Source organism: Amphiura filiformis, chromosome 3 (genome assembly GCF_039555335.1).
Source record: "Amphiura filiformis chromosome 3, Afil_fr2py, whole genome shotgun sequence".
Classification (NCBI taxonomy): domain Eukaryota; kingdom Metazoa; phylum Echinodermata; class Ophiuroidea; order Amphilepidida; family Amphiuridae; genus Amphiura; species Amphiura filiformis.
The window spans coordinates 2,470,157-2,614,335 of record NC_092630.1 but is presented as its reverse complement, the minus strand read 5'-3'; the positions used below and the strand labels follow the sequence as shown (position 1 = coordinate 2,614,335).

Sequence of the window (144,179 nt, the reverse complement as noted above, 5' to 3'; positions counted from 1 at the left end):
TGAGATTTTTACACCACTGGATACCTCTGGCTACATAAATGTTTATGTACCAAATATTTCTTGCAGATTAATTCGTTTAGCAAAAATATCGCCAAATTTTAATTTCGTTCTGGTGCACCAGAACGAAATTACAACACATTGTCTATGGCGCAGTGTAATACACATTATCATGCATAACTCGCAAACGCAAAATCGGAATCAACTGAAATTTTGGAAATAAGCTTTTTTCGTGGATATCTACTGAAAAATGTCATAAAAAGAGGATGCTAGGATCAGGAAATCCTCCTTTAATATCCTAGACTATGCCATAGTCGAATTTTGATGGAGAAACTGAGCTGTTTGACATCCTAGCCGGAGTTCTACAATGCGATAACCTTGCCCCCTATCTGTTTGTGATAGTGCTCGTCTATACTTTGAGAATGGCTATAGATGGCAACGAAGAAGCACTTGGATTCCATCTAGAAAGGAGAAAGAGCAGACGAGTTGGGCCAGAAGTGGTAACCGACCTGGACTTCGCGAATGACATCGCTCTCCCATCTCCTGTCAGAAGAAATTAAACAAGCTCAGGAACTGCTGCAAAGGGTCGAAACATCAGTCGGAAGAGTCGGCTTAAAGATGAATGCCACCAAGACAAAGTTCATGTCTTTTAACCAAGATCAGCAGGTTAACATCAGCACAAATCAATGGCACAAAGCTAGATGAAGTGAAAGACTTCAAAATCTCGGCTAGCACAGAGCATGATATCAAAACACGTAATGCAGCTGCTTGGAGAGCATGTAACAGCCTAAAGCAAAACTGCGAGTTTTCAGTGCAACAGTGGAGCCAAAGTGCAATACAAAGTTTTATGGTGAGAGAGCTTTTTTTAATGCAGCTCCAGTCTTGTGGAATAACTTGCCTATACAAATCAGATCTGCAGATTCCATCAATCATTTTAAAAGTATTTAAAAAACTCACCTTTTTACCAATGCATTTAGTGATATTTCTTAAACTTTTAAATTTGTACTTTGACCTTTTAACCTATTTTCATCTCAGCTGGTTCCGAGTTTTATCTGCAGGGTACCGGTTGTATATTATTTGATATTGTTAAAATTTATTTGTGCAATTAATCTTTGTATATAGGTTTGGTGTTTTTAACATAATTGTAAAGCGCATTGAGATTTTGTATGTAATGGGCTATATAAGAAATAAAATTTATTATTATTAATATTATTATATAGATGCGAAGCCTGGACCATAATCCAAAACTATCTAAAGAGCTGGACGGCTGTTGCACTCGGATGCTTAGGGCAGTGTACAACATCCATTGGAAGCAGCACATAAACAACAAGGAGCTGTATGGAGACCTTCCAAGACTCTCAGAGAAGATCAGAGAAAGGAGGACACGCTTCGCTGGGCACTGCTTGAGGATACATGTATATAGATGTACTCAAGCAGGACACTGGACTGAAGCATCTGACAGGGAAAACCACCCGAAATAAGCAAATAAGCAAGCTGCCCCCTTTTCAGTAACTTCTTCTTGCCGCCCTTCCCCCGCCCTTTTTATACCCGCATGCGAAGCATGAACGGGTATATTGCCATTCTATGGTTTCTTCTCCTTCTTCTCCTTCTTCTCTTCCTCCATCAAACACAACATTCTGTCAAGGCTAGCGCTAAAACTACAAGGGCCACAGGGCCCATATGTGGTACACTTATGGGCCCTACCCCGTAGATTTATCCTTTGCCCATCTTAGCCCCAGAGGTCAAAGCATGCCGTTTCTCATCAAATGAAGCAGCCTCAGGGGTCTGAGTTGGTACACTGATAGCCCAAGGGGTACCCTATATATAGAAGTATACATGAACCCCATATGTCATATATTATGGGCCCCAGGGCCCCAAATGTTAAAACAAGGGGTAACAGATTGACAAAGCTAGCGCTAAAACTACAAGGGCCCCAGGGCCCATATGTAGTACACTTATGGGCCCTACCCTGTAGATTTATCCTTTGCACATCTGGGCCCCAGAGGTCAAGGTCACAGGCCCCAGGGGCCCAAATGTAAAAATACAAAGCATGCCGTTTCTCATCAAATGAAGCAGCCTCGGGCCCCGAGTTGGTACACTGATAGAGCCAGGGTACTCTATATATACAAGTATACATGAGTCCCATATGTCATATATTATGGGCCCCAGGGCCCCAAATGTTAAAATAAGGGCAACAGATTAACAAGGCTAGCTATAAAACTACAAGGGCACTAGGGCTCATATGTGGCACATGTATGGGCCCTAAGTTGTAATGTGTCTTCTGCCCATTTTGGCCCCAGATGTTTAAGGCTAGGGGCCCCAGAGGCCCAAATGTTAAAACAAATGGCCGGTCGTTTCTCAGCAAATAAAGTAGCTACAGGGTTTAGATTTGGTACACTAATAGGTCTTCAGCATTATATTGTTTTATGTATATATGAACCCTATGTGTCACATAATATGGGCCCCAGGGCCCCAAACGCTAAAACATAGGGCCGGTCGTTACTCAGTAAATAAAGCAGCTACAATGTCCAGTTTGAGTCTACTGATAGCACTTGAGAAGTATATTTCAACATATGCACAGAGCCCCATAAGTCAAATATTATGGGCCCCAGGCCCCAAATGTTAAAGCAAAGGGCCGGCCATTTTTCACCAAAGCTCAAAGTTTGTACACAGACTGCACCTGAGAATTATATTGTTATATGTACATATGAGCCCCATATGTCACATAATATGGGCCCAGGGTCCCAAACGCTAAAACATAGGGCCAGCCGTTACTCAGTAAATAAAGCAGCTACAGTGCCCAGCTTAAGTCTACTGATAGCACTTGATAATTATACTTCAACATGTGTACATGAGCCTCATAAGTCAAATATTATGGGCCAGGGCCCCAAATGTTAAAAAGGGCTGTCCGTTTATCATCAAATAAAGCAACTTCAGGGCTCGGAGTTTGTACACAGAATTATATTGTTAATAACACCCACCCCATCCCATTCACAGACAATTGCGTAATTATACTAATATAGATGACAGAAACGTTAAGGCTGTTCCAGTTAAATTACATACCCATTGGCTGTTCTATTTAATTTACATACTCCCTCTGAAATGGCCACAAAATAGGCTGTTCCATTTAATTTACATACTCCCTCTGAAATGGCTGTTCCATTTAATTTCCATACTCCCTCTAGAATAGAATAGCTTACCCCTAATCAAATTGCATATTGTGAATTTCAATAGCGTATTAGGCCTATAATAATTATAGATGATGATAATTGGAAATACCATGTGTGAAGCGTTAAGGCTGTTCCATTCCAATTACATACCTTTGGCTGTTCCATTAAATTTACATACTCCCTGTGAAATGATCCCAAAAAAGCTGTTCTAGTTACATACTCCCTCTGAAATGGCTGTTCCATTTAATTTACATACTCCCTCTGGAATAGCTTTCCCCTAATCAAATTGCACATTGTGAATTTCAATCTATCAAATTGCATAGCTTCACTGTGAATTAGAGAGACTGACAACAGCAACCTAAGTCCTCAGCAAATAAGGACTGTAAGTTTGTGTAAACCGATAACATGCGGGTATAGCCGTATTTGTGTACAAATATATAGCCTTCTAGTTCCTTTAATAATTCATCTTGCCGCCCCTTCTTCTTCCACCGCCTCTTCTTTTTTTGCCTCCCCCTACAAATTTTACCCCGCAACCAATTCCCCCCCCCAAAAAAAAAAAACGGGCATGGACGTCCCAAAACAAATTTAATAAAAGAAACAATTAAGCAATAATTGTCCTGTGCATCTTATTTTTTAGCATGAAAAACACTAGGTTTTGGGCCAAAATAGAGTACAATTACAAAATTTTGCGTTGGCCCATCGAATAGCAGAAAACACATTAATTTGTGGCTAAAATTGAAAATAAATTTTTCTCGCGCTCGCACGCAAAAACAAGTCCCTGTAATTTTCGTATTGAAGATATGGATCCCCCCAAAAAAATTCCATATCTTTTATAATCTTCAATACGAAAGCTCAAAATTTTCAATCGATCGTCGGCTTTTCATCCCAGCTACATATTACATTTTAAGTATTATCATTAGATTTATAAAGTTTAGGCCCTACTTCGAGGACTGCTAAGTATAAAAAATATATATTTTTAATCATTAGCCATAAAATATCGCGAATTAAAAAAAAGAAGTCAGAATTATTTGATATCAGAAGGACATTTTTCGTATTCAGAATGCAATTCGACATGTCTGCATGATATGCTCTCGCTCATGTCTCACAAAAACGTCCAAACGTTCATACCCCAGCCCTGAATATGCAAGAAGTATACTGCATTTTTTACTCAAATTGTTAAAACTGCATGGGAAAATATGGCTCCCGTCAATTTCGCTTTAAAAAACGTTACGAAGAAAACTTTTATAGGAAAATTGCAAATGTTCTGCATATTACGCGTTTTTGCGCCCTTTGGTCTACATAATGAACGCTCCCTTAATAGGCCTATCATGCTGATATTTATATGACAAGCACCCATAAGGCACTCGGAATAGGAAGTTGTAAATTTGTAACAAAATGACTGAATCAAGCAAGGAAAAGCAATCGGACAAAGGTAAGTAGTTGTTATTGATAGACTATAGACTATGGTAACCAAAACAATTAGTAAAATGTAAAAATATGTGCTGCATAGCGACTAAGCACTTTTCAGTAGGAGCTAGTAGGCCCGTGTGTGTACATTCACTATTTTAAGGGCCAGCCCATGTTGAGTTTTCCCTGCGTCGCGTTTGTCAGCGCGCTAAAATAACACAACTATATAATAATTGGCGATTTCTTGCCAGTTTAATTCAAAATATATGCTATTTCTATACAAAAAGATTTCGTTTTTTGCAAAACCCTCATGAACAACATAATCAAAAAAGGTTAAAGGGCAAAGTTGGAGAAACTTACTTTGCATAGACCAATAATGATATAAAATTGGATCGATTGAGCCCATATTTATTGGTTGAGCTATAAATAGCGCTAAAATATCAAATTTGGTTCAAACCATAGCAATGTATTCCTCTCCTTATAAGGAATCAGAAACGGGCATGTATAAATTGACTTCTCATATTTTAGGCAAACATGTCAAATTTACGCCTCTACAAAGGTAAAAAGATAGGCCTAATTAAAAAAGAAATAGACCTACTCCGATTTTAAAATGTATGCCTTCCATTTCAATCAATCAATGTTGTGTAACCTACTATACGTCTTTATAACCAGACTCGCAAGTTTGTTATTGCATATGACCTTGTCTTCATAGAATTGTTTCAGGACCCGACAGTTCCAGGACCTACTACAGCTGAGTTATCAGCATTAGCAACACGTCTAAACTATTCACTAAGCGATGACGAACTAAAACAATGCCATTCTCTTGTAACTGGTGCTCTTAAGGGTTTCAACCAACTTGACCATCTTGTGGAACCAACTTTACCTGTGAAGTATCCACGGACCCCGGGTTACAGACCTACTGCTGAGGAAGATCCTAGTAATGCTTGGTAAGCCGCCCGGAGGGGGGGGGGGGGACTAGAATATGAAAGTGACGTACCTGTGCCCACCAGCGTATAGTGAAACTAGGGGTCTATCGGTGTAAAAATTTTCAGAAAAAGGGGGTCATTCGGTGTTGGCAACGTCAAAATTTTTTGTATGTGAGCGCCCAAAATTTCACGTTATTGACAATCAAAAATAGCTTTTTACCCAATTTTATAGTACAAAATAGACAAAACTCGTTCATTTTGCTGAAAATGCGCGCGTAGCAGTTAATAAAGCATTGCCTTCTCATATAGGGGCCTAAGCCACGCAAATGTTGAGCAATTAACCGATTCCACATTATTACATGTGTAGGTAAATAATTGCGCACACCTTTTCACACAAATCTTTCTTCGATTCAAGAATCATTTTAATTTGCTTTATCAAGGTATTATCGTTCTATAAATATTTCGTGACATCATTTACCATTGGGGTGAATTCTAATAATGGTTAAGCTTCCAAAACTAATTGCTTCCCCCCCCCCTCTACTTGCCAAAATTCTTTACCCACTCCCATAATTCACCCCGGTGGTACAAACTTTATTGCACTCCATTTTTCGATGAGTCAATTGTTAATGTTAAATCCATGTTGGTTTGACAATTCGGTTGTACCCACCATAATTTAAGCTGATACTATCATACTATTTTGGTGGTGTGATGTGTTATACGAGATGTGTGAGGGGTGTATACGGGGTATATCCGGGTATGTGCTCCTACACGTATACTTGTGGGGTATCGTGTCATTACCACATACCGTATATCTCTTACGGGGTATAATTTTTCTTGTGGGTATAAATATTCATATGGACCCTATAAATCTCTGTAAAGAATAGCCCCTTAAAGCGCCTTAAGGTTAAGGGCTGAAGAGCTCATTGGGTGTGAGAGTGTGGTGCGAGTGTCAATTAAAACACTAAATACAAAATATACCCCCACAGTCACGGATAAGCTTTTAATTTATTAATTTTGCTTCTACACCCTCAGACGGACATTTTTATTGGGACACACTGTGTATAACGCTGTATTTCCCCATCAGGGACTTTACAGCGGATTGAACCGATGTTCATGTCTTCCTTTTGAACTTAAGTTGGCATGATGACTTATATTATGAGCATATTAAAGCTCATAAAAAAATGAATTAGTAATATCTGAGAAGAAAATATTGTCATCAAGAAATAGTTTTAGATAATCAAAATGTGAAATTGTTGACCCCAATTTTTCTTCGGCCGTGCGGGGTGGTGGTGTGCGGTAATAAAGATGCATATTTTTTTTTTTTTTTTTATTTTTGCAAAACTTTTTTTAAGGCGAGTGGGATGGAGCAATATAATACTTTTTCTGTTTTGGCCATTTGGACAAATAATCGCATTAAATTTCAATAGGTCTTGCGGTTCTTTAGTTAATGCCAATGCTATCTTTAAACGAAAGTGTTGAACGTTTCCCCCTCCGAGAAAAATCATGCGTATGTGACGAAAAGGATACCCATATCAAGTCTGGATCTCCTTTATAGAACACATAATATTTCTTTTGCGTCAGCTTTATTTGTCTCAATGTTTGCCTTTATCCGCCTTTATCCATTGCTATTGCAATACAACGTCTCCTGCGACCAGGAACGCACATTTAACAACATCTCCTGCGACCAGGAACGCACATTTAACAACGTCTCCTGCGACCAGGAACACACATTTAACAACGTCTCCTGCGACCAGGAACGCACATTTAACAACGTCTCCTGCGACCAGGAACATACATTTAACAACGTCTCCTGCGACCAGGAACGCACATTTAACAACGTCTCCTGCCACCAGGAACATACATTTAACAACGTCTCCTGCGACCAGGAACGCACATTTAACAACGTCTCCTGCCACCAGGAACATACATTTAACAACGTCTCCTGCGACCAGGAACACACATTTAACAACATCTCCTGCGACCAGGAACGCACATTTAACAACGTCTCCTGCGAGCAGGAACACACATTTAACAACGTCTCCTGCGACCAGGAACGCACATTTAACAACGTCTCCTGCCACCAGGAACATACATTTAACAACGTCTCCTGCGACCAGGAACGCACATTTAACAACGTCTCCTGCCACCAGGAACATACATTTAACAACGTCTCCTGCGACCAGGAACACACATTTAACAATTCACCAAACGACCAAATGAATTTGCCAACAACAATAACTATACTGCGCCAATAAAGTATCTTTACAGTTGGAAAAATAATCACAATTTCCAAACTGAACGATATAATTGGGGTAAATTTGTTTTTTTAATAGATGCACTCTCTAATTCTGCACATTATGACACCACATTGAATCCAATGTGACTTCAAGAAGCAAAGTTACAAGCATTTGATTAGGCGAAGGTCCAGTTTTAAAAGTGACAAGCTGGCCTATTCAAAACGCCACAGACTAGACATCTGGTTTGAGAGTGGTGAATGGCTAATTTATGCGATTGGCTTTAATTTAAAACCAAAGGAACAAAAGAAAACTGAAACAAAAGAGCTGACAAGTAAAATGCAAGTTATGAAAAGTACAGAGAAGTAAAAAATGAAATAAAAACTGCTTTAAATAACGCTTCATTGAAGAAACTGTGTTGTCTCTTCGGTACCCTTGTTGGAATCTTTTTGCGCCTTGTATAGGCCAGTTTGTCACTTTTAAAACTGGACCCTCGTCTATTCAATTGCTTGTAACTTTACTTCTTGAGGTCACATTGGATTCAATGTGGTGTCATAATGTGCAGGATTAGATAGTGCCTCTATTAAAAAAAAAAAATTTACCCCAATATTGTTTAGTTTTTTTTTTTTGATTATTTTTCCAAGTGTAAGGATATTTTATTGGCGTAGTATATTTGCCGACAAAATCTAGGACGTGATCTAGGAGGGGTGACACATCCGCCTTGCGACGACCCTGGACACAGATTAGGGGCACTGGATGTGATTGATTGCAAGCAAGTTTTCCTATGTGATTTTTAATCGATGGGGTGGAGCACGTGCCCGGCCCCTTGCACCTATGACACTACGTCACTGTGAGCTACTGTGTGTATATCTAAAACGTTGGTTAGATGGGCCTTAAAATAAGTTGGTTTGTCTTCTGTCCGGTACCTTTAGAGTGAATAATATGTGCATTTAAAATAACAGAGATCACAGATCAGAGCCAGTAAAGTAGGCTATAAGCCTTAAACGTGTTTTCTGAAGTGATACGTATTTGAAAAGAAAATGCCCGCAAACCTTTCTTTTACATATGTTATAGTAGAAGTGACGGGGGGGGTACTTAGTACAAATGACCATACGGAGACGTGCCGCAAACATGGGTAGCATTTTCGGCTTTTTGGTATATCAATGATATGACCCTTTTTCTAGGTCAATGTATGGATGGGTCCTTTTTTTTCAAAATGTTCTCAATCGTTTTGGAAAATAGCCCAATTTTGCCTCAATCTATCCAAAAATGTTTTGAAATGTCGCCAAATCGTGGATAAAAATTTGTAAAAACTAAGACAATATGGGTTAAATTTGGCCGAAAATGTTGACTTTTGATATATCGATGGGTCCAAATTTCTTGACAAATTGGTATATTGATGGGTCCACTTTCAAATTCTCAGTGGCACACCCCTACCAAAACCAAACAGTATCCCCCCGCCGCACACCCCTACTAAAACCAAACTTGAGTGCCCCCCCCCACGGGTTGTGACTATTAATAATAATTATATATATTGTGACAACTTATAGAAACAAAGATTATGTATCAATCTCACGTATATGTCTGCAGGACGAATGATCACGTAAACAAAACTGACGTGTTTAATATTATATTGTAATTGGTCTGTTATTAAGGTATTGGAAATCCACCATTAGAGGAGCTGACAGTGGTAAATTGTCAGGCAAGACGATTGCAATAAAGGACAATGTGATGGTAGCCGGAGTACCAATGATGAATGGATGTCGTGCTTTGGAAGGAACAATACCAGATGTAGATGCAACTGTGGTTACGAGGCTTCTAGATGCTGGTAAGTCGACAGAAAGGCACATATTCAAAAGTCTTGTTTTTCATGAAGAGATACAGACATTTAAATGATATTCATTGTTAAACATTTGTTAAAAGAAAGAGAGAGAGAGAGAGAGAGAGAGAGAGATTGGCTAAAATGAATCAAAATATGGGAATCTTCTATACGTCAAACATACTTTACGATGTGACGTCAATTGACGCTGAGATGATCATCAGGCTTTACATAGGTTGACCCTTGAAAGATCATCAGGATTCAGTACATACAGTTTAGTTCTGGAATGATCAACAGGATTTACATAGGTTGACCCTTTTATGATGTATTGTGTTTTCATGTTATTTTTGTCCCCCCCCCTACCATACCTTGTGTACAAAAACTTTTTGACCCCAGCTCTTCAGAGGACCAAAGCCGTTTTTGACCTTTTCTTTAGAGGTCCAAATCTTTTGTGACCCCTACATGCACGAAATCCCGTATTGTAAAATTATTGGTGTTTTAATTTCAGGTGCCACTATTCTCGGTAAAGCAAAGAGTGAAAACCTGTGTTTTTCTGGCAGTAGTTTTACTACAGGATATGGTCCAGTTTCAAACTTTCACGTTAAAGCACGATCGGCAGGGGGATCCAGTTGTGGAAGTGGAGTTTTGGTAATATGCAAGGGGAGAATCTAAGAGAATAGGAATAGTAAAAATAGAGTAAATCAATCTCTATATCGCGCTAAGTCATTCGTTTAAATCAGGTTCCTAGTAAATAAGATTTCACGTAGTTCTATGTGCTTGGAGCCAATTCCTATTTGGAACAAGTTTGAAGAATAGCATGCGATGTACTCTGCTCTTTTAACAGGCACTCTTCAGTCGTCAGAGAAAAAGTTAGTTACTATTTCATAAAGGAAAGAAAAGCCTATACAGTAAAGTATTGATTATTTAAAAAACTTCGGCGTTCAACAATTTGTCATTGTTTCTCACAATTAGGTCATGGCAGGTGAGGTAGATATGGCAATTGGTTGTGATCAGGGTGGTTCGATCCGGACACCATCTTCCTGGAATGGGTGTGTTGGACTGAAGCCTACATGGGGTCTGGTGCCTTATACAGGAGTGATGTCGATTGAGCCAACACTTGACCACATAGGACCTATGACGCGGACCGTCCATGATTGTGCTCTGATGCTGGAGGTATGTGGACATCTGTTTTTCTACCGAAGAAGTCAAATATGCATGATTAAAAATGTAACAATAAGAAGTAAGGTCTCAAGATAACCATGGCTCACCGACAGCAAGACATATCGCCATAGCTGCTCTGAGCATGCTGAGTGATTACATTTTAGCACAGGGGCTCGCCATGCTCACAGGGCCCATCAGCACAAATGGCATTATTGTCCATTTTGCTGTATTCGTGTCAAGGATACAAAGACGTATTACCACAATTACAATGACGAAAATGGAGTTGCGTCTATATGCCGCTGAGCTCTACACGAATGAACAGATTTTATTATTAGATCACAACGTCTTTGCATAGTTTACACTTCGATGGCAGAGGCGGAAAGGCACGTCTAGTTGTTGCGTGAAATTATTGATTGCATCTTACATGTCTTAGCACAGGACCTATTATAGAAGTATAGTTTAACAGATTTGCAACAATTTAATGTCTTATTCTCAAGTTAACGAATCCTTGGCTATTTTCGATCCATTCCATTAGACACAATGCTGATATTCCGAATAAAGTTGTTACTTTCGTTCATAATTTGTTACACCCTGAAAGGTTTTTTAAACAGTTTCTTCGCATTTCTAAACTGTAAAAATAGGGCTTGTCTGACCGACCGACATGACCGACCTTGTCTTCCACACAGACATGATAGCAAGTGCGAGGACAAGCAAACATCTTTGTTTCACTAGGTCTTTAGTCTGATATGCCGAATCACCTGTCTTGTTCAGAAGATTAGCCTCAATATAGTAGGTAGGCTAATGTATGACGAAACCACTTTTCTCTTCTGAGCTACTAGAGCTAACCAAAAGGTATGGCATGCAGCTCAACAGAAGCAAACGCATTTTGTTGTTGTTACCGTTGTTGTTCGGTTGGTTTTTTTTTTTTTGAAATTCTATACGCTCCTCTAATAAGTCGAGACATAATAATAATTATTATTACACGATTACTTATTGTTTTGTCGTATTTTACAGGTGATTGCCGGATATGACGACGGACTGGATCATCGTCAACCTCCCAACATTGAAGTGCCAGAATACTCTCAAGAGGTAATGTTCAACCATAATAAGTATTCAGAAAAAAAAACACGGTTTTGCTACAATTTCAAATACAGGTTTCAACAACTAACTGCACTATTGTCTATTTTGCCCGCCAGATTGAAGTGGAAAACTTGAATGGTATGCGAATTGGGATTCTCCAGGAAGGATTTGGTCACGACGTATCACAGGAGGCTGTGGATAGGATTGTAAGAGAAGCCGCACAGAGGTTGACGAGTGTTGGAGCTGAGGTTGTAAATGTTTCGATTCCACTGCACAAGCGTGGTGAGTAGACGAGACGTCTTTTTCGCTAATTAATCAAATAGAAAGAGAAAGTCCATGGTTTATACAATACACACCGTTACCTATCCTTTGTAACTATTAGCATGAGCATCAAAGATCATTACTAAGAGTGATGCGTAACTGTTACATTAGTGTATCCTGAACAAGATCTTTCCATTATTATATAATTGTATAATAATAATTATTATTATTGATATAAACTGGGCACATAGCAACCATAGTATTTATGTAATATTTGCCTGTAAAATTTGAATGTATCTTGAACATGTATATAAAAGAAATAGCCTAAGACAAAGTATTTACGTATAAATTATCTCCAACATGTCCAACAATTTGCGACGGCGAACCTAGTGAAAAATTATGTTTGTTGTATTTAATTTCCGTCGATCATGACATTGTTTTACCATGTCCAACGAAACTGACAAACAATTCAAACACCTGTTTAGGTTCTTATCTCCTTGCATTGCCATTTCATCCTCTGTACTATTCGCTGTCGATCGAAGTGACGTAATATATCGCCCTGCACTACAAGCAAGTTGCACTCATCACCTTGGCTCTGATTTGGTAAAATGATCTAACTTGAAATTTTGACATAAAAGAATGTAAAAGAATCTAACTCCCTAAAATTGGTTGTTATTTTTATTAATCAACACTTATATGGCGCTCTAACAAAGAGCACAGCGCCTTACAAAATATACAGGCAAAATGAAGCAAGAAATAAATACAACCAACATTAATACAAATGAGTTTTAAGCAAACGCTTGAAAGCAGGCACAGACACCGCCTCCCTCAACTGGGTAGGCAACTCATTCCAGAGCCGTGGAGAGGCAACAGCAAACGAATGATCACCAGCTCTCTTATTTGATCGTGGAACCAAGAGCCTTGTAGTATCAGAAGAGGAGCGGAGTCTGGGCCTATTTTCGTGCGTTACCGTGTCGCTGAGCAAGGTAAGCAGGTCACATAAATATGGTGGAGCGACATTCATCAAACACTTATAGACATACAACAATATTTTAAACTGTATTCTATCCTTCACTTGAAGCCAATGCAAGGAGTTCAGGAGATCCGCAGAGCACCTGTCCCGTCCACAAGCAAACACTAGCCTGGCCGCCTTATTCTGGACACGTTGTAGCCGTTTGAGGTCGGCCTCACGAGCACCAAACAAAAGAGAATTAGCATAGTCTATGCGGACAGGACAAGTGCTCTAACGGCATGATGACAGGCTTCCTGAGAAATAAAACGGCGTATGCGCCACAGATTGCGAATGTGGAAACTGATAGTTTTACACAGGGTACTAATATGGATGGACATGTTCATTACACCATCAAAGGTTACACCCAGGTTCTTAACAGAGATTGAAGGCTCAATTGTTTTACCATCAAGTTTCAGTTGGATATCAGACACTAAATTTAACACTCTTGGGCCCGCAACAACAAAAAACTCAGTTTTTTCTTGGTTCAATTGCAGTTTGTTGCGCAACATCCACATATTAAGAGCAGATATGCAATTGGTAATACGATCCATGGTCCGTTCACACTCCCCGGGGACTTTATGGTCAAAAGCAGCATATAAAAAATGTCATCTGCGTAGCAGTGAAAACTAATATTATGACGGCGAATTATATCCCCTATTGGTGAAATATACAATATAAAACCTTGAGGACCTATGATAGACCCTTGAGGCAGAGAATAAGTGAGGACGTGTTCATTGGATAAGGCATTCTTTATGGACACCCTGGTGGTACGGTTTTCAAAATAGGATCGAAACCAGGAAACAACGGAATCACATATTCCAAACCTATCTCTAAGCCTCTGAAAGAGAATGGGGTCAACCGTATCGAAAGCGGCCGACATGTCAAGTAGCACCAACAGTACAGTCTTGCTGTCGTCAACGTACTGGAGAAGGTCGTTCTTCACCTTTAGCAGAGCAGTTTCTGTGCTATGAAACTTTTTGTAGGAAGACTGATTTCTTTCGCCCAGATTATTCCTGTCTATATGGCTACCTACTTGACATGACGCCGCTTTCTCGATGACCTTTGACAAGAACTTGGATATTGGCCACGGGCCTGTAATGCTTAAGAATGTTATGATCAAGGTTTGATTTCTGTAGAACAGGTGTTATTATAGATTGCTTAAGAGTGTCAGGGAATGTTCCAGAAAACAGAGAACTGTTAACAACCTTGGTTATTATAGGTAGTAAAATAGCCAAATTGTCCTTGACTAGCCAGGTGGGCAGTGTGTCCAAGGAGCAGGTCTTACTGGGGAACTTCATAACAATCTTCTCAACATCACCTGTTTCTAGAGATTCAAAACCATGCATACTTGTACAAATAACTTGATTAGGATCAGTGATGTTTCCCTGATCAACAAAATCAACATAAGCTCTGATTTTCTCAACCTTAGATATAAAAAATGATAGAAAGTCATCCGCCAGTTCTTTTTCAGATTTGGATTCCAAAGCAGGAAGAGCTTTTGTTGATTTATTCAGAAGTCCATTGATTGTTGCATACATATCCTTTGCGTTAGCGTTAGAAAATTTATCCGAAAAGTACTGTTTTAGCTGTGACGATTGATTTATTAACAAGTTCTTTCTGAGTCTGAAAAGCTTCATAATCTTCTTCCTTCCGACTTTTCCGCCATTTTCGTTCAAGTCTTCTGCGCTCGCGTCTCTGGATATGGACATTCTCATTGTACCAAGGTAACTGCGGCCTAATGGTACGCTCTTTAGTAACGACTGGACACACTTCATCGAGGACAGATGACGTTATAGTCTCATAAGCCTCAGCCAAGACATTGGGGTCATCAGATTCGTAGGGAAATCAACCAAGCGATCTTTAAGTAGTTGATTGAACAAATCAGGGTCCAGTTTCCCATAAGGACGAGAACTTGTAACAATTTCCAACGGAGGTGGTTTGGCACACTTAACAATGCAAGTAATTATGTGGTGATCAGAGTAAAACTCAGGATGGACGTCGTGAACTTGAATAAGATCATCAGTTTCCCTTGTAATAAGTAAATCAAGGATATGATTCGACTTGTGGGTGGGTTTGTCAATAAATTGACGAAACCCAGTGGTCATTAAGCTATCATTAAACCTCTTTGTGTCCCACTTGTCAGGCCTATCCATATGTACGTTAAAATCACCGATAAGCACAAGCGATTCCGGAACAACACACAGTTCATCAAGAAACATTTCAATGTCATCCAAAAATTCAGAAGTTTTAAGACCGTTAACTTTGGATGGTGGAGGATGATATATAACAATGAACTGGATTGAGTTTTTCAATGTGACAGCGTAATGTTCAAAATTCACAGAGTTGAAACCTGTGTGGGAAATGATCAGATTGAGTGTCTTTTTGTACAAAACGCCAATCCCACCTCCATCTCGGCCACCCCCTCTTGGGGAATTCAAAACTCATAACCAGGGGTTTACACTCGCCAATTACGACCAAGTCATTTTCAGCAAGCCAAGTTTCGGTAATGAACATTATGTCGACATCATACTCAATAACATGATCAACCAGAGTTGTTGTTTTATTTGTTATACGGTTAGCATTCCAGTGATGGACAGTAAGATTGGAATATGGTTTAGTACGTGCTATTGGACGAAGATTAGATGCATTTCTAATCATTAGATTCGGATCAGATCTTTTTTCAACATGTTCAGTTCTAGTGGAGAGGGGTCTATGAGATGACAAAACTGGTATTGATCTTTCTGAGGAGTTTTCCTGAGCACTGTTTGTTGTTTCAAATTTTGGGGTCTGACGACGAGTGCGTACACCACCACGAATACCCCTGGGTCGAAAAATGCCAAAGTTCTTAAGATTAGCATAGGTGGTAGGTGCTATCCAGTTACCAACACCTTTACGTAGTGTTATGAGTTCATGTTTACTATACTGCAGTAGGCCAGCATCGGGCTGAACCTGAGTAGTTACAGTACTTGATAACTGAAGTGAACTGGTTCCATTCATCTTGAGGTGCTCAAGTGGGCAAGTAATTGAGTTATCAGTTGAGGAAGTTATTGATCCCTCCACTTGAGAGTGTATCCAGTGATGGAGATATAGGTTCAATGAACCAAGTATGTGAAAATACAGACACAGTACCAATATTGGAAAAATAGAAAATAATTTCATCATGAAATTTCAGTACTTATCCAGCTACAATCCTTTTAAAAGTCAGTCAGGTTTGTCACTACCCTTAGCTCTAGTAGTTTGTAGAAATTCATGAAGATCTGGCAACAAATATCCTTTTAAACACAACAAATTGAGAGAGACATTTAGCAGTGGCAGCAGCTCAAGACAGCGCCCAATAAGTTCAAATAATTTCAAAATTACTCAACCAAATTAGAGGTCACGCGTCAATGGGAAAGAGCACTGTGTATTGTGTATAGGAAAACGGACAGTAACTGCAGTATGATATTCCTAAATGGTCGTACTCTGTAGACTCTGTATCATTTTCAGCGATCTTACTGTCTTATAGAACTAGAAAAATCAAAGTTTACGTTGCGATTTTCAAAAGATCATTACAAAAGCTTTTTTTTTGTTTCGTTGTTTCCTACAGCTGTTGATATTTGGTCAGGATTTGCAAGTGAAGGTGCATACCACTGCATGCTCAATGGATCTAGTAAGTAGATATTATGACATACGGTTTATGAAAAACTACTAATAAATCCTGTCCTCGTGGTGTAAGCGTTTCTACATCAGACTCTATCTGTGAGATACTGAGTCTAAGATTATTTTTGGGAAAAGGGGTCCTGTTAGTCCCATGCAAATTAGCGAGTGTCAGGCCCTTGCCGCTGCCGCTGAGTTGCGCTAGTTACGTAATCACGGACTACGCTCGTAGACGATCCCAATCGGGCCTTTATCGGATTTTATTCACACATTTGTTGCAAAACATTTTTATCAAAATGTTTTTCTTTTTAAGATCAGGGACTCGGTTACCAGGGATATTATGCAACCAACAATATGAAGACATCCGGTGCAGCTATAAGACATGATACCAAGCACTTGTCTCCTACATTCAAGGTAACAGGGGCGTAGCAGGAGCATCAGGGGCCCGTGGACAAGGAGCAGCTACGGGCCCTTTTAACTAGGGCAGGATGTACCTTACGGGGCCCTGGGCCAAGCCAAAATTTAGAGGCCTGAACTCACGTGCCGAGGAAGGCATATGCACTTAACGCGGCTGTGTACTCAAGACGTTGTTTCTTTCGCAAAATTGAGATTTTTTGATATTTGTTACTTTGTTATGTTTTTATAAATACAAGGAAAGAAAATCCAGATTTATAAACTCCAACTGCGCTATTTTATGGATTTTATTTCACTATTTCATTCGTGTTTGCAATTTTAAAACAGAGAAAATCTTTGTTGTATCAGCGAGGTACACGCGCGCAACAACGCATCGCGCTGCGTATCGCGCAATTTGTTAACGCACAGATACGCTACGCATACGCGACGCTTATCTGCATGCGTGGCGCATCCTTTGGAAACACTAATTTCAAGTGGTCAAATGGCTCCGTTTTAGCTGATAAAATGTGGGTTTTTTCAAGTTCTCTCCCTCGATTTGAATATCAAGTTATGAATGGATTTCGCTCAAACTTCTCAACGGGCTGTGGATTTACCCGATGTTCACGTAATATAAGGTAGAAAAACGAAAACTGCCGCATTCTCCTGTGAGATTCGATGAAAGGGCAAAATGTGACCACTTTAAACTTCAACGGCCATTATTTCAATGTTCATTTTCTCGGTAAAATGACGATTTAGGTACACGATAACTCAATAAATACAGCATCTATAGGTAAGCAAATATGATCATCGTAAAAAGCATGATCGACTCAAGAAACGGTTTTCTCATTTTTTTATATTTTGGTCTATTTCCGATTTTAGGCATCATTTTGTGCAAATAGGCGTTTGTGAATTTTAAAAAGTTCATTTTGATGCCTTATATGGTCAATATCTCAAAAACTAAGGCCAATATCAAAACAAAACAAAAACCGTTTTTGGAATGGATCCTCAAGATTGAGCTAAAAACAAAATAAAATATTTTGGAAAGAGTGTTTTTTTGTTATGATGTACCTAACAAATATTGCCAAAAACTCACTTTTTGTGATTTTCTTCATAATTGTTGTTTTTACCCCAAATCTGTATTTATATTAAGATTTATTGATGTCTTGCCTTTATAAAAATGTATACTTTTATATGTCTTGCGCGAATAATTACAAAGTTATTGCACTTTTACTACATGCATGTCTGAGAGTACACAGCCACCTTAAGGGGGTACTACACCCCTGGCCAATTTTGTGCCTGCAATTTTCTCAAAAGTTATAGCACATTGGTGACAAGTTAGATATGTATATTATAGGGCAAGGACTGCAACTACTGTACTGAAAATTCAGCAACTCAAAGCAATTAGTTATTGATTTATTCGTCGGCTGTATTCCATAGTGGCGTATAGTGATTTTTGGTCATTTTTTTGAAAATTGGCACATTTGTTTTAATGATGTTCTCTTTCATTTTTTCTAACTCTCATTAGTCATAATTAGCTAATTAATTAGTAATTAATTAATTAAATGTGCCGTATAGTTACAAAGTGACATTTTTCGTATTCCATAGTGGCGTATCGACCATACGCCACTTTTTATACACATTTTATAATTATGAAATATCGGCAAAATGAAAAAAATCGTATGTCATAGTGGCGTACACGTATCGGACCTATACGCCACTATGGAATACGAACGACGAAAAGTAGCGCCATAGGGATTACACGGCGACCGAGGTGGCGTACGGTTAACGTTAGGTTAGGGTATTGCGTTTTGTTCGTTTTCCATAGTGACGTGTAGTTTTATTTTCAGTTTGCCAGCAATAGTATGTATTTATTTCTTTTGAAAAATATATAACAATAAAATCTATTTAGTTTACTACAGAAATTTCACATCATTTACAAAATATAATGAATGTCTGATTTACACAACTCGATTTTAAATTGGCATTTCTTCAAACCCGATTTTCTCGAAAAGTTGTTTATTCGCGGCGCCCACTATACGCCACTATGGAATACGGACGACGTATTGATCAAATATTGGTTTTCCCTCATTTTTGACTGCAACTCCACAACTGTTGTCTGCGCTGAAATAAAATTTCCAGTGCAGTAGTTGTAGTCCTTTCCCCTATAATATACATATCTTACTTGTCCCCAATGTGCTATAATTTTGAGAAAAATGCAAAAATAGGCACAAAATTGGACAGGGGTGTAGTACCCCTTAAGTCAGTGGCCAAGTTTTGGTTTATGTATAATAATATAAGAGGGGGACTAACATATTTTGTTCCGATGTTACTAGGACATTTGCGCGCAAAGCCGCAGACGAAAAAATTCAATTTCAAACTATTTTAGCCCCAAATTAACATAAATTTTGCTATTTGAATGCGCGCAAAGCGCGGTAATTTTACAATTTTGACCTATATTGGCCAAAAACATGCTGTTATTGCGGTTAAAAGAAAGATGCATAGGGCAATTTTGGAGTCCCCAAATTTTGTGGGTCCTGGACCCGGGCCCATCTGGCCCAGTGGCAAATCCGGCCCTGCTCTCCATTATCAGCCCTTATTAAATTTATGCTTTTGTGCTCGGCGGGGCCCCTGAACCCTCGGGGCCCATGAACTTTGTCCACCCTGTCCCCCCCGCTTACTACGCCCCCTGCAAGGTAATCTTAGTAATAATGTCGGCATTCTAAACATAGGCCTACACACTATACGTATCTTCGTTGGTAACTTCCCAGCAAACACAAACAGTTTTTAGAACATCCGTAAATAAATTCATCAGGATTGATATAATTCATAATTTAATTTGCAAAAGTTCTTGTATACAAATCCAAAAGTATTTCGGTATAAAGATGTTAAACATACCTCACATTTATGACCAGTTATTCCAGTCCAAAACGCCGCCAACGTCGGGTCCAACAGGAAACAGACGAGGAGTGGGAGAGTTGAGCTGTCAATTTGAGAAAGTACTACGAAACGTACATTGAGGTATATTCAACATCTTTATAAAGAAATACTTTTGGATTTGTATACAAAACTTTTGCAAGTTAAATACACCTCAATGACGTTCACCGAGACGAGGGCAACCACTTTATACCCCCACATTAGTCCAGTCCAAAACGCCACCAACGTCAGGTTCCAACAGGAAACAGACGACGAGTGGGAGAGTTGATCAGTCAATTTGAGAAAGTACTACGCGTATAGTACGAAACGTACATTGAGGTATATTTAAAATCTTTTTGGATGTGTATACAAAAACGTTTGCAAGTTAAGAATGAATGAGAATTTCTTTGTTTAAAATATGTTGCCCAAGCACATAAATATTGATTATATTATCTATTGTATCATTATCATTACGCTTTCCCCCTCCCCTGACCACCCTCCATCCCGGATATTAGGTTGCAATTGACTAAATATAGCCGCCATGGACCCCAATCTCTATCAAGACAATAATACAAGCCGATCATCAAGTCATGTACGTGACCCCGGGTTCCGCTCCACCTCACTTTCTGATGAAATCCCGTGGCTCATGGATACCTCACTTTCTGATGAAATCCCGTGGACAGATGAGGGATAAGTAAGTCAAATATTTGTTGAGAGAACTGTTAAAAATCATAGGCATGATAGATTGCAATTAATTTCAGTCTGTCTTTTTTTTTTAGTATGTGATGCTTACCGGTGCATACCTTAATGAGACATTCCATGGACAATATTACGGACGATGTCAGAATTTGGGACGCTTGTTATGCCAAGCTTATGACGATGTTCTGAAAGATCATGACGTTCTTATCATGCCGACGAATCCTTTCGTAGCTCATAAACTGCCAAAAGAAGACGAAATGACATTCGAGGGTAGGTTTTAGTTGGAACATGCTCAATTGCTAGGAGCAATATCTTTTCAATAATGATCCCAGGGGTGTAGCTGGAGTGACCAGTGGCGTAACCAGTGGGGTGGCCGGTGGGGGGGGGGCAGGCAACCCCCGGACACAAAAAACTGGGAAGAAGAGCAAAAAATTGGGAAGGGGAAAAGGGGAAGGAGAGAAAAGAGGGAAGAAAAAGGGAAGGAGAAGAGAAAAAGGGGAAAAGAGGAAGAAGAGAAAGGGAAAGAAGAAAAGAAATAAAGAGGGGAAAAAGGGGAAGGGAGAAGAGAACACACTGATTTTTAGCTTCTAATATGCCAAAAACCAGGAGCTTCAGGGCGCTCCGCCCCCTTGACCCCCGCCAGGGGTTTGCCCCTGGACCCCACCAGGGCCCCTAAGGCGGGCCCCTGGACCCCACCCGTTTAACGCTTCGCGGCAAGCCGCTCGCGAATTTTGGTCAAGAATTGGGAAAATTTTCAATCCTTGCCCCCCCCCCCCCCCGGAAGGTCAGGTCTGGTTACACCCCTGTTGGAGTCCCGCGCCGAAATGGTCAGAATAGCAGAATAGGAATACTAGGAAATACACTCTTATTTGCACACATTTTCTGACTTCTGACTCTTAGGGGGGAACTCTTACCCGGGGCGCCAAAAAACCTACAACCATGCATCGTCAAAATGTGTTGGGACACCTATGAATAAATCCTACTATGTTATGGCATAATTTCCGTATATTTTAACATGCTTAAAATGCCACTTTTTGGGTGTCAAGCCTTTCCTAACCTCCCAAACCTCCTCTTCCACCATCAGTTAATGTTGGGTACTGCTAGGCGCACATAAGCAACATATTAATAATATATTACATGATTCAACATTGTTTTGGGGAATGGGGGCTTATTTACATTAAACAGTGTCCCAAGACATAATGTGACCCGGCAGCACAAACGAGCCGTAAATTCCCTAAATTGTATTCTGTGTTACGGTGTAAAATGTGTACGAAGGTCGTATTCATCGATAACTTAAGCTGGCCCGACTTCCGTCTTATTTTGATAGTCAAAAACTAATCAATAATCCTATTGTTGAAGTGGATAATAAGCTTCGACCTTAGATGGTCGGCTATAGAATTTTTAATAGCTCTGGTCTTTGTTTGCTTTTGCTAAATCCTGTTCAAGTGGTGGGTTACCAGGCATTGTATTTTGTACAGGTATGCATAACCAACAATTAACAATGAGAGAACTTTCTTAAACCTCGTTGACTTGGGGATGATTTGAAATGACCGCCAATTATGACTGTTTGATATATACCCATAGCAAAAAGAAAAGGTATCGGTATAGTTGCGGCTACTATACGGGATAGTATCCGGTAGGTATTCTGAGCTATCCGAAAGTATCTGCTAGCAGATACTAGTTGGATACTAGTATCGGTATAGTGGTACTATTCCGATACTATTCCGATACTAGTATCTGATACTATATAGTATCGGAATAGTACCCGCTTTCAGCTGGCGCCAATCCATGTCACATGACTAATTAGAATAACTGCCATATCGGTTGGAGCCAAATTGCTATACAGGCAAGGAATGAGTTCCTCTCATTCAAAGGATAATATATGCTGTTGTACCAGGAATTGTACAGTGTGTTCTATTTCTGGGCTTCACAATACAGGTATGGTTGTATTGGGTAATAGTTTTTGAACAGAACTTTATATTTTATCTAAATTTAGTATAAGCTTAAGAACATCGTACAATGTAGGCTATATCAAACCACGGAGTATGTTGAATTCTGCACCCAAGACAAAATGGTGCTCAATGCATGCAATGAATGTGAATGTATTATATGTTTTTAGCATGCATTTGAGCATTCATAATGTACATTTGCAATTGCTTTTTGCCACAAATTTCAATGCTGCATGTATGTACAATATAAATCAATTGCTACACATTTCACATTTAATGTATGTACAACTTGAATCATTTGAAATTTTCCAGTGACCTTGTCCATATACCATGTAAATCTCTGGACATATCTCTATGACCATATTTGGGCAAATCAATTTACATGCGAAACAAATAGTATCCGACACTATCCCGATACTAGTATCAGGTACTATCCCGATACTAGTATCGGGCACTATTCCGATACTATTTATCAGTGTCTCCCAGTAACAGTATCGGATACTATCCCGATACTATATGTCCATATATGGACAAAAAATTTGCATGTGAAACATATCCGGATACTATACCGATACTAATATCCCACTAGGTAGCGGGTACTATTCCGGTATTAGTATCAGAGACTATCCCGATACCTATTATATTTTGATGTGGGTATTGCCAGCAATGTGGAAAAAGAGACACATGTAAAAACGTAAATAGCTATAATTTTGTTGAAGGAGCAAAGTTTAACAAACCATAACCTCGCTTCTGGATATCGTTTGAAGTCAAATGATATACCATTTTTAAGTTTATGATGTTTATTTTTAAACACGAAATAAAACAAAATTGACCGGGGAGGAATTTACGGCTCATTCGCCGTGGACGGTCACATATACGACGAGCATTGTAGCTACAAAAGCTTGTACAACACTGAGTCATTCTTATCAGCCATTTCAATATGGAGTTAAAAGCCGAAAATTATTTCTCATGCGCAAAATAAAAAAAATAAAAAACCTCCCCACAAAAAAATAATTCTAATTCTTAAATAAATTCTAATTCTTACATCCTCTGTTTCAGCTAACGCGAATCAATCCCAAGGTATGATGCAAAACACTATGGGGACTGATGTGACTGGCCATCCAGCACTTTCCATCAACGCAGGCTGGGTTGGTAAGCTACCCGTTGGAATGATGATCGTAGGAAAACACTGGGATGAAACGACGGTCTTGAAAGTAGCACGCGCTCATGAAAATATAATGGGGAACTAGCAGAGATATAAGGATTTGGCGAAATAAACAATATGAACTAAAAACGTGGTTTCTTGGCTATAAAATGCAATATACGACATATAATAGTGTGCTATTACAACGAATCACGGTTTATTCTCTATTGTATATTGCATTCAGCCAAGTCAGCGCAGCAGGTTCCGGGCAGCAGGTGCTCTGTTTTCATTCGTTCCCCCTTTTTTTGAATTCTTGTTCACAAAATTTCGGAAGGTAAAATATATGTTTATTTAAGACGACTTAAAATTAAAACTAAAAACTTTCTGGAAACGTTTGATACACTGCTCATTCTACTAACTAACCATTTATGCAATTTTATATTGCAACATAATTCAGTGTGATTTAAAGTACGTCACAAATTGATAAGAAAATACCAAAACTGTCATTTTCTGCCCATGTCCAGTTGTAATGAAAGGAAATGGATGGGACAATAAGATATTTTGATTTGATAAGATGATCGACATAATGGGCCCGTGAGAAACATGATAACGGAAAAATATGCCTTTTGGTGACAAAAGAACCCACATGATTTTCAAGGAAGTTATAAATTCATTCCAATTTACTATAAAAGTTTTATTTTAAACATTAACGACACATGGTGATCAAAAGTAAGTGCAAAAGAAAATAAACTATGGAGTAATAATTAGAATGTAATATTATAATTTAAACTTGTATTTGATAGAGTGCATCATACTGTTAATTAAGTTACAAGAGCTTAAAATGGCGGAAGTGCAAGATATCGTCAGTCACCTATTAGCAGTACGTGGAAGGTCGTGGGTTCGATTCCAATGTATAGATGTATTCTACGATTTGTTTATCTGGAGTTTGTGCCAAACTTACTTGTAATTTCGTTTATCTTAATAATAGTAATACGTTTAGTGGGTTTAACCGTCCTTTACTCTTATTATGTTTGTACATTGATGCCCAAATGGGAACTGTGTTGTGTAATCAGAGAGAAAATATTAGCCTTGATGCATTTATCGTATACTATATAAGTAGGGTTCCACATATTTACCATTGAGGTACACCACAACTTATATTCTAAAACTTCAACTTCAAAGATATAATAACATAAATTATTATCATTTAAAATTCCTCAAAAATGTTAGCGTAAGACTTGATGTTTCGAAGAATATTTCACACGATTAAGAATATTTCAAATAATAAATATGTAAACTAAACTGCTCATTAGCCCACTATTCTCATTATTTTGTGATGTGACTTTTTTTCTGCCATAACTAAACAGCTACATGAAAATATATAGACTTTGAAAGTGTATATGACTTTTTGTTGGCAGTGTTTGAACCTATATAGATACAGCTCGATGAAAGTACACACCTGGTTCACTAATTAACAATTTTTTATGAAAATGCAAAAAACGAATAAAAATGCACACATGTGCTTACAACAATTGTCAATTCATATCTGTAACAGGCCGTTGCAACTCATATGCTAGCGCAATATAAAAAGGTGGCGACAGCGTCGGCTTTCCCTGTGTATTACCCTGCACTAACATGGCGTCCAATGGCGTCTCCCGGGCGGGGCCATTTTGGAAAAGTAAAGAAAAATGCTGCTGCCACCACGATAGTACTAAAAGCTACGTAAAAAAATATGCGTAGTACTGTGGAGACTTACTTTAACATGACGTCACGAATATGCTAATTAAAGAAAAATGCTGCTGCCATCTACGTCCACATGTTGCAAGCGTGACGATAGCCTGGCCTCACGTCGACGAACGGAGTTTCAAGTCCATCGCACTACGTGCTCTATATACTTAGTCCATGTCTGTAATATGTTAATCATCATGATCATGAAAGAAAAAGTTTAGATTTATTTCAAAGGATATGTTTTAATTGAAAATGTCAATCCATGTAATTGATTGTCATCTATTTATTACCTAACTGCAGCGCGATGAAAGTACGCAGCTGGTTTACCGATTAGTTGTTTTGAGGGTATTGTGAATATCTAAATATTTGTGCTTTAGAACTGAAGAATATTCCGAGATACAATGTTTAGATATCTCACAACACCCGATGCAAAGTCATTACTATACATACAATGTACGTTAAATGGTATTTTGTTTAAAAAAAGATGTTAATCAGAATGCAAAAACTCAAAATCAGATAAGATTTTGGAACTCAAGTAACTCAAAGGTATGCGACGATTCCCTATATGCAAATGTCAAACCATTTCAGTACCTCCAACATTAAGAGTTTTAAAAAGCGTTACAACAAGTAAACATACTGAAGTTTAGATATACGTCTTCATAATTGCTAACAAAATACTCAAACATACCTTATTTATCAATGCGCCTAAGCCCTCCCCTGTCGAAGTTGGCCAGCTGATTTGATCCCATGAATCTTGCGCGCGGAGCGAGCGAACATTTACACATCATCATCACACGTGTGCATCATCATCATGATAACACTAATATTATTATGGCAATGATCAAGGTAAAATTCGCATCTTAAACAGAAGTTTTTCTCGAAATTAGCGCGTAAATATCCATTGTTTACTAATTATCAAGATCAAGTAGTGCTTTGTTCACTGATTTTGACCCCTCTATAGATATGTGGCAGATAATAAATTGTGTATCTTACAAGTTTCCATTTTCACACTAATTTGGCCATAATAAAAGTAAATTTTGGTCAATAATGGGTTTAAAAGATTAGGTCCAGATCAAATACATTGAAATTGTTGTCGATATTGTCCCGATTTTGAACCAGCGTAGTCTTTGTCAGAGACGCTCGGGAGGGACCCGCACCGAAGGGGGTGGGGGTTGGGGGTACGCACCGAAGGCACAAAACGAGGGCGAAGTCCGAACAGCGAGGGTAAGCTAGAGTGACTATCACAAGCTGCTCCCATTATCTGACCTGCATGCCATTACAGGCTGCGTTCTTGCTTTCGCCCGTCAGAGCACATATATTTTGATTACAAACCCCCTTTCAGAGAAACATTGGTAAAAGAAGACAAATTGAAGAAGGGGATCTGTAGCGTATTTTTGATATGCTATATTCCTAATTCCTATTGTCAAGATATATACCATTCCACCATACGAGCCATTTGCCCACGAAGCATGTTAACTTGTCTGACGTTCCGTCGATATTGAAAAGGAACCACCTGATTGAGACCCCGACGAAAGTCTCTCATACGCAAACCTGCTCCCGAAGAATTCTTTATATCTTGAAATGTTGGAATTCGGTTGTGTGGATTGCATGCGAGGAAATCGGCCTTTAAGAAAGTAACGAAGTTGCCAATATTGTTCATGTACTCTTGGTAGCGACTAGGTACTATAATGACCTTTCCGGTATCCAAAGCAGATCGTCGCATTACGTTATTCGCGGATGCATCCAATGAAGGCAACGATATGTCCATCGGTTTCAAAGGATTGTCAAAATTGGCTGTACCAGTAACGAGGTACCAATTCCAATGCTGAGTAACTAAATGTAGCAAATCTGTTCTCCGTATTGAGGAAATGCTTAAAAGCAACAAGCAGTTTGTGTGTACCTACGTAGTCGGCTACGTTTGATGTAAAAATGCGATCATATTTTGGTTGCGGCACACTTTTGTCCAGATCTCGACATTCCGTTACGACAAACAACACGCTTTGGTTTGTATTTGTCAAACGCAACACAGCTTGCTGTATTTGGTCACTGATGTAACAGTGGTACATATCAATGAGAGATGCTCTTTTAGCGAACTTTTGAACCAACAGGTGATCCCATGTACCAAACGGATGGAGGTCTGGGGGCACACAGTAGACGAATTCAAGGTGCTCTGGGTACTTGAAGATTGTGTTGACATCTACGTGTATTTTTCTGTCAACAAAACCCGTAAGTGTTGGATTTCCATATTCTAAATAGTGTCTTCTAGCTCCTGATGTAGCAATGAAAATCCCGTCTCTTAGCCATTCTTCAAATGACTCAACATATTCGGTGTTAAGCTCTTTCTTGTATTCATCTAGTAGAGGAGTCAAGTTATTTCTAGTCCTTATCCATTTCTGACGTTGCTGGTACAGATTTATGTAGTTTGGGTTTCGACGACAGCTTTCAAGTGAGAGCCATTTTACCCACACCTTCTTGATTAGATTTAAATCTCCCTCTGAAATATCAATGATGCCCTGGGTTGTTTGACTTAGACCTTTGGAAGTCATTTGTATTAGCTTTCGTAGACACTCTGTAAGGAATTCATAATGATCATTTGACAGATGTAGTGAATACCATATTGTGGTCACAATTACCCCAATATCGCATTTATTCGCAAATGCTATCATCATGTACAAGAAAAGAACATTCCGTGCCTGTACGAGTGGATCAAAGTCATTCAAAGTTGTATGAAGTTTTCCACGAAATTCGGTTGGTAAACAGGTAGTAGTATGGATGAAATTTCTCAGATTGCCGCACCCAACTGAGAGTACGGAGTAATCTTTGGTTAGCGCTGGGTGTATGTCACCAGCAAATGTATCCGTCTTGTTGTATTCATTGTTCTTTAAATTCAGCATATCTATTGCAAGTGCGTTCCCGACATAAAATGGTTGTGGCAATGGTTTTCTGTGTTTGCTCTCTATAGTTGTACGTATTCGCTGCGCTGTGTATCGCACGCCTTTTCCATGCCTTCTGCAAGAACTTACATGGCTTGACCAGTCTTCTTGTTGGCATGATCTACCACAGTACCAAGTATTGATGCACCCAGAACACTGCAGAAAGAAGAGACACAAGTATGTTAGATGTTCAGTCGTTTTATTAAAGGAAGTCTCCGGGAATCACGACATTATGCCTTTAGTACACTCTAAATTTTACAACGGTTAATGTAGCTGTGAACAAATAGTTGAACCGTTTGTTGCAATCTCTTGATGCTGCGTACTTTGAATAAACATGTGTACATGCAGTGCTTATATGATATAATTACCATTAAATGGTCACATGTGTCAAAATTAGTCTTTTGGTAAAGGGCTCGTGATTGTTAGAAGAAAAATTACACCATGTATTTTCGGGACAAAGTGCACTAACACATAGTTGTCCCGAAAGTATGCGTTTTTATTTTTGGGACAATTATGTGTTAGGGCAGTATAAATAGCCAATAAATTACTTTTACCAATTACGAGTCTTTTTCCAAAAGACAATTGACACATATGGCTGCTTTATTGGATTTATATTGTAATATAGGCACTATAATTATGTACACAGGTTTATTCAAAGTACCGTTAAGTACGTAGCATCAAGACAGTGCAACAATCAGTTCAACCATTTGTCACAACAACATTATCCGTTGCAAAATTTAGAGTGTATGTTAGAAAAGTAATTATCAAGCACGAATCACGTGGTTTTATTTAAAACAAACTCATATTGACCATATAAACGAATAAAACAGTCGTCTCTCAACAATTTTCTCGCGCCGAAATTGTCTAGGGCAATGACGTCATGGTCATTTGTGCTCAACTGTCACCACCCTTCATTGTATTACTGGGACGTCATTGCACCAGACAATTTCGGCACCCGGGAATTTTGAATGTCGCGTGTTGCGACACGACTGTTTTTATGGTCAATGAGTTTGCTTAAAATTCATTCATTTGTTTTCATTTCATTCGGCTGCGAAGCAGGCGACTACAAAGTTTCTCCATGTACTACGATTGTAATAAATGATCACATATTTTGGTATTTCGTTTTGTTTCCGTTTTTTGTCTCCTTTTCCTCTCCTACGGTACCTGTGAACTTATTATTATTATTATTATTATTATTATTATTATTATCATCAGAGTAGCATAATCCGCAAATCGAAATGAAAAACCATATTAGCTTCCCGATATGCCATTACATTCAACATGTTCAAGGCTATAATTAATTTGTTTTGCTCGACTTGTAATAATCTTTAAAGATTCGATATTTGGATCGCTTATCAAAAAAAGCCGGTTTAAGGTATGTACAATTACATACTGTAAGGGATGAAATCAAAACTCAACCGGCGGTTGACCGCCAGTTCCGTTCTTTCCGTCCTGTGTCTATTGTTCTAAACAATGGAAACCAGACGGAACCGACGATCAACCGCCGGTTGAGATTTGATTTCATTCCTAACGTTTACTTAAAAGTCACTATATTTAATACCTCGAGAAACTTTCTTGCTGGTCTAATTTCTCCGCATTGTAAGTTGCTGCATTGTTTATGTCCCCACTCTTCACATTCTGGTACACTATGTCTGAAGACATCAGAAACACAGCATACTTGAGAGCAGTAGACCGCAATCCAACAGTACTTGCAGTAGACAGGACTACCATCTATACGCTTTTCACATCTCCAACAATGTCCACGCTGTACATCCATCGTGATGATACCCGAAGTAGGTAGAAGCGGTACAACTAGAAACGAAATAATATACTTTACTTCTGCTTTTCACCAGAAAATACCATTGACTTCTTGCTCATCGAAGATAAAGTCCTCTGGCTGTGCCTTGTGAATACCCGAAGTAGGTAGAACTTAGAAGCGGGTACAACTAGATACGAAATAATATACAATGTACTTTACTTCTGCTTTTCACCAGAAATAACGATTGACTTCTTGCTCATCGAAGATAAAGTCCTCTGGCTGTGCCTTTGGTTATCATAAACAGCAATTAGGGGCATATGCTAAGGCATACTCACAATGTTTTGCCGCGGAGCTGCCCACAACACGCCACATCAACGTGACCACAGCAATCTGTGGGACGTGATATTGCACATTTATATTTCCTGCGGAGCATGATACTGCATTGCTTTTATATATTACTTGATACCCAGTCCCGGGTTTCTTGTTATACATCATACATGTCCCTCCCCGGGGTGGGGAACTCAAGAGTACGACACTAGGGACCCGGGACTAGGGATCTAGCGGTGGGGATTTTTGTTAGCAAAAGGTGTCATTCAGTGTGGGCTCCAAGAAAATGGGTGACATTGAGTGTATGGGAACGCTAAAAATGAGTGTCATTAACAGTGAAAAAGTACCTTTTGGGCAAAAATGTGCAAAACTTTGTGAAATGTGCAATTTTGATGCCAAAATGTATACAAAAATGTTTTTAAACATTCGTTCAAAATACGCGCGAAGAGGTTCATTGGGTGTAAGATGGTGAATAAAGGGGGTCATCGGGTGGCAGATTTGCAGAAAAAAGGGGTCTATTGGCTGGCACATGACGTGTGCCAATATATGCTAGAACCCCCGGGTGAATCACAAAACATCTCAGGCCATCTTCATTAATAGTTTGTCTCAAAGCCCTTCCAAAGTTAAAACCCTAATGCGAAATGCGGTTTTTGAACTTAAAATTAAGAGAATCCTTATATTTTATATATTCCTTTGGATTATAACATATTTGGAAATACAGGCTGTAATGATCTTATTTATATCGTCGGTCGCAACACATAGTGGCGTAGAGTGATTTTCCACATTTTCCGTTTCACATAATGGCGTATAGGTTTAGAGCTAGTTATTATCCTATAATAGTTATTCCTTGTTTTGTTTGAATATTCAACTTTAATTTTAAATATCGCCGAGCGATAATAGTTGAGATGTATCGACTCCGTTACTAGTAGCATATCCTTCAAAAACGTTTTGCTCGGACACGCATTTTGTCCTTCACGTACGCCACTATGTGTTGCGACCGACGATATAGACAAAGTGTGTCAACATTTTCAATGTTTGAAAGGTAATTGAAAGTAATAAGCAGGATGACGTAATTTATTTTAGATTATCATTATAAATGTTATTACATAATATATAATGTCGCTCTATATTTTGAAACCCATGAAGCATATATTAATATCCGCCAGTTCCTAACTTCCTAAATTAAATTACCGACCAGAAATAGTTATGACTGTCAAATGCAAGTAACGGAGTAATTGAAGAGGGCTGCATATTGTCACCAAACCTGTTTAACATTTACTCAGATGCCCTGGGGGTCCTTGAAAGTTTTGTACAGGGATGTGCCACGCAGACTTTCTAATCTTGACTTTCTCTATATCTACTTTTTGCTGTTTTTGCCACTCATGCCAACGTATACCAATTTTTCACATAAAACACCCAAATAGCACCCAAATTTGTCCTAATTGGGCACTAAGAGGCATTTGGACCAAATGCGCCCATTGGTCTCCGAAAACCCACCCATCGATATACCGAAATCGCTGAAAAGGTACCCCAAAACCTTGGCACATCCTTGTATACCTTCAACCAGTAAGCCCCTCTCCCCCACCCGGGCTCAGAAGACATCATAAGAGAAGCCTTGGACGGGTTTACTGGTGGAGTGAAATTTGACAGTGGTTGCTATCAGTCATTACAAAATGAAATAATGATCCATAACAGAGAGATTTGAAAAGGTTGACTATATAATGGGTTGCATATCATTAATAAACTGTGAACGAATAAGAGTATAAGCAAAACATATCATAAAGCAGTGAACATGAGGTGAAACTCATCTTCAATACAATTCATCGCTCAGACATTGTCGGATGACATAGTGGCGTATCACGAAAATGGTCATTTTGACATAATCGCATTTGAAATTAAAATGTCCCCTTTTCTTGTATGAGTTAGATACCAAATGAACGGAGATCCGGAGGTACAATATACGAAGTCAAGCTTTTCTGGGGTTTTCAATGGGGAGTTGTTATCTGTGTACTTTAGCCTGTCACAAAGAGTATGGTAGACATGGTAGATGAGTAATTACGTTCTCTTTCACCTTTGTCATGTTTATGTCTTTCAGCTAAACAAAATCTAAAGGGATCTTTAATGTCGAGGGTTTTAATTGCAGCGTCTTAATTCTTAATTAGTATTGTAAAGGTATATACCATTCCGCCATACGAGCCATTTGCCCACGAAGCATGTTAACTTGTCTGACGTTCCGTCGATATTGAAAAGGAACCACCTGATTGAGACCCCAACGAAAATCTCTCATACCTGCACCTGAAGAAGGTTTTACGCATCTTGAAATGTTGGGATCGGATTGTGCGGATTGCATGCTTGGAAATCGGCCTTTAAGAAAGTAACGAAGTCGCCAATATTGTTCATGTACTCTTGGTATAAATGACCAGGCACTATGGAATTCGCTATCAAAAGCTTTCCCGTGTCAAAAGCAGCCCGTCGCATTACGTCATTTGCAGATCCATCCAATGAACACAACAATATAGGTCCATGGGGTTTAACGGATTGTTAAAATTAGCTGTACTAATATAGAGGTACCAATTCCAATTTTGAGTAACCAATGTAGCAAATCTGTTCTCCGTATTGAGAAACCGCTTAAAAGTAAACAGAAGATTTTGTGTACCTACGTAGTCGGCTATGTTGGACGTGAAAATGTGATTATATTTTCTCGACATTCCGTTACGACAAACAACACGCTTTGGTTTGTATTTGTCAAACGCAAGACGGCTTGCTGTATTTGGTCACTGATGTAACCATGCGCGTATTTTATTATTATTTTTTGGGGGGGGGGGGGGCTTTGGGGGCGCGAGCCCCCGGGTAAAAGCAGGGGGCGGCCAAAACGAAGGGGCGGCGGAAGAAGCAGGTGCGGCAAAAACAGGGGGCGGCAAAACGAAGGGGCGGCAAAAAGAATTAGTGAAGAAAAAAGGGCGGAAAAAATGGTACTATACAAAATGTGTTGCTTTTAGGGCGCTAGCGCCTATAAACCTTTTTTTTGGGGGCAAAATTTTCTTCAGCCCCCGGGGTAGGAGCGGCCACGGTTCGCCACTGCCACAGTGGTACATATCAATGAGAGATGCTCTTTTAGCGAACTTTTGAACCAACAGGTGATCCCATGTACCAAACGGATGGAGGTCTGGGGCACACAGTAGGCGAAGTCAAGCTGCTCCGGGTGTTTGAAGATTGAGTCGGCATCTACGCGTATGTTTCTGTCAATAGTTATGGTTCCCGCAAAACTTGGATCTACATACTGAAAGAACACAAAACCGGTAAGGGTTGGGTTTCCATATCCCAAATGTTGTCTCCTGAATGATTGATGTAACAAAAAAAAATCAGTCTCTTAGCCATTCTTCAAATGATCTCGCATCTTCGGTGTTAAGTTTAGTTTTCTTGTATTCTTCTAGTAGAAGCTAGTAGAGGAGTCATGATATTCCTAGTTCCTACCCATTTATGACGTTGCTGTTACAGGTCGATATAAATTTAGTTTCGGTTTGACGACAGCATTCAAGTGAGAGCCATTTTACCCACACCTTCTTGATTAGATTTAAATCTTCCGCCGAAATATCAATGATGCCCTGGGTTGCGTGAGGAATTCATAATGATCCTTTGACAGATGTAGTGAATACCATATTGTGGTCACAATTGCACCAATATCGCGTTTATTCACAAATGCTATCATCATGTACAAGAAAAGGACATTCCGTGCCTGCACGAATGGATCAAAGTCATTCAACATGTTCAAGTTGTATGAAGTTTTCCCCTACTTGGTAAACAAGTAGCAGTATGGATGACATTTCTCAGATTGCCGCACGTACGTACGTACTAAGAGTACGGAATAATCTTTGGTCAGCGGTCAGCGCTGGGTGTCACGGTGCCACTAGCATACTCTTCCGTCGCGTTGTTTTCATTGTTCTTTAAGTTAAGCAATTCTATTGCAAGTGCGTTTCTGACATAACAAGTTGTGGCATTGGTGTTTTATGCTTGCTCTCTATGGTAGTACGTATTCACTGAGCTGCGAATTGCATTTCTTCTTTATGACTTTTGCAAGAGATCTCATGATTTGGCTCATCTTCTTGTCGGCATGATTTACCACAGTACCACGTACCAACGCATCCGGAACACTGCAAAAAGAGACAAAAATCCGTCAACATAACACATTAATTCAACAATATAAATCATACTTAAAAGCTCTTAAACAGGGTTGGATTGGATTATCGTGGCGGCCCGAGAGCATAGAGAGGTTAGTCTAATTCAGCTCATGATAGTATTTTTGTTCAACGTACGAAAGAAAGACTACAAAATGTTCAGATCATAGGCACTGAAAGGTTCCGATCATTTTCACCATTTTGAAATTACTATATTAAGGCCAATAGGCAATGAAACCGGCCCAAAATACCGTGGCCTATAGGAAAATTTCCTGACAAAATACTAGTAGCATATTTCCCTATGGCAAGTGGCCCAACTATGCACCATGACTTTAACAGAAACCAGTGGTAACTGGCTGATTGTCATTGGGCTATTCCAGAAAATAGATGCACACCCCCTATAGAGGAGTTCGGATATCCGGACTTTTTGTCCAGTCGTGACTGTTGGAAATCCAGACTTTTAAAGTGCCCAAAGGCAAAAAAATCCGGCAGAAAAATAGTTCAAAATCAGTAATCCTCAATTTGAGAGCTAATTTTCAACATTTCCGTGATTTTTCCTTAATTTGATTGGATTTCCAAGCTTTTTCCAGTAATATTGGCAACTGGAATTCCAGTCGTTTTCAGAAAGCAGATTTGGAAATCCGGACATTTCTTTGATTGAAAATTTACTCCTCTATAGGGGGTGTGCACCTATTTTCTGGAATAGCCCATTATAGTAGCGACATTCCGCAAGGCTTGTATTAGAACAAAATGAAAACCCAGATTGCGGAGTAACCATAAACTTCGGGGCTATAATTCAACTTCATTATTTAGCTATTATTGGACCAGAAATTCCAAATACAGCAACTCTTTCGACTGCACAACAATTATCAGTTCCGCGGTATTTGGTTACTGACCACAGATCAAAAGTTGTTCTCCGTCAGATCGAGGGAGGGGTGGGGTTACCTTTGCATTTTACCCTGTATCCGTTTTACATTATGAAGTGCGGGTTAAGTGTCAAGGCAAGTCACTGCGTCTACATCACCTCAATTTCTCCGCATTGTGAGTTGCTGCATTGTTTATGTCCTTACTCTTCACATTCTGGGTGGGGGGGCACTCACATACCATTATGTGTTGTCATCCTCAAGCAGCCCCTCAGATTTCCAACGCTAAACACCGACCTTCATTGAGTGAAAAAAGAACCCTTATCACTGACCTTGGAGCAAAATAGGAACCCTTTTGACTGATCAACTCAAAACTATATACACCTTTTCACTGATACAAAAAATTAAGCCCGATATGGGCTTAAATATTTGTTGCTGTGTATGTAAAATACCAGTTGGAAAACGGCTTCCGACAAAACATGAAAATCACTACCCTTAACATGCTTAAGGTCAGTAAGGGGTCACTTCTGGTCCAAAATGAAATACATGCGTGTTTTAACTTCTAACACAAACAACATAGCAGGGTGGCGCCACTTGCACACATGCATTGGCATTAGTCAGTGTCTCTGTGTCCAAATTTGGGGTCAAAGGTTATTAAAGGTTTACTTCCGGTCAGAGACGAAATACCTACAAATTGCCTCGTATGCAACAAACATTATAACAGAGTGATATATGCTACTTTAATATTGCACACATGCATTGACATTAGCCAGTGGGTTTGTCACAAATGTGTATCTATCTTTAGGGCAAAGGTCAAAACAGCTGTTGTATCGCAAGACTACTACACTTCTAGTTTGATATGGTTCGGGTTTGATATGGTTCAATTTCTCATTGCCAATCCCGTGGATCGGACTGGATCCTAGTTCCTAATAAATATTGAACACTCCCTTTACAAGCTTTTACACGACCAGTGAGTGTGAGTACTACCATATTGTATTTCCCGAAGTATAGCGTTTGAATTGCAAATTGGACTTGAACAATAGCTAACAATGAGGTTGTAAAGTAGTAACAAAATGACTGAATCAAGCAAGGAACTAAAATCAGGTAAGCATTTTATGATATAGATTTACGTGTGTGATAAACTGTAAAACACGATAAGCGATTACCAATTTAAGCAAGGACCCAAAGTAAAATATCCAATAGTTCATATGCATATTAAGCTCTATAATATTCCTCGACCCTAGTAATCCCAGGATTCGTTATCGTCGTGTAGTGCACGACATGACACTGAACGACTACAAAATGTGTAGTAAAATGGCGGTTTTGATGTTCAATGCAATCACAAATATTCATAGGCCTAGTACCGGGATATACCATTAGCTACCAGTATACAATACACTTAGAGGACACCCATAGGCATTCACTATCATTATGATCTGAGGCCAAAAACAAATGTTTGGTTGCCCTCAGCCACCGACCGGCAAAATTAGAAATCTTGGGTCGGGTTTGTTTTCAATCACTTTTTTTAGAAGTAACCCAGCAAACACAAAACGTTTTCGACATCATTCGCAAAAGCCTAAAAGGTTGTCAGAAAACGTTTAAATGTCGGGTTGTATAAAGGGTACATTAATGGTATAAAACGTTTTCATAACATTAAAAACATTTGTTGGTAATTTACTGCACAGCAAACACAAATGTTTTACAGAAAACATTTAAATGTCGGGTTATATACAGGGTATAAAAACGTTATAATAACATTCCAAAAACATTTTTGAAAACTTGGTACAAATCATTCTAAACAGAATGTTATTTTGGGGTTGAAAACAATTTGGCAAAGAATGTTTGCCCAAAATATTTACAATAACGTTTTTAAAATGTTTTCACGACCTTTATACATTTAAATGTTATTAAAACGTTTTGTAAAAAACATTTTAAGAACATTTCTTTGTTTGCTGTGTGCAAATATTTTAACATAATGTTATTTAACTGTTGACAAAATATTTGACCAAAAATGTTTGCAAAATAGTTTACAATGACATTTCGAAAACATTTTTAAAATATTGTTGTAGTGTGTTTTCATACAAAACGTTTTAACACGATTTCATGACCTTTATATGACCCGACATTTTAATGTTATTATAACGTTTTTACCTAAACCAAAACCCAAAATATAACTTATTTAAAACGTTTTAAAAACGTTTTTGTGTTTGCTGAGAACCTTACAATTCTCGCTATTCGCAATAAGGGCGCCGCCAGCGGTTTGCGATGTAATCGTGATGTATCATGGGAAAAGGTCGACATCAAGTCCGCGCAATACGAATATTACCATGCTATTATATAGGAACACGTGACAATATTTTTTTAGTTTGTCAAAATAAAGGTGTTACACGCGAATCGATAATACAATAATACTCAATAATGTGATTTGAAATGTGCACAATTAATTTTTCTCTATCGATTTGCGTGTAATACCGTTATATTGACAAACTAAAAATATTGTCACGTGTTCCTATGTAATAGCATGGTAATATTCGTATTGCGCGGACTTGGATGTCGACCTTTTCCCATGATACATCACGATTTTCCCATGATACATCACGATTACATCGCAAACCGCTGGCGGCGCCCTTATTGCGAATAGCGAGAATTCGGAGAGTATCAAGGACATTTTATATTTGTTATTCACTCAGCTTGTTTAAATGCATATTTGATTAAAAACAGGCAGTATTTGCACTGAAATGCGGTCCAAAAATGCAACAAAAAAAAAAAATCTTAAAATCGATTGTCAATACTAGCCTTTACAAAATGGAGGAAAAATGACGGAAGAGCCCATGGAAAAAAAAGAAGAGGGAAAAAAAAAAGGATCGACCTACAGATCTTCCACATTTTTGTCTTGGAAGGGCAACCACTTTGCACACTGAAGTTATCATGTCGTTTCTCAAAGGGTAACAATGTCAACATTTCAAATTCAAAGGGAAAATATATCTAGCATGTCTCGAGAAATTATCAAATAATGCAAATATCGTGAATGACAAGAACTAGTCATTTAAAAATACCTACATTATGCCGCCATTTCAAGCCCCAATTAAAAAAAGGTTGTTGATCTTTGTTATCAGGTTCTCAACTTTTATCACTAAAATATAACATTTTCTTCATAATAGAGCTATTTCAAGACCCGACAGTTCCTGGACCTACTACAGCTGTGTTATCAGCATTAGCAACACGTCTGAACTATTCACTAAGCGACGACGAACTAAAACAATGCCATTCTCTTATAACTGATGCCCTTAAGGGTTTCAACCGCCTTGACCATCTTGTGGAACCAACTTTACCTGTGAAGTATCCACGGACTCCGGGTTACAGACCTACTGCTGAGGAAAACCCTTATCATGCTTGGTAAGTAAAGTAAGGCATTGAAGTCACGTATGTCTTATGAAGTGAAGTGACATACAGGATGCCTGTTTGAAAAATGTTCATTTGATACCAACGCTCGTTTCCAGAACCATTTCTGATTTTAATAAATATACGCTTCTTTCTATTGTGACGACTTACCATACAATAAGACATGGTGCAATTGTACAATACCTTACAATGTGTTTACTATTTCAAGGTATTGGAAATCCACCATTAAAGGAGCTGACAGTGGTAAATTATCAGGCAAGACGATTGCCATAAAGGATAATGTAATGGTAGCCGGAGTACCAATGATGAACGGATGTCGTGCTTTGGAAGGAACAATACCAGATGTTGATGCAACCGTTGTTACGAGGCTTCTAGATGCTGGTAAGTCGACAGAAATGCCTATACGGTACTCTAATTCTTCTTCTTCTTTTGAATATTCCCAACACTTCAGTTGAAGCAAAACGAGAAAGAAAGTTTGGTGTGCGCGACAAAGCTTTCTTGCAAATTGATAGTTCTTTGGTACTTCTGGACATCAAAAGTGTTGTCTTTGATGAAGAGATAAACTTGAAGTTAAAAAGTATGAAACAATGTGACATTCAGAAATACAACTCCTAATATATTCCATTTCTCATTAAAAAAAACTATTTTATGTAACTATATTGCTTCGTGTTTATATTCATTTCCATAATGTATTTTAAATAACTTGCGATTTGCATTAAATGGTGGTACGGTGCGTTTTTAATTTTTGCAGGTGGCACTATTCTTGGTAAAGCAACATGTGAAAACCTGTGTTTGTCAGGGTGTAGTTTCACTACAGGATATGGCCCAGTGCTAAACTTTTACGATAAAGCACGATCGGCAGGAGGATCCAGTAGTGGAAATGCAGTTTTGGTAATTTTGGTAACATTGTTATACCTATTAGCCTATTGACTAGTAAAAAGCATTTATGCTCATTATACATGAACCTTTAATAATATAATACAGTTTCTCACAATTTAGGTCATGACGAGGGAAGTGGATATGGCAATAGGTGGTGATCAGGGTGGTTCGATCCGAGTGCCATCTTCATGGACTGGGTGTGTTGGATTGAAGCCTACATGGGGTTTGGTGCCATATACAGGTGCAATGTCCATTGAGCCAACACTTGACCACCTCGGACCCATGACGCGGACTGTCCATGATTGTGCTCTGATGTTGGAGGTATGTGGTAAAATATTTGTTAAAAGTTCGAAAAGTGCCCTACAGCACCCTCACACTTAAACCCCTTCCTGAAATTCAAGAATCTTTTGGATAACCACTAGACGAAGCATAAATGTTTCCTTATAGTGCCTAAAGATCCTTTGGTTGTTTCTTTAAGAACCATTATTAAATGATTCTTATTTTCTAGAGTATAGCATATGCACTTATTTGAAATATATAGCACCAGGAATGTCCAAAGTTTTAATACTTGATCAATTTCCGAGTCAATGACGGAAATGCCAATCTGTACTCTTATCTGTCTGCTGCATCGGCTATGAGAAAAATACGGCTTTGTGACTGTAGTCATGGTAGTTCAATGCATGTTTAGATCACTTTATACTTCTTCGTATTCTTGATCCATGACAATTACATGAAGCCCCACAAAGTATGGAACTTCAACATGTTGATTTGTTTTATTTTATAGGTGATTGCAGGATACGACGACGGATTGGATCACCGTCAACATCCCAAGATTAAAGTGCCAGAATACTCTAAAGAGGTATGTCTTTTCCCTCAATAAGCATGATAAGTGCAAGATCAATGTGTGTCGAGTTTTGCCATTCGGAAAAATCCACACGGTATTTAAAGGTACAATGTCAAAATCCGGATGTTTTCCCCGCCAGATTGAAGTAGACAACTTGAATGGTATGAAAATTGGGATTCTTCAGGAAGGATTTGGTCATGACGTATCCGAGGTGGCTGTGGATAGGATTGTAAGAGAAGCAGCACAGAAGTTGACGAGTGTTGGAGCTGAGGTCAAAGATGTTTCGATTCCAATCCACAAACATTGTGAGTAAATTTTGTTACTTGTCACCAATATGAGAATCTCATACATACATTGTACCCAGCAAACACAAAAGGTTTTAATAAATGTCAGGTTAGATATAAATCATGAATACGTTTTTTAAAACGTTATTGTAAAAAGTTGGGCAAACGTGTTTGCAAATTATTTTGCCAACAGTTAGATAACATTCTTGTTAGAATGTTTTGCATCACGTTTTCAAAAATGTTTTATAAATGTTATTAAAACGTTTTATACCCTCTACATAACCTGACATTTACACCTTTTGTGTAAAACATTAAAGCCCGCATTAAAGGCTGGGTAAGTACCAAATTTCTAACCTTAACAATAACAACGACAATGATGACTAATGGCGTGGACTTGGGAGGGGTGGAGGTTTGGGTAAAATACATGAAGCAGAGTAAATGTAGCGCAAATATGGTATTTTGACGCTTCAATGATGAAATGACATTAAACGTTAATCGCAGTGTTCATACTTATCAGTCGAAATTAAATTTTCTTTATCTTATAACATTTCACTTTATAGAATAATGTAAGTCGAAGGTTACGTTGCGATTTGTGTAAGAAGATTTTTTTTTAATTTGTATCTTGCAGCTTCGGCGATTTGGGTGGGAATAGGATGTGAAGGTTCGTACCACTGTATGCTCAGAGGATCTCGTAAGTTGGCTTCATTAAGTATAAATCTACATTATGATAGACCGAAGGTTATTTGTTTAAAGTTACTCAGTAACTTAGTAGCATGAGTTCCAATCACAAATTTGTGAATGCATTTAATGCAGAACCTTACTTTTTAGACATGCAACGCTGCGTCTGACACCACCGTACTTGCTGCCACTGACAAACGTAATACACTCGTAAAGGTCAGGAATCAGGAGTTAGAAAATATCCCACATTTATTTTGGTAATGTGGTACTTCTGCTCAATTTTGGAAGAAGGTTCAAGATAATATCTTTAAAAAAAGAGTTACTCTTACCATGAAGGATGTTCTGATGGGCATATTAGATGTTGATTATTGTCATTATAATTGTGTTGTTCTTCAGGGGAAAAAGTTTATTTATAATGCAAGATGTAATAAAAATAAGCTGGACATACAAGGTTTTAAAGGTATGCTTAACAATGTCGCCGAGACTGAAAAACACATTGCAAACAATAAAAGGTAAATTGTATGAATGGAATAAAAGATGGAACTCTATAAATATGTAATAACAAGTTACTTTCATCAATGTAATATTATTGTAATTATTCTGTATAATTGTGGCTTATATAACTATGTATAACTGAGATCATGTTTGATAAATAAATACACAGGGCACCTGGTGTGCTCTGTGGAAAGATAAAAAAAAAGTAAAGGTCAGGAATTTTCTTGGTGGGCCACAAGAGCTCTTGTTGGGCCACATTGGATTTATGTTTATGCTCATTAACTCTTTTGTCTCTTATTTTCCTAACTCTTTTTTTTTTATTTGATTTGTTCGGGTTTTGACCACCCTGGATAACCCAAGAAAGCCTCTATTGAAGCTTATTTCCATTGGGGTCCATTTGAACACCGGGACGGGTTGGGAACAGTCAGGGGTTAACACCCTACTCTTTTCGAAACTGGCTGCAAGATACATGTACAGGTATGGCTCTCTGTACACGGGACCGACGGCTTAACGTCCCCTCCGAAGGACGGAGTACTTTCATGATCATTTACCCAATTCTAAATGAACCATGGGGAGAGAGGAAGTCTGAATTTAATCTACAGAATTTGCCAATTAATTTCAGACTTTTTTTTTCCAAGTCAATATCCCAGCAAATCGCCACCGCCGGGAATCGAACCCAGGACCTCATGCACTAAAGGCAAGTACCCTAACCATTGCGCCACGCTCTCCCTTTTATTTATTTTTTTAGTCCAGGGACTTGGTTACAAAGGATATTATGCAACTAACTGCATGAAGACGATTGGCGCAGCTTTAAGACATGACACCAAGCATTTATCACCCACATATAAGGTAATCATCGATATAATGTCGATAGTAGACATGACACCAAGCATTTGTCACCCACATATAAGGTAATCATCGATATAATGTCGATAGTAGAGTCTCATTACAATACATTACCTTTAGCAACAGGCTCACAACGTTTGTGCAACGTTCGTGCGCGTGAGTCAGGCCTGATTTATCACCGAAAAAAAAAACCAATTTTATTTGTCCCTTTTCCTTTTTTTTTTTTCTTAAGCAATTAATAACCAATTAAATTGAAATTTTATGGAAATCGTACATGATATCTTTAATATTCTTGTGAGTCTCCTTCGTGTGAGAAATTAATTTCAGTCTGTCTTTATTTAGAAAATCATGCTTACTGGTGCATACCTTAACCAGACACTCCATGGACAATATTACGGACGTTGCCAGAATTTGAGACGCCTGTTACGCCAAGCTTATGATGATGTCCTGAATGATTATGACGTACTTATCATGCCAACCGTTCCTTTCGTATCTCAAAAACTGCCAAAAGAAAACGAGATGACATTCAAAGGTAGGTTTTACTTTGGGAACCTGTTTAGTTGTTTGTAGCAACGTATTTTTTTAAATCATCCTAGCGCGGCGTAGCTACTACTGGATGGGTGCCTACCCAACGCCGCCTTTGGGTCAGGGGCGTAGCCAGCTTTCTTGGTCAGGGGGGGCAAAATAAAATTTTGGGGGCACAGACGAAAAAATTGCAGTTGCATCATACAATACATAGAGACTGTATGTCTTCGAGCTTCCCGAAAAGGGCCTTATTGGGATGATGTGCGCGCGTAGCGCCAAAAAATGGTATTTTACACTATTTTCGCCCATTATTCGGCGAAAAAAGGGCTTTATTGTTACAATGGCATACTGGGAAGTACTGGGAATGGGCATACTGGAAAGTACAGTAAAAAGTATCATATGTGCTTACTATCGAGCGCTTTTGAAACATGCAAACATGAAGAGCCCATCCACAAAAGTTTAAAGGGTTTTGAGCAAATCATCGATACACATAGTTACGAACAGGTAAACCTGCAAATTTCAACCACATTAGCTCAGTTGGTAAAGCGCCGGACATATGCTAACTATCGAGTTTTGCAAACTTTTCTGACTCCAAGGGAGAAGAGGGAATCCCCGCCGGGAGAGAATCCACCCGTGTCATTCTATATCCTTGCCCCAGGCACCGGCGCTGTATACAAAACGTGATTCCCCTCCTACTTTAGCATGTTTAGATGAACTATAAAATTGAAATATTAATTTTCAATATAATTATTCTTACATTCTATGTCATAGATCGCTCGAATCTATCTGAAAATATGTTTCAAAACACCATGGCGGCTGATGTGACTGGTCATCCAGCACTTTCCATCAACGCAGGCTGGGTTGGTAAGCTACCCATTGGAATGATGATCGTAGGAAAACACTGGGATGAAACGACGGTCTTGAAAGTAGCACGCGCTCATGAAAAAATATGCAAATAAGCAAAACTTGATAAAGATCACACCAAGAAGAAAGATTTGAAACTATAGGCTGTATGATATGATATATGTTAAAACATAAAATGAGCAATGCCACTAGATTAAAAATGCTAGTTCCGATAGCTGAATCAATATCTTGTCCTGGTAAGTGCCCACGGACTCCCCAGCAAACACAAAACGTTTTCGACATCATTCGCAAAAGGTTAGAAAAGGTTGCCTGAAAACGTTTAAATGTCGGGTTCTCTAAAGAACATATAAGGGTATAAAAAATTTTTATTTTGTTTAAAAACCCCGTTTTAAAACGTTTCCATAACCTTTATATAACCCAACATTTAATATTATTAAAACATTTTTATCTCGGCCAAAACCCAAAATATAACATGTTTAAAACGTTGTAAAAACATTTTTGTGTTTGCTGGGTCAGTAGCAGTAGCGCAAACTGAATAAAAATCAAAACAACGTGGGTACAAGATGGGAGGCTAGGTGGTGAACTCTGACAGAACGCCTTGTTTGGCATTCGTATGATTGCTTTGAATCACCAATTGGAATGGACCCATCAAGATATCGCCTTATCTTACACCGTTGGATTTCTTCTTGTGGGCTATCTGAAATCAAAGGTTTTTACAGGTCCTCAACTCCTGCAGACCTTCATGAACTCCAGAACATATTAACTTTTTGCATAAGTTGACATACACAGGCAGGAGAGAACTCTCTTTAGACGTGGTGTGAATGCACCCCAGTTTTGACGCATTCCATTGGTTGTGAAACTGATATGCCCACTTGGGACCCTTGGAAGTCGCTCCAGAATATCACTGCACCCCAGTTTTGACGCATTCCATTGGTTGTGAAACTGATATGCCAACTTGGGACCCTTCAAAGTCGCTCCAGAATATGTTCTATTCTGGACGGCAACACGCTTCAGAATATTCTTGGGTACTTAGTTACCCAGTCAACACTGAGTTTAAACGAGGCGATTCTGGCAGACGAGACATTCCAGAGCGACTCGCTTCAAAAAGTCTCCGTGTCTAAAGCAACTTTAAACAAACATTTGCAAAGCAACATTTTGCAGAAAATCACATTTTTTTACTTGTGCTTTTTAAGTCACGTTTGTATAATATTTGTATAATTTGCATTGTTTCCTTTATCATGTTTATGAACGCACCGCCGGATTGGCGTGTGCCACTGTTAAAAAAGTGCATGTTCAAATACAAATAAAATGCTCTAAAATCATGGAGCATATCATCTTGTCTCACACTGCAAAACACCTAGCAGGTAACAAAATCAAAATAGATCCGCAGCATGGTTTTCGGGAACAGATGTCCTGCGAGACTCAACTTCTTCAAGCCACCCATGATTGGGCCGAGGTGTTGCACCGTGGTGGTCAGACGGACGTTCTGATACTAGATTTTAGCAAAGCTTTCGATAAAGTTCCTCATCATAGATTGTCCATCAAACTTGACTACTATGGCATCAGAGGGAATACACTGAGCTGAGGGAAGGCCTTGTGGATACAAGACTTTCTATCTGGGCGTGAGCAATGTGTCATGATGCAGTCATGTCTACAGTAGAATTCATCTCGACCTTTGCAGGACTTAACCCCATTAAAAGCTATTAAACCAAGATAACACTCATTGAAACAGCTCAACTGATTAAATCGGATCTTCTCTGGTTGTGCACAAGTGACTGTTTTCATGTGCGATATCGCAATAAAGCTGGTATTCATAGCTTCAGTTGGGTAACCGATTATAAAGGAAACGAAAGGAAACAATGTTATGTGTGGCTTTGTTCACGAAATCAGACAATGGCGTGCTTTTTGTAAACCAGCATTCTTGAAAATGAGCAACATAATGATTTTTGACTTAACACGGTTTGGAAATAATTTCTTCATATTTTTGGTGTTATCTGTCGTTTACATGTCCTTCCTAAAACACAAAAGTACGACCCTCTCCAAACACCTAAATTAGCTAAAAATTTAGGACATGTTACAAAACTATATTGTCTAGAATTTTAGAAGAGTACTTTTAATATTGGCCGGTTATTTTTCACACAGCGACGTTAACTAGGCAATGTATTATTACCTATAACATTAACTAAAACACCAAAGTACGAATATTTCCAAACATCTAAATTAGCTAAAAATTTAGGACATGTTAAAAACTATATTTTCTAGAACTTTAGAAGAGTACTTTTAATATTGGCCGGTTATTTTTCACACAGCGACGTTAACTAGTCATATCCCCATACTGTTAACGTAGGGCTATTTGTGAAGGTCACGCGTCAATGGGAAAGAGCACTGTGTATTGTGTATAGGAAAACGGACAGTAACTGCAGTATGTAGCAGTCAACGGCACACACTACAAGTGGACACCAGTTACACCAGGCGTACCACAGGGCTCCGTCTTGGGGCCGACCCGTTTTCTGATTTATATCAACGACATAGCGTCTGATGTGAGTTCAACCCTCCGTCTGTTTGCGGATGATAGCATTTTATACAGGGAAATAAAAAACGTCGAAGACCAAACTAAGCTTCAAAATGACCTTCAAAAAGTCTTCAATTGGGCTAACCAGTGGCAAATGTGTTTCAATGCATCAAAATGTGAATTCCTCCAAATTACACGCAAAACCAAACCACTCAAAGCACATCTACATTGTGGATGGTCAAAACATCTCTGAATCTTTCAAACATAAGTACCTGGGAGTTACCATCAACAAGCACTTAGACTGGAAAGACTACGTGCAGAGTATAACATCCAGTGCTCGTAGCACTCTAGGCGTCCGGTCCCGGGGTCCGGTCCTCAGGCGAAATTTATCTGCCTGTCCCAGGGAAGAGCGTGCATACAAGTTTTCAGCTTCTTCTGGAGTTTACAATAGCTTACAATTCAAGATTCAAGATTGTTATGATATAAATTTTAGAACACCAAAAAGGACAAAACAAAACGAACACAAACAACACACAAAAAAACAAACAAACAATGACACAGACAAAAGGACAAGTTTCCCATGTTATTTTCATCAGGTGCAGAATGAAAAAAAGTTTAAGAAAGAGGAAATGCAAATCAAAACAGATTGGTGGGCAAAGTGACTTCAATCCTCATTTAGGTCAAACCCCGAAAGCAAACACTCCATTGTGGCCTGTACACCATCCGCGATAATCAACGTTTGAAAAGCACCCTAACCAAGGATTTAATCCTTGGCTAAAACGATACCCTAAACAGGTAACATATGTGCCTGTTTTCACACCCTAAACAGGGATTTTATTCCTTGCATCAAATTTCATACCCCAAATGTTATTTCCGCGTATTAGCAATTGCAAATTTGCTACCCTTTTTTCCAATTTTTCATGTTTTTGACACAACTTTTTACGCGTTTTTATTATCGCGGATGGTGTGCAGGCCACAATGAAAGTGACCCGGGGGTCAAACGTAAATTTCTTCAAATGTTGGCCCAATTTACCTTTACCTTCGGCAATCCTATAGTATGTACTACCGGGATATTTAGTTTCATTCTCACAAGTTTTAAATCAGATTTTAATTTCTGTCGGATTTCACCACCCTGGGGTACACATACATACATGTAATAATAAAATTCCTTTAAAAGGAGCAGGGCGAGCAAATGAGGAAGTGTCAAGAAGCCTTTGCATCGGGGCCTGAGATTGGAATTCCAGTTTCCTTTCTCACGAAGTAAGGGCTAAGAGTAAAATTGTACAATTGTGTTTGGGAGTGGCCTTCTCTCTTTTCTCTTTTTCCTAGCTATTTTCTTCCATTTCTTGCTTTGTTTATCAAAGCTATCTAGGCCAGCATGCATATATTAGCCTACACTGGCTATCCAGGCTTGTGCATTTGTATGAGCTTGGAACGGTCCATGGTTTTCCATGGATTAGCATGTGTTCCTCACGGACCAACCTGGGTAAACAAACAAACAAACAAAGGTGTAGTAATTTTATTGTTTGAACTGTTTCTATAATTCGCATCGATCATAACGATCTTGCAATGAGACTGTACAGTGTTTGGACGGTTTTTATAATACACACAATTATTTCTTTGCATTGTATTATTTTTATCAATAATCAATGAATCAATATGACTGACTCGAAAGTGCTCATTAATATTCAATAACATTTTTATTTAATAGAATACTGGTTTCAAACTTGGTCAAAGTGTTCCTAATGACTTCCAGATAATTAATTAGTTAGCTGCTCTACTTTGCATAATTAATGTTTCTATTTAAAAGCTGACAGGGTAGTAGTTGCACTTATTGAGAACATTTCATTAGTTTCCGCTGAATGTTATATGCTATAATAATGTGCATAATTATGCCCCCGTCATCATGATTAATGTTTACATGATAGGCCTACGTCTGTTTATCATGTCAATGTCGTTCCGCGGTTATTCGTTAAAACGAAAATAATTGCACCTAGGCCTAGATAAAAACATTTCTTCTTTATCGATGAATGAAGAAATGAAAAATATTATCGAAGAAATGAAAAAAACACCAAAACAAACAATCTTATTGGAGATGTGGCGGCCATACTATGAATTCAAAAGTTCAAAACATTACATGATGTTCCGAAAGTCATAACAGAAGATCAAAAGAAGGTTGATTAATACGGTTGTGGTTATGCCAATAATGGCCCAGAACGGTTCCGAATGTCATCACAAAAGATGCCCCATCCCATTCCAAAAGAAGGTGCTAAAAGTCATCACAAAAGAAGGTTGATGTTTCCAGTTTTTTCATCTGTTTTACATGTCAATATCGCTCCGGTTCGTTACCAAAAAGTCACAAACGGTTTTGTCTCAGCCATGCCTCAAATACCACCTTAAGATCTACGCATGACGACATCATAAACTTTTTTATTGTCATTGCATGCTGTAGGCCTATTTAACTATTCTACTGCTAGCAACATTTGGCATTTATTGAACATTGACTTCAACGTGTACAGCTGTATACCACCACACCATGTTCAACCAAGTTAGCAGATAAAGGGCAACCAGTTATTGACTTTTCTCCTGGTAAATTGGTCAATAAGCAAACATTCTTGGTCTGAGCAATCCGACATGTTGACATATATTAATTGACTGTGTGTTTATAGTACCATTAACAGATTCTATACGCTATAGCAGAACAACAAGCACATACAGGCAAGTATTTTACCAGTATCAATAAAACTATAATGAGGCTATTAATGTAGCCCAACTGTACGTACAATCTGGCAATACCGCTAAATCTTAAAGAAATGAAAAATATCTGTTGCAATTTTCGGATTTGCATAAAAGTAATTCTAGTTCATCCAAGTTGTAAAACAATTATTTCTTTTAATACAAACACATTCCTTAGTAAGACAACTTTATAGCGCTGTTTGAATATCAACATGAAGTAGTAGGCCTAATGACAAATTTAAATGTACACTATCGCCTCTGTAGTTTCCTGATTACTTAGACAGCACGATTATTTTATTTTTATTCTGCAACGCTGTGAGGAAATAAGTAAGCCAAAACCCATCGCAATAAGGACGAAAAATGCGAAGCCATAAAAGGCTGTGTGTGTAGAGACGAATTACCGTAGAGACTGAGTGATAAGCGCCCGTAGTGTTCGCTCTTATTACACCCAAGAGTCGTGATTTTGCGCCCAAGAGATACCGGTATGTATCGATCTGAGCTGTTTGATCAGTTTTGTTTCGGGTCCGTTAACGTCACTGATGCAGGCTACATGTGAAATGTAAACACACGAACAGCTGGAGAGTGGCTCATTCGATCCTTGAACTGTATTTTAATATAATCTTACATTTTTAAAACCGAGTATACGAAGCGTAAGTGATAAAGCACCCCCCATTTTACCCTGCTTTAATAGTTTTACCAAGTAAAATGATCACTCTCTCCATCGAGTTTTATAAAAGCTTTTTATAGTATGACATAAATGGGTGATTCTCTGAAAAGAGTAACGTTTAAGTCCCGCGACTTTCGGCGCTCATAAAAGTTTTAAAAGCGGATTTTTTTTTCTTTTTTTTTCTTAGTCATGGACTTTTGTATGTATAAAAATAGTTAAGAACATCAAAGTAGGGAAAAATTAATTTCTTGGTGTCAAAAAATTCTTCAATATCTGACGACCCCCCTGAAAACCCCATGTCCCGATGTCACGCACCGAATTTTAGTGATTTTGTAGTATTTTGTGAGCAAGTGTGGGAAGTGAAAATTACCACTGACTGGGGTAAATATCATGTCTAAGAAGGTTTAAATGCTTAAAACCACTTCTAAAGTCAATATTATGGAATAATTCAAAAATGTGTGTCAAAAAATTGCTGTCCCTTGGTTTTGCATCATTTTATTTATTTATTTATTGCATCATATTTACCCAGGGTGGCCCGATCAGCTAAAATGCTGTTCTTACACGGGGCCCTGCATAACATTAAAAACATACAGATACATGAGTATTATAATAAAGCATAAACATATAAATCACAATTTAAATAGAGAATACCAATTTACAAGTACTTAAACTAATACAATGTTAAGAACAAATCATTACAAAGTACTACTATAATATTGGTAACTCAACATGGCACAAAATTATAATCAAATATATTGCACAAATCCGAATCAAAATCAAACTCATATTGAACTCATATTCTCCTATCACCCTCAAATATCCACCACTGCACTACTCCCCACACAACATTATCGTCCTCATATCTCTACTACCGCACAAACATACACATCCCACACTACTTCACCCCTCACGTAAAAACTCACACCTTATACACTCACCCCCCCCACACCCACCCCCACACGCACCCCCACACGCACCCCCACATAATTATATACAAACATAAAATGAAGATACTGTTTATCATGATGTTTTGTGCGCATCAACCATGATGAGATAATTAACAATAACATAAAATAAGATACAAATAACAACCAAATTCATCAACATTAACCAAAACATACGATATACTCTTAATGCAAAATGGACCAATATTGGTCCTAAAGCAACAAACATTATGTTCATCATAAATTGTACATGCGCTTAAAACATTGAATACTTGGTGACTTTCTGATGTCAAGATTAATTTTGTTCCATACTTGAACACCACTATAGGAAAATGAAGACTTGAAATATTCAGTATCATTGCCATTGGAACATGGTGGTAGCGCCAGCAGATCAGCTGCGGCTTGTCTCGTATTAACACAATGTCTATCTGAAATATAATTGAATTTTGAAGAGAGATATGATGGAGCCAAACTATTTAGAGATTTATACATCAATAAAGCCTTAAAATAGTTACAACGGTCTTGAAGTGACTTCCATCCTAACATTGGAAACATAATATCAGATGAAGTTAGATAATTAACACTCAATATAATTCTGGCACAACGTTTTTGTAATACACTGAGTTTATGGACATCCTCGTTGTATCTACCAAACCATACAGCACTGCAGTAGTCAAACTGAGGCTGAATCAATGACTTATACAAAATATTTAAAATATTGGCATCAAGAAATGTGCTAAGACGCCTTAGAAGAGCTATCTTACAGAAAACTTTCTGAGTAACACCATTTACTTGTTTGTGCCACAGCAACTCATCGTCAATTACCACACCCAAACATTTAGCCTTATTTACCCTGTCAAGTTTACAACCATTTACCATAACTGAAAACGAATCATCATGAACATTGCGTAATTTTGAACTACTGCCCAATAGCATAACATTTGTTTTGTCAGTATTGAGGAAAAGCATGTTTTTACGAAGCCACTTAGTAATTTCTTCCATATCATCGGTGAGCTTCTTGGATATTACATTAACATCACTTCCACTAACATATAGTGTGGTATCATCAGCGTACATTGAGATCTTTCCATGTTTAATTACCATTGGCATATCATTAATAAAAATAAGAAACAAAAGTGGCCCAAGGATACTGCCTTGTGGAACTCCCGTTTTCACGGGAAGTGCATCAGAAACAATACCATTAAATAAAACTCTTTGCATTCTTCCAGTCAGATATGACCTAAACCATTTTAGAGTGTTACTAGATGCACCAATATCACACAATTTATTAATCAAGATATCATGGTTTACAGTATCGAATGCCTTACGTAAGTCGATAAAGGCCACGCCGGTCATTTTACCTAAATTAATATTTGAGAGCCAGTCGTCCACCATGTCTATAAGAGCGGTATCAGTAGAATGCCCTGGCCGAAAACCTGACTGGTGCTCATTTAAAATGCCATGCTGTGTTACATAAGAATATACATGATTATGCACTGCCCTTTCAATTATTTTACTTACCACAGGCAGAATTGAAATAGGCCTGTAATTGTTAGTGTCGTCGAGATTACCACCTTTATGCAATGGTGTAACCTTAGCCTCTTTCCATGCAGTTGGGAAAATACCCTTTGACAAGGATAGGTTTAAAATGTGTGTCAAGCTGTCTACAATAGCAGGACGAGCTAATTTGAGCACTCTACAGCTTAAATCATCAAGACCAGTGGCCTTATTAGCACTCATTGCACGAACTTCCTTGTCAACAAACTCAGGAGTTATGAGAGGTAAATCAAGGAGAGGGCTAACTTTACTCGACTTAACACTTTCATTCTTAACATTACCAGTACAATTATTATTACAACTACCAATTAACTTTGTTGCAACATTTGCAAAATGTTTGTTAAGGCCATTTGAAATATCATCGTCAGATGTTAAAACGTTACCATCATAAACAATGGATGATGGATTTGAAGATTTCTTAGTTGGAAGGACCTTTTTAAGAGATTGCCATAGTTTACTGGAGTTTTTACTATTTTGACTGATTAAGTTCTTATAATAATCACTCTTAGAAGATCTTATCATACATGTTACATCATTACGTGCTCTTTTATATGCCTCCCAGTCAAGAACATTATTTGTACGAACTGCCGAACGGTGAAGAGAATCTCTTTGTAACATTTTCTTCTTAATCTCAACACTTAACCAAGGAGCTGGGGAGGTCTTAACACGCTTACTTTTCTTTGGTAAATGACGGTTTATTATCATTGCCGTCACATTGGCATCAAAACGACTGGAGGTGAAGACCAAATATCAGACGTCAATAATTTGACCCTGTACGCTGCCTTTATCAGAAGACGAAAAACATCAACCCGGAATAGGTGCACATTGGCACTCTTTTCCTGCCAATTTTGAGGGTATCTTCAAGTATACACGTGCGTACCTTTATTCAACATCATCTCCAAACGTTTCTGATCAATTTGATATAAGTCTTATTGTTGAAATTTTCCGGAAAATAATGATGGTTGAATATGTCCCTGGCTGTTGTGGTAATATGTAACACGTGGGTAAGATTAACCCTGCTATTAATCGTAAGCAATGTCTGAACCATCATCTCCGCTACATCAGTTGGCGTCACAATTTGCCGTGGCGGAGATGATTCTCTATAGGAATTCGTGTAGAAATATCATCTCCGTCACATCACCATCATCTCCATCACATCACCGGATCTTGAGATACAGCGAAGTCCAGTTTAGTTTATCAGAAAATGCTTACCAATTCTAGACCTTCTCATCTGTATGAATTTAATTTTCAAGTAGTGTGAAAACATTACTGAAATCAAATGTCTGTGACGGAGATGATTCTCTATAGGAATTGTGTAGCAATATCATCTCCGTCACATCACTATCATCTCCATCACAGCATTGTCATCTCCATCACAATTGTTGTTGACCTTTATTTGACCTTTGACCCAGACAACATGGAATTTACTATTTGGAAATGTAATTGATATTGTATGTGTTTACTATGTCAATAGAAATTTATTTAGTTATTTCAAGCAAAATTATGAATATACTTAAGTTTGTATAAAAAAATACTAACAGACATGACATTTTCCGTACAGCCTGCCTCTCATTGTCCCAACTAAATGACGAAAGTACAAAATCATATTTTTTTTAATGAAAAAAGCAAACATGAATCAAGCAACTTACAAGTTATCCATAAAACTCATAATTAAGAGTTTAAACAATTTTTTTGTCCTTATTTCCTTTTTGGCCTAAATGTGACGGAGATGATGCTCACCTGGCACAACCTGCAGATTACGCCCTCTATAATATAGAGGGCGCCTTAAAGATTGCGCCAAATATTGTTTTCATGCACTAGAGACTTACATCCTTACAGATATGTAAAGGAAACATTTTTATAATCATTTTCAAATTCATATTTGCCTATCTTCAAATAGTACACCTTTTCAGAGAAATACCCAAATGTGCATATGTGTGATGTACATATATTTTATATTATGAATTGAATGATGTAGTCTTCCTTATAAACAATATCATCCTTGTCTGTTTACAAACAGAGAGGTAGACATGTAGACAAAAGACCTGTCAAAACTCCGTTGCAGTTATCATATCTCCATCATCATGAGCATGGATGGTCTATGACCACGTCCACTCCACATTCTTCAGTGGGAGTGGTGTAGTTCGTAGTCTCGTAGACACATAATCTGAGTGATTGGACAATCGCATGATTTCGGGTGCCGTCTATCAGGCCGTAGACGACCAGCCACGTCATCATGAGTGTTAATAATGCATAACACGCTTTATATAGGTATCCCAGGTGAATTCAAATTTGCCATCAAACTGCATCATTTTATATATCAAATTAAAGCCCTTGAGTAAAGAAAGCCAACACTGAAAACCTTTTTGTCATAGCACTTTCCGTAGCAAAGTTACATCTTGTCAAAGATTGACTTTCATCAAAAAGATTCTGCTAGCAAAATTCCCCAAAACAGCATTACGGGGGTGTTTCTAGATCTTAGTCTCATGACGATAGAGGGGGGTAACCCTATCGGTTTAGGATATGGATTCTCTTCAAACTTACATACAATGTCAAATATTGTCCCTTTATCCATCTATGTGAGAAAACGGAACAATTTCAGCATGAATGTGAATAATTAGCATAATTAGCAAGCCAATACACTGGTACGCGCGAATTGCATTCTGGTCAGGCATCTCGAAACAACGGCCGAGCGTATGTCCCGGTGGAAACAGGAAGTGTTCGCCTTGGCACTGAAAACCGGCTCGCCCCTGTACACTTTTATACCCTCTATTCATACTGATTAATCTTAAAAAACATTACATATTACCGCGCTCATTATCATTCTTGACAACATAGCCCATGCTGTATTTACTTCGCTTAATTATTTCTTTATTTTTAGCTATATGATGCACATTTTCACATATTTATGATTTTTCTTTGTTTTATTTTTTAAATAATTTTTTAATGGGGGGGGAGGTGCTCTCATAATTTTTTCATATTCCTCGTATCATGCTTGACAATATAGGTCATGTTTCCTTATTTATTTCGCCTCTTATGTATTTCTTTATTTTTGTTTTTTGTTTTATATCATTATAGCGCCATCTATAGTTTGACATTAGGGGCCTATTTGATGTATTTTTGCGGACGAATTGGTACTGGGGTGAAATGTTCCGAATCTATTCCGATTTCATTCTATGACTACCCAAAACTCCCGTGTCGTGTAAAATGCGAACAACTGGTATACCTGTAAAACCGCTGTGTTTCATGATTTCTCCGGAAATACATCGAATTGGAGCGTCAAATTTCAGGATAGTAATGAGAAAAATAGTATCTATTATGTGATACCAAAACCTCATCAACATTGAAAAAAATCGGGGGGATGATGCTGTCGATCGGGTTACGGACCTTTAATGGATATAACTGCTATCAAAATCTCTCTGAAATTCCATGTGCGAGTCTCTCATCACCAAAAAAAATCATATATTTGGGTCAAGTGAAGTATAGACAACATATTTATGAAGGTTTCCTTCTTAAAAAGCTTCTTTTTAATTTCAATGTAAATTTGTATTGCCGGTTTAGGCCATTTTGACTGACTAACAAATGTGTTAACTGAGGTTTCCCTGTGATACCTACTTTATAGGTGCGCGTATGTATCGTGTTGTATGTGTAGGCTAGTGCGGAATACACGCACACGCTAGCAGTACGCACAACAGAATACATGAAGTTGTAATGTAAACAAGTTTCGTTCATTTTATAATAAGGAGGGGAGTTTTTATGATGGTAATGGTAACTTAGTTTTTTGAAAACAAAAATAATTCACAGTTATCGTCTATCACACGGTAGAGGATAGTAAAAACAAAATTCCTATTGTTTATTCTCTAAATCATCATGATCATGATCACTTGGAACAGTTTTCATACAGTAAATTTGAAAAGTGCAAAAACACAACACCGGCCACTACCCAAGGCATTATAGCCAGAGGGGTGTCTTTAGGGTGTCCAAAATACCTTATTCTACAAATTCAGAGTGTCCACTTCCTATTCACTCCATTATAAAAATCAGAATTTTAGGGCATCCAAATTGAAAACAGGGCGTCCAAATGACACCTGGACACCCCTCTGGTTAATAATGCCTTGCCACCCTCTATTACAAATTGGCATTTATTCAAACTTATTTTCTCCGATATGCACTTGCCAGTTTTCCTTACGAATATGATACGTCACTATGTGATGAACCTGATGATTTGTCTGTATCCCACTTATCCAACTCCCTAAACAGGTAACATATGTGCCTGTTTTCACACCCTAAACAGGGATTTTATTCCTTGCATCAAATTTCATACCCCAAATGTTATTTCCGCGTATTAGCAATTGCAAATTTGCTACCCTTTTTTCCAAGTTTTCATGTTTTTGACACAACTTTTTACGCGTTTTTATTATCGCGGATGGTGTGCAGGCCACAATGAGAGTGACCCGGGGGTCAAACGTAAATTTCTTGAAATGTTGGCCCAATTTACCTTTACCTTCGGCAATCCTATAGTATGTACTACCGGGATATTTAGTTTCATTCTCACAAGTTTTAAATCAGATTTTAATTTCTGTCGGGATTTCACCACCCCGGGGTACACATACATACATGTAATAATAAAAATTCCTTTAAAAAGGAGCAGGGCGAGCAAATGAGGAAGTGTCAAGAAGCCTTTGCATCGGGGCCTGAGATTGAATTCCAGTTTCCTTTCTCACGAAGTAAGGGCTAAGAGTAAAATTGTACAATTGTGTTTGGGAGTGGCCTTCTCTCTTTTCTCTTTTCCTAGCTATTTTCTTCCATTTCTTGCTTTGTTTATCAAAGCTATCTAGGCCATCATGCATATATTAGCCTACACTGGCTATCCAGGCTTGTGCATTTGTATGAGCTTGGAACGGTCCATGGTTTTCCATGGATTAGCATGTGTTCCTCACGGACCAACCTGGGTAAACAAACAAACAAACAAAGGTGTAGTAATTTTATTGTTTGAACTGTTTCTATAATTCGCATCGTTCATAACGATCTTGCAATGAGACTGTACAGTGTTTGGTCGGTTTTTATTATACACACAATTATTTCTTTGCATTGTATTATTTTTATCAATAATCAATGAATCAATATGACTGACTCGAAAGTGCTCATTAATATTCAATAACATTTTTATTTAATAGAATACTGGTTTCAAACTTGGTCAAAGTGTTCCTAATGACTTCCAGATAATTAATTAGTTAGCTGCTCTACTTTGCATAATTAATGTTTCTATTTAAAAGCTGACAGGGTAGTATTTGCACTTATTGAGAACATTTCATTAGTTTCCGCTGAATGTTATATGCTATAATAATGTGCATAATTATGCCCCCGTCATCATGATTAATGTTTACATGATAGGCCTACGTCTGTTTATCATGTCAATGTCGTTCCGCGGTTATTCGTTAAAACGAAAATAATTGCACCTAGGCCTAGATAAAAACATTTCTTCTTTATCGATGAATGAAGAAATGAAAATATTATCGAAGAAATGAAAAAAACACCAAAACAAACAATCTTATTGGAGATGTGGCGGCCATACTATGAATTCAAAAGTTCAAAACATTACATGATGTTCCGAAAGTCATAACAGAAGAAGATCAAAAGAAGGTTGATTAATACGGTTGTGGTTATGCCAATAATGGCCCAGAACGGTTCCGAATGTCATCACAAAAGATGCCCCATCCCATTCCAAAGAAGGTGCTAAAAGTCATCACAAAAGAAGGTTGATGTTTCCAGTTTTTTCATCTGTTTTACATGTCAATATCGCTCCGGTTCGTTACCAAAAAGTCACAAACGGTTTTGTCTCAGCCATGCCTCAAATACCACCTTAAGATCTACGCATGACGACATCATAAACTTTTTTATTGTCATTGCATGCTGTAGGCCTATTTAACTATTCTACTGCTAGCAACATTTGGCATTTATTGAACATTGACTTCAACGTGTACAGCTGTATACCACCACACCATGTTCAACCAAGTTAGCAGATAAAGGGCAACCAGTTATTGACTTTTCTCCTGGTAAATTGGTCAATAAGCAAACATTCTTGGTCTGAGCAATCCGACATGTTGACATATATTAATTGACTGTGTGTTTATAGTACCATTAACAGATTCTATACGCTATAGCAGAACAACAAGCACATACAGGCAAGTATTTTACCAGTATCAATAAAACTATAATGAGGCTATTAATGTAGCCCAACTGTACGTACAATCTGGCAATACCGCTAAATCTTAAAGAAATGAAAAATATCTGTTGCAATTTTCGGATTTGCATAAAAGTAATTCTAGTTCATCCAAGTTGTAAAACAATTATTTCTTTTAATACAAACACATTCCTTAGTAAGACAACTTTATAGCGCTGTTTGAATATCAACATGAAGTAGTAGGCCTAATGACAAATTTAAATGTACACTATCGCCTCTGTAGTTTCCTGATTACTTAGACAGCACGATTATTTTATTTTTATTCTGCAACGCTGTGAGGAAATAAGTAAGCCAAAACCCATCGCAATAAGGACGAAAAATGCGAAGCCATAAAAGGCTGTGTGTGTAGAGACGAATTACCGTAGAGACTGAGTGATAAGCGCCCGTAGTGTTCGCTCTTATTACACCCAAGAGTCCTGATTTTGCGCCCAAGAGATACCGGTATGTATCGATCTGAGCTGTTTGATCAGTTTTGTTTCGGGTCCGTTAACGTCACTGATGCAGGCTACAGGTGAAATGTAAACACACGAACAGCTGGAGAGTGGCTCATTCGATCCTTGAACCGCTGTATTTTAATATAATCTTACATTTTTAAAACCGAGTATACGAAGCGTAAGTGATAAAGCACCCCCCCATTTTACCCTGCTTTAATAGTTTTACCAAGTAAAATGATCACTCTCTCCATCGAGTTTTATAAAAGCTTTTTATAGTATGACATAAATGGGTGATTCTCTGAAAAGAGTAACGTTTAAGTCCCGGCCGTGTGTCCTGAACTCGCCACCCTTAGCGTTACATGACAAATATTATGAATTTTTACACCAACCGGGTTTCTAACTAGATTATCTCGACAATCATCAACCCTAAACTAGCAAAAGTATACATTTTTGGAAAGCTGAAGGCATCAGCAATTCCAATATATACATTTCAACTCATTATACAGGGTGACCTGCAAGTTATACAGGGTGGAATAAAAAGATTTTGATAAAAAATGGGTCACTCAATGCATTGCTTATTACCAACTTACAGTAATAAACTGGAAGTAAACAACATTCATTTGGTTAGAGGAAATGGAGAGCCAACTGACTTCGGAAGAAACCAAAATCACAGCTGTTTGGTAATCTCGGAATATAGGGTGTCCCAAATTATGTTAGATTTTTTTACAATTCAACATATTTTGAACCTAAACATTTTCCCCCTAACTCATACAGAAAAAATATGTCCATATTTAGATTCCTCGTCAAATTTCCCCTCAGAAAATCTATACTTTGACTATGATAGGATAAGTAATTAAAATTTTACAGTAACTTTCAGATTTTGAAGACATCTGCATTACTTACTACAGTGTTTAATATGACAACGGGTAGTTTTGTATGGAAAAGTTTGTATTTTCTACACTAAACCAATCATAAATGATTAAAAACAATTAGTAGAATTGTTTAGCTGTAAGGCCGTGAGTCGTTTAGATGCTGAATAGAGTCCAAATCCAATTTACAGCCTTTACAGAAGCAGATTACGCACTAAAAATACCAATCCCATAGAGTTTGTGTGTACCACATCCCCCACCACCACATCCCCCACCACCGCCACCCTGCCCATTCTGAATTCTATGAAGCACAGTGTCAATATTAAAAAGGCTAACGGAATTCTTTTTACAGGGTTGAAAGTGCATTTTATTTAGCAATAAAATGAGACCACAAGCATGACAATAACTTCTTGCTTGACAGAGATATCATCATTTGTTTTGAGTCGACTTTGGCCAAATGTAACGTCGCCACCTTTTTTTGGTGGCGACCTCAAGACACACGACCTCCCGCGACTTTCGGCGCTCATAAAAGTTTTAAAAGCGGATTTTTTTTTTCTTTTTTGGCTTAGTCATGGACTTTTGTATGTATAAAAATAGTTAAGAACATCAAAGTAGGGAAAAAATTAATTTCTTGGTGTCAAAAAATTCTTCAATATCTGACGACCCCCCTGAAAACACCATGTCCCGATGTCACGCACCGAATTTTAGTGATTTTGTAGTATTTTTGTGAGCAAGTGTGGGAAGTGAAAATTACCACTGACTGGGGTAAATATCATGTCTAAGAAGGTTTAAATGCTTAAAACCACTTCTAAAGTCAATATTATGGAATAATTCAAAATGTGTGTCAAAAATTGCTGTCCCTTGGTTTTGCATCATTGCCGTCACATTGGCATCAAAACGACTGGAGGTGAAGACCAAATATCAGACGTCAATAATTTGACCCTGTACGCTGCCTTTATCAGAAGACGAAAAACATCAACCCGGAATAGGTGCACATTGGCACTCTTTTCCTGCCAATTTTGAGGGTATCTTCAAGTATACACGTGCGTACCTTTATTCAACATCATCTCCAAACGTTTCTGATCAATTTGATATAGGCCTAAGTCTTATTGTTGAAATTTTCCGGAAAATAATGATGGTTGAATATGTCCCACAAGCTGTTGTGGTAATATGTAACACGTGGGTAAGATTAACCCTGCTATTAATCGTAAGCAATGTCTGAACCATCATCTCCGCTACATCAGTTGGCGTCACAATTTGCCGTGGCGGAGATGATTCTCTATAGGAATTCGTGTAGAAATATCATCTCCGTCACATCACCATCATCTCCATCACATCACCGGATCTTGAGATACAGCGAAGTCCAGTTTAGTTTATCAGAAAATGCTTACCAATTCTAGACCTTCTCATCTGTATGAATTTAATTTTCAAGTAGTGTGAAAACATTACTGAAATCAAATGTCTGTGACGGAGATGATTCTCTATAGGAATTGTGTAGATATCATCTCCGTCACATCACTATCATCTCCATCACAGCATTGTCATCTCCATCACAATTGTTGTTGACCTTTATTTGACCTTTGACCCAGACAACATGGAATTTACTATTTGGAAATGTAATTGATATTGTATGTGTTTACTATGTCAATAGAAATTTATTTAGTTATTTCAAGCAAAATTATGAATATACTTAAGTTTGTATAAAAAAATACTAACAGACATGACATTTTCCGTACAGCCTGCCTCTCATTGTCCCAACTAAATGACGAAAGTACAAAATCATATTTTTTTTTAATGAAAAAAGCAAATATGAATCAAGCAACTTACAAGTTATCCATAAAACTCATAATTAAGAGTTTAAACAATTTTTTTGTCCTTATTTCCTTTTTGGCCTAAATGTGACGGAGATGATGCTCACCTGGCACAACCTGCAGATTACGCCCTCTATAATATAGAGGGCGCCTTAAAGATTGCGCCAAATATTGTTTTCATGCACTAGAGACTTACATCCTTACAGATATGTAAAGGAAACATTTTTATAATCATTTTCAAATTCATATTTGCCTATCTTCAAATAGTACACCTTTTCAGAGAAATACCCAAATGTGCATATGTGTGATGTACATATATTTTATATTATGAATTGAATGATGTAGTCTTCCTTATAAACAATATCATCCTTGTCTGTTTACAAACAGAGAGGTAGACATGTAGACAAAAGACCTGTCAAAACTCCGTTGCAGTTATCATATCTCCATCATCATGAGCATGGATGGTCTATGACCACGTCCACTCCACATTCTTCAGTGGGAGTGGTGTAGTTCGTAGTCTCGTAGACACATAATCTGAGTGATTGGACAATCGCATGATTTCGGGTGCCGTCTATCAGGCCGTAGACGACCAGCCACGTCATCATGAGTGTTAATAATGCATAACACGCTTTATATAGGTATCCCAGGTGAATTCAAATTTGCCATCAAACTGCATCATTTTATATATCAAATTAAAGCCCTTGAGTAAAGAAAGCCAACACTGAAAACCTTTTTGTCATAGCACTTTCCGTAGCAAAGTTACATCTTGTCAAAGATTGACTTTCATCAAAAAGATTCTGCTAGCAAAATTCCCCAAAACAGCATTACGGGGGTGTTTCTAGATCTTAGTCTCATGACGATAGCACCTTTCTTTAATGGATATAACTGCTATCAAAATCTCTCTGAAATTCCATGTGCGAGTCTCTCATCAAAAAAAAAAAATCATATATTTGGGTCAAGTGAAGTATAGACAACATATTTATGAAGGTTTCCTTCTTAAAAAGCTTCTTTTTAATTTCAATGTAAATTTGTATTGCCGGTTTAGGCCATTTTGACTGACTAACAAATGTGTTAACTGAGGTTTCCCTGTGATACCCGGCTACTTTATAGGTGCGCGTATGTATCGTGTTGTATGTGTAGGCTAGTGCGGAATACACGCACACGCTAGCAGTACGCACAACAGAATACATGAAGTTGTGGCAAGTTTCGTTCATTTTATAATAAGGAGGGGAGTTTTTATGATGGTAACTTAGTTTTTGCTTACAAAAATAATTCACAGTTATCGTCTATCACACGGTAGAGGATAGTAAAAACAAAATTCCTATTGTTTATTCTCTAAATCATCATGATCATGATCACTTGGAACAGTTTTCATACAGTAAATTTGAAAAGTGCAAAAACACAACACCGGCCACTACCCAAGGCATTATAGCCAGAGGGGTGTCTTTAGGGTGTCCAAAATGGTCAAAAATACCTTATTCTACAAATTCAGAGTGTCCACTTCCTATTCACTCCATTATAAAAATCAGAATTTTAGGGCATCAATTGAAAACAGGGCGTCCAAATGACACCTGGACACCCCTCTGGTTAATAATGCCTTGCCACTACCTTATTACAAATTGGCATTTATTCAAACTTATTTTTCTCCGATATGCACTTGCCAGTTTTCCTTACGAATATGATACGTCACTATGTGATGAACCTGATGATTTGTCTGTATCCCACTTATCCAACTCCCTAAACAGGTAACATATGTGCCTGTTTTCACACCCTAAACAGGGATTTTATTCCTTGCATCAAATTTCATACCCCAAATGTTATTTCCGCGTATTAGCAATTGCAAATTTGCTACCCTTTTTTCCAATTTTTCATGTTTTTGACACAACTTTTTACGCGTTTTTATTATCGCGGATGGTGTGCAGGCCACAATGAGAGTGACCCGGGGGTCAAACGTAAATTTCTTGAAATGTTGGCCCAATTTACCTTTACCTTCGGCAATCCTATAGTATGTACTACCGGGATATTTAGTTTCATTCTCACAAGTTTTAAATCAGATTTTAATTTCTGTCGGGATTTCACCACCCCGGGGTACACATACATACATGTAATAATAAAAATTCCTTTAAAAAGGAGCAGGGCGAGCAAATGAGGAAGTGTCAAGAAGCCTTTGCATCGGGGCCTGAGATTGGAATTCCAGTTTCCTTTCTCACGAAGTAAGGGCTAAGAGTAAAATTGTACAATTGTGTTTGGGAGTGGCCTTCTCTCTTTTCGCGTTGCCTAGCTATTTTCTTCCATTTCTTGCTTTGTTTATCAAAGCAGTCTAGGCCTGCATGCATATATTAGCCTACACTGGTTATCCAGGCTTGTGCATTTGTATGAGCTTGGAACGGTCCATGGTTTTCCATGGATTAGCATGTGTTCCTCACGGACCAACCTGGGTAAACAAACAAACAAACAAAGGTGTAGTAATTTTATTGTTTGAACTGTTTCTATAATTCGCATCGATCATAACGATCTTGTAATGAGACTGTACAGTGTTTGGACGGTTTTTATAATACACACAATTATTTCTTTGCATTGTATTATTTTTATCAATAATCAATGAATCAATATGACTGACTCGAAAGTGCTCATTAATATTCAATAACATTTTTATTTAATAGAATACTGGTTTCAAACTTGGTCAAAGTGTTCCTAATGACTTCCAGATAATTAATTAGTTAGCTGCTCTACTTTGCATAATTAATGTTTCTATTTAAAAGCTGACAGGGTAGTATTTGCACTTATTGAGAACATTTCATTAGTTTCCGCTGAATGTTATGCTATAATAATGTGCATAATTATGCCCCGTCATCATGATTAATGTTTACATGATAGGCCTACGTCTGTTTATCATGTCAATGTCGTTCCGCGGTTATTCGTTAAAACGAAAATAATTGCACCTAGGCCTAGATAAAAACATTTCTTCTTTATCGATGAATGAAGAAATGAAAAATATTATCGAAGAAATGAAAAAAAACACCAAAACAAACAATCTTATTGGAGATGTGGCGGCCATACTATGAATTCAAAAGTTCAAAACATTACATGATGTTCCGAAAGTCATAACAGAAGAAGATCAAAAGAAGGTTGATTAATACGGTTGTGGTTATGCCAATAATGGCCCAGAACGGTTCCGAATGTCATCACAAAAGATGCCCCATCCCATTCCAAAAGAAGGTGCTAAAAGTCATCACAAAAGAAGGTTGATGTTTCCAGTTTTTTCATCTGTTTTACATGTCAATATCGCTCCGGTTCGTTACCAAAAAGTCACAAACGGTTTTGTCTCAGCCATGCCTCAAATACCACCTTAAGATCTACGCATGACGACATCATCAACTTTTTTTATTGTCATTGCATGCTGTAGGCCTATTTAACTATTCTACTGCTAGCAACATTTGGCATTTATTGAACATTGACTTCAACGTGTACAGCTGTATACCACCACACCATGTTCAACCAAGTTAGCAGATAAAGGGCAACCAGTTATTGACTTTTCTCCTGGTAAATTGGTCAATAAGCAAACATTCTTGGTCTGAGCAATCCGACATGTTGACATATATTAATTGACTGTGTGTTTATAGTACCATTAACAGATTCTATACGCTATAGCAGAACAACAAGCACATACAGGCAAGTATTTTACCAGTATCAATAAAACTATAATGAGGCTATTAATGTAGCCCAACTGTACGTACAATCTGGCAATACCGCTAAATCTTAAAGAAATGAAAATATCTGTTGCAATTTTCGGATTTGCATAAAAGTAATTCTAGTTCATCCAAGTTGTAAAACAATTATTTCTTTTAATACAAACACATTCCTTAGTAAGACAACTTTATAGCGCTGTTTGAATATCAACATGAAGTATAGTAGGCCTAATGACAAATTTAAATGTACACTATCGCCTCTATAGTTTCCTGATTACTTAGACAGCACGATTATTTTATTTTTATTCTGCAACGCTGTGAGGAAATAAGTAAGCCAAAACCCATCGCAATAAGGACGAAAAATGCGAAGCCATAAAAGGCTGTGTGTGTAGAGACGAATTACCGTAGAGACTGAGTGATAAGCGCCCGTAGTGTTCGCTCTTATTACACCCAAGAGTCCTGATTTTGCGCCCAAGAGATACCGGTATGTATCGATCTGAGCTGTTTGATCAGTTTTGTTTCGGGTCCGTTAACGTCACTGATGCAGGCTACATGTGAAATGTAAACACACGAACAGCTGGAGAGTGGCTCATTCGATCCTTGAACTGTATTTTAATATAATCGTACATTTTTAACACCGAGTATACGAAGCGTAAGTGATAAAGCACCCCCCATTTTACCCTGCTTTAATAGTTTTACCAAGTAAAATGATCACTCTCTCCATCGAGTTTTATAAAAGCTTTTTATAGTATGACATAAATGGGTGATTCTCTGAAAAGAGTAACGTTTAAGTCCCGCGACTTTCGGCGCTCATAAAAGTTTTAAAAGCGGATTTTTTTTCTTTTTGGCTTAGTCATGGACTTTTGTATGTATAAAAATAGTTAAGAACATCAAAGTAGGGAAAAATTAATTTCTTGGTGTCAAAAAATTCTTCAATATCTGACGACCCCCCTGAAAACCCCATGTCCCGATGTCACGCACCGAATTTTAGTGATTTTGTAGTATTTTTGTGAGCAAGTGTGGGAAGTGAAAATTACCACTGACTGGGGTAAATATCATGTCTAAGAAGGTTTAAATGCTTAAAACCACTTCTAAAGTCAATATTATGGAATAATTCAAAATGTGTGTCAAAAATTGCTGTCCCTTGGTTTTGCATCATTGCCGTCACATTGGCATCAAAACGACTGGAGGTGAAGACCAAATATCAGACGTCAATAATTTGACCCTGTCGCTGCCTTTATCAGAAGACGAAAAACATCAACCCGGAATAGGTGCACATTGGCACTCTTTTCCTGCCAATTTTGAGGGTATCTTCAAGTATACGCGCGCGTACCTTTATTCAACATCATCTCCAAACGTTTCTGATCAATTTGATATAAGTCTTATTGTTGAAATTTTCCGGAAAATAATGATGGTTGAATATGTCCCACAAGCTGTTGTGGTAATATGTAACATGTGGGTAAGATTAACCCTGCTATTATAAATCGTAAGCAATGTCTGAACCATCATCTCCGCTACATCAGTTGGCGTCACAATTTGCCGTGGCGGAGATGATTCTCTATAGGAATTCGTGTAGAAATATCATCTCCGTCACATCACCATCATCTCCATCACATCACGGATCTTGAGATACAGCGAAGTCCAGTTTAGTTTATCAGAAAATGCTTACCAATTCTAGACCTTCTCATCTGTATGAATTTAATTTTCAAGTAGTGTGAAAACATTACTGAAATCAAATGTCTGTGACGGAGATGATTCTCTCTATAGGAATTGTGTAGAAATATCATCTCCGTCACATCACTATCATCTCCATCACAGCATTGTCATCTCCATCACAATTGTTGTTGACCTTTATTTTGACCTTTGACCCAGACAACATGGAATTTACTATTTGGAAATGTAATTGATATTGTATGTGTTTACTATGTCAATAGAAATTTATTTAGTTATTTCAAGCAAAATTATGAATATACTTAAGTTTGTATAAAAAATACTAACAGACATGACATTTTCCGTACAGCCTGCCTCTCATTGTCCCAACTAAATGACGAAAGTACAAAATCATATTTTTTTTTAATGAAAAAAGCAAACATGAATCAAGCAACTTACAAGTTATCCATAAAACTCATAATTAAGAGTTTAAACAATTTTTTTGTCCTTATTTCCTTTTTGGCCTAAATGTGACGGAGATGATGCTCACCTGGCACAACCTGCAGATTACGCCTCTATAATATAGAGGCGCCTTAAAGATTGGCGCCAAATATTGTTTTCATGCACTAGAGACTTACATCCTTACAGATATGTAAAGGAAACATTTTATAATCATTTTCAAATTCATATTTGCCTATCTTCAAATAGTACACCTTTTCAGAGAAATACCCAAATGTGCATATGTGTGATGTACATATATTTTATATTATGAATTGAATGATGTAGTCTTCCTTATAAACAATATCATCCTTGTCTGTTTACAAACAGAGAGGTAGACATGTAGACAAAAGACCTGTCAAAACTCCGTTGCAGTTATCATATCTCCATCATCATGAGCATGGATGGTCTATGACCACGCCCACTCCACATTCTTCAGTGGGAGTGGTGTAGTTCGTAGTCTCGTAGACACATAATCTGAGTGATTGGACAATCGCATGATTTGGTGCCGTCTATCAGGCCGTGACGACCAGCCACGTCATCATGAGTGTTAATAATGCATAACACGCTTTATATAGGTATCCCAGGTGAATTCAAATTTGCCATCAAACTGCATCATTTTATATATCAAATTAAAGCCCTTGAGTAAAGAAAGCCAACACTGAAAACCTTTTTGTCATAGCACTTTCCGTAGCAAAGTTACATCTTGTCAAAGATTGACTTTCATCAAAAAGATTCTTCTAGCAAAATTCCCCAAAACAGCATTACGGGGGTGTTTCTAGATCTTAGTCTCATGACGATAGCACCTTTCTTTAATGGATATAACTGCTATCAAAATCTCTCTGAAATTCCATGTGCGAGTCTCTCATCACCAAAAAAAATCATATATTTGGGTCAAGTGAAGTATAGACAACATATTTATGAAGGTTTCCTTCTTAAAAAGCTTCTTTTAATTTCAATGTAAATTTGTATTGCGGTTTAGGCCATTTTGACTGACTAACAAATGTGTTAACTGAGGTTTCCCTGTGATACCTACTTTATAGGTGCTTGCGTATGTATCGTGTTGTATGTGTAGGCTAGTGCGGAATACACGCACACGCTAGCAGTACGCACAACAGAATACATGAAGTTGTAATGTAAACAAGTTTCGTTCATTTCATAATAAGGAGGGGAGTTTTTATGATGGTAACTTAGTTTTTGCTTACAAAAAATAATTCACAGTTATCGCTCTATCACACGGTAGAGGATAGTAAAACAAAATTCCTATTGTTTATTCTCTAAATCATCATGATCATGATCACTTGGAACAGTTTTCATACAGTAAATTTGAAAAGTGCAAAAACACAACACCGGCCACTACCCAAGGCATTAGCCAGAGGGGTGTCTTTAGGGTGTCCAAAATGGTCAAAAATACCTTATTCTACAAATTCAGAGTGTCCACTTCCTATTCACTCCATTATAAAAATCAGAATTTTAGGGCATCCAAATTGAAAACAGGGCGTCCAAATGACACCTGGACACCCCTCTGGTTAATAATGCCTTGCCACTACCTTATTACAAATTGGCATTTATTCAAACTTATTTTTCTCCGATATGCACTTGCCAGTTTTCCTTACGAATATGATACGTCACTATGTGATGAACCTGATGATTTGTCTGTATCCCACTTATCCAACTCCCTGCCCTATAGTATACAAATATTGACTGCTATGAGGGGCATGGTTAAAATTATTGGCCCAAGGTGATCTCAAAACCATGACTAATTGACTATGGCATAGTCATGGTTTTGAGATCACCTCGGGCCTATAATTTTAACCATGCCCCGAATAAAAAGCAGTCAATATTTGTTTTATATGTGACTCCTCGCCACAACTGAGCCCGGATGTCGCCAGTGCCACTATTGAGATATGCTCCATCGAACTTAACAATAAACAATAGGAAAGAAAGGATTTATTGACTGTTTTATTGATTTTTCACTACTTAAATGTCAAGTACTATAGACATGATATACATCATTTTAAAGCTAATCTCAAGCAGAATATTTTGGTTGAATATCTCAAAAATGATGATTGGCGACATCCGGGCTCAGTTGTGGCGAGGAGTCACATATACCAAATCTTAAGATTCTTGTCATCTGTACTCTGTTTGGTTAAAAGCATCGATTTTGGGAAGAGAAATTAATAGTTTCAATGCGAACGGCACACAGATTACAATCCGCGATTTCTGCGTAATTATAACGTGTGAAAACATTAACGCGTGCGTAATATCATTTTACGCTGGGAAAAACGCGCAGTTTGATCGTGACGCACGTGACCGGTCCATAGTTCATTTCCATGGACCGGTCCATAGTTCATTTTGCGGGCATAGTTAATTCAATGACTGCACTTTCAACCAATCAGATGACAGGAATCTATCTATGAGGTATATAATTTAATATAGTCCCTGTACTACTTGATCCCTTTCTCTCCTCAGTCCTCATTCACCATTCAATTCTATTTCTATCCAGCTTTTACATTCATTGATCATTTCATAATATCTGTCTCATCATTCCTGCCCATTGGCACGGTGGCTCAGTGGTTATGGCCTTGGACTCATAATCTGAGAGCTTGCTCGACGTGCGTGGGTTCGAGCCCCGTCCCACCACCGTGTTGCGCCCTTGGGAAAGGCGCTTTACCTCGCTTGCCTCACCCCACCCAGGTGCAATGGGAAGCTGTTAGGGTTAGTCACGGTCGTTGTACTGATGAAGCCTGGGGCATTTGTAGGCTGCAAACGTGGTTCGGCATAATCTAATGACGGCGGAATAAATGTAAAGCGCTTTGAGGCTGTTTACGGCATAAAGCGCTATATACATATCTACATTTATTTATTTATTTTTTTGTTGTCTATGTTTGGTAGGCCTACTGTATTATGTATTGTTTTGTCACTCTGCCTTTGATAAAGATCTTGCTAGGATCGAAAGCTCAGGCATTAAAACCAAATTTGAGTCTAAAATTGAGTTGAACTTGAAGTGCAATTTTAACAAAATTATTATGCGATATCACCCATTGGGATCGGCTATGTTGCAGCAAGCTAAGGGCTCATATTGAAATTCCCTTACACAGGAAGGTGTGCGCCATCCTGCAGCTTTCCTGTGCTAGCCTTCTTTGTTAAAATCCTGGGCAGGGTGTATCACTGATGCATATAATCCATCCGCTTTATGACCGAGCTTTCCTGAGGCGTGCTTAGCGAGGGGAATCCTGCCTTCTTTCTGTGTGAAAACATGGTAGGGTATTTCAATATGAGCCCTAAGATGAATAAAGATATATTGCAGCTTTTTAGTGATTAAAAGAGCAGACCAGAAGCAACTGACACAATTTACACTGTAGTTATAGACAAGACAGGGCAATTTTAACACTACATTTAATTAAGTTTCATATAATTTATTGAATTACTTTTTTGAATGATTTATCAATGTACATAAAGTACCCATATCTGCATTTACTAGTATTTTGTTCTGGTTTTACTGGGACATGCACGTGAGGTGTGCGAAAATTTTAGGCTATTTTGTATTTTTTGCTTCGGATTAATGTTGCTAAAGGTTTTACACCCGCCTCTGTGCCAAAAAAACCTTTTGACCTTCCTGTTCATACACCAAAACTTTTTAACCCCCCTATTCTAAAATATTCTAATATTGAAAAATTTATGACCCCATACATATTTTCCACCCCAGGTATTTCTGAAGACCCCCTTTGTGAAGACATACTGTGTCTAAATTCTCAAAAGCACACATTTCTTTGTCTCAAAAGTTTGATTTGATCAAGCCATGTACCATATAATATCCTCTAAAATAACAGTGTTTTTTTTCTTAACATTTATTTGCTATGTTCTTGCAGGTTGAGTGAAAGCCGAGACACAACATTGGGACCCAACGTTTGCTTCGTGGCAAATATAGAAATGGACTGCACCTCAACTTTATTTGGGATTGAAAGTTTTATTTCAGACCATTGCGGGTTTGCTGGTGTGATTAAACATGATTTCAAGGATTTTGTGGTTCATGAAATTGACATGCATGGCAATATGGTTCAATTAGATGAGACATATAAAATCTGTGCTCCTGGGATCGATTCAGTCAAAGAAAGAGTTGAATGCACTTTGGATGAAGACCATGCAGTAGAAAGTAAAGCAACAAGTTCTAAGTGTCCACAGAATGCTTTCCAGAATGAAGATACTTGTCATGACTCAGCAGATTTCAAGAAAAATAAAACATCTCATTCTCATCAACAACTGCTATCCAATTCAACATTGACCCACACTACAGATAAACTATCTAATCAACTTGGTGTTGAGAACCCAAATCTGGATGAAAAAAGAACTAGTGAAACCACTGAAACATGTAAAAGTACATATCTAAAAAGACTAAGAGAAGTTTTGAGTGACGATATCGTAGAAAAGATACATGCCTTTGCAGAAAGCGAGTTTGACTTCAATATCCTACGCTCAAAAGATGCAATTAATGATGGACAGATTCCGAACGGTTGTAAAAATACAACATTTTCTGTTGGAGTCGTATCATCCAAAGAAATCAGAGCGGAAATTCACAGTGCAATCAAATATGTATTTCCACATCTATGCACAGATACACAAAAGCCCTCAGATGGAAGCGATGGACTCGAAATTATCATCCGGACAAATGCTACTTACTGGAAATTGCGTAGGTTCATTGTAGCTGATGAAATTGATAACTTCATGCATTTTGTCGATGAGAAAGAACACTCCAAGACTTTCAGTCTGACATGTCCTGATGCTAAAGAGGTTAGAACTCACCTACATCGAGTGATAGCCAAGCATTATGGGTCATTCCTGGAAAGCAAGACATTTGTAACATCCGATGGATCTGATCAAGATAGGTCACATAAGATTGTGGTTAGATTCAGGCAGAAGTATGGAGGAAGAGGTCAAAAAAGGAAAGTAGCAGAAGAGAAGACAATCTTTTCAGGTATGCTAATTTTATAATATACTGTGTGGAATAAGTTCGTTCCGCACCCACCCCAAGAATTTATAATGTGTTTAAAATTACACTTACACAATGCATTTTAGGTTATATTTTGTTACTTGTTATTTTGTTACATTAGAAGAGATGTAAAACCAATTTATTTGAAGTCGTATCCTTGGTGGTCAATCACCATGATCACCTTCAAAACACGCTTGCCCCAGTTACTGTCCACTAATGGCACAATAAGTTCCTTATTTTTGTCTAGGCTTTGCCATACACTCTGGACTCTATCTGTGAATTATGTTATGATTTTGCAATAAGGAGTTTCATAAAAACTTTTCTTTTAGAATAGACCACAATTTCTCTATTGGGTTAAGACCTTTCTTGCTCCATTCTCTAGCAATTTCTCTCTCCTTGAACAAGCCGCTGTTCGGGTTTTTTGGACGCCATCTTTAAATTCTCTGAGGTTTGTGGTTCTTTGAATTCCTCAAGACACACATCTGTCCACACTTCAAGAAATGCAAAATGCCTGGAGAATTTTTACACCATGTATGCCTTTTAAGAACATTCATAGCAAGTAATCCTGAGGGCAAAAGCTGATGGCGCTCTAACTAAAGTGATGATAGGCTTGGGGCAAACCAGACATAAGGGCGGAACAAACTTTTTGCATACCGTATAGATATTTCAATGATACAGGACAACAGGACTTTAAAAGATCTTGTTGAAAACTTAAAACCTAGACCTTTTTGTTTTAGGTCAGAATGTCAAACTGGTAAGTGAAGTTGTATGAAAATAACAAATAAATACCACATAACCAACTTGTTACCAAAAAAGTTTTGAAACCAGCTTGGAGAAAATTAATTATGCTTGCCAGAGCCCAGAATTTTGTTTTTTGGCTCCATTCATATAAGTCAGTTAATGTATGTTTAAATGAGATTTAAAATAAATGTAATTGGAATATTTAAAGTAATCATAACAACTTTCAATCTTACCTTATTTTCAATCTTTGCAGGATTTGTATTGAAGAAAGAAAACTTGGAGATGCTAGATGTGATCAATAAGCTTGCAGCCACATTGAGAGTGCATTCATCTGATTTCAGCTATGCTGGTATCAAAGATAAGAAAGCTATCACTACACAACTCATGTGTGTTAAAGGGGTATCAACACAAAGGTAAATGAATTTCCTGTTTTATCCAATGACATAGAATCAAGGAGTACCAACTCTGCATGTTTGTGTGTCACTCATGGTGGTAACTTAATGTACCTCCGCATTATTTGGCTATGCACCCTACAAACTTTAATTTAAAGTGTGTGGTTGTGTGTGAACACACACTATAGAAGCACTGCATGCACAAACCTCTGAAATGCTTAAGCTTACAGCCACCAGTTATTGTTTCATTTCAGGCTCTTGCTGCATAAATCCCTTCATGAGTGACAAACCAAGTCGGTAGTCTTTTTGTATAACATCTTTGGGTTTATCTCATGAAAACACTAAACCAGAAACCACTACAAGTCACATCAGAAATGCAATAAATTGGTATCAACTCATATTTTCTTCCCAATTTACAGATTAAACAGTCACTTTTCCAAAACAGATGTGTCAGGAATTCAAGTTGGTAATATTCATCCTCTTCAAGGTCCTATCCAGAGAGGTCAGCTGAGAGGTAATCATTTTGATATCATTGTTAGAGATGTGAAACTGCAGAAGAAGGGTGTTGGTGATATTGATGAAACACAGATGATGGTGAGACTTGAAGACGAAGTCAAAAAAGCTGCTCAAAATGTGAAGGTTAGTATTGGCTTTTCACTTGTCAAACTGAGAGCTCTCAGATATAATTTTCATGTTGTTCAAATTTTTAATATTTCATCTTTTTCTGACAGTGCAAAAACAGTACAGCTACAGCTATATACAGGTTTAACGGATCATATCTGGAAGTCAATCTTATTGGGCTCTTCCTGTTGAAATCCATACATCCCTACAGTCAGTCTACTCTGAAGTACAAAGTACCGACGCGGACGCACACATTGTGCCGACTTTGAAGGCACACATACATGCAGCAGAGACGCAGCACTGCGCACTGTTTACGCACTGTATATGCGAGTTGTCACTTTGTACTTCAGAGTGGACAAACTGTAGCGTGGAAGACATGACCTAAATCTTCCAAACAGGGAGTGTGAATTTCAAATGGGGTTACCTGAATGGGTGATTTCATTTGAAATCTAAAAATTCATTTAAAATGTCTTCCACAGGAGTTGTATGGATTTCAACTGGAATTGCCATTTTTATGAGTCCATGCAAGTGTCAAGCAAATGATAAACTGAATTACGAAGCGATAAATTTTATCGAAAGTACAAAATTGTTTTAAGCTTGTCCAAAATTCTAAATTGATCCATCCAAAATTGTGATCAACTTAAGACTGACATCCAATGTTGATCACATACTGAAAGATAGAAGGATTATTATTTTATCAGCTACATTATACATAGAAACATGATTAGACTGTGCTACTGTAAGTAATTGTCACCTATTTATATTTATGCAGACTAATATGTTCCTCAACTATTTTGGACAGCAGAGGTTTGGCTCCATATCTGATATTCAGGGCAATGCTGCAAACATTGGTTTGGAAATACTCAAAGGCAATTATGTAAGTGAAAATTGTTAGTGCAAACTATCAGTAGCATAGCATGGGTCATCATATTGGGGGGCACTGACCATGATTGGGGGGACATCGACCATGATTGGGGGGCACAAGCTGTTTTTCGCAATTTTCCTATGAGATTTTTAACAATTTCAGATCGATTGGCAGACACCCCCATGACGCTACGCCACTGGAAACTATTCAAGATGAGGTGTACACATTCATTGAATCACAAATAAAAAATCGATATGAATCAGTGTACTTAATTGAACTTGTGAAGAATTTGTACTAGTATTATTCTATGGATCTTGTAATTGATGCAGCAAAATAGTGTTGTTTGATGTGTCCCCATTTGCACTCACTCTCTCTCACACCCACCATGTGTAAACACTGACAACAACGTATGTCGACCCTCCCGATAACGTTTTTACTCTCTCATTGCGGACACACATTTAACTTTTTTCACCTTACCATGAACATAGTTAAAGTGTTCGTTATCCAAATGCAGACTGACGACACCCAATTGACCCAAAAGATCTGTTCATACTACATCGCAATTGCTTGCCGGTGAAGTGCATTACTGAACTGCATCGTACTGCAAAATACTGCATTGCAGTATTGCAATACAGTTAAATATATTTTAACTTGGTATGAACGGACCTTACGGATTCCATGTTGTCACATCACGGAGTATTAAATGTAAAATTTCCATTCTCTCTAATTCAATGATGATGGAAATACTGTTGACATCAGGTCTTCCAGGATTGCAGGATAATGGGGAGAAAAATGAGAAAAGTTCAATTTTCATAACTAAGTTTTTGGATACCGGTTTGAATAACATTGCAGATGTTTAAAATACCATCAAGTGTGCAAGCTATTTTTTGTGACTGTTTAGCCCCATAAATATACATTTATGGTGTAACTGTATGTAAACATTGAAATGTTGTGTAAATTGTGCTTTTTTTAAATATTCTTCAGGTTCAAGCAGTGAAATATCTTTTATCACCAATTGAAGGCAAAGATGATGCAGTGAACAAGGCTAAAAAGTTCTTCCAAGAGACTCAGGATGCAAAAACTACCCTCAGTATGATGCCTAACTACAAGTCGAGAGAGTGTATGCTACTGAAGGCCTTACACAGGCATGGCTTAGACCATGATGGTTACACAAAGGCTTTATTGAGTATACCCCATTCAATGAGGCAACTGTATGTTCACAGCTACTGTAGTCTGGTGTGGAATAGGATGGCAACACAGAGAATCAAGCTGTATGGAAGTCAACTGATGGAAGGAGATTTGGTTATACCAGCAGGAGTTGACAAGGCAATCACCAGAGACCAGGTATGAACAAGAGGATACATTGACTTAGACATTAACTCCTTACACAAGTGGCTGCTATATTTGCTGTTGGGTAGGATGACTTCCGGGTGGGGGTCTTTATTTTAATTGGGTGGAGATGTGCTTCAGGATTCTGAAAACTGATGTTGCATATGAACCAAATTGAACAAAAAGACCATAAGAGACACAAAATTAACTCTTAAAATAATATAAACAAATGCTAGGTACACCATTAACCAAGCAACGGCAGGAACTTTCACTCTGATAATTATAATCATAATATGTTGACCACTAACAAAGTTTTATCAAATTGGGCAACAAAGTTTCCAAAAATGAGTTGTTGAAAGGAATTATTTATAAAATAAAATGTTAATAAAACGGAAACAGCTTCTTCAATATTAAATATTGCTTCATATTTGAACTAAATGGCTTCTTCCAACTTCACTCTTAACAGGTTCAAACTGTCACCCAGGAGGATATCAGTTCCAGATCGTTCACCATTCAAGATCTTGTGTTACCACTACCAGGCAATGCAATTCAGTATCCTTCCAACAAAGTAGGACATTTATACCAACAGTCTCTGAAGCAGGATGGATTATCTCAAAACTCATTCCGTTTAAACTCCCTGAAGCTAAACATCCCAGGGGATTACCGTAAACTGTTTTCATGTCCTACTGATTTGACATACAAGATATACCAGGAGACAAGTTCCTCTTTAGTTCAAACAACTACTCAAGTGGAAGTTCCCAGGACATTGCTAGTCAGCACGACCAATAATAGCAGTTATCAAGAATCAAGTTCAAAGGAGGACTTCACCAGTAAGAATAAAATCAATTTAAGACTGTCATTCAGACTACCAACATCTAGTTATGCTACCATGTGTGTCAGAGAAATGATGAAACAATAAACTCTTGTTATTCCGTACACCTCCTATGGAAGACTTGCCCTTGATCTTCCATGCAGAGAGTGTGTATTTCAAATAGGGTTACCTAATGGGTTACCCCATTTGGAATTCACACCCCCTGTTAAGGCCATGTCTGGTGCATGGATTTCAACTGGTATAGCCCCATGGGTGTGTCATACTATTATTACTATAGGTAAAATATCTAATTCTTGATCATGATGTACCTTCTGCTGCAGCATACTTTTCGCGGAATAACACAATCCCGCGACGTACATGACCAAACCTTGACCTTGCCTAGCGACGATCAAATTCAAAAACCATGATAATTCTCAAAAGCTGTGTTTGCGCTGTAAGCTTGTGGTATTTGCGTAGTACGCTTGATGCAAATATCTGTGCATACCCAAGTTGGCACTCATGATCAAGAATCAGATATTTTGCCTATAACATTCAGTAGTCCCATGACCTTGATCTCCCAAATAAGGAGTGTGAATTTCAAATGGAGATACCTGATTTGAAGTCAACACCCCCTGTGCAGAAGATTAAGGTTATGTCTGCCATATATAGAGGGTGTATGATTTTCAACAGGAATTGCCCATTGTTTACATACAGGAATAACCAACCCATATACAAGGAATCCCTGTAGTTTCCTTTGGCACAGACTAAGTGGAATGGCAGGAATTTCAGTAAGAGCCCTAAATGGAAATGGGGATTTAAAAACAGCTACCAGAACTTTGCAATAATATTTTTGGTCTCAGACCAACAACTTTCTAACAAATATTTTGCATGTTGAAAAGTGCACCTAAATTCAAGTTTGTGAAAATGGATTACAAAAAGGTCCTTGTAATAGCACAATATAGCTTGTGGTTTGTATTTGAAACCTAACATCCTCAATTAAAATGCTGTGATTGTACATACCAACTTTGATACAAGTTCAGCAGATAAAGCTGGATTTAGTGGTAAATTGGGGTATTGGAGGGCAATGAATTTCCTTGTCTTTTATAAACATTCCATTAATAATTCCAGTATTTAAATACACAGCATCGGCAGTGCATGGCACTGGCTTAATCGTCATTCTCTTCATACAAATCGGGTACAAATCTCACTTTAGATTCTTAAAATTAAAGTGCCTGATCAAACAGATTACTTTTTGGATCTTTGCTTCAATAGTCCATCTCGTCTGAAGTTAATAACGCCATGTTAGATTTTGCAGTGGCAGAACCGAATCTGTGTGTTTACGCCGTTGTGTCGCCAGCGTACAGACAAAATCACCCTCTACGTGTGTATACGGAATTAGATTAGCACTTGTGATTTGAATCTGTGGCAAAATCCAACATAGCATTACTCTCAACTTGAGATGGGACAGACCAGGTTTCTTAGAGACTGCCAAACTTTGGGAATGGTTAAAAATTAAATATACTTTGTTGATTTTAATGGGAGATTTCAGGTCAAGTGAAAAAATTCAGAATCTCTGAAAAGAGTGGACGAGGATGCTAAACATTATATATTTTTTTACTTGGGGCTTTAGTGTTGAATCTGATAATTTATGATGATAATAAAATAAAAACATAAAACACATGATCAGGTTATAAGTTATTTTATTCCTTTCAAGTCCGAATTCTTTTGACAGAAATACAGCATATATGATCATTTGGGATACAATGTAAAGTAAAGGAGTTTCTTGTCGAGTGGACTTCAAATTTCAGACTAAATAATCTTGCAAAGATTTCTGTGAATCATAATCAATTCTCTTCAATTTTCAAAGTCTACAGTAGCAATAGATCAGGGTTGTAGCTAGCCAAATTTTTTAGTGCCGACTAAAATTAAGAGAAAATTGAATCAGAATGCCAATTAATTGACAGTAATGGCATTTGACAGCTGTTTTGAGGACAATTTGTCATTTTAGTGCTGGTCGGCAAGACCTATAATTCCCTTGAGTGCCGGTCGGTCAGGCTGAGTACTGGTTACTGCCGACCAGCGCCGACCACGTGGCTACAACCCTGCAATAGATACATTGTGCTCATCAAATGCTTACTGCAAAATTTCATTACAAGATTGGTTCTCACCAAAGAAATTAGACCCAAAGAGTCCCAATTCAAAATTGCCATGTGCGTAAAATATGCTATGGTAAATCCATCATATTGGTTTGTTACCCATGGAGACCAAAATGGTGTACCTCTGGCATTTGACAGCTGAGGCCAAAACCAAATAACAAAACTATAAGCTTGAGTGTTACAACACTTTGCACGAATAGCACTTAGTGTGCATTATCGGTACAACGCACTACTCGCACAATGCAAACAAGGTACATGTACACCGTTTTGCCCTCACTGAGCGACGCACAAACATGGTGAAGTTGATACTATGTGGGTCTAATCTCTTCAGTTCTCACACTTCCCTACCAAATTTCTCTCTCCATGATATTATCATCACAATATTCTACCTATGCTACTGTAAAGTAAACTGAAATCTGAAAATAGCCAACAGTTATTTGGATGCAAACTTAAACATGATTCCATTTCCTGAAAAGTTTTATCTCCATCGCAAAACAATTCAATCAAAACCAAAAGGTTATTTTTCCCATTCAAAAGATTTAAGATACAAATAATTAATTTACCTATTATCCCAATAATTCGCTGTCGTAGTGCACATTAGAATATGACCGTTGCTAGGTCAACTGGATCACGCTTTCTTTGTTACGAACCACTGATCGAAATGATCACAACATAAAGCCTATGGCATATCAAAATTTGGAACAGGTGTATGAGCCCAGGCTTGGAGCATTAACCAATGGTTACTAACATGCACTACGACAGCAAATAAACAAGTTTCTTATTCTGGAAACAAGTTGGTGTGAAAAACAAAATACAAACACTTCCCATTAATATACCTGAAATTTTGTTAACAACATGTGTGAATGGATTCAGGATTTTATTTTTTTTTGGTACCAAAATATATATGTTGTACTTTTTAATGTACTTTAAAAGCTCACTGTTCTACTTCATGTATGCTTTTTCTATCTCATCCAGATTTTTCCATGAAAGCTCTTTCTTATACAACATTGAGTGAGATGTTTGCTTTCCAAATCATGTACATTTAAACATTTTAAGTGAATTGTTTTTAAATCAACAGTTATACAGGCTATATCAAAATGATTGGTACCCATCAGTTTCCAGTGATTATGGACAATATTCACATCAAAATACAACACAGAATCCACCTAATGTGTTAATGTTATAACTTCATAAAACTTAATTTTTTAGTAATTTTGAGGATCCAATGTTGCCAAGTCGGTTTTTATTTTCTAAGAATATCAAAACTGAGGTCCAGTCATTTTGCTACAGCCTGTATTTAAAATGTGCATCATCCAATTACAGAAAAAATACATTTATGTGTTTCTTGTTTTAAAAGTTACCAAACCATACATGTATCAGTCAAGGGTGAAAATAAGAAATGATGAACCAGGGGCTCCTTTTTGCACAAAATGGCCCCTGGTTCACTTCATTCAACATGGAACCAGGAGCCACTTCTAATCAACAAGGGGCCCATATTTTGTTCTGGATAAGTTCATCATGTATTAATGGTTATGGAATTTAATTTTTGGGTGTAGTGACCAGGGGCCAGTTTCTGAAGAAAAGTGTCCCCTGGTCAGCTTAAATTTAGATGGAACCAGGGGCCATTTCAGGGTTTCTGGGGGCTAAACAGCTCCTGTCTCCCATTTATTTTCACCCTTGGTATCAGTCATACACAGTATAAAGTTATAATTTTCTCCTTTTACATACTGGGTTTATGTATTTTTCTTTGTACAGCTTCACAGTGTTTTTACATCTTACACAACTAAGTTTTATAAAAAGCATGATTTAATATACATTTATAAGCATGTTTTTTCCTCATACATTTTCACAATCCTTTGGTATCCTGCATAAATATTGTTTTGGGAAGGATGAGCCCATTACAGCCAAAATGAATTACTCCTCGATCAATATGTTAATCTTGGGTTTCTCTATCAAAAATCAGTATGACCAAAATTCCCCACAATACAAGATAAATTGATTCACACATAGAGACAAGAATATATCAACCTTGCATATTACTATTACTCTGATTGGCTGGTTAACAATTATTTTGACCATATCTGGAATGATGTATCCTTGGTATAGCATGTTCATGAGTTAGACTAGTGTAAAGACTCCATTGAAGAATTATGCAGCTTTTAAAAAGAATGAAGCTGTTAAATCCTCCAATAGAACATTTCTGTACAATTTTACATTTAAGGATAAACACATGGTTTCATACTTTCTTGCCGTTCTGACGGCGATTTTGCTTCACTGTGCAGACGCACCAGAAACGCTAGCGGTGACCAGCGGTAAGCCAATATATCGATCACTCCACCTTTTTGCCCAAGCGGCAGCATCGCTAGCTGAGCGGCAACATTAGCTTTCATAATTCATAGTCATGCCGCTGAGCAGCGTGCCGCTGCGCTTGCAGAAAAGTGCAAGCGCTATGATGAAGCGTTAAGCCACTCAGGGTCAAGCGGTAGAAAGTATGAAACCAGCATTATACCCAAGACCATTTTTATGCATGCACAGTTACACACTTGGAATCTTGAATGAACTGCAATGTTGTGCATACACCAGTCACCATAAGTATTCATGATAGTCAGTCTGTCATTGATTTCTTAAGGACTGTGAAAATTCCTGCGGATATACCAAATCCTTACATTTAAATATTATACTTTTACCATAATATACATTATAATAAATAATTGTATACAATTCTTCCATCATGCAACTTAAATTGACATTCCAGATCTGCATGTAGCAAAGCAATATCATAAAAAGTCTAATCTCCAACATCCTAAATGTGTGAAGATTCAAGAATGCAGTTATAATTATAATATAATATACCAACCTGCTGTAACCAATGCCCTTTTCTATTACTGTCAAAATTAGTAGTATAGTCACCAGTTTAAGGGTACTACACCCTGCCCAATTTTGTGCCTATTTTTGCATTTTTCTCAAAATTATAGCGCATTGGTGACAACTAAGATATGTATATTATAGGGGCAAGGACTACAACTACTGCACGGAAATTTTATTTCAGCACAGACAACAGCTGTGGAGTTACAGTCAAAAATGAGGGAAAACCAACATTTGACCAATAAATCAATAACTACTTACCTTGAGTTGCTGAATTTTCAGTGCAGTAGTTGTAGTCCTTGCCCTATAATATATACATATCTTACTTGTCACCAATGCGCTATAATTTTTGAGAAAATTGCAAAAATAGGCACAAAATTGGCCAGGGGTGTAGTACCCCCTTAATACATTACTTGCACTTTCCAAAATTTCAATATGGTGCATGTGGTTATAAATTGAATGTTGCTTCAATGGCATGACTGTGATTTTACCGTAACCACTCTGGTATAAGCCCACCCCCATAGATGGCAGATTTCACTTCAAAAATGGGGGTGGGCTTATAACCGGGGAAGGGCTAGTGCTTGAATTTAAAAATAAGAACAATTATCCCCCATTTGTCATTTGTATATGCACTGCACAATGTACCAGTAATTTCTATCATCTATGTCAATTTCTTAAAATTATAAGTGTGGAATGTTAATTATCAACTGATATTTTTTTTTATTTGTTCTTAAATATGAGAGCAAAGCATTGATTTGATTTAAGAACTTGGCCAAAATTTAGTACTGGGCTTATACCTGAGTGCACCCTTGTTCCCAGAATGTTTTGATAAATAGGGGTGGGCTTATATCCGAAGGTGGGCTTATACCCGGGTGGTTACGGTAATTGTTATTATCTATAATTAGTTGATCTACTTTTGCTTAATGTGGGAGGTTATTGTACCAGCATAGCAGAACATACAGTTGTGCGTACTTTTGGTCCCAAGACGGCATGACCAAGAGGTCCATCGGGGAATCGTTACAGGTCTGATAAATTGCCAATTTGCAGACACGATAGATTGCTGCTCCCAAGCTGTTATACAGTCATATAATTAATATCTTGCTGGATGCCAACAGGTGGTTTCATATTTGTACAGTTTGGCAAGTAGTATTTACAGCAGGTTTTGCTGATAGCACCAGCAATAATATAAGTCTATATGGATGCAAAACCTTGTAATGCTTTGCTATGTTATGTCAATGTCTCGCCTTTTGTTACCTGCAATAAACAAAAATAAACAAAATGACATCAGATTAGCAAGCTGAAAAGATAATAGTTCCACAGATAATACTGGTACATGTAGGAGCTACCTTATGCATGTAGATGACTGCTATAAAAGGTCATAAAACTCTAAATCCTGGGCATTTCAAGAGGATCCAATGTTGCATATTGAACAAGGAAGTTCATCAATAAACACCAAAAATTGATAGGTACCAATCATTTGTATACATCCTGTATCATGTAAAGTCTTTAAGTTAACAGAGTACCCACGCCTTGAGAGGGAAGCCATCCGGGTCAGAAAATAGTTTCCAAAACACAACATAACCCAAGATTGAGGATATATCTTTACATCATTATTATGTAAATTTGTGAGTCCAAGTGTGTGAAAATATTGGATCCTAAACATAATAATAATAAAATCGGATGATTTACATTACGCCCAATATTTACTGGTCTCGTTATATGAGTTTTAAAATATTGAACTTGACTGCGTCTCATTCTCAACAAATAAATATGGGCTCAATCAATCCAATTTTATATATTGTAGGAAAAAATGTTTCTTCTTTTATGTAAAGGCTGACATTACAAGCCAAAATGATTAGCACAAATGAAAGTTGATGTTGAGTTTCCCATCACATGTTTTACTGACTCTTTCATTATTATTTTTGAACATTCATTATTTAACACATTGGGCTTTTTAATGGTTTAAAACAAAACATCAAAGGCAAGAAATGACAGGTAAATATACAATAGCTTACTTAGTACCGGTATGACCTTTATATTATGCAGGAACAATTAAGAGTCAATCAAAAGTAGACAAAAGACCTGAAATATTCTGAGTTTTCAATGAAATGGCAAAATAATTATATTTTGGTTTTTTGATGTGGCATAAAGAAGGGGACGCAGGCGGGGGCCCCGGACGACATGAAACTCACATTAGCCTAATAACATTGATAATGACTTACCCTTGCTTCCAAATACTCTATTCTCCTTTCCAGAGCTGTCAGTTTTTCATTAAGTGTGGCTAGCCTGGATCTACATGATGTATCTGTAACACAGAATGCAGAATTTTTATATTACATGTAACTACATATCAAATAGGGTGGTCACATGAAAATTTCAAACCCACCCCTGGAATTACTTTTTCTGTCAGGATTGTTCCTTCTGCAAAATGATTTTAAAAATCCTTTGAATCAATTCAATCGGACAATCTGTTGCGAAGATACAGCCTTTTAAAGATTCGCAAAATTGGCCATTTTTACCCCATTTTTAGGAAAATCCTGATTTTGTCATAAATTTGCATATTCATGAAGCGATAATTGTGGGAATAAAGCCAAAGAAGGCATGAGATGTATTATTTTTGTTTATTTAATGTTCATTTATGCAAATATTAAAAATCCAGGGTCATAATTGCTATATTTGCTTCTTTACAACATTTTTAAAATGGCTGACATCACAAAAATAACTCTTTTGCCAGGACTTTTAAGGTAAATATGTGTGATTTTCACCATTGAGGGCGCTATTATGTGCCAATTATGACCTTCAAAGGCCTGTATTTCCTAAACTACACAACCAAATTGTCTGATTTTTGCACAGGATTTTGCTCTGAGGGTCTAGATTGTAAAACTGAATATAGCATAATTGTACATCTTTGGGAAAATAGTTTTATTTGATGACAAAAATTTATTTTGTGCGTAACTTTTTTATGCGTGACCGTACAAAAATGCTATATTCACCTTCATTACGAGCAGAAAATTTTCTATAAGTTGCTAGGAGACAAATTATATGGAATTCAAAATGCCCAAAAGTTTTCCAACTGCTGCAGAATCTGTTACAATTTCCACCATACATTTGTGTATGTAGGCAGGGGTACACACAATAGCTAGCATTGTGGCCACCCTATATCAAACAGTCTAATTCCACATACCGGGGTTCTATTAAAATGACAGCAAAGTCCACAACTTACCATTGGCAGGATAGCATTAGCCTAAACTACCATCTACTGGTAACCAAGGGCTTAGGCAGCTAGCTGTGTCTAGTGTTTTACACACCCAACTTTGTAAATACACACCCACATTGCCTACATGTAGTACACAAATCTTATATTTACACACCCAGTTTTTTGAATTTACACCCCCAAACCTTCAAATCATACCTACATTGTAAGACCCTGCCGGTAACTAAATACCGATATGTAATTTCCAATAAACAAAAAAGTGTATGAATGTATCTGTTCTTCTTCTGCTTAGCGTGTCCACGGCACAAGATTAAATGTGTTTCAGCCAGTGCTGCACACATTTTTCAGCATTCTCATTGTAAACTGCCAAGTCAGCAGTTGTGCATGTTTGCTCCAGTTGAGGGCAACACAGTAAGTGATCCATTGTTTGTGGTTCTGTTCCACAATCGCAGGTTACATCTGTGTTCTTTCGATATCCCCATTTGCTGAGGTTGACTTTACATCTTCCTACACCAGACCTTAACCGCGACGGGGGCCGATACAAGTTACCCAGAGTGTACGACCGGGTTTTGGGGTCAAGTGTCCAAAAGGTCACTGATCCCAAACTTGGGTTGCCAGTCTCCAGATGAAGGTCAAAGTTGTGACCGAAAATTTGAGGTACGTCTTAATTTTGTGTTGAGATCATAAGTTTAAATTTACAATTACAGACCTTAACCTATTAAGGCATTTCCATTCAACCCAACTTGCATCTGCACCAGGTGGTAGTTCTTCGCCAACAGGAATATTCAAAATTGGTGGGTGATTTCTAGATCTCTCCTCCCATTTTGCTACTCTTTACTGTTGGCTGATGTTTCAAGTGGAGTTACACTGTTCAGGAAGCTATCTCTGGACTTTAGACGACTTTCTGGGGGGACATGCCCAAACAGGGGATGTCTTACATCAGTGGCTTGGCGCTGGCGTTCTTTCATGCTTGCTACGTTACGTCTAACATCTGGTGGTGCTATACCTGCTAGAGTGTACAGGTTCTCAGTTGATGTGCACAGTTTTCATTACTTGCTCTAGCGTACTTTTGTATTCCCATTGATTCATGTTGTTTCTACAGATTTAACAGTTCTGTGGGCCTTGGAACTGGTCATTTTTGACTATCAAACTTTATCTAATTTACTACTTTTCATGCCTACATTTTGCTGTTTTTGTCCCCCTCTGTGTACTGTCTAGTCTGTATTTTACTTGTTTCCCCACATCAAGTTGGTGTACCTTGCTCTTTTTCTTTCCAGTTGTTCATTCAAGGTATCCTCTTGTATCATTTATTGATCCTTGATTTGTTTTGTGTCCTCGTCCATTGAATTCACCATTTACCCACTTTTTTAAATATTATTATGGATGTTGTATAATAATATACAAAAACACCACAACATTTTAGAATTACTAGTATTCATTTTTTTTTATTTCTTAAAATGGGAGAAATAATACTTTTTTCTAATAAAACTTTTTCCCCCCTTTGCTCAACACTGGTATGGCGATCACCTGACCTGTCGCATAGGTTGCGCCGGCCCTGATTTCATTGCACAGTCACTGACACTGAAAAGTGAAGTCTGAGACTGAGATTTGTTCCACAGAAACTGTACATGGTCATGATGGTGTATTGTACACCCATATACACTTCTGACTTCTAATGTATTATTTATCTTGTGTACGTTTACGACTATGTTACAGTCAATGCATCATTGCGTACCATAAAGGTCTGTTCATACTACGCCGCAATTGTGGTGCGGTGCGATGCCGCACTGCATCATTCATGGTAATTTGGTATTGCAACTTGCATGATAATCGCAAAAAGTTGACTGAACACATTTCAAATTGGAAATGCGACGAGTAACACGAGTTGCGGCAAAAAGTAATTGATATATCGGCAACGTACCGCACCGCAATTGCGGCATAGTATGAATTTAAATTAGGGGTTCATTCATATATATTTTCATGTCTAAACAATTGTTTATGCCCGAGGGCATAAACAATGTTTAGTCATGAAAATATAATTGAACCCCATTCATGTATGCAACATCTGCGTGCTGTTATTTTCCTCCACAACTAAAAAATACCGTCATTTTATACTAAAAACTACCAATTCCCTATCCTTTTTAAAGTTTTTCCATTGCTATTAAATTGTAAGAAAACATTTACTTGCTCAGTCCACCGTGTTTGGACACGCGCGAACATCGCGTGCACATCAATCACGCTTTTTTGTGTAAAGCTCGCGAGCATAATTATACGTGCGTATATATCCTACTAGCGAGCGTCCATCGGTTCTAGCGCGGCTTGTTTACGACCGGAAAGCCGAATATAAATGTTGTTTAACGACCAATCACGCGTGCTGTTAATATAGCACGTATGTATGTATGAACGGACCTTGAGACCTTTTTCTCGGTTACACGGTTACTATAGAAAAAATATTAAATTCGTGGACATCGTGGAACATTCAACTGGGTCAGTCCATCTCAAATCACCTAATGGGTTGGCTGGTCACCCTCTCAGATTTTGTTTAAAATCACTTATATCATAGCCCTATGTGCTAAATGAACACATTTCAATCGGTAGGTCTCTACTCCTTGTCGTTTCCGAGAACCGTCCTATTGAAAATTGGGTCAGACCCCCCTTTTTTGGGCATGTGTGTCGCGACATTAGTTTTCTTCCGAGTTTAGACATCCATATCTTCCCCTAGGGGTAAACTACAGGGCTACAAATTGGAATCTAGGGTGTCTTTGACCCAAATAACCAGATTCTGGACTCATAAACAATGTATCTCACCCCCATTTGCTGATATAGACATATAAAAATGCATGTTCGTGATGACGCACATGACGAATTCCTGTTTTTGACCCCCCCCCCCTCCTCTTCATCCTAGATGTCAGACATCATCTATTTTGCCTTTTTAGTAGGCAATATAGGTTCAGGTGTGACCCCCTATAGCAGGGTAGACCACTCATTGGCTTAATAAAAATTTCACAGGGGCTCAAAGATGACTCCTCAGCCAAAAGACCCCCCGTTCATGACCCCATTTGACCTTGTCCTTGTGGGAAATAATCCACCATAACCAAACTCACACAAATTCAAAATACTTGCATGATGTTCCTCTGTACCAAACATCTTAGTGGTGTCAAGCCATCTTCATGGTTAAATTAGTGTTTGAATCTCTCATTGAAATACACAGTAAATTGATGAACTTTGCATTCTGGGAATTAGAACATTACTGTGTATTTCAATGCGATCTCCAAACAGTCATTTAACCATGAAGATGGCTTGACACCACTTTGATTTCTGGTACAGAGGAACATCATATAGGTAACCTAGGCAAACCTTAGTTAACACATTTACTAGTCAGCTTAATTCACGAGACCGGGCCCCAACACAATGCATATTTACATAGAAATTTGAATTTTTTCGAGAATAGGTGGGTGAAGGAAACCTACATAAATATGTTTTCTATACTTCACTTGACCCAAATATATGATTTTTATGGTGATAATCAAGTCGCACATGGAATTTTAGAGGGATTTTGATAGCAGTTCCATTAAAAAAAGCTGCCATCGCCATGAGACTAAGATCTAGAAACACCCCCGAAATGCCATTTTGGGGAATTTTGCTAGCTGAATCTTTTTGATGAAAGTCAATCTTTGACAAGATGTAACTTTGCTACGGAAAGTGCTATGAAAAAAAGGTTTTCAGTTTTGGCTTAGTTTACTCAAGGGCTTTAATTTGATATATAAAACGATGCAATTTGATGGCAAATTTGAATTCACCTAGGATACCTACATCATAGAAGTATTTTGAATGTGTGAGTTTGATTATGGTGGCTCATTTCTCACATAATTAAACTTGGGTTGGTATTTAGGACAATTTTGTGTGTATTTCAATGGGAAGTGGACAAATTGTAGGTAACCTAGGCAAACCTTAGTTAACACATTTACTAGTCAGCGAATTCGCCGAGACCGGGGCCCCAACACAATGCATATTTACATAGAAATTTGAATTTTTTTCGAGAATAGGTGGGTGAAGGAAACCTACATAAATATGTTTTCTATACTTCACTTGACCCAAATATATGATTTTTTATGGTGATAATCAAGTCGAACATGGAATTTTAGAGGGATATTGATAGCAGTTCCATTAAAAAAAGCTGCCATCGCCATGAGACTAAGATCTAGAAACACCCCGAAATGCCGCTTTGGGGAATTTTGCTAGCTGAATCTTTTTGATGAAAGTCAATCTTTGACAAGATGTAACTTTGCTACGGAAAGTGCTATGAAAAAAGGTTTTCAGTTTTGGCTTAGTTTACTCAAGGGCTTTAATTTGATATATAAAACGATGCAATTTGATGGCAAATTTGAATTCACCTAGGATACCTACAAATTGCGTCAAAAAACATCAAATATTCAACGAGCCATAACTCAGAAACGACAAGGAGTTGAGACCTACCGTTTGAAATGTGTTCATTTGACCCATAGGTGTATGATATAAGTGATTTTAAAGAAAATCTGAGAGGGTGACCAGCCAACCTTTTCTGAAAATTAGGTGAGTTGATATGGAATGACTCAACTAGCTACGCTTGTTACTCCGCCGACTAATCATGCTAACTACACGCCACAGCATAACGCTACTCTCACGCGTCCATATTAGCGAGGCTATCTGCGTACATCTGCTTACTACGCACAGCCACGCAAAGAGTATGTTCCATGATGTCCACGAATTTGATAATTTTTCTACGGTAAGCTTACCAAATGAGTTCAAGAAATCTGCAATCTTTTTTATGTTCGTCGTGATAACCTCGATATACTCTCGATTAGCCCAATCTTCTTGGATTTGCCTCTGTACTGCCAACTGTGGCGCTCCTCGGGACATCTTTAACTAGAGTTACTGCCAATTATTTGGAAAAAATACTGAAGAATTTTACCACCTCACACGAAAAATTTCCGCTTCCGTGTTTTTCTGCTGTTCAGTGTTTAGTAATACTGGGGAAAGTACGCAGGTACTATTCATTCTTAGTGAAACAGAAAAATATTTGAAGGTATAGTCTATGGTAATATTTTGATTAAATCATAGATTTCAACGGTGAAAAATACTTTACAAAAATAGGACGTATTTTCTTAAGATTAAGGTTATAATTTTCCTACATTTACAAAAGTTAACAAAGAGAAAAAACACCTAAGCTAGCCTAACAGGTAAGCAATCCATATTCTCATTGGTCAAATGTTACAGTGAGGCAACGGAGCATATCAATAACACGGACCAATAAGAGGGTGCCTTACGTAAAGAGTTTTGACGGTCCTCCAATCAATTATATAATCTCGTTTTAGTTTGGTAAACGCTTTGTTTGTATCAGACCTTCATTGTACCCGAAACGTAACAGAAATGTTTTTCGTGAGCGAATATTATAATTACAGGGAGTCGAGGTTATTAATTTGAGCCACACCCATTTAACCTTTGACATTTATCTTGTTTATTGTTGCTGTGCGAATACAGAACGTCCGTCGTCTGTGACAGTCGGTTGACTGAAATGCACTGATTCACACGCCCGAGGAGCATTACTATAGTTTTGAGTATACGCTTATTTTATTACCGGTATTTTAGCTTTTCTTTTGAATGAGATCCACATACTATTGGAACTTGGTTTTGACTATAAACAATGACTGATGATCATGAATGATATCGACAGCGTGAGTTCATCATCCAGCCGAGCAGCTCATTTACGTGGGCTCAGGCAGCTCAGTGCTCAATGGTGAGCTGAGCTACCTAGTATGAGGAATATGACGATCACATCATAAACAACAGCATGTACAGTACACAGCTGCAGCAATTATTGTTCTAGCTCTATTATGTGTACCAGTAGTAGCAGAATCAGATAGCCTTTGTGACTGTAATTTGTGTAAGTAAAAAAAAATATTATTGACATTGTTGGGAGAGAGTCAGACTCAGAGCCGGGGTGCAGTGGTGCAATATTTGTGTACCCCCGGTCTGGTGATTTATAGGGGGGGGCAAAGATTTTTTGGCAGGCCAAAGGGGGGGGGCAAGCATTTTTGGCAGGGCTAAAGGGGGTCAAGCAATTTTGGCAGGTCAGAGGGGGGAAGCAATATTACGCCCTAAAAGGTGTAGGAAAACCAGAGAAGATGTAATAAAGAGGAGGGTCAACAGAATTATATCCTTGAGATAATCCCGTAGGTAATCCTGTCGCATCTATTCATAGTCCTTTATTCTCAAGTAATTAAACATCCACTTGAAATATCCTATAGGCTATGATGTTGTGACCGCCCATGGTTGACCGATTTTCACAAAAAAGGTGGAGATGTTACGCTTTTTGGTATCAAGCTGCAGTTAATCTCATATATTTTTATAATTACAAAAGCTAGATCAATGCATGTGGTCTCATTTGAAAGCTGTGTTATTATGCCATATTCCTGCAAAGTAGCATTGCCATCGTCCATCCAGAAGTGAAGATATACCTTTTGTAGCTTGAAGTACAGGGGGAGGCGGCGCCATGGAGGCGCCGCCATTGTACAAACTATATGGGAAATTGACATTTTTAGTACAATTTTTGCAGAAACGATGATATTTTTGTCAAATCTTTGTGTATGGCTATAAATTTGGTACCAAAACAAAGCTAACATATTCTACTTTATTGTTTTATGATTGACAAGTAGGTAAATGAATGTATAGTATGGACAAACCAGGTGATAATAAAGAAAATAATAATAACATAGTGATTTTGTGACAATTATAAACTTGCAAATCGATAGGAAAATAATTATTTTTAAAATAATATTTCATGTCCATTGATTTATTTTATTTTAAAAAGCCAAATAATGTTAACTGTTGGGCCTATATACCTTCCAGTAATTAAGAGTGCACATTTTTGTTTATTTTAAGTCAATTAATGTCAGCATGATGCTAAAGACCTTTTTGTTTCCAATAAATCGGAAAATCCATGAAAATGAAGATGAATTTGGACATCAAGATCAGTATCCTCCAGGAACTAAGGTCATCAATGGATACTACTAAAATGTACAATCTGCACAACATTCAGGCAATCCAGATCACTACAAAGCCAATCCTAAAGCCAATTGATGCTGTCATACCTAAAGACTGTGTATCATATTTTGGTATCAAAACATGCTATCGGACACAACCTGCATGGACTATGTGGATGTAAATGTGTGCAATTGCACTCTTTAAATACTTTTTACAGTCTATGAAGTTAAAATCCTAATATTTGTGTATGTATGTTTGAAAGAATCAGCCTGTTTTCATGGGACATAGATACATTTCATGTACTATCTTTAAGATGCATTCCCATCGACATATTTAATTACTCGGTAAACGCAAGTTGTTTATCAGGTATGTTAATGTTTTTTAAGTAAATTATGATGACTTGTTTCAGTGATTCTTCCTGCCACAAAAGCAAGTTGGAATGTGTTTAGTTAGTGTGATATAAATAGATGATAATGGGCAACTAAAGACATTTACATACATGGAATCTGTGAAAAGATTAAATTTCCGATTATAAATTTGCACCAAATTGGGATGGAAATATTTATTTTGGGTGAATCATGAACCCCATGCAATTTGATATTGTTGTAAGGGCCTAAGTGTGCTCAGCAAGAAAATAGCATTATTTTTGCTATAGGGTTACCACAGAAAATGTTATTGTAAAAAACATTGAATGACTAAAAATATATAAAAATTCACATTTCAGTCAATGTTACCTTTTTATCTTACACCTAGTGTCAATTCTGAGTGCATATTTGGATTCCTTGGGCAATTTCCTTTCAGAAAATGTATACTTTTACTACCATAGGGGTATACTTCAGCAAATATGAATTTGTAAAGGTAAAATCATGTCGCTAATGCAAAAATCACCATGTAACGCGAAAGGAGGCGACCTTAAAACGCGCGACCATATACATTTCTAAAGAAGAAATTTTTAGGATTTTTTAGAGAGGTGATGATTGTTGATCATTTCTACATGTATTTTATTATTTTATGTTTTTTCCTATCATTTCCTGCAAACCTAATAAAGATATTCTGATAATTGAAAACATTCTTTATCACAAATAATAGAGGCTGAAAGTGGCAACAAGCAGCAAAAATTATAATTTGCCATGGAACTTCAGTCATATTTTATCCGAAATCTGACAAGATGACAGGGTCTGCATGCATGGTGTGCATGGCATGATGACATGCACACACTGACCTATCCCTAAAAGCAGTTAGCTGCAACTTGTGTATCACACCCATCATGGGTTCAAACCCCATTGTGGTATTCTATTGTAAAGCAGCTAAATAGGGTGATTCATCATTTACTTTGAATGAGCGGTCTCACACATATTTTGTTTGAGGATAGCTTGATCAACCTCCTCTTTATTACATCTTCTCTGAGGAAAACATTAGGAAGTTAGGAACACATTTAAGGGGGTACTACACCCCTGGCCAATTTTGTGCCTATTTTTGCATTTTTCTCAAAAATTATAGCGCATTGGTGACAAGTAAGATATGTATATTATAGGGCAAGGACCACAACTACTGCACTGAAAATTCAGCAACTCAAAGCAAGTAGTTATTGATTTATTGATCAAATATTGGTTTTCCCTCATTTTTGACTGTAACTCCACAACTGTTGTCTGTGCTGAAATAAAATTTCCAGTGCAGCAGTTGTACATGTAGTCCTTGCCCCTATAATATACATATCTTACTTATCACCAATGCGCTATAATTTTTGAGAAAAATGTAAAAATAAGCACAAAATTGGGCAGGGGTGTAGTACCCCCTTAAATATGCAAAATTTCCTGCTCAATGAGCTTGCATTATATGACAAGACAATAATTTAAGGTTTTAAATTCGGGTTCGCCAAAATCTTGCATGTGTAAGGGGGGGGGCAAAGAATTTTTGGCTTGTCAAAAGGGGGGCAAAAGGTTTTTGGCAAGTCAAAAGGGGGGTAACGATTTTTGGCACGGCCAAAGGGGGGGCGATTTTTGGTAGACCATTTTGAAAATTCTCCACCCCAGAAATTTGAATATTTTGACCTTTTGTATTGAAGATACACACTTTTTTCCAAAAGACCTAAAAACGGTACGGTACTGAGGTCTTTCTGGGAACAAAATGTATGGTAATCCTCAATACCAAATTGTTCATATGATGGATTGCTTTTCATCTACACTTTAAGAACCTGGTACGTACATCATTCTAAGATTATAAAGTTTACCGGTACTTCAAGGACTGCAAAATGTCAAAAATATCAATTTTTAATAATTTGCCATACAATTTATATTACGGTATATCGCAAATTTCACAAAATAATAAAGCGCACATTACACCTGTAAGTTCAGATCATTGTAATATTTGGATTTTCTTTTCAGTTTAATATCCTGTGCTGTTGAATACAAGATGGTTGTAAGTGCTCTGTTATACACTGTCACTTTAGAGTGGTGCAGTAAGAACGTGCCTAAAGGCAGCGGAAAACCAGTCCATTTTTGGCATATTCTCCCATGTTAATTTTCTTAAATACAGAATGAAATGTATATCTAAACCAGCCAAAAGGCATATGACGTCAGGTTTATTAGCTGACTTCAACCCCTTGGGGCATGTCAATAGGGGGGACTAAGCAATTTTTGGCAGATTTTTATGGCAATTTTTCAATATTACACCCTAAAAACTATTTATCGGAAAATGTTCAATGCAAAACTTGTTGCTTGATGTGCATTCACACACCCAGTTTTTGCCCACATGGCCTATACTTTGTACACAAATCTTAAATTTACACATCCAGATTTTTGAATTAACAGATACACACCCAAACCTTCAAATCCTGTCTAAGACCCTGCTGACAAAGTCTTCTCCAAGGAGTTATGACATAAATTGGTTTCCACCAAAACACTGGTTTTCACCGAAACACCAGGGGCCTCATGGAAGAGAAAGCATAGCAATCTTCCCCCTCAGAGAAGGCAGAGAAAGCATAGCAATCTTCCCCCTCCCATCATCCCACTTTGGTCTCTACAGATGTGTAATAATGTATACTGGTCGTTTTAATAATTTGTGGCCTCCATGGAACATACCCATGTTGCATACATGTATACAGTATTGTATCATACACGGTTATAAGAGATAATCTGCTTGATCATGTTAATTGTTATCCAGGAGCATGATCGGTCAGTTCTGCAAGGGCTCCTGATTGCGCTATGCGTGCATTGCATTGATGCCTGTAAAGAGGGCCACACATGAAGCGAGTGTTCCACGATGGACGCAAACTAGTTGAAAGACCTGTAGTTCTTATGACAATAAATTGCCATGATTCTTGTGCATGATGTGTGTCAGCGAACATCCGGCTCAGTTTACAGGTCGGCCAAATGTTTGGAAATTTGAAACTCAAGGGGAGACATGTTATTGTCAATGCTTGAGGTGGTCTTTTTTAAAAAGGATGTCAGTAACATTGTGCTAAAGCACTAAAGTTAACTCTTATTTCTTATTCTAATCTATAAAAATCATAAAATTGCTGAAATACTTTTATTTATTTAGTTTTTAGAGCATCGTATTCCTGAATTGGATCTCATTACAAATCGCCAATAATATGTTAATATCAAAACCAAACATAAGTTTATTTGAATTCAAAACCTTGGTATTTGTTGTTTTTTCAAAACACAAGTTAACACATTTCCATTTCCTGACATTAAAATTTATCATTGAGTAAAAGCAAACATCTGAATATTTCCTTTAACATTTTCAAGAATCTTAGAAACGTTATCAAGTATATAGTACGAGTTTTTCTTTCAAATTGACCTCACCTAAACGCATTTTACATGTACCTACAAACATATTTTATTTTTGTTTTCATTTGTCAGAATAAATAAATTTTAGCAGCCTCACTTGCATTTTCTGGGTCACATTTCACCATTTGTAGTACGGTACCTTACAAAACATAAATTATATTATTTATTTAATAACTACATGTATCACTTCTCCTGTTTTGTCACTTACATGTAGCAACTATGAAATGCCTTTGGTTTACAGTTCCTAAATTCTCACATGACAGTTGACATTCTAGTACTAGGACCCACATTATCCTGTTCCGCTTGTAAACTCTACTTACATGTAGGCCTACATAATAGCTGCAAAGAATTGATATGTATACGGTAATCATAGAAACTGTATCAAAATTATTATTGGTTCTTTTTCCATTGGTTTTTGCAAAAATGTGAAATTGTAAATTGTTTGGGTTTTTTTATTCGGGGATAAAGATATCTGACTGCCCCATACCCCCCCCTTCTTCAATGGCACCACTGGCTCTATAACTTTTTAGTGCACTGAGCTGTATGTCATATGTGGCTCAAGATTTAATGTTGCTTTTAATTTTAAAAGAAGCAATCTTTTTTTAAATAAAAATGGAAAACTGAGGTTACCAAATAAAATTGAAAATAATGCTGTATATCCCATACTCGTAATACAGAGCTCTAACGTTATTCCCTCACAGGAGACTTTAAGTGTGTCTGTCAATTAAATTTGCATTAAGGGTACTTATTCATCAATTCAACCGTTTTCATTTTCCACCATTAATAACAACTTACAGGTAGAATAAATACAATTTGAATGCACAAAATAATCAATATGCAGAACTTGCATATTTTTTCGTCATACAATTAGTGCTCAGCAGTCGGCACATATATCTAACATAAATATGTTAGTGAAGTAGGCCAGGGGTTGAAGCGTAATCCGCCAACAGCAAGTACCGTAGTGTTCTTATACACCTACAGGAAATCGTAGTCTGAATAATAATGCGCACATTACACCTGTAAGTTCAGATCATTGTAATATTTGGATTTTCTTTTCAGTTTAATATCCTGTGCTGTTGAATACAAGATGGTTGTAAGTGCTCTGTCACTTCGGAGTGGTACAGTAAGAATGTGCCTAAAGGCTGTGGAAAACCAGTCCATATTTGGCATATTGTCCCATGTTTATTTTCTTAAATATGGAATGAAATGTATCTATGTAAACCAGCCAAAAGGCATATGACGTCAGGTTTATTAGCCGACTTCAACCCCCTGGGGCATGTCAAAAGGGGGGACTAAGCAATTTTTGGCAGATTTTTATGGCAATTTTTCAATATTACACCCTAAAAACTATTTATAGAAAAATGTTCAATGCATTCACACATGATTAGACAATTTAAGGTTTTAAATTTTGGGTTTTCCAAAATCTGGCCTAATTTGAAGGATCCGTCCAATGATATTTTGAAATATGGTATCAAACTGAGGTGTAGGAGAGGAAAGATATTTTGGCACGTCAAAAGGGGGGGGGGCAAGCAATTTGTGGTAGACAATTTTTAGAATTCACCCTGCGGAATATACATAATTATCGCAGACAACATCTCCTTACAGCCCTTCTGGCATTATGCATTAAAACCAGATTCTTTTTAAAACAGCAAAATGATCTAAAAAGTGAAATATAGGGCATATACCGTAACCACCCGGGTATAAGCCCACCTTCGGCTATAAGCCCACCCCCTCTTTTTCAAAACATTCTGGGAACAAGGGTGCACTCAGGTATAAGCCCAGTGCTAAATTTTGGCCAAGTTCTTAAATCAAATCAATGATTTGCTCTCATATCAATATAAAAAAAATATCAGTTGATAATTAACATTCCACATTTATAATTTTAAGAAATCGACATAGATGATAGAAATTACTGGTACATTGGACATATACAAATGGGGGGTGATTGTTCTTACATTTAAATTCAAGCACTAGCCCTTCCCCGGTTATAAGCCCACCCCTGTTTTTGAAGTGAAATCTGCCATCTAGGGGGGTGGGCTTATACCCGAGTGGTTACGGTACCGGTACTACAAAATTCCCTTTAAAATGTACCATTATATTAGCTAGTACCCTGGTTAAAAACAAGTACAAAAAAAGTACTGTACTTTTTATGTACTTTTAAAAATGTACTTATTTGGAACGCTAAATAAGTACATTTAAAGTATAAAAAAAGTACAATTGAAAAGAAAAGTACAGTAAAAGTACCAGCAGGTCAAAAGTACATAAAAGTATACTTTTTAGCCATAGGAAAAGTATACTTTATTTGGCTGTGTGAAAAGTATACTTTTGAATACTTTAAATGTACTTATTTCGCTTCCAAAAAAGTACATTGTTTAAAAGTACATAAAAGTACAGTATACTTTATTTAGCGATGGGAAAAGTATACTTTATTTGGCCATATGAAAAGTATACTTTTTTTGGTCTTGTGAAAAGTATACTTATCACATGGCCAAATAAAGTATACTTTTCACATGGCAAAATAAAGTATACTTTTCAAATGGCCAAATAAAGTATACCATGCTCTACATATGGCTTAATAAATTATACTTAACATACGATTAAATTTGAAAATTTGTCTTGTAAGAAATTAGAAAAAGAATATATTTTTTAACTATCCTGGTTGCTTTCTTGTCCAGGTAACACAACATATGTCAAGGTTAAATGCCTTGTCCCTCCCTCCGGGCACATTATTGCAACACCTCCTTAATTAATAATAATAATGTACACTTAATACTAGAGCACTTGTGTCCGTCAAAAGATGCTCAGGGAGCTTTGCAGAAACAACAAATTGTACAATACTGCAAACAATACTATAATACATGTAACTCATATAAACTCAGATCAATGTTGAGATGTTCGTGCATCAAGCCGGGCATAGGCATTTTGGAAAAATGTGTTTACAAGTTAATTTTGCTTTAAAATAACACAATTATGTTCTTGGTAAAGCGAACTGAAAATGGCAGGTTATTGTTCCAAATGTTTGCAGCTGAAACATGAAATGATCTGCTGACCCACTGGTTTCTGGCAACTGTTTCTTGAAGAAGTCCTTGTGTAGCAGAATGGAGATTATGAGCTGGTGAATATACAGTTCTACACAATTAATTATTCTGGAGCTGATATATAGACGAATATCCAACGAGCCAAGTCATGGTCAGGATTTGGTCGGCCATTACTGGGTCCCTGGCGCACCAAGCTGGTGTTGTGACTGCCCAATTGGGTGCATAGATTAAAGCTGCTTAAAAAATCGATGTTATATTGTATTGTGTTGTAAACTTTCATCATTCTTTATACGTGTAACACGGGTGATGGAATGCAGTTTATAATTCCCGCCAAGGACGCATCATTTCACATTTCAGGTGAAATATACTCAGCGGGACCCAGCCATGGCTGCCACTAAGGTGTAGGAATGCGTGAAATTGGATTCGCTCTATACAAAGTCTTGTAGACAACAAAATTCTTTGTTCAAAAGTAGCCAATGCAGGTCATGTAAAAACAGGTGTAATGTGGTTTTATGTAGGTATGTTCATGCATGCAAGTCTGGCAGCACTTATGTTTTGAATTATCTGTATAGTCTGTGCAGTTGAGTCTTGTGATGCCATGCAACAGAGAGTTGTCAATGTCTATCGTTGAGGTTATTGAATTACCTAAACATAGCACATTATACCATTGTCCATATTGGGTATACACCAACAATGTATACATCTGCAGAATTCAGCAGTGTTGTATGTTACCTGCATGGGCACTCATGAATGTGCTGAATGAGTGTGTAAGCTTACTCAATTATCAGCATTATATGGCATTTCTTGGTGTACAAAATATCTTAAACAATAACAAATACATAGTACCTTCTTTTGTGTCCATTGAATGCAATCAGAAATTCAAGTCATAGCATTATATCCAAGTGTAAAATCCACAAAATGAGAGCTCCCATCTTAATATGTCATGTCAAAAACAGCTCCAAACAGAATGACAGTTATTTTTCAAATCCACAACAATATTGTCATGTGACCAATTTGCATATGAGGTCAAATGACTAATCCAAGAAAAGTACAAATTAAGTACACTAAAAAGTATATTAAAAGTACAGTTGGTGACCTCCTAAATGTTTAAGTCCCAGAAAAGTACAAATTAAGTACAATGGTGCTGTTGAAAAAATGTCTGAGTCTGAAAAAGTACATTAAAAGTACATTTCATGAGGTCCAAAAAAGTTTAAGTCCAAGAAAAGTACAAATTAAGTACAGAAAAGTACAAATAAAGTACTTGATGATGGGCAAAAACTTTAGAGTCAAAGAAAAGTACAAATAAAGTATAGAAAAAGTATATTAAAAGTACAAAAAATTTTAACAAAGGGGAGAAAAAGTACATTCTAAGTATACTTTAACTGTACTTTTCACTGAAAAAGTATAATAAAAGTACAAAAAAGTACACATAAAGTATACTTTATTTGTACTTATTTTTAACCAGGGTACTAGTCTCTAGTTGTCGTGATTTGTCAGAATCTTCATGAACTAATGTATTTTGTTATCTGCAATAAACACTTGCAATTGATTTTCTTTTCAAAGTAATTCTTGGCAATATACCGGTAATAAAAACAACCCCATTTTTCACCCTGAAATCTCCTTTAATGCTAGATATATTTCAACGGTTTTAAGTCACAGGCGCAGGCGTGACTTGTTCGAGCTGTAAGTGATGAACCTTGGCCTTCCAATGTGCCAAATGCTATCCCTACAGATAAGTAACTGTATTTACTAAAGCTAGTATTGATTCGATGCCAGAACAAGCATCACAAAATGCATGCAGTCAATACTTTGGGGGTTTCTATCTGATTTCAGAGCACGCCAGAGGATGTTTAAAGACATTCCCACAACCCAATGGGGTTTCTGACCTTGTATGTCTGGCTTTTGTACACATGTGGTCACGCGCGTACGCAGGAATTTATCAAGGGGGGTGTGAATTGGAATGAAGTGATTTGCTAAAAGTCTTAATTCGAAGCGCGCGACGCGCGCGAGTCGAAGGGCGTGGGGTCCAGGGGCCCGCTTAAGGGGCCCGGTGGGGTCCAGGGGCAAAGCCCCTGGTGGGGGTCCAGGGGGCGAAGCCCCCGGAAGCTCCAGGGTTTTAGAGCATTTTCAATGAAAAATACTGTTAAAATTTGCTTTATTTTAAGAGATTTTCGAAAGCGATTATATTTAGATTATAAGCTGAAGTAGGCCTACATATAAGCTTGCAACATGTTTTGACAGAAAGAATTGCAACCGATTTTCAACGATTTGTGTGCAACCATTTACTAGTTTAATGATAGGATCAATTGACGAGTCATATAAAATTAATGAACAATTTTCCGTTTGAGGTTTGACGGAAACTGTAATACTCATTGGCACCTGATAATATTTCTGCAAAATACACAATATAACATGGCGCAATGCGGTGTAAGAGATACAGTTTTGTAAGCGTAGTTAGCATAAAAAATACAGAGTAAATATATCCACTTGTTTTGAGCTAGGAATAAATAAAAAGATGGATCAGAACAACAGTTTGTGTTTAATTTTACGCGCGACACATGATACAAATTGTTGACACGCATAAAAAGAATCGCACCCAGATATATCTGATTGGACATTAATATGTAAAATATGTGGACATTCAGGTTATCTCCGCAATTTTTTAGCTACGTTGAGAGCAAACTTATGCTGAATTTATACAACATGACTCAAAAGCACCCCGCATGATGCGTGTTTCAAGTTCTTTGAGAGTAGGCCTACTATGAAAACGCGACACCAAATGCGGCGCCGCAAGATAAGTTCACCTTTCAGTGTATTTCTACATGATTATGGCCGACGCGTGGGTAGGCCTACGTTTTGAGCAGCCATCAGTGGTTTACGTTACCAGAGTCACAGTCAGGCGCAAAGCTGTCAAAAATCCAAGCTTTTTTAAATCCATCTAAAAAGGCCAAGAATTCATAATAATCAACATTAAACACAATCATTGCACCCGCGAACTTTTCAAAACGCTTTTCTGATTGGCTGCTTTATCTATGAAAGACGAAAATTTAACCGCCTAGGTGCTTCTTCGGCAAGAAGATTCAGAATTTGGTCCGTATTGACGCTTTATCTCATGGTGAATATTCAGCATTGCCAACCCGCTTCAGCCGATCCTGTCCCATCGTGTTCCTCAGGTATGTTTTCAACCTTCTCAAAGTTGAAAACGATCTGCAAAAAAAAAAAAGAAAGAAAAGAATATGTATGAACTTTAATAAAGATACATAAAATCATACATTCATATTTTACTGCAAATTTATAAATTTATTGTGGCATTGCAATCAGAAATCAGAATACATTATCACTGAGTATGAAACTTTGAAATGCAATGTATTGCGCTGATACTATGAAGGATATTGAGCACGTCGATCATCGACATCTCTCTTTTCAATCTGTTTTGATCTGAGTTGCGAACACACAAGCTTTAAATTATGGGCCATTTTTCAAATGTTTTGTATTCGACTTTTTATTGCGAACAATTTATGGGCCCAGATTCTTTGTTTTCGAATTCAGACTAGAACAAGATAATTAGCATTTTTAGTGGTTTATTAGCTTACCAAACATGGTTGAACTCATAAAGATAATATTAAAGTTGTATAGATCTGGTTGGACACAGACATACATACAAAGACAAAATTTAAAATAATTATTAAGATATTTAAATCATACCTTTCATTTGAGCTTGTAGACACTGGAAGGGTTGCAAAAATCTTGACAAGTTTACTGAGATTGGGGAACTCTGTTGAGTTGCAAGACGAGAGTGCACCCTGTGCGTTGGTTGGTTTAATCGCCATACCTGAAACCCGACGATAATACATCTCCAATTCTCCTTCCGCAGTAAGATGGTCACATTCGACATCAGATGCATACTTATCCACAAGAGTGTGCAACTGAGTCAACTGTTCACAGGTAGGAATCACAGAATCCTTGAAGGAATCTTCAGATGGAAGCAGACACATGAAGCTTGCGAGGAGAGTCTTGTGGCTTAATAGTCTGGAATCCAGCTCACTTAAGAAATGGTCCACAAACGGTACGAATATGGAAATGCGGAAGTAGTGTTCTGGTGAACTAGCATTAACGTTGTAGCGCTGGGTTTGTCTTTCGACAAGGCGGGGAAGGCTGACTGTCACACCAATTGCATCGCAAGTATTGCTAGCTTGTACATAGATGTTATGGAAGTATGCTTCTGCATTGCTTCTCATCTCTCTCAGCGCTTCCTCCAGTTCCGTTGCAGATCTCATGGCTTCTGCCAGATCAGTAGCTTCTTTCTGAAGACTTCTGCAAAGAGGTAGGCTCTTGGAGAATACTTTGGCCAAAACGTGGAGGGAGATGATGAATTCTGGATGTCGTATCGCACAGAGAAGCTGGGATGCGTTAGTAGCGGAGGTTCTGTCTTGCCACTCTTCAATAGTCTCCAATGTGTCAATGACTGGGTGAAGCAATTCTAAAAATATTATAACAGATTTGTGTCTCTCTACCCATCTGGTAGGGCACAATTGTTTCAATCTCTGTATGCGTTCTGTCGGTGCTTTCATTTTCGCTACATGTTCTTGAAGAACAGCTTGGCGCTTTTGCCGTGTTTAAAAGTTATACACGCTGGATATGGTGCCGAGACAGTTTTTAATCGGACGCTCATTACAAGCATCTGATACTGCCAGATTTAAGCTGTGTGCCGCACAGTGTACATAGGGAGCATTTGGAAACTCCTCTGAAATGTGACTTTGTACACCGTTAAAACGGCCGCTCATTGCTGCTGCTCCGTCGTAACCCTGTCCACGAAGATATTGGAGATCAACCCCATACTCATTTAGACTGGCCTTGATGACATCAGCAAGATTTCTTCCTGTCAGATCATATACAGGGACAAACTGCAGAAAGTCTTCACGAATGTTGAGCTGCTCATCGACGATCGCGGCGCGCAGCGAAAACTGTTCGACGGTAGATATATCCGTGGTTTCGCCTGCCAATATGGAGAAACACTTGGAGGCATTTATACGCTTTACCAGTTCATCCCTGATGTACGTGTTGCAACAATTGACAATCTCATTTTGAATTCTTGGGCTGATATAGGAGGCATTTTTCTTACAATTTTCAAGGTGGTCCTTCAAATCCTGGTCACCTGCTTGAACACGATATCGAAGAAGGGCTCTAAAATTTCCTTCATTCGCCAGTTGTTCTTCTAACCCGGTATCAAGTGAACCAGAATCTCTGTGTCCTCTAAGGGCTAACCCCTGCCTTCCTAATAAAATAACCGTGTCAATTATCGGCCGAACTCTTTTGCGATTTTCTTCTACCCTCTTCTCTGCAGCCCTGTCTACTTGGTAGTGGATCGACGCTTCCTGCGCATCAGCTATTTTTAATAGGCGTCGCCACTCGCCATGCATCCCTTATGATAGGCATGGTTTTCGTGAGCTCTGAAATTTTCAACGGCTTTGTTCCAGTTGGTGTAGGGATCCTTCACCAGTTTTCCGAGACGTTGACCGCCAGCATTCTCTGGTGCAAACAAAACACAGTACTTACAAAATGCACCTCTCTTTGATTCACTGTAAGCCAGCCAATTCCAACGTTGAAGCCACTGATACTGGAACTTGAGGTTACGTTTCTCAACTGGAAAGGGATGGTTTTGGTCTGGTACCCAGGTATGACGAAGGAGTCGCACTCGGTTGTTCCTGTCAAGCTGCAATGTACAAAATAGCATACAAAAAGGTGAAATAAGTAGAATTAGAAAAGATTTTTGAATATCTTAACCTTAAACATGTTAAAAGATTAAGATGGTGCGCTCCATCAACACTTGCATTTTACGGACACGCCCATTATGTTTACCGTATGCCGATAGTAAGACATAAATGTGCCCATTCAGATCGATAATATAATGCGTTGGAGCTGCAACCTGTAATGATTACTACATTCTACAAACAGAGACAGGTTGCAAGTAATGTTAAAACCGTTATGGTTTTGCCAATTTGCGATTATGTAGGCCGTATTGGTTGCAGTTGCCATTATATTTGCTATTTTGCGTTTTTGGAGTTAAGTGTACCTTCAACAGCACTTTAGATTTGGTCGTTATTTATAAACCAAAGGGCACTTTTTACTAATCGTTTCCGATCGTTACGTTAATTTGGTTTATTTTTGTGTTTCAAGAATTATATATATTTATGTTCATGTCACGAACAAAAAACTCTGCATCCTATTCTAAATTATATAGGCGTTTAGCCTTCTTGAAAAATATAAAAAAACATTATAAACTTACCTGTGTGGAACGTTCGCCGCTGAACAAACCGATATCATTTCGTGGGTTCTCAAACGAGGATGCTTCAGTTGATGGTGAGGACAGTGACGATACGGATGCATTTGGCGGAGCTGATGGTGAGGCCACTGACGACGGGATAGCGGCGCTGATGGTGAGGTTACTGACGGGGATAGCGGCGCTGATGGTGAGGCCACTGACGACGGGATAGCGGCGCTAATGGTGAGGTTACTGACGACGGGATAGCGGTTCTGATGGTGAGGCCACTGACGACGGGATAGCGGTGCTGATGATGAGGCCACTGACGACGGGGTAGCGGAGCTGATGGTGAGGCCACTGACGACGGGGGTAGCGGAGCTGATGGTGAGGCCACTGACGACGGGGGTAGTGGAGCTGATGGTGAGGCCACTGACAACGGGGGTAGCGGAGCTGATGATGAGGCCACTGACGACGGGGATAGCGGCGCTGATGGTGAGGCCACTGACGACGGGGATAGCGGCGCTGATGGTGAGGCCACTGACGACGGGATAGCGGCGCTGATGGTGAGGCCACTGACGACGGGATAGCGGTGCTGATGATGAGGCCACTGACGACGGGGTAGCGGAGCTGATGGTGAGGCCACTGACGACGGGGTAGCGGAGCTGATGGTGAGGCCACTGACGACGGGGGTAGCGGAGCTGATGGTGAGGCCACTGACGACGGGGGTAGTGGAGCTGATGGTGAGGCCACTGACAACGGGGTAGCGGAGCTGATGGTGAGGCCACTGACGACGGGGATAGCGGCGCTGATGGTGAGACCACTGATGAGATAGGCTCTGAGAACATAAGAAAACAAGCAACATATACAAAAGTATCATTATTTCTGTCATTATCACTAATATGGAACGGGTATGGATGTATGAATATTGAGAATGACTTGTTATGAACCTATACGTGCAGCGCGGATAATACGTTTTTGACAGACCCATTAATTGTGTATTATGCAATGCTACCTTCATTTCCTGGATCTTCATGCACGCTTATTAGGTGTGAAGATCCGCTTGTCATGAAGTACCTGCAATTGTATACCAGATACCATTCTTCTCATTCTATGGTATATCATATTGTACATAAAGTAGTCTACTGTTAATATATAAAAATTTTTCTTTTAAAAGAGTGGCTGTATGGTTTAGCAAAGAGGAAAATACAAATTCAACTACTTATAATCAGAGGAGCAAAGCAAAAATAAACAATATACCTAAGCTGATATAATGGTAGTTTCCTATATTCCCCAAAAGGAATGGCTCTCCAGGATGATCCGCCTTCTTCCACTTTGGTCACCAGACTTCCACTTCCGAACTTGGCTGCTCCTGACTTGTGACGACCCATAACTTTCGCTGTAACATCCTCGATACGGCAGAAAGCTCCAAGTGATCAGCAAATGTCCCGTTTTTGGCCGTGTTTGTCAAATATTGATCATCCAAATGTGTTGCTAATGGATCGTCAGTATTTTGCTGAAAGAGTATTGGTGATAATATTTATAGAATTATAGTCGCAGGATAGCCTATATGGAAAACTGGAGTGCAAAGTTAAGTCATATTATTCTTATCATGTATATTATATAATTGTTGACACTGAAGAATCAGGGTATTGCACTGTAGTTCTATTATGATTAGATATTCATTTTCAGTTACGCATAATTACAATAATAGTCATAAGATGCTCTTGATATATATATATTTAATTACTATAGGACTTGACAACCATTCGACCAATCTTATTCTCATCATTACACTTACTAGATTCCTCATGAATCGTACCACATCCTCTCGCAACTGGGCTGCAGTTGGAATATTGTCTAACCCAAGTCGCTCCATCTGATCCACGATACAATAAAAAAAGCAGTTGCCATCACCGACAACGTCTTTCCTTATCTTGAACTGCAAAATCTTCAGGTTGTCTTTCAGGCGCTGCATATAGGCCTTGTTTGTAGTCCGTCTTCTTGTTTCCATTCGCCGGGAAGCACGTATAGCCTCTTGTAGGTCATTATCTTCAGCATGCACAGCTTCATCTGCACGATCTGTAAACATATTGAAAAAGATATTCATGTTTTAGTACCTATACGCATTATCACCAAAGAAATTAAACACGAGTCAACTTGACTCGTGCAAATCCGTCTTTCATCAGTTCATGAATATATAAGTAAATACTGCTAAAAATATGGAAAACGCATACCTTGAAAACAACTTTCGTAAACATGATCAACTGAGACATACTTGGATGTACAATGTATCAGAAAGTCACTTACAAATGTTAAATTTTCAATACGGAATAGATCATCCGGAGTCTGGACAGTGGACAGATTATATATTTTCACATTTTCTTAATGTCTTTCAAACATTATAGCAGAGAGAAGAGAATACACTTTTAGTTTGCATTACTGATATAATATGTATGCCACTTTATATGTTAATTGCATTTTCATTCAATGAAATGAACAACTGTATTCATATTTTCGCAGGTCGTGTAAAAATGATCATTAATGTCTCTACCACTGCACTGTTGTCTCCACAATAGATTTCTTATTATACACACTGTGAGGATTTTTAGACTAAATACAAATTTAGAATTCATGCATGTTTTATACCTTCATTTTCAGGCTCATTGGTATCGAGTCTGGCTTTCTTCAGGTCAACAAGACCAAAACTATAGAGAGTTGTCGATTGTCGTTTCCTCTCGGGTTTACCTCTTCCCTGGAAGTTTGAAAAACACAAATAATATTAATAATAAATAAGACGCTATTATAGGCCTAATTAAATTATTATAGGTCTTCAGTAATTTCTAAAACCACTTTCAGCGAGAAGCATGAAAGATTTTGATTGTTAAGATAAATATTGTTAGATGTACATTATAGGCCTATCTGCTCTTTATAAGTAGCCTACCGATGCCTATAAAGTTTTGCCAGAAAATTAACGTGGTTTTTTTTCCAATGCGACTTCGCTTGCAAAAAAATATTATATTGTAAGATTATTACTAACTATTAAATAATTATTAAATCTTTTAAAGCGTGGAACGCAGTTAATGCAAGCTCCTAGACTTGATTGGTGGAGTTTTCGGTTTATTCAATTCGTTCTAAGAAATCTTAAGGGCATGATGCTGACCATTTCAAGACTGCATTTTTATCAATCAGATGACGCAAACGGTAACATGATATCAAGTCTGAGTAACTTAGATGGATGTTGAGAAAGGCCTATTTTTGTAAGTTTTCAAAATAAATAGGATTCCGGAGTCCAAGCTTAAACTTCTGCTTGGACATAATTAGGATTGAATAAAATTATTTTTCAATAAACCATTTTGCTCTCTTAAAAGTTATTCCTTATTGTTTAACATCTTTTAGGCCTACATGTTCAATGTCATTTTATTTTATCAACATAAACATTAGTCCGACGGCGTTCACACGCTCGATGATGATGATCAGACGTTACTTTGAACTTCAAAGCTCCAAGCGTCAACAGTTTGTGTCCATTAATACTCCTATTCAGGGCAAGGGCGGGGGTATCGGAAACTTTTAATAAGCATCGATGGTTAGACATGCTGTGTGAACATGACTACTGTCATGAGTGAGACAATGCAGGCCTCTTGCAGGGTCAGGGGGCATAGCATTATTTTAGAGAAGTGAAAGTAGCTGGTAGGATGATCGAGGCATCATCAAACCCTGCGGGCTAGAGTTGCTTTGGGCAAGAATTTTGGGTTGGGTGATAATAATGAAGATGTGGATATGTTCATCTTGAATAATCAGCATAGGCCTATCACGCCTAGGCCTAAGCATAGGCCTACATGCCGGTAGCCCGCTACCATTTTCTTTTCATAACTGTATTTTCAGATTTGTTCTAATATTTACCAAATATTGCTATATATTATAGGATTCATAATTATAGGCAGGGTCCACTTACTGACCTTCACTTCAGAATTGTTGTAGGCATAGGCTATACTACCACGCTGCGGCAACCACTGCCTATTTCAGACTTTCACTAATTTTACTTGCTATTAAAAATATCTAATAAAATGTTACAAAGAAAAATCAGAAACTTACCGACTTCTTCGTCATCTTCAGATCTATCGTCGTACTCGTACTTCAAAGGGCGAAGGTTCAATCCTGGGGTTTAATCCAAGTAGTGTTAAACTTAATGAAATACTGACCGGTCAGTAGGTTTAGACTAAATGGAGAGTTCCTTTTGAAACGCAGCACCTACCACATGATGTCAGCGAGGAGCGTCAAACCCTGGCGGGAGGGGGGGCACTTCAATATGAAATGGGTATAGATGTCGGGCTGACACTTTCACAGTAAGGTGCATTCGGTCATTTGGTGAGAGCAAAATGTAAAAAATATGGGGTCATTGGGTGAGATCATGACCATTTTTTTAAATGGAAACTTTGGGTGAGAGCCGAAACAGTGCCACGGAAACCTCGAACATTCAATGAATTCTAGTTCTAAATGGTTTCAAATTTCTTTATTTTTTTTTCAAAATAAGTAACAAAATCAGAGATTTATAAATCACTGATATGTGTTCATATATGAAATTTGCTGTAGGCCTACAAGTTGAAAAATAAGGGTCTTTAGGTGACAGATCAAATGGGGAAAATAGGTGGTCTTCGGGTGACAGAGTAGGCCTATGTATTCGTAAATAAATGGGGTCTTTGGGTGACAGCGACGATGAAAAAGGGGGTCTTAACAGCCCTGCATACGCATCATCTCCAAAGTGGGAACCCCCCCCCCGGATGTCAATCGGCCTTGCATGAGCCAGGGAACTCAGTCGAGATGGTCGTTGTTTGGTCCACTTTCTGCTCACTTTTACTTTTCGTACTCTCGTATTGTGTGGGGTGTTATGAGGGGATGGGATGGTACCTGGTACGTGGTATTAACATGTAGGCCTATATTCATATCAATTAACAAATAAAACTTTTAGGCCTACGGTAGGTTGCCGGGGTAGGGGTGGGATGAAGCTGGGGGGGTGTTGGTGTTTAGTATGTATAGGCCTATATCCATATCAATTAACAATTAAAACCTTTATGTATAGCCCATACGATGCCGGGATAGGGGTGTGGGTGTGATGGTAGGGAGGGGGGTGTTGTCGGTCAATGGCGGGTAGGTCTATAGGGATGAAATAATTTGTGTGGGGGTTGTTAAGGCATCTATAGGCCCATAGGCCGATGATAATTGTGATCATGTCCATTATCTCCCCTCTCCTCTCCCCTCTCTCTCTCTCTCTCTCTCTCTCTCTCTCTCCCCTCTCTCTCTCTTTCTCTCCCTCTCTCTCATTTTTTATTTTTTGGACAGACCCAAGGGGGGTGTTTCACACCCGTAACACCCCCCCTGCGTACGCCAATGCATGTGGTATAGTTGACCATGCCTTGCATTGGGATTGTGTGCAAATATCTGGTGTTTTCATCCTATTATTTAACATTCAAAACATCGAGACTTAGGAATAAAATTAATGCAGTGGGACAATATGAATGTTTCCTGTAAGAAAATCAAATATCAGTCCTAAGTCTCAATTATTAGCTCGTTGGCTGCAGTTTTAAAATTACCATTTTGTGTGTGTGGCAATGGGGACTTTGCCTTTAAAATTAGGTTATATTGATCAAATTTCCCAATCATAGTGCATTGTAGGAATGCCTTTAAGCCTCCTCTGAGAGCACGCATTTCACGATTGCAAATTGCTAATCATTCCATTAGGCGACAAAAAAAAAAGAATCTGTTTTTTTGGTCACCTTACTGTACAGGTGTAAATTGCATCTATTTCTGTAGTCAGTAATCATGCAAGCAAGACTCAACTAGTTTTACTTCACTTTTACGCTGGTTGAAAATGAAATAAATGTATTTCTATTTCTGGTTTTTTTTCTGATTACAGGACTTCATAATCAAGCAAATACTGTGGAACTCTTTGGATTAAAACTTCTGGAGCTGTGTCTTTCCATTTTGTAGAATAACCTTGCCAAGATGTCTTTGGGATCTTTATTTCGCGGTGAACCAAAGCCACCAATTAAAGACGATACGATCACAAGCCGAGAGTGCTTGATTGCTGAGTTGGAGTTCCAGATGCGAGAAGCTCAGCATAAAAAGTGGGAGCATGAGAAAGAGGAAAAGCGTAAAGAAGGGGTGCCTGATTACAGCTGGCTGGTAAGTACCCCACCAAAATATTATGAGATTCCCACCCTGCAACAGCTGGAACTTGATGAACTGTGTAGTAAAATTAAACCACAAGAAAGTGGTCGGATTATCATAAACTTCCGGAGAATTTTGGAACGTGGACCTCGCTTTGATGAAATGCCTGCCGTAATGAAAGCTATTATTAAACAAACTATACAACAGCGCCCGCCAGAGGAGAGCCTTGGGATGGGTGTCGAGGAGAGCAATGAGCGCTGTGCGTACAAGAACAGTGAGAGTGACGCCGATTAATGTAGAGGAATCGCGGGAACAGATGATACAGAGGAGAGCGATGAGTTTACCGGATTTCAGGGCACGTCCAGTGATTCAACCGAGATGTCTACCAGAATATTGTGCAGCTCTTGATGATTTGCCTGTATAGATAGGATAATTTCTCTACATGTGTGTATTGATTAAAAATAAGGTGCCATTATATCCTATGTAAATATGTTATATTTATAATATAGTGTTTAAAAATTGCCAATTTTTTGTTGTTGGAAGTATTTGGATATCCACGATATGTGTACCATTCAATATGTTTTCAATTCTTATTGCGTTGTTTCTGAAAATTGTTTTGTTTTGTGTTGTTTGTGTTTTGTTTTGTTTATTTTGTTTTTATTGACTAGTATACTACGCACTACTGCTGTTCCTAAGAATGTTACGAATAGCAAATGAATGTTTTTCTAATTTTTTTAATGAATTATACAAATTGTATTTGTTCTTGCATTTTGTTTTCTTTGTTTTAAATATGCTATGTTTATTTAATCTTGAGTCGATTTAAGTTGTGGTCAAGCAAAATATTTATAAGATCAGGAAAGTTGAGATCTTTCCTGATAAGATGTAGAAAAATTATATTAATTTTCTACTTTTCTATATAATATAAATTAGTTTTAATTAATCGCTGTAAACATGCCAATTGGCTGCATATGCTTCAAAATTAAATCAGCATTTTCTGGGATATGAATAATCATAGTGTTCCTTAAACAATAGAAAACAGAAGTTGGAAGTTTGTTTTAGCGATATTTAAAAATCTGCTTCTGTGACATTTTAAAGCAAGCTATGCTTGATTACATTATGTCATTTGCCTGAGTGTAGGAGTTTAAAGCAGTATACAGACTTTTTATTGTACGTACAATATTGTATGTACAATATGTACGTTATTTAATCTATTGCCATTCTATTTCCAGTACTGTTTAGGTTCTAACGAATGTTTGATGACGTAAAATCGATAATATATTTCTGCTAGATATTGTATGTAACATATTATCGATTTTTCGTCATCAAACATTCGTTAGAACTTAAACATTACTGGAAATAGAATGGCAATAGATTAAATAACGTATATATTGTACATACAATATTGTACGCATAATACTGGAGTCTGAAGCGCTTTAAATATGTTTTTTCAGGAAGAGATACCTAACCTAATAATAGCATTGAAAGCTTAAGAAAAAGTTACAAAGCATGAACATATTTCAGTAACAAACAGACAAAGTCTGCCAGCCACCTTTTACGCACAGCTGTATAGAGTGTATACAGATTGAAATTTAGTCATGACAAATTGGACCAAAATGACGCTTAATGTCCTTGATAAATGTCAACTTGGTGAAGACAATCGAGATGTTGTTTATAACATGCTCTAACCTTTTATCTATGTATATGACCTAATTAGTGTATTATTAATTAGCTTTAGTGTAATGTCGTTGCTCTTTCTGCTATTTTATACAGAGTACTATCATGACTATGAGTCAAAGCATGGAAATAGTATCTACTATTTCCATGGTCAAAGTGCGACCTATACATGCTTATACATTTCTGTCACATGGTGCAAATTATTTTATGTATGTTGTAATGTGAAGTAAGTTGCATCATGGCACATTAGTGTTTCAATTCATCATGCAGATAATGCAGGCCTGTATGCAGGGGTGTGAGGGGATGGCAAAAAAAAAAGTTTTTTTGTGCTTTTTTTGTCAAAAAGTTCAAAAATTTGGGAAGAAGGTGTTCACAAAATTGTCCCTCCCCCTGGAAAAAGGAAATCAGTACCCCTCAAAAAATCATGTGTACGGGCCTGATCATATGTGCATGTGCCAATTACAATATTCATAATATTTTCCATCATCAATGTCAATAGGACAAACAATATGATTGATTATCTGTTTAAAACATTAGTGGTATGTGTGAGCTATTTAGGAATATATCGCAAGGCAATGAAAAAACCTGTTCTACTGGCCACAGACTTACCAAATAGGATTAGTTGGTCAGGATTTACTAATATTTTATTATTATTTCTGGAAGAGGCTTAACAGTATGCTAGATGACCCTAAAAATGACCGGAAGGATGAAAAATCTTGATATATAAATATTTTTTTGCACAAAATTTCAAGAAAAGGACTGTTTTTTTTATAGCATACAGCTAAAAATATTTAAAAAAGTAACAAATCGATCCCCAAAATGTAAAATTGGGTTGATCGGGCATGTTGTGCTGGTAGAACAGGGTTTTCTTTTCCAATACCTAATCAACTTTGCCTATAAGCCTATTCATTTCATTTGATTCATACAGTATCCTCAATTATTTTTTTCCTTACAAACATGATGAAAAAAATGTTTAAAGTACAACCTTCTTACAATGCAAGGTTAGTCGGTACCTTTCATCTGCTTCCTTTTGTAGGTGTATGACATTTCAAAATATTCATTTTCTCACTTTAAATTCTTATAAACAGTAAATAATACAGTATAAGATAAAGACACCGATGAAGAAGCTACATCCATTTATGATATGCAGAAGCCCTGTGTCTACTGATAATGCAAACAGTAAAAACAGACAGATCTATTTATAAGACACAAGTGGGCCATTTATCATGATAATGTCAAATCTAAACATGATTTCTCTTATTCATATAGTTGACTACATCACATGAAGATTTATTGGAGTATTGTGTACAGATGAGTCACTGGTCAGTATATTATGTTGATTTCATGACCACTATGCATAAATGCTATATCATCATGTGTATATGTTGTGAATTTATTATTCCTAAAATGACTAAATTGAGGTGCTAAGTACTATCAAAATGAAAATGTAGCAGTCTGCAGACACATAAAACAAAAAAAAACCTTCACATTTATTTACGATAAATTTAATATACGGATCCTGGGTTATTTGTCCTTCGGAAGTCAATTTGTACCAAAATTCCTTACCGCAATATTGACAAGCAATGAAGGTGGAGTAGCCTACGAGCTGTATCTATTGTTATGCAATAGCTTTCATACAATTTATGCAGTTAAGTGATGAAAAAACCCATGAAAAACAACTTTTTTTTTGCATTTTGGATTTTTTTCTTTTTTCTAAATTTTGCTAAAATTCATGTAAAACCAGCCATTTTTGCTAAAAGTTTTCATCAAAGCTTTCTGTGATATTTAAGCCTTGAGAAAAAAGACTTTAAAGAAAAATACTGACCGACCCTACTTCTGTCTGCCTGTAAAACAGGGGTTTGTTTTTTGTCGCATACAACATCTTAGACAAAATAGTTGTAAAAATTAACACATTCAAGCGGTAGGACTTTCATTGAGACACATTGTCGAAACCAGGCAAATACTTTCTGCATTCATGGTTTGAATAAAATCTTTTAAGGTCATTTATGTGGTAAAAAGTATTAAAACAGTGGAACAAAACAGCGTCATAATTCTCATATTATGCGAAAAGAAGAGAACCTAATCACTATGGACCACAAGAGCCTCATCCCAATGGCATATTCCAATAATCTCAATTACATAATCATGATTCATAGTGCAAAATTTGATCTCAAGTTGGAGTTTTGTACCCAAATCTTCAAAGGTCATTCAATGAATGTACAAATGTATTGGGGTTTAAGAACTGTTCCCCTGATAGATGAGCATGCCGTGGATCCTAGTGAATTACTTCTGCCAACTCCAGGCACCAAAAGTGTGTGTGTATGTATGTATGGTATCAGCAAATTATATTCAAGGAAGCATCTTTAATAATACCAAAAATGAGGACATTATTATTCAACCAAAGAACTCCCCAAGGGCCAAGGAAGATTGCACTCTAGAGACAGCTTTTGTAACAGTAAGATCATGGTACACAAGTATACCCACAAGGGAATACTGATGTCATATTATTCAAGCGCACATAACATAAACTTATATACGCCTTACTCCATATTATAAGAATGAGACAGAGATTGTGTTTTCAATAGCATTAAGATTCAAGGTTAAAAACGTTTTTTTGTTTTCATATGATGCACACTGCCATATCTGATATGTAACTAGACTTATTAAATACAATTCAATGGTTTTCTAGATATAAAATCTCAACAAATGACTTCATTCCAGATAGCAGTATAATGCACTCAATATAATGTCAATACTCAGCCTTTACAGTAAGATACCATGGGTGATGATAATTAGATATGACAGTGAAGATCTTTTGCTGACCACTAAAATGGCAGCCTTAATTGCTCCAGTGTCAATATTTAAACAGCGTTTCTGTTCTTGTTTCTTCTCATATATTACATCTCATGCTTTACAGTTATAATACACCTCCGACATTATGAATGCAGGACACTAGATTGACTCAAGGTGCAGTATGGTACTTGCATGATGAGAATTCCAATTTAAAGATAGTCACACCGTTTGAAAAGCCAATTTTCTTTCCAGGTTTCATCCCTTTTGAACTGCTTTGATAAACAGTGGATTAAATTTCTGAAAGATAATATTGAGTAGAGACAGATTAGTTTTGTATGCCCAATAAACCACAGTAGCTACAAGAATGGTTAGACAATGGCTTTTATAAGGCTCCATGTCACATGGGAAAACGCAGTAAAATTATTTTTTTGCTAAATTTATCGCCATTTGGTGGATGTTAAGCTTTCTGAGCAAATTTTTTTTTGCGATTTTAACCGATTGGTCAAGATGTGAAACAATTTTGTAAAATTTACCTCAGTTTGCTGTGGTTGATCACATCATTTTCAGCAATTTGTGATTTCCAGCTATTTTGCAGATTTTAAGCTTTAGGATTTTATGGTGATCTTTGGCGATTTTAGCCATTTGACCAAAATTTGAAACAATTTGCTGTGATTTATCAGAAATTAATGCGATTCATATTGATAGGTCGCAATTTAGCATAATTTCCGGCAATTTACAATTTTACAGTAACTAGCAATTGTCGGTTTGGGGCGATTTACCGTGTTTTCCCATGTGACATGGGGCCTGTTATAAAAGGAAAAATTTCAATCTCTGTCATGTGTTTCTGGTAATATGTGTGTATTTTAGAGATAACCAAATATTTGTTATTTTGTCTCAGCAGCTGAACCTTCACCCTGTATCAAGTGATGATACAATGCCAGCGTATCTATGGCAACTTGTAAGTGGCCAGGTATTGTGTGTCTTATAAAATACGATACAATATTGCTTTTCAGTCCTTGCCACGATATGTTATGTTTTACGTAATACTGCGTAAATGTGTCAATATTTGCCAGTGGAAGTGCAAGACACATCCATGACCTTTTCAAATAAAACAATACGGACCATATTAATGTGCAATAAACTTCCTTTATTGCCCGCAAATAATTGTGAGCAGCACATTGTAAAATGCTATTTAGATATTGATAAATGGAGCATAATGATCGTTGCGAGAGTATGTCAGATGTGATGGCTATCTCAAAAATACGATTGAACAGATTAGAATTTTGAATCTGTATGCTGTAATGTTGAGTACAGTAATTTGTTATGGTACATGCTTGCATTTTTAGGTACAAAATTTATAATTCAAAAGAAGGTAAGCTAGCAAAATACTTATATGTGATGTATATGGTCAGATCCAACGAGGTCAATAGCAGAGATTGGGAAACTGAGATACAGGGAAAATAAAAAGCAAAGAATGTAATTAGAGAATTGAAATAATCAAATTTGCAATCAAGTATGCTATGAATGCAAGGATTTTCCAGCAATTATAGCACACTTGCGGATGTATAGTTGCCATGATTGCTGTGAAAAAATTGCATTCTTTGGCTAAGTTGGAACAGATCATGTGCCACATATGAAATTTGGCCAGTACCTTCTGTGCTTTCTGGAGTAATTTATGACCATGAAATTTACCAGACCAGCATTGTAGGTATCTTACCAAATGACACAGCTAGAGTAGCCAACTTTACCAGAAAACAGCTCGTAAATTATTTTATCAAAATATGAAAATTTATCATTAATTGCACAAAACAGTTTAAAAATTATGTACATCAGTAGTAAGTGCATAAGAAGCCAAAGGAACAAACCAACTCTTAAAAACAAATTCTAGTTAAGAAATTGTTCACAGAGAAGAACAGAACAAGTAAAGAACAAAATGATAACCAAACCAAACCTAAATTATTGCATTTATTGCTAATGCTATTCGAATCTCAGGAACCATTTGTTTTCAAAGCGATGTAAATGAAGTACCGTAATTTAAGTGACCACTAAACTCAGTAGATCACTACCATTAATTTCTCACAAATTGCAAAGCCAAATCAAGAACATATAAGCGAAGCAACTCATTATATTCCCGGGATTATATTATTCAGAAATGAAAACTAGATGCATTTGCCAGGAATTGTTCATCTGCTGTGGAAGCAGTTAACAAATAAAATTGACCTTACAAAATATATAAAGCATTGTGTAATAATATCCACTATTATGTGTGTGCTAATTAATATGAAATATTCACTTGAAATCTTGCCTATAATTTTGTTTTAATTCAAAATGATTGATATGATTATTAATTTTTAGAGAAGTGTATTACACAAAGTAAATATGCAGCCTGCATATAGCATTATTTATGGTATGTGATTTAGCATATGGCGAAGACAGGTTTTCATGCAATGAGGTCTAGACTGCACTGATCTCATAAATGAGTTACATTGCATTTATATATCTGAGTGTATGTATTACATGTATTTATTTTATGCAAAACCACATTTTTCCTTAAGGCTAAGTAACAGTACATGGAGTTATTATTATCAAGATGCAAGTTACAACTCAATAATTTATAGATAATGGGCTATTTCAGTTGAAAAACATCACCCCTATGGTAGACATGACCTTATAATCTTCCACACAGGGAATGGGGATTTCAAATGGGTTACCACTTATAGACTGCTGCCCTCAGTCGTCAACCGTCTGGATTGACGACTGAGAAAACTACGTGGAAAAAAAGTGACGGATTTTGCAACAGGATTCCTGTGGCATAGAGCGTGCATGCAGTTGTGTCCAAATTGACCTTTTGACCGAGTTTGTTGTTTTTAGAAGTTCAGAGCGCGATCTTGTCACAGCGGCGTGGTACAGCGACGCTGTACACGGGCGCCATGAGTCAGTCGCGCCACGGCGCATAACCAAAGTCGCATTGTATAGTTTTCAGAAGTCCGTCATGATTTGGGCTGTAAGATAATCAGTCGTCACTACGAAGCATGACAGTACATGCGAAGTGTAGACGGCTGATTGGAATTAGTCTATACCACTTACCTGTATGGGTGACTCCATTTGAAATCTACAGATTAAGGTCATGTCTTCTATAGTGGTTTATTGATTTCAACTGAAATCAGGGACTGTCTTTTGGAATTTGCAGGAGAGCATTAAAAAGCTCTTTTAGAGCCTTCAAGGAGAGCTGTTTACATGTAGATCATTTACAATAGAATGTAAGGAGAGAATGGTCAACCAAGGAGAGCTAAAAATCACTCTCCCATATCAGATTTAAGGAGAGCAGTAGAGAGCGATTGCTCTCGCTATCCCAATGTAATGTGGCATAGAAGTTTGATGTTTCAATTAAAAAATTGGACATGCATTATGCTGTAAAACCAGGGCTCAAAAACTGTTCTGATTATGTGGGCTTTGTGTATTTTGAACAGATTCATTGAAAAGTAGCTCTTTGTGTGTGCATAATGGCAATTTTACATTTGGGCCATTTTTAAGATTCTTCATTTTGTGAAATTTGAGGGCTAGGGGGGGCTAGGCCCCTGTGTATTTGGAGCCCTGGTACTTCCTGATTACATGTAAGTTCTATTTAGGGAACAAACCAAAAGTTGAATAACATCCTATAAACGAAAGTCCTTTCTTTATATAAAATTTACGTTTTATACTAGCATGGGAGATAGGGATCAGGAGGAAAGGAGGAGGGATCAGCCTCCTAATAAAAGCTTAGGACATCATCAAACTTTTGGTTTGTTCCCTTGTAAGCTTGTATCCTGAAGTTACATTGGATGCTCTGTAACTTGCAAGATATTATAAATTGACATTCATTCATTCAAGTGAATGAGATAATTGTAAAAAAATACTGAAAAAGGTGACATGTGTGCAGTAAAATAAACAGTGCCTGAACAGATAGCTTCTATCAGAATGCAAAAATTATGTGACATGTATTTGTCAGTACTGTGTATGTGTATAACTTTATAGTTTCAGCTAAATATATTACCGGGTATACAAAATATGGAACAGAGAAGTGAGAGTAAAATCTCAGAGCAATTTGTAAATTAATAATAGTTACTTATTTGTTTTATTTTTAATCCGTCCATAGCTTAGTAGTTTGCAGATTATTACATGTAGATATGCACAACATTTGTTCCACATCAGACATTTCATTTAAAGAGTTCAGATGTAAAATCCTGGGGTAAAATCTGATAAACATCACTTTCAAACCAACATCTGCCCTATTATAATGTTGGATTTAAATTTCAAGGTAAATGTTTGAAACTATGATGGCACATATTTTCGTATTTCTAGTGTTGCGTATGGGTTTCAACATAAACATGATAGTCATAGAATATTTACTTCTGAGATATTTTCACAAAATATCAAGAGCTATCTTAAGAACCACTGAGCCAATACTAGGCTTGTTTGTACTCATTTTAATGCATTCTTCGTGCTAATTCCAAATATGGTCATGAAAATTTACAATTATGAAATTTTATGAAAAATGTAATGTAATATGAAACTTGTCGTCTGCAGTAAACACCTGCATGGAGAGAGTTGAGTTATTTGCATGATACCTCAAAATGGGAAAAATTACTACATGTTTTTGTCAATATAACCTAATTTTAAAGGCAAAGTCCCCATTGCCACACACACAAAATGGTAATTTTAAAACTGCAGCCAACAAGCTAATAGTTGAGACTTAGGACTGATATTTGATTTTCTTACAGGAAACATTCATATTGTCCCACTGCATTAATTTTATTCCTAAGTCTCGATGTTATGAATGTTAAATAATAGGATGAAAACACCAGATATTTGCACACAATTCCAATGCAAGGCATGATCAACTGTACCACATATGTACAAAAGCCAGACATACAAGGTCAGAAACCCCATTGGGTTGTGGGAATGTCTTTAAACATCCTCTGTGTTAAACCAGTGTTTTCTGTAAACCAAAGGATGGGAGAAGCTGTGTATTTTTGAGGTTCAACCCCCTTTTTTTGTTATATAGCTTGCTAGATATGAGTTGTGCAGAAAATAACAATCTTTGAAAGCATTCATACTCTATACTTTGCAAGCAATCTTTCAAACCACTCAAATTACTACCTGAAAGCTCTTAGCAAAATGAGCAACTTACTTTTGAACATCAAAAATGGTGTACATTTTTGTATGCTCCATCCACTCACATTTCATCTAGGGTATGTGATCCACTAAAATAAATTTCCCACTGAAGTTCTGGGTATGTGATGGTGATCATTGAGTGTGTATTTAAACTAGCCATAGTCTATCGCACCCCTTCCATGTATGCACCTGATGACCAAAAAATATAATGGGTCAATCTCGTTGTCATGTGAATTATTGTTGATCAGCCAATCACAGTGATTATTATCACATCTGCATACATGCTCGTATATGCTTGTAAAATAATAAGACCAACCAATATCTTTTTTGATTTTAACCTAACATCAAATTTCCACACAGGGCAATGTTGTTGTTTTTATTTTTGTGATTTGTGATTACGAGCAGCTGAAGACAGAGCACTTTGGAAATTGTGCGTCTCTAAAGCCATCACTACGTCGCCCCAACGGCCTCCTAGTTATGAGACTATAGATAGATTTGTCTTACCATATAACATAAAGACCCTGGTTAATTGGTTATACTACCGGTACATCAAAGTCACAATTTAATTTCAACCTTTATTTATTTATTACACTTTATCACTGGTATATACAATAATTATAATATAACATCAAAATATATTGCATATGAATATTCAAAAGTACATACAAAAAAAAAGGAAGTGTAGATAAAATTTTGCACCAGTGAAAGGCAAGGACTAACAGGTGCAAAGCACCTCTAGGACAGTCCCACCAAGAATGAAAACAATAAGGACACCCCCCTTCCCCCTCCCAAAAATTTGGAAAAAAAAATACAACCAGAACACTGGCAACATGTAACCCAAGAGCATGTGTTGTAAGGATCAAAACTCTCCTCTAGTTTGTTCTTGTACCACTCAGAGAGCTGGCTCTTAAAAGAGGACATGTTGACAGTGGATCTAATTGTGAGAGGAAGTTGATTCCACAGGGGAAAGATACGGTTGAAAAACGATGCCCTTTGAGACTCGGTTTTGCATCGTTTGGGAATCAACAATAGGGGGTCAGCAAATGATCTGGTGGTGGGACGGTCCTTGAGGGTGGAGTTAAAAACAACAAAATGGTTAAGATTAAGGTCATAAAGTTCCATTTTGCCTCTAAAAAGAATGTGAGATCAAGGATTTCACGCCTAAAAGACAAAGGAAGGAGGTTTAATTTAGTTAACCTCTCACGATAGTCTAAATCAGGGTAATGTAGAGTATAGTTTGTTGCTCTCCTCTGGATGCCTTCAATTAATCGAAGATTACGTTTTGATGTACCACTCCAGAGAGAGCTGGCATACTCCACATCACTCCTGACCAGTGCAGTAAAAAGTGTCCTTGTGACCCTTTCGGGAGTATTTTAAAAAACCTACTGCACGTTTTATCATACCCAACTTTTTATTGTAAAAACCGAGTCACAATTAATTGAATTTAGTACCAAAAGCAGTGTAAACATCAGCTGCACTATAGTTATGTGAATGTGTCTCAAAGTCACCATTATCGAATGTTGCATTTTATCTGGGCATCTGTTGGGGAAAAATGCCCCCAGTCAGAACTCTTGCCTCCCCGAAAAAACTAAAAATACGAAAATTTCCACTTTTTATGTAATTTTGTGCACATTTTGTTGATTTTTCCACCCTGAAATTCACTTTGCCCCCTAATGCCCCCCCGAAAAAAATTCCTGCATCGCCACTGTATCAATCGCAATTATTTTGCTTCGTTTGCATCATTTGCTTCTATTAAATGGTCAAGTCAATTATTTTGTTTTCATGGTTGATGGCTGACCCGGTGTATAAATACATGTAGACTTGAAATAGTCGTAATTTATTTATTTCCATGGAGAGTTGGAATTAATTTCTTCTAATCCTCTCTTGCAGTAAGCACAAAATTAAGTTGTGTTAATGGAATCTAGACATAAATGTAAGCAAACTCTTGAGAGTGGTGAGCATTTGGACCAGGGGAGAGGGGTACTTGCATATAAATGTGGTATGTGCAGCAGTCAAGGGTCCCTTTTTCAGGCACTCTGGCAGTTCCAAAGACCCATATTTGGGGATTATGCTATACAGTAGTTCTTGATTTTCACAATGTGTGCATCTTGGTATTAGCTTACTACACAAGATAACATGAAAATATCAGCCCTTTTGAAATATCTCGGTTGAAAAAAGTGGTGGGGCGTTTAATTGAAGAGGGGCGATTATTCGAGGAAGTACGGTATTCAATATATATGTGTAATGATAATTTTGTTAAATGGAGTTTTAAATTACATATGAACAACAACAAATTTAATTACAAATTTCATTATGTGCCAGCAAATATGAAAAATATAAAATGTTGTTGCTGAAATATTTATGAATTTATACAAACAATTTGTTTTGCTTTCTTTTTTAATATTTGTTTTATTTTAGATAATTTATATGAAATTTTATCAAACATGATGCTTTATGTAATAAATTGTATTTAAATGATCAAATAATTATATTTAAAACATGCTGCTTTTAATTAAATGTGCGTCAAATACTGAAATGTCGATAATTTTCAATAAAATTCTCACACCTAAAAATTAAAATTAAATATTGTTCCCAGAATAAAAAGGTTCAGCTTCAATTGCTCATAAAAACAGGCCATTAAATTAGACTTTTAAAACACAATAATTTCTATCATATTTTGTATTAAAAAATGCTGTGTTTTACACCTAAATCAGTGGAAAAGACAGGGCCATGAGAGATTCTGACAATTGTACAAAAGATGGCTACATTTTGATTTAGACTGAGCATCCTTTGTCAACTTGATATATGTGGGCATCTTTATGTCATCTCATTTTAAAAGATTGTCTCCAATGTACAGTTTAGAACTGTTATGTACCAAGTGACTATACCTCTCCCACATGCTATTTTTTTCCTAGAACTGAGATTTTATAGTGATAAATGGATATGGAGATAGAATTAATAGTACCACATTCACCCGAGAATAGTATGTGTGTATAAGCAGTGAAATACATACATTTCAATAGTTGGACATATTTTCTTTTTTGACCGTCATTGAGAAGATGAAGCAAGGAATAGAACATGAAAAAACAAAACAAACAAGTAAAAAACACAAAAGAAGTCAAATTGGCAGACAAGCAGGCAGCAAAATAAAGTCCTTGACATTGATATGTTAATTTACTATCCGCCATTTATACCGAGAATGTATATTTTTATTTGATAATTGGCTGTTCCAGTTGAAATCCATATGCCCTCTGTGGAAGACATGACCTTAATCTTCCACATAGGGAGTGTGGATTTCAAATGGGGTTACGAGATTGAGTGCTTCCATTTAAAATCAACACTCCCTGTGAGGGAGATTAAGATCATGCCTTCCATAGGGGGTGTATGGATTTCAAATGGAATGGCCCAATATTGCTCGTAGTCTGAACCAGGGATATGAGACTGCTTTAACATGGCACAATAAGGTTCCTTTCCATTTCCATCTGAATCGATCTCCTTGTTAAATGAGCTCTAGCTTGTCAACCTGTCAGCGGCAGTATGTCATCAGGACTGAGTGATGCAAAGATGTAGCAAAACATGCTTCCAAAAATATATACATGTACCAAGTAGCATGGTAAGAAAATTATAAATAGCTAGAGCTAGTAGAAAAAGTTGAGATAGGAAAAGATTTGGATGTGAACTGTAACTCAATTACAACATGTCATGATTTAACTGGTTTACACATATGAAACTAGATTTATAAAAATGATGTACACATTAAGAATGTTGCAACATGGGATGCATTCAGTTGAATTTTGTAAATTTCCTTATTTATGACTTGTACTGTTTTAATATGAAAGTGGGTGTTGATTAGGTAGGGACGGTCCCTGCATTTATAGAGCAAGCACATTGGCAAGTATGTTAGAACTGTTTATAAGACTCTCATGAAAAAGCCCAAGGAATGGCATCTAGAAAGAGTGAAAAGAAAATGTAGTTATTCCATTTTGAATTCAAGTACTTCTTAAATGTATCTAGCACAGGGCCGTAGCAAGCGGGGCGGCCGGGGATGCCATGGCCGCCCCACTTTTTGAGCAATTTGTTATGTTTTTCTTTATATCTTTATTTCAATTTGGGCATATATTTGTAATTTGGCCGCCCCACTCATTTGTGATGGCCTCCCCACATTTTTCAACCTTGCTACGGCCCTGATCTAGCATACATAATACACACAACGGATATTCACCATGAAATCGGCTAGGTACATGTATTATATTTAAAATGTACACATAGTTTTGATAACCATCTTGCTGCAACTTTGTGACTATGATGCAAATTGGACAGATACTGCAATTGAATTCATTTCAATGTTTCACAAGTTTGTGCCCCCCCACACACATACAAAAACCTGACTACGCCACTGCTGAAATATGGCTAAAAGCATTTTGATGTGCAGGGCCGTAGCAAGCGGGACAGCCGTGGAGGCCATGGCCAACCCATGTTTTGAGAAATTTGCTGCTTTTTTTAATCTTTATTTCAATTTGAGCATACATCTGTAATTTGGCCGCCACACATTTGTGATTACTGCCCCACATTTTTTAACCTTGCTATGGCCATGATCATTATTTGAACAAATTGGGCATGTATGTTCAAAATGGGAATTTGCAAGTGCTAGTATAATTTTATTGATGCATACATGTACTTACTCCTGCCATGGACAGTAAGAGAGGCATGTTTTTAAAATGAACAAATATGGACAAAATGAAAGGATTTTGTGTAAAATATATATACAATCTGTGCTCTTTTTGTGGTAAAATGCTTTAACATTTAAAAAATGTTAATTATTCATTGTACTGTAACATGCCATTAAGAGTAGCAAAGCAAGATGGCTATCAAAATAATAAAATTATCAATGCTGATTCAGGGCAGTCTATTCTCTCAGATGTCTGGTTAATTTGTCCTTGTCGGGTAATAATAACTTACTGTTCATTAACCATTCTGCTCGGAAAAACACATGGCAAATATTTCTATCCACTGTCTAGTCATCTTTGTATTGATTGTCTTAATTATTTCAGTTCATTTATTGTTTTTTAATTTACTGTGGGTGGAATGAAGAGATTTTATGAAAGTGCGAAGGAAAATATGGTGCTACTTAGCAACAACACTTTAATATATGTATTATTATATATTGTAGTGTGTAATTGGTCAATTTAGTTCATGTTGCTAAATTGCTTGTATATTTTTTCCCTTGTAATTCAATTTAATTATTTCATAATACAACATGGTAACATAGTAACAGTAAACATGTTTTTTTAATGAAATTTATGTCTATATCAGAAGGGAGTTAGGGAACAAACCAAAAGTTCACTGACAAAGTCTTTTTGCTAGGGGGAGGAGGTCAAAAAGTCTGATTACCTTTGTAAAAGAAAGAGTCAAAACATTGGTGAGAGTTGACCTTTTGCCTTGGAATGTTGAACATTTCATAATTGCGTTTCAGGGAGGGAGGAGGGGCCGGGTTTGCTTCCTAGCAAATGGACTTTTGTTTATAGGACATTGTGGTTTTTTGTTGTTGGGTTGTTCCCTTATAATATACAATGTAGCACCAAAGATATAGTAATGCTTTGACATTACATATACCAAATTCAGAAAACAGTAAAGCTTATATTTGACAGATTTTTATAATTACTGTGTTTATTTCATGGCCTGTCACATATTTCATATGAATTAACATAGTGTGTTTTTTTTCTTAAATTATTCAGATTGTAACAGGTATTGTTTATGAATGTACATGGTGTGATTTTGTTCTAAAATGATTTAATCAGATTGTTGAAAGTCTGGTTTGTCAGCATGAATTAAAGTGTTGAATTCAACGATAAATAAATTTGCATATTTTGCAACAAATGATATGGAAAAATTGATGTTAATGACTATCAATGATTGTTGTGCTTGGTTTATTATGGTATTGTAAAGAGATACTAAGGCGATGAAAATAAACCCCGTTTTACGGGGCCTGAACACCCCAGATTTTGCTTTGTGGGAGATTTTGTTTTTTAATTTGGCTAAAATTAACCTCTTTTTTTGCCAATATTGATTGAAGTTATTTGAAAATATTTGAAAAAAGTCAAAATATCTTACAAAAATGCTTACAAAAAATCATCAATTTTTTAAAGATTTTGGTGATATTTTAGGGTCATTTTAGCCTCCAGAAAAAAAAAATTCTGACTATAACTGACCCTACTTAAAAAATTGAAGTCTATCTGTCAGCCCATAAAACAGGGTTGTAGTGTTTCTTAATAATAATAGTAATGAATGGTTCTTGTAAGGTGCAAAAGGAACTCAGAGTGGCCAAAAACTTCAAAATAACAAACAAACAAAAAAGCAATTAATTCTGTGAATCTGGAAAGGCTTAGTGAAAAAGATGGGTTTTAAGCTGAGGTTTAAATTGAGAAAGTGTGGAGATGTTATGAAGGCTGGAAGCGAGTTCCAAACAGCTGGAACAGCAAAATGAAATGAGCGTTCACCAGCTGATTTGAGATTAACCCGAGGAGTTTTGAGTAATTTGTCAGAGGATGATCATATACAACGTTTAAAAACGTTTTCATGACCTTTATATAACCCGGCATTTAAATTTTTATTAAAAACGTTTTGAATAACACCAAAATGTGCTTATAACATGGTTATAATGTTTTAAGAACATTTTTTGTGTTTGCTGGGTTACTATCAGCACAGATCCTGGAATTGTTTTCCAGGATCTGTGCTATCAGAGAGCACCAAAAAACTAGAAACAAATATACCACTAATACATAGACAAAAACACCCTGTGCAGACAAAGTACATTGGACCATTTCATTTAAAGTCCACACTACCCCTGTGGAAGATTTTGGAAATATCTTCCACTCATGGAGTATGAATTTCAAATGGAACAAGCACATTATCAACTCCATGGGAATTTCTTACATCCTCTGAGAAAGATTCAACGTGAATCTGCCCCTGATGGAGAGGGCGTTTCAAATGGAGCTGCTAATGTGTTCATTCCATTTGAAATTTGTACTCCCTCTATGGAAGATATTTCCAAAATCTTCCACAGGGGTAGTGTGGATTTTAAATGAAATAGCCTATTTTGGCCTTAGAAGATTTGTGACTTTGTTATGTAATTTAAGCAAATTTAATGACAATTGCCCTAGAAACTGATCTGTGATAGAATGCAGACTAGGTATTCAGCACATTTTGGTGCCTTTACATAATTGGCTGCCGACATCTACAACAATCAAACCTCTCATCACTCAACCAAGTATTCAAAATTAAATCCCTTTATCATCCCGCTAAGAGTTTTGAACTGTGGCAATGAATCTTTTTATGCTGTGTCTCTTAATGTTGTGATGAAATGTTAACCTGAATTTTCTGAACAGCTCAATTATATAGATACATTATCCAGAGAGGGTCTATTTTGTCATCCAGAGAGAGCAAACCACTGGATAAAGTTGTTCACTTCAGAAACAGTGTGGTATGGTGCTCAGTCTTGCACCTTTGTTGTTCGCTAAGTTCTCCCGCACACTACACTCTCAGCACGATAAACTAGGTAACAGTTTATGAATCATGACCTAATAGCATAAGTGTGGGTCGATTTCAAAAATCAAGATGACCATAATGATTGCAAGAATGTTTTCTTTAATTTGAAATATTGGTGACAGCAAATGATGCAGAAATAACCTATTTATGAAACTAAACCGATGGAAGGTACAAATTCAATATTATACATCATGCATGTCATGAGTTTTCACTTTCTGTCAACATGGTCAACGTTTACAGTAGCAAATAAGCGCCATTGTCCGCATCACTCGCCATGATTGAAAATGTTGAATAAGGTTATTGTCAATCATGCACAATAGGGGTGCAACTTTTAATCTATATCTTCTATTGGTTTTAGTTTTATAATTTGGTTAACTCTGTATCATTTGCCATCACAATTGAATGATGTCTCAAATTAAATAAAACATCCTTGCAGTCACCTTGATTTTCTAATTGACCTCACTTTGGCTATAAGATGATCTGCCTTGATGACAGTATACATTAACCAAGAGGGACTTATCATCTAAAGAGAGCGGACCATTTGATCTTGAACACTCCAGAAACAGTTGTTGTACGGTGATCAGCACCTTTTACTAAAGTTCTCCCGCCCACCACTCTAGTCCACAAAAGGCTTTAACAAATCCCATACAATATTATCTCAGTACACTATTTCAAATTTTGTGTTAAGGCCACTAGCATCAATAGTTCCACAACTTATTAAGTCTCCCCTAATACTTTTTTGAAATAAGTAGAAAAATATTTAACGAAAGGTAAAAAGATATGTAGAGCCCTAGTGTTTTACCCCTGTGGACCTAATTATAGTGTCACACTTTTAAAATGACCTCTTTTCTTACACAGTTACCCATTGTGACTGAATGCAACAGTCACAATGGCTAACTGTCACAATGGCATTCAGTCACAATGGCTAACTGTGTAAGAAAAGAGGCCATTTTAAAAGTGGACTCAGATGCAACTTTTAACACTGTTAAAATGGTCTCTTTTTACATAATGAACAATTTGTGCTATCTTCAGTAGACGGTATTTGTGCTATCTTCAGTAGACAGCTTTTGTGCTATCTTCAGTAGACAATCTGTGCTATCCTTAGTAGACAGACAGCATTTATGCTATCTTCAGTAGACAGCATTTGTGGGTTATCTCCAGTTGACAGCATTTGTGCTAGTTTATGTAGACCGCATTTTGTGCTATCTTTAGTATACAGCAGCTTTGCTTTGCTATCTTCAGTAGACAGCAGTTGTGCTATCCTCAGTAAACAAAAGTTTTGCAATCTCCAGAACACAGAATATCTTAAGAAGATTTTTGTTGGCTTAATTATTATTCTATTTTAGTACCCAAAATATAAAAATTAAAAAAAAATCATATTTTAGTATTCTCAATTACATGGTATTTGACTCTGGGGTAAAGTGGACTTTCAAATTCTTTACAATACTTTTTAAAAAGAGGTTTATTTTTATCTTTATATGATGAGTTATATTTGCCTGTATCTCAAATCGATATATATTGGATTTTGCATCTGAACACTCATATAACTAGAATCTTGTAAGTTGATAATTCAATAGTTTTTACTCAATGTGGCAAACATTTTGAAATAATCGTGTCATGAATAAAAAGTCTGATCTTTTATGATATGCATTTCATAAAATTTATGTGTGTCATGGAATGAAATTAAACCGTTATTGTTGTGCAGACACAGCAGTTTAATATTGGATTTAATTCATAATTAAATTTTATTTCTGTGTCATGGAACAAAGATTTACATGATTCTCATATATTTTATCAAGATATGTTACTGCATTTAAATTTATTATTTTCCATCCTACAAAAGCAAACAAACACTTTGACCCACAAATGTTATTTATTTGGTACAATTTTATCAAATTGACAAAATCTCAACTTCTGACTGAAATAAATGTGACATGATCAAATGAGTCGGATGTCGCTAATATTGTTTTTGAGATATTGACAAAAACAGTGTTTAAATTCTTTTGTTTTATATTGTTTTCAGCCAGTGATAAATTGCTCATAACTCGTTAACCAGATGTCCGATTTTGATGGGGTTTGCATCAAAATGTAGCATTTGTAAACGGCCAGAAAATGATGTAAAAAACTTTTAATTGAAAATTGACGACATGTGACTCATTCCCCTTGATCATGTCACAAATGATGCTGTTATTTGTATGCTACATGACGTTAGTATGATATCTTGTAATTGTTATGGAATTGCTCCAAGCATTTAGGAAAGCAACTAATTTATATGCTCCGTCAAGCCATTATATAAGTACTCAATTTCAAAGCAAAATTTGAAATGACAGCTCTGTATCCAATCTACTACTGATATTCACCCGACTATAATGGCCTCCGGCGCTAAGGTATCGTTATCAAGAAAACACTTGAAATATGTTGTTTGTGAATTCTTATTGCGTGATGATGTGATAACATGGAGTTGATCTTAAAGCCTTAATGTACGATTTCCGTCAAATTTTGATTTTGTTATTCTTTATTCAAAATGTTGAAATAATATTAGTAATAACTGATGGGAAGAAATGCTGTCCATTTTAGGTTGAAATAAACAAGGTAAAGTGAAAGAAACCCCACTGGTTATTTTGGCCATTTAACACACAGTTCTATGGGAGGACATATTATCATAATTTTTAAATTATGATAATATGTCAAACTTTGCTCTGTTGACCTACAAAGACAACAAATTTGGACGATTCCATTTAGGTGTAAGTTGGGACATGTGTAAATATTACAAATATGCACAAAAAAATCAGGTTTGAAAAAAATTAATCAATTTCATATTATAAGATCGTACGTTATGGCTTTAATATAATATTGTTTATGAAGAAGTTTTTTAAAGATTTTATTTATTGATTTTGTGCTGGTTATTTGAACATCATGTGCATGATAAATGTGTCAGCATTGGTGGATTTCAGCGCAGCGTTGTTGTGCTTTAGGTGACTTTTTCAGTGTTTTTCAGCATATATTTGTGAATTAAGTTTAGTTTGCGGTGTTTTTTATGTGGGACTTTCACTGGGACTTTCACACAATGACCCTTGAGTGCATTGACATGTGTGATGTCAACAAATGTGAGGTCAAATGTCATCTAAGGGTCATACAAATATGCTGAAAAGGTTGATTGTCATTTATTCATTTATATTTTTTTATTTCCACAATATATACAAAACTAGCATCAAAAATCATTAAATGATAATGCACAAAAATATTATGGAGGAAAAGGCAGGCAGGCAGGATCGACAATAAGGCTGAGTTCACATAGAAGTATACGGTATTCGCTATACGAAATACGCTCATTCGATCAGGCTGAGTTCATATAGGAGTATACTATGTGAACTCAGCCTGATTGAATGAGCGTATTTCGTATAGCGAATAGCGAGTATGTCAGTTTACCCATTTTCTTCGTCTTATCAAACGCTTGTAACTTTACTTCCTGAGGTCACATTGCATTCAATGAGGTGTCATAATGTGCAGAATTAGTGCATCTATTAAAAAAATGAATTTACCCACATATGGTTAAGGTTTTTAAAATTAGGATGGTATACGTTGCACTAAAATCGAACAAGCACGATTCCCACTATACTATACTATACTATACTATACGCAGGTATACGGCCTTTTCGAATAGCTCTTATGTGACCCGGTACTATGAAATTACCTTGCTCGATTTAAGCTATATACGCTTGCAGTGCACCTGCAAAACGTGCATCGTATACCCGAATAGTATACTTCTATGCGATCGTAGCCTTATGTGACCCGGAACTATGAAATTACCTTGCTCGATTTAAGCTATACGCTTGCACCTGCAAAACGTGCATCGTATACCCGAATAGTATACTTCTATGCGATCGTAGCCTTATGTGACCCGGTACTATGAAATTGCCTTGCTCGATTTAACGCTCTGCGTGCAACTGCAAAACGTGCACCGTATACCCGAATAGTATACTTCTATGTGATCGCAGCCTAAGGCCTGAAGAAAAAGCAGGCAGGAAGGCAGGATGGGCAATAGAGCCTGCAGAAAAGTGTTTCCCTGAAAAATAACAATCCGCTTTTATACTTTATTGAACAGAAGCGGATGTTGCAGATGTCAGAATATAAAATTTGCAGTCATGCGAGGAAAAAAAAACACTGACCGACCTAGATTTTAGGGGATTTTTAGCTGTATGAAATTAAAGGCAACAATATTTTTGCCTGATGTGGATTGATTTTGACAGAAATTTGTTGAAAAAAAATCAGAAAATATTCCGAATGTTTGCCAAAAAAATTCATTTTTTTTTCAGATTTTTCAAATTTTTTAAGGATGATTTCTAAGCCTCTTTCAGAAAAAAATTGTTAATATAAATAAAGAATAAAATCCTGACTGACTGACCCTACTTGGCAAGTCCGATCGACCGTCAGTTGAAACCACTGTGGTTTTTTTCTTTGCCTCAAGGACAATTATATATACACAATATGGTGTGAAATATCAATTTTTCTTTTTTCAAAAAAATTAATAAAAATGGCTTTTTTCATTTCCTGTACACTTCTTTTCTTGATAAAAGTGACCATATGTGTGCTTTTAGTGAATTTTGTGACACCCATCACTTCTTAAAATATTCCATATTTTGTTTTGTTTTGCAACAGAAAAGTGATGTTCACACATAAGTATAGTTAATATTCATTAAAAGATATCCCATGCAACCACAATTTTGCACATTTCCCAATATTGTAGCTAGAACTGGCTCCGTTCCTCTGACCGCGGTGGCCCAATTGCGAGCGCAAAGCTCTCGCGCCGCGAAGCGCGAGGCGGTGGTTTAGGAGTTGGATTGTCATTATCATGAGCACGTAACCAGTGCTATCATTAGCCTCATCTGTATGTACAAATAAAAGTCACATCAGATATAAACTGACGACACTTAACCCCCTGTGAGCACTACCTGCCGATCTAACATTGCCCCTGATTGGTCAATTACATGACATCTTCAATTTAATCACCAATCAGAATGGAGCTTTGCAAATAATTCACCCCAATTTTTGTGTGTGGTGAAATTATTCTCCAATGTTGCTGATTGGTCCAATTGATAATGAAAACTTCTTTTTGGCCAATCGGCAGGTAGTTCTCATGGGGTTAAAAGGCAATGCAAAATGCATTTTACGCTTGTAGAGCTCATTGCATTTGCAATGTGAACATGTCATTTTTCACATCAGCTTTGGACATATCACCTAATAATATGATTGCAAGGCCATTTGTATCACGTACACAGGCCTGTGGCTATTCAGGAAGTCAACTTTTCGGAATTGCATGCAGCGATAATAAAAATGTTAACTTTTATACAGCACCTTTCACATTTATCAAAGCGCATTACATTTATTCCGCTGTCGTTAGAATTATGTCAGCTGTCATACAATGCCCAAGGCATACTTATACCTTTGGGTGGCGCTCAATGGACAATATTCCTAACAGCTTGATCCCCATTTCACCCCTGGGTAGAGAGAAGCAAGTAAGGTAAAGCACCTTACCCAAGTGCACACAACACCATGCCTGACCATGGCACCGCCGGGGCTCGAACTCGCAATCCTCCAATTACGAGGTAGACCCCGTATACTGCTGCCCCGACCGTGCCACCGCGCCCGACCATTTGCCAACTAATTAACAACAACAATGCTGTGCTATTTTTGGTAGGTTTTGATGATGTGTGCAATTTTACTACCTTGGCATGCAAATGTGTGAGACTTGGCAGTGCTGCATGATATTTTACTACCTTTGTGTGAGAGTGTGAGAAAGTGTCCCATATAGCTTGAGATTTGCACCAAATGTGTGAGAGTTGACAGACCTACTATCATAGCCCTTGTCATCTCTCTTTTGAAGCCACTATCAGTAATCCACGTGAAAGTATAAAAAAATGTTTGAAATTTGTCTGTAAAATCATCATAAGGAATTTTTCATATGTGACACAATCTGGTCCATGGAGGCCAAAGGCGGCAAGTTTGAAATTGAGATAAAGGCGAAAATATGGAGTAAAAAAAAGCAATAAAATACATAAGAAAATAGACATCACAAAATTTGTAATTTTAGAACCAAGTATGCTAGACCTTTGGTGTTTTCATTATATGACAACCTAATGTTTGTAGAAGGTAGGCTATAATAGTAACTTAATTTTCAAAAATGCCTGCTTTGGCCTCTGTGAGCCAGATCGTTTCACATATGGAACAATAACAAAACGGAAAACGCAGCAGTGCTGATTGCTGTATAAATAAATATTGCTGTATGAAAGCTCCATCCAATATAATTGACTTGCTATAATCGTTTGTACAGACAGAGCCATCTACAATGGACTAAAATGCAAAATTTAATCTTTGTTGGGTCTGACATTTTGGTCTTATCACTTACAGTATTTTACAACCTGTGTAATTACAAAAATCGGATTAAAAAGGTTTTTTTAAAAGGATTAGCCTACTCAATCTTACGAATCACTAATATTTATTAAATGGAATCTTTAAATGCCAGTGGACCTCTATTTATTGATTAAAACAACAATAATGATACCAGTTAATAGTGCTTGATGGGCAAATTAAATACGGTAACACAAGTTAAGTGGCATAGCATGATTGGGGCACCAAGTCTGATGGGGGGGCATGGCACAAGCCATTTTTCAGCCATTTTCATATGGGATTTTCTAAATTTTCAGATCGATTGGGGGCACCTGCCCCCGTGCCCCTATGACACTACGCCACTTCAGAAGTTTAATTTCCTCTCCTTGTATAATAACAATAACTGACTTCCAAAAATTTGATGTGCATCAAGTTAATAGTATTTAATTAACATATTATCCACAGATGGCTTGTCATGCCTTTTTAATCTCCAATCTGCACGTTACCGGAAGTCAACACACAAGCCATTAGCAAGATGGAAGTATTTGAGTCGTAATTATAAATTGCTTAATACAGCATGTATTACTTCTGGCCAATGCACGCTATCATAAAGGTTAGCTGATGCGACGCAATAGCAATTTCCCGTACTTAGCACAACATTGTACACTTGAATACAGTGTCATGACAGATTAGGGAGTAATGCGTTGTGTAAGTGTGGATGTCAATTAAGTTTTCAACTCAAATGGAATAAGATTGAATCCATTAAATAAAATGTTTAAAAGAAAATTATATGTTGCCATGGCAACTTGCAAATCACAGCCAATTATCTTTCATAGCGTGTGTTTTCATACCAAGTGTTATCAGTGAAAGCGACATGGAGCAAGGTTACAATATTATAATGGACGCTTTGATATGTCAAAACCATAGAGCTGGGTGATTATTTTGATATCAAACTCTATATGGTCAAACTATCCATTAAACTGAATAAGATCAATCAATGACTAATTAGACACAATTACATGTATCAAGATGGCATTGATTTGAGGTGTGGTACTATTCAGTGGGTGGAAAATGACAGCCCCCACTTTTGTCAGTCAGTCAGGGAAAAGCACCCAGTCAGGGGAAATTTGGGAGTTACCAATTAGGGTGAGCGAAGCCAGATGTAAAGTTTTGAACAGTCAGGGCAATTGAGACCCATGGTCCCACCACTTTTGAAAATATGCAGATGCCACTGAGTACATAGAATAATTGTTATGCTTTCTTCTGTAGATACAATTTGTGGTAGTCTCAGTAACTGAATAGATAACCCGCATTTTGTAACACTTCCTGACATATTCTGATCATTTTGGGTAACTTCAATAGATAAACTTATTCAGTTTTATTCATTGTAAATTGTTGAAACTTTCCAGTGGACAACAGCTTTTAGCAGATAACATTAATCTTTTATACAGCATAATATACTCCTTCCTTTAAACTTATTCCATACATTGTACATTTCACTGCACCTTTGCTATCTCCATAGCAGCTTTATACAATAATAAGAAGACATTATCCAAGCTATTTTAGTTTAGTTGACAGCGCAGACAGAATTTATAGCATCCTCTGCAGACAGCATTTGTCTCATCTCAGCGAACAAATGTACATTAGCTTCACTGGGTAGTGTTTATGATATATATTTGCTAACACCAAGTGCTTGATCACAATTAAAGAGATTTCCAACAATGTTCTGTAGAACTGGTGTGCAATATCTTCAGTTACCAGAATTTGTGGTTCTTAGACAACTTTTCTGCTATATTCAGTGAAAAGTATTTGTGCTATCTTCAGTAGACAGCATTTATGGTATCTTTATATATGCAGCATATGTGCTATCTTCAGTAGACAGCTTTTGTGGTATCTCCAGTAGACAGCATTTGTGCTATCTACAGTAGACAGCATTTGGGCTATCTACAGTAGTTGTGCTACAGTAGGCAGCATTTGTGTTATCTTCAGTAGACAGCATTTGTGTTATCTTCAGTGGGCAGCATTTGAGCCTGCTACGCTAATTCATTTTTTGAAATTTTGAGAACAAAGTGCAAAATATGATTCAAGCATGCATTTAAACATATCTATTCACCAATCTTTGCACAAGAACAAATGATAATGATACAAATGAAAGAGAATAATCCGAAATAATTAGGGTGATTATGTAACTGATGCATGCTTGAACCACATTTTGTTCTTTGTTCTCAATATTACAAAAAATGACTTAGGTAATTAGCGTAGCAGGCTGACGATTTGTGCTATAATCTTTTGTATGCAGCATTTGTGCTTTCTTCAGTCATACTTCATGTACTTTCGATCAAAGATGTTTATGTATCAGAGACAGAATAAATACTCTATGATAGCAAACATGTCTTCTGAAGATATGTGTACTGAAGATAACATAAATGCTGTTCATTGGAGATACCAAACTACTGTTTACTGAAAAGAGCATAAATGTTTTGTTTACTGAAGATAGCACAACTGCTGACTACTGTAGATAGCAAACTGTCTACTGTAGATAGCAAACTGTCTACTATAGATAGCAAAGCAAAGCTGTGTTCCGTAGATAGCACAAATGGTATCTACTAAAGATAGCACAATTAACTGCTGTCTACTTTAGATAGCACAAATACTGTCTACTGAAGATAGGACAAATGTTGTCTACTGTAGATATCACAAATGCTGTCTACTGGAGATTGTACAAATGCTGTTTTCTGAATATTGAACAAATGCTGTCTTCTGAATACAGCATATATGCCGCATACATACACATAGCATAAATGCTGTCTAATGAAGATAACACAAATGCCTTTCACTGAATATAGCAAAAAAGTTGTCTCATGATGCTGTCATGTCTACAGTAGAATTCACCACGACCTTTGCAGGACTTAAACTCCATTAAAAGCTATTAAACCAAGATAACACTCTTTGAAAACAGCTCAACTGATTAAATCAGATCTTCTCTGGTTAAATCCACACTACACATGTTTCTGTTTACCTGTGCAATGAGCTGGTATTTTAGTTTCAGTTGGGTGAACGATTATAAAGCGAACGCAAGGTAACAATACTGTGTGCGCTTTTGTTTACGAAATGAAACAATAGTCTGCTTATTGTTAACCAGCATTCTTGAAAATGAGAAGCATAATGGTTTGCAGACTTAACACGGTTTGGAAATAATTTTGTCATATTTTTTGGTGTTATCAGTCGTTTACACATATCCTTCCTAAAACACAAAAGTGCGAATATTTCCAAACACCTAAATTAGCTAAAAATTTAGGACATGTTACAAAACTATATTTTCTAGAATTTCAGAGAATACTTTAAATATTGGCCGGTTATTTTTCACACAGTGACGTTAACTAGGCAATTGCCTATACTTCTAACATACACTACTTGTAGAGGTCACGCGTCAATTGTGAGAGCTCTGTGTATTGTGTATAGGAAAACGGACAGTAACTGCAGTATGTACAAACCACAAATTCTGGTAACTGAAGATATTGCACACCATTTCACCAGAGTACTGTTAGAAATCTCTTTAATGATGAAGGTGTTGGCAAAAGAGACCATAAATATTACCCAATGAAGCTAATGCTCATTCTGTTCACTGAGATGAGACAAATGCTGTCTGCAAAGGATGCCATAAATTCTGTCTGTGCTGTCAACTAAACTAAAATAGCTTGGATAATGTCTTCTTATTATTGTATAGAGCTGCTATGGAGATAGCAAAGGTGCAGTGAAATGTACAATGTACGCAATAACACAAGTATTTACAAATTAAGGAAGGGATATATGCTGTATCAAAGATTAATATTACCTGCTGAAAGTTGTTGAAAGTTTTAATAATTTAACAAGGAACAATGAATAAAACTGAATAAGTTTATATACAGAAGTTACACAATTGATTAGAATATAAGGCATATGTCATTCAATGTCAATCTAGACAATGCTCTCCACATTGTTATTCCAGAAACGGGTTTCAAGGAAATAGTCTATGGAGTCACAAATGAGTTCACTTTGTTGTTCTTGCACATACTTACAAGATTTTGCTGAAGTAGCCGATATGCAAGATATAACAGTGATAAGAAGTACACTTAGTTAATTATGGAAATGAAGTGTTGTCAAGCCTTAAATGTTTCACTACATATTTCCCTTATCATCATCTTAATATTTTCTTGGCCATAAAATGTATGTGGAAAATGAAATTTATAAATATGAAAAGTTCAATCAAATAGTTACAACATATCCTCCATTCAAATGCAAATATTACATAGCTTTGACATAGTGAGCCTTCGACATAGACGGCTGTATTAGTACTATTACCAATTAAGCTTCCTGAACTTCTGTGACAATTGAATTTGAATTTTCACCCTTTCTCTTGACTCAAAGGCTGGAAGTAAGCTGTTCCCTTTAAGCTCCTTTAATCGATCCTGGTAATTGATTTCCTGGAAAAAAAGTCACTCATTTAATTTGCCCCCCCCCCCCCCTTGAAATTCACGCTATTCTATGAATAAAACTTGATGGTTTAGCTAACAGGGTTGCTGAGAGCTGATCCTGTTGCTGATCCAGCCATGAGGTAATACAAATAGGGATGACAGAATGAAAAGACATCATACTCCGTTTTAAAGAAATGTGTGTACAATTTCACATACACTGGTTTCACATACTATATAGTAACTTGAAGCATAGCAGCCACAAGCTGCAACAAACTTTCCCTTCAATGTTACTCCTCAGGGAAGCGTCCAATTTCGGTTCACATCAAAAAAGAGGTTCACATTCCATCGCCTCATCTGCACTAGAAACATTCAGTTTAAAATTTCATAACAAACAAGAAAGAAAAATTAAAGATGATATGATACCTCAAGGATATTCAGTGATGTTATTCCCCTTAGATGAGGTATTAAATGACTGTAGCATTACATTCGCAATGTACCGATTTAGTTCGAAAGGAATAGATGATAATTTGCGTTGATTTTGAAGAGTTTCCGCAGAGAGCAAATTTGATATGCAAGATTGGGCTAGTGATGTGCAAACACTAGTCTTCCATGAGTGATATTAAAGACGTGCTTGATTACTCTGTGGAATCACCGTGTGATTTAAGACCAAAGCATCTTCGTGTAATTATTATATAACACACAAATGCCAATGGCTATCATGGGTATTGAAGTGAGCAAAACAAGTTCATAATTATTTTTGCACCTTACGAACGCTTGAACAATCCTAATAATTAAATATGGGACTATATACCGTAATAGAAAATAGATACCTTTACAGTAAAAGCTGAAAGACATTAGTTCCATCACATTGTGTGTGTTTGTAAATCTAAGAATATCCCGTTGTAACTTTCAAATGGTTTGGCGTATTGTTTTAAATGTTCACCGTCATTACTCATTCCATGACACCAATTAAGACAGAAGCCAAAGTCAAATTCATGAAACCATAAAATTAATTCATGTCTGAAATGGTTCCAAACGTCATACAGAATCAAATTCATGGGTTTTAGGAATATCTGTAAGCCAAATGCAGCAGTATGCTTTCTGAAAGGCTTGTTACAAATGCTCTTTACAGTTGCAACTTATATACTTTATTTACTTGTCAAGAGATGAGGCAACTTATGATGTGAAATGAAAAAAGGCAAATTGTGATTGATTTGTTCCTGTATTTCAAATCATATGAAGTTTGCCTTCCCCAAAGGTGTAGTTGATGTTTAATTAAAGAGCTCTAGCTGAGAAAAGCCGGAATGCTCTTTATGCAGAGCGAAATTAAACTACCTGATGAATTCACTATATGGGTGAAAACATTATACATACAACACAGGCACGGAAGATAAAATCAACACTTCAAGACCTCAGGCATGAATGTGAATAAATCATTGCATATTGATGGTTTAACATCATGTGATACGATCAGCCAAAATAAGTGATTTGTCGCTGGTATTGATTTTGAGATATTACGGAAAGAAATATTCAATTTCCTTTGTCGCTCATCATTTCTAGCTTCATGAATATTCAAATCTCAGGAACTGTATAATTCCAACATAAATTTCAACATATTTTAGCCCCTTAAATGTACAAATAAAATGAAATAAAGAAGCAAAAAGTGATTTAGATCGGCAGACGACTGCATATTTGCATCACATAGGTATAAAGTATTTACTGATGACGACTCATCAATATACAAACAGGAAAGAGAGACTAAAGAAATGTGCTCAGCTAATAGTTATTTCATCAGTGTAATCCAGTGTGTTGATTGATCTTTGGAGTACAAAATACGAATGGATTTTTGAATATATCTTAAAGTCATGTACAAATCGTTATTCCTGACTTTCCAAATTCAGGACATAAATCAGTACAGTGGCGTAGCGTGGGTCATCATATTGGGTAGGGGCGACCATGATGGGGGAGGGGGCACATTGCCTGGGGGAATCCATTTTCGGCAATTTTTCAAAGGGGTTTTGCTACATTTGACGCTACGCCACAGAATCAGTACCGTTTCTGAAATGCTTGTTGTGGTTTAATTTACTAAAGAGTATCGTCATCCAAAAACAATGAAAGCAGATGTGACAAGTTTTTCTGAGATCAAAAAAAATTGAGAAAACCCTCAATCAATAATGTATAAGGGAAAGAGAGTAATAACAGCATGAAGAGCTATGCAATGAATTTTAAGTTTCCAATAATATTGATTGTAGCACATCCTATAGGATCTTTTTGCAGTTCATTAAAATCACATCAAAAATCATCAATACTGTGAAAATATCAACTGATTGTTTTTGCTTGAATTGTAAATAGGAGAGAGGAAGGTAAAGGGGGCTAAAGGCACAGCTCCATCTCTTCACTCTATTCAATAAATCTACGGTTTGGTTTCATCGACAGTTTACAAAAATATCATCACTAAAAATGTGTTATTAGAACATATTCATAGAATTGTATGCTTAACACTTTTAAATAATTAGTGCATATATTTCGTTAAATAAGTACGGTATGCAAGTTTTGAAAGTTTCGATCATATCAAAATAATGTGTGTATGTGTATAAGAATGTAAATTTTGATCGTCTCAAACTTATGTTGAATGAGTTTGCGCAGGAGGAGGCTTTCCGCATTTGATTTTCTTCAATTTCATAAAAGCAGATGTGACAGGTTTCTATGTGATCAGAAAAAAACCGGAAAAAAACCCACCTCAATTATCAATGCACAAGGGAAAGAAACTAATAACAGCACGAAGGGCTATGTGATGAACATTAATTTCCCAATAATATTGATGGTGACACATCTCCAAAGTTGCATTAACAATGTCATTAAAATCACATCAAAAATCATCAATACTGTGAAAATATCAATTAATTTTTTTGCACAGAATTGTACAGAAGAGGAAGCTAGGCACAGCGCTCCATCTCTTCTCTCTGCTCGTTCCATGTACGGGTTGGTTCTGTAGTCTCCTTTAAAGGTAAGCAAAGGTATGGGGCATGATATATGTGTTCCCTAAAGTCTGTTGTTGAGACTATGATTTCTCTGTTTATACAAACATATAAGGATGTTTTCAGGTCACTTAACTTGCCCACAATTATTGCATCGACTTTTCAAAACACATCATTGATGGTTAATAAATTGATGGAGTTCTGTGATATATAAAGGTTTGATGAACTTGAGCCCCGGCTTGAGCATGTTTACTGCTGTATACAACAACTAAAAGAAGAATATATTATAATGTATTAGACTTTGAGCACCCATCACTTAAAAATAGGTCATCTTTTGAAAATTACACATGCTTTCCCCCTACACCCCACCCCCACCCACCCTACATAAACACCCCTACATTTGAAATAATGTATTTCGTCAAAATTCCAGTATTAACATCCTTGTGTTAAGATTCCACAATTTCCAATAATCATAAAGTGGCTTGACACCCAAACTTTTCAAAATGATTGAAGCTTAGAGCTATTTACACACTCGGATCACAGCAGCAAATAGGTGTATCCCATCACGCTCTGCAGTACCACAGTAGAACTGCACATCCATAGAAATAGCAATTTCCCGTACTTAGCACAACATTGTACACTTGAATACAGTGTCATGACAGATTAGGGAGTATTAATGCGTTGTGTAAGTGTGGGTGTCAATTTAGTTTTCAACTCAAATGGAATAAGATTGAATCCATTAAATAAAATGTTTAAAAGAAAATTATATGTTGCCATGGCAACTTGCAAATCACAATAATTATCTTTCATAGCGTGTGTTTTCATACCAAGTGTTATCAGTGAAAGCGACATGGAGCAAGGTTACAATATTATAATGGACGCTTTGATATGTCAAAACCATAGAGCTGGCTGATTAT

At 37.2% G+C, this 144,179-nt stretch overlaps 7 protein-coding genes across 9 annotated transcripts; 4 read left to right on the top strand and 3 right to left on the bottom strand.

Annotated features, from left to right (window-relative positions):
• The first annotated feature begins 4,479 nt into the window (after positions 1-4,479).
• Positions 4,480-25,313, top strand: LOC140147859 (amidase-like). Its single transcript, XM_072169631.1, has 11 exons — positions 4,480-4,599; positions 5,287-5,521; positions 9,390-9,562; positions 10,062-10,201; positions 10,526-10,726; positions 11,729-11,803; positions 11,911-12,076; positions 16,654-16,716; positions 17,017-17,117; positions 20,789-20,978; positions 23,717-25,313. Exons 1-11 carry the CDS (start codon positions 4,563-4,565, stop codon positions 23,905-23,907), a joined length of 1,572 nt encoding a protein of 523 aa, XP_072025732.1. The 5' UTR covers positions 4,480-4,562; the 3' UTR covers positions 23,908-25,313.
• A 1,626-nt stretch (positions 25,314-26,939) lies between these two features.
• LOC140147795 (uncharacterized) lies at positions 26,940-30,239 on the bottom strand. The gene is given in 3 exon segments (XM_072169541.1): positions 26,940-27,366; positions 27,368-28,618; positions 30,024-30,239. Coding segments are annotated over 3 exon segments (1,881 nt in total). The 3' UTR covers positions 26,940-26,952.
• Positions 30,240-36,425: 6,186 nt separating this feature from the next.
• Positions 36,426-44,999, top strand: LOC140147858 (amidase-like). Its single transcript, XM_072169630.1, has 11 exons — positions 36,426-36,690; positions 38,748-38,982; positions 39,197-39,369; positions 39,740-39,879; positions 39,988-40,188; positions 40,652-40,726; positions 40,851-41,016; positions 41,624-41,686; positions 42,917-43,017; positions 43,357-43,546; positions 44,311-44,999. The coding sequence occupies exons 1-11, from the start codon at positions 36,660-36,662 to the stop codon at positions 44,496-44,498; spliced, it is 1,563 nt and encodes a 520-aa protein (XP_072025731.1). The 5' UTR covers positions 36,426-36,659; the 3' UTR covers positions 44,499-44,999.
• A 5,189-nt stretch (positions 45,000-50,188) lies between these two features.
• Positions 50,189-78,374, top strand: LOC140147857 (pseudouridylate synthase PUS7L-like). 3 transcript variants are annotated; one of them, XM_072169629.1, is made up of 7 exons: positions 50,189-50,301; positions 71,887-72,989; positions 73,999-74,158; positions 74,557-74,776; positions 75,531-75,635; positions 76,608-76,967; positions 77,419-78,374. In XM_072169629.1, the coding sequence occupies exons 2-7, from the start codon at positions 71,948-71,950 to the stop codon at positions 77,869-77,871; spliced, it is 2,340 nt and encodes a 779-aa protein (XP_072025730.1). In that variant the 5' UTR covers positions 50,189-50,301; positions 71,887-71,947; the 3' UTR covers positions 77,872-78,374. The 3 variants fall into 3 exon arrangements, with proteins under 3 accessions (XP_072025730.1, XP_072025727.1, XP_072025728.1); XM_072169626.1 differs by lacking the exon at positions 50,189-50,301 and adding an exon at positions 59,581-59,675; XM_072169627.1 differs by lacking the exon at positions 50,189-50,301 and adding an exon at positions 66,415-66,518.
• Positions 78,375-83,012: 4,638 nt separating this feature from the next.
• On the bottom strand, positions 83,013-91,010 carry LOC140147856 (probable protein BRICK1-A). Its single transcript, XM_072169625.1, has 3 exons — positions 90,774-91,010; positions 85,007-85,089; positions 83,013-84,038 (listed from the first exon to the last, which is right to left on the bottom strand). Exons 1-3 carry the CDS (start codon positions 90,895-90,897, stop codon positions 84,012-84,014), a joined length of 234 nt encoding a protein of 77 aa, XP_072025726.1. The 5' UTR covers positions 90,898-91,010; the 3' UTR covers positions 83,013-84,011.
• Positions 91,011-91,522: 512 nt separating this feature from the next.
• LOC140147598 (protein RD3-like) lies at positions 91,523-112,837 on the top strand. The gene is given in 3 exon segments (XM_072169377.1): positions 91,523-91,921; positions 112,024-112,507; positions 112,509-112,837. Coding segments are annotated over 2 exon segments (588 nt in total). The 5' UTR covers positions 91,523-91,921; positions 112,024-112,112; the 3' UTR covers positions 112,702-112,837.
• Positions 102,881-105,270, bottom strand: LOC140147794 (52 kDa repressor of the inhibitor of the protein kinase-like). Its single transcript, XM_072169540.1, is given in 4 exon segments — positions 102,881-102,955; positions 102,957-102,992; positions 102,994-103,057; positions 103,556-105,270. Coding segments are annotated over 4 exon segments (1,890 nt in total).
• Positions 112,838-144,179: the final 31,342 nt, after the last annotated feature.

Bases quoted from the DNA above. Each gene is read 5' to 3' on its own strand.
- LOC140147859 (XM_072169631.1), top strand. From the start codon at position 4,563: ATGACTGAATCAAGCAAGGAAAAGCAATCGGACAAAG. The intron at 9,563-10,061 runs GTAAGTCGACAG...TTTTAATTTCAG, and splicing joins TACGAGGCTTCTAGATGCTG to GTGCCACTATTCTCGGTAAA. The intron at 11,804-11,910 runs GTAATGTTCAAC...TTTGCCCGCCAG, and splicing joins TGCCAGAATACTCTCAAGAG to ATTGAAGTGGAAAACTTGAA.
- LOC140147858 (XM_072169630.1), top strand. From the start codon at position 36,660: ATGACTGAATCAAGCAAGGAACTAAAATCAG. The intron at 38,983-39,196 runs GTAAGTAAAGTA...TACTATTTCAAG, and splicing joins GAAAACCCTTATCATGCTTG to GTATTGGAAATCCACCATTA. The intron at 43,547-44,310 runs GTAGGTTTTACT...TCTATGTCATAG, and splicing joins AAACGAGATGACATTCAAAG to ATCGCTCGAATCTATCTGAA.
- LOC140147857 (XM_072169629.1), top strand. From the start codon at position 71,948: ATGGACTGCACCTCAACTTTATTTGGGATTGAAAGTTTTATTTCAGAC. The intron at 72,990-73,998 runs GTATGCTAATTT...CAATCTTTGCAG, and splicing joins AGAGAAGACAATCTTTTCAG to GATTTGTATTGAAGAAAGAA. The intron at 74,777-75,530 runs GTTAGTATTGGC...ATATTTATGCAG, and splicing joins AAGCTGCTCAAAATGTGAAG to ACTAATATGTTCCTCAACTA.
- LOC140147856 (XM_072169625.1), bottom strand. From the start codon at position 90,897: ATGTCCCGAGGAGCGCCACAGTTGGCAGTACAGAGGCAAATCCAAGAA. The intron at 85,090-90,773 runs GTAAGCTTACCG...TCTGTGTTACAG, and splicing joins AGATTTCTTGAACTCATTTG to ATACATCATGTAGATCCAGG. The intron at 84,039-85,006 runs GTAAGTCATTAT...TGTTTATTGCAG, and splicing joins TAGAGTATTTGGAAGCAAGG to GTAACAAAAGGCGAGACATT.